General features: G+C 44.0%; 1 protein-coding gene and 1 long non-coding RNA gene across 2 annotated transcripts; one reads left to right on the top strand and one right to left on the bottom strand.

The window, feature by feature from the left end:
• Positions 1–42,490: 42,490 nt before the first annotated feature.
• On the bottom strand, positions 42,491–105,855 carry LOC115197557 (solute carrier family 23 member 2). The gene is made up of 12 exons (XM_029759198.1): positions 105,602–105,855; positions 97,974–98,129; positions 88,289–88,446; positions 82,524–82,695; positions 75,017–75,198; positions 61,118–61,235; positions 59,133–59,289; positions 51,103–51,356; positions 50,626–50,790; positions 47,501–47,609; positions 42,971–43,066; positions 42,491–42,814 (listed from the first exon to the last, which is right to left on the bottom strand). The coding sequence occupies exons 1-12, from the start codon at positions 105,671–105,673 to the stop codon at positions 42,633–42,635; spliced, it is 1,821 nt and encodes a 606-aa protein (XP_029615058.1). The 5' UTR covers positions 105,674–105,855; the 3' UTR covers positions 42,491–42,632.
• Positions 104,655–106,307, top strand: LOC115197558 (uncharacterized). The gene is made up of 2 exons (XR_003879029.1): positions 104,655–104,904; positions 105,377–106,307. It is a non-coding gene; the product is annotated as an uncharacterized LOC115197558 (long non-coding RNA).
• The last annotated feature ends 37,872 nt before the right edge of the window (positions 106,308–144,179 follow it).

Genomic DNA, 144,179 nt, shown 5'->3' with positions numbered 1-144,179 from the left:
GATTGCCTATATGACTCGAGTAGGATTGCCTATATGACTCCAGAGTAGGATTGCCTATATGACTCCAGAGTAGGATTGCCTATATGTGTATGCGTTGAAGCTAAAGCTACACCATATCTCTCAAGCAGTGGTGGAAAAAGTACTCAACTGACATATTCGAGTAAAAGTAAAGATACCTTAATAGAATATGACTCAAGTAAAAGTAAAAGTCACCTAGTAGAATAATACTTGAGAAAAACTCTAAAAGTATCTGGTTTAAAATGTACTTAAGTACAGTACTCAATTCTCATACTTAAGTAAAAGTAAATGCTATACATCAAATTCCTTAAATTAAGAAAAACAGAATGCACAATTTCCTTGTTTTTTTATTTATATACAGACAGACAGGGGTACACTCCAACACTCAGACACCATTTACAAACACAGTATTTGTGTTTAGCGAGTCCGTCAGACATCAAGTTATATTGGTAGGTGCGGGAATTGGACCATACATCTATTCTTTAAAGAGTACTTTTTGGTGTCAGGGAAAATGTATGCAGTAAAAAGCAAATGTTTTCTTTAGGAATGTAGTGGAGTAAAAGTTGTCAAAAATATAAATAGTAAAGTACAGATACCCTAAAAAAAACGACTTAAGTACTCTAAAGTACTTTTACTTAAGTACTTTACGCCACTGCTCTCAAACAAAATCAATATGAAAAGTGACAGAAAAACATACAGTACAAGTGAAAGCTCAGAGGAAGAAGGGTTGTCAAAATACTACACACACACAGTAGTGTTGCCTATGTATACAAGGAAGTGGTGCTTTAGAGTGTATTTACATTGAAGATCCCGATCTTTCACTGAAATATCACTTGTCTTAACCTAAGCAACCTAAGCCCAAACCCAGCACACAGAAAGCCCACAGTATAGCTGGCATGTTAAAAAGCATGAGTGACGATAGGCACCTGGATGCAAAGAGTAAACACTGAACACTCCTCAAAGACACATGACAGAAGGTTTTTGTGTTGCCCATCCCAGGAGGCTGGGTTGGGCAACAAAGCCTGCCGCACATGTCATCCCAATGACCATGAGGAGGAACTCTTCCTTTAACACTTGTTTCAGAGGGCATTTCTCAAACATACTGTACTTCATATGCTTACTTCATATGTTTCTACTGAGCCATTTACTTTATGGCGGTATTCTTATCTTGTATTATTTCTTATTGTTGTTGCATTGTCGAGAAGGAACCTGCAAGTAAGCATTTCGTTGGACAATGTATACCATGCGTATCCCGTACATACGATTAATAAAACTTGAAACTTGCATTTGTATGCCAGGGATCATGAATGTATTGACTATGTATAGATGATATGCACCCCAATTAGGTGATCAAAATGTGAGTGAATGAATGCACAGCCGGTTTCTGGGGGGGAATTCCCATGAAATGTAGAGGGGAGAGTTTCAGCCACAGGAAAGGAAGATCCAGAATTACCTCTGCTGCAGAGGATAAGTTCATTAGAGTTACCAACTTCAGAAGTTGCAGTCCAATTAAATGCTTCACAGAGTTCAAGTAAGAGACACATCCAACATCAACTGTTCAGAGGAGACTGCGTGAATAGGCCTTCATAGTGAAATTGCTGCAAAGAAACCATTACTAAAGGACACCAATAAGAAGAAGAGACTTGCTTGGGTCAAGAAACACGAGAAATGGACATTATATCTGTCCTTTGGTCTGATGAGTCCAAAATTTAGATTTTTGGTTCCAACCGCTGTATCTTTGTGAGACGCAGAGTACGTGAACAGATGATTTCTGCATGTGTGGTTCCCACCGTAAAGCATGGAGGAAGAGGTGTGATGGTGTGGGGGTGCTTTGCTGGTGACACTGTCTGTGATTTATTTAGAATTCAAGGCACACTTATTAACCAGCATGGCTACCACAGCATTCTGCAGCGATACGCCATCCCATCTGGTTTGGGCTTGGTGGGACTATCATTTGTTTTTCAGCAGGACAATGACCCAACACACCTCCAGGCTGTGTAAGGGCTATTTGACCAAGAAGGAGAGTGTTGGAGTGCTGCATCAGATGACCTGGCCTCCACAATCACCCGACCTCAACCCAATTGAGATGGTTTGGGATGAGTTGGACCACAGAGTGCAGGAAAAGCAGCCAACAAGTTCTCAGCATATGTGGAAACTCATTCAAGACTTTTGGAAAAGCATTCCAGGTGAAGCTGGTTCAGAGAATGCCAAGAGTGTGTAAAGTTGTCATCAAGGCCAAGGGTGGCTACTTTGAAGAATCAAAAACATAAAACATATTTTTATATGTTTAACACTTTTTTGGTTACTACATGATTCCATATGTGTTATTTCATAGTTGTGATGTCTTCACTATTATTCTACAACGTAGAAAATAGTAAAAATAAAGAAAAACCCTTGAATGAGTAGGTGTGTCCAAACTTTTGACTGGTACTGTATGTAAACTCGTGGTATGCAGGACCAAACTGGACGGCAGTGGGTGAAGGGAGTTTTTACAGGAGTTACAGAAATTGTTAACATGGAAGAAATAAAGGACCACTTGAAGGGAGGCTCTCTTATTGAGGCAAAATGCCTCCAGATGACATGAGAGTGGAAGAAGATGGATAGCCTGTCAGTGCTACTAAACTTTGAGGATCTGGTACAGACAGAAAAAGTTAGTATTGGCTATATGAGTTACTATGCGCCAGGATATGTTCCGAAACCATTGTGTTGCTATTACTGTCAAAGGTTTGGCCATGTGGCGGAGGTATGTAAAGGCAAAAGGAGATGCATATGGGGAATGTGGATATGGGGTCCAGTTAAAGTGTTGTAACTATGGGGGTTGTTGAAAAGATGATGAAAAGACAGGTGGAAGTGCAGCAGGTGAGGAGTGAGTGAAAAATCTTGTATGCAGAAGCAGTGAAGGTAGTACACGCAGAAACAATCTGGGCACCTAGAAGAGCAGGTATTCCAGGGCAGATCAGGATGCAGGTTGGGCGTGATGTACGGAGAATAATGTGGCAGAACACAAGACTGGTAGTAGACATGAGGAAGGTTGTTACATTTGGGACAATTGCATAGAACAATTTCAATCAAAGACTAAGATATAGATCATAGTGGGGCAGGCAATGAGGTATTTTGGGATCACAGGACTGACAAAACGTACAGGATGACCTCAATAAGATTGAGAATCAGTCCAGCCAGGAATCATGTACTGGTTCATTTTCATGATAATCAAATCAAAAATTGAATCAAAATGTATTTGTCACATGCGCCGAATACAACAGGTTTAGACCTTACAGTGAAATGCTTACTTACAAGCCCTTAACCAACAATGGAGTTTTAAGAAAAATACCCCTCAAAAATACAAAATAAAAGAAACAAATACTTAAAGAGCAGCAATAAAATAACAATAGTGAGGCTATATACAGGGGGTACCAGTACAGAGTCAATGTGCGGGGTCACAGGTTAGTCGAGGTAATTGAGGTAATATGTACATGTAGTTATTAAAGTGAATATGCATAGATAATAACAGAAAGTAGCAGCAGTGTAAAAGAGGGGGGGGGGGCAATGCAAATAGTCTGGTTAGCCATTTGATTAGATGTTCAGGAGTCTTATGGCTTGGGAGTAGAAGCTGTTTAGAAGCCTCTTGGACCTAGACTTGGCTCTCCTGTACCACTTGCCGTGCGGTTGCAGAGAGAATAGTCTATGACTAGGGTGGCTAGAGTCTTTGACAATTTTTGGGCCTTTAGGGCCTTCCTCTGACACCGCCTGGTATAGAGGTCCTGTATGGCAGGAAACTTGGCCCCAGTTATGTATTGAGCCGTACGCACTTCACTCTGTATTGCCTTGCGGTCGGAGGCTGAGCAGTGTTAATCCTTCAATGAAATGCCAGAAGTTTGATGACTAATGGGCAATAGTTCAAACAGTTTCTTGAGGAGTTACCAGGCAAACCTGATGTGATTTGTCTCATGGCTTAAACCTACTCTAGATTTTGTAGTACAAGGTTATGTTGCAGTCTGTAGAGATAGGGTGGTAGGGGGAGGGTGTGCTACCTTTATTATGTGGGGGATCCCATATAGGTACACTACCTTTCAAAAGTTTGGTGTCACTTAGAAATGCCCTTGGTTTTTGAAAGAAAAGCACATTTTTTTGTCCGTTAAAATAACATCAAATTGATCAGAAATACAGTGTAGACACTGTTAATGTTATAAATGACTATTGTAGCTGGAAACGGCTGATTTTCTATGGAATATCTACATAGGCGCATAGAGGCCCATTATCAGCAACCATCCCTCTGTTTCAACAGCATGTTGTGTTAGCTAATCCAAGTTTATCATTTTAAAAAGCTAATTGATCATTATTAACCCCTTTTGCAGTTATGTTAGCACAGCTGAAAACTGTTGTGCTAATTAAAGAAGGAATAAAACCGGCCTTCTTTAGACTAGTTGAGTATCTGGAGCCAGTTTGCGCTGTTCTGTGAAGGGAGTAGTACACAGCATTGTACGAGATCTTCAGTTTCTTTGCAATGTCTCGCTTGGAATAGTCTTCATTTCTCAGAACAAGAATAGACTGACGAGTTTCAAAAGAAAGTTATTTGATTCTGGCCATTTTGAGCCTGTGATCGAACCCACAAATTCTGACGCTCCAGATACTTAACTAGTTTAAAGAAGGCCAGTTTTATTAATTCTAAAATCAGCACAACAGTTTTCAGCTGTGCTAACATAATTGAAAAAGGGTTTTCTAATGATCAATTAGCCTTTTGAAATAACAAACTTGGATTAGCTAACACAACGTGCCATTGGAACACAGGAGTGATGGTTGCTGATAATGGGCCTCTTTAAGCCTATGTAGATATTCCATTAAACATCTGCCGTTTCCATCTACAATAGTAATTTACAACATTAACAATGTCTACACTGTATTTCTGATCAATTTGATGTTATTTTAATGGACAAAAAATGTGTTTTTCTTTCAAAAACAAGCACATTTCTAAGTGACCCCATACTTTTGAAAGGTAGTGTATGTGGGAGAGGGAGTTTAACAGGAGTATGTCGAGGTGTGGTTGGGAGGGAGGAATATGGTAATGGTGAACTTTTACAACCCGTGTAAGAGACTAGAGTTGATGGCCCTTGGGAATGTAGAAGGTGAAGACAGAAGACAGATAATGTGGTGTGGGGATTTAAATGCTCATAGTACACTCTGGGGAGGGTTACGGACTGATGTAAATGGACAAGTGTTGGCGGAACTACTGGATGAGAAATGTCTTATGAGTCTTAATAATGACCGGGGAACCAGGATTGACCCACTAACTGGAATTGAAGCTGCTCTGGATATTACTTTGATCTCAAGTTCAATGGCAGGCAGATGTAGTTGGGAGGTTTTGGAGGAATCTACAGGGGGTAGATTGAGGGTGGAAGATTCAGCAGGAAGTGGATTGAGGAGATTGGTATTTGGGAAAGCAGAGTGGGGTCAGTTACAAGAGTTGCGTGAACAGGAGGTGTCTCAGGTTGATCTCAATTCAGATACAGCATATAGAAATAGTGGACGATGGAGTAATAGTAGGGGCTGCAAGGTAGGTGATTCCTATGGGTACGGGGGGAGAAAGAGTAACGCAGTTCTCTGGTGGACTGAAGAGTCTAGAGAAGCAATGAAGTGTAGGAACAGGGTTTTCAGAATGTTGAAAAGGTCCCAGAATTACCAATGCCTGATACAGTATAAACAAGCACAAGCAATAGTAAGGAGGATCATTAAGACAGCTGAGAGGGAGTATTGGCACCAGTTCTGTGGAAACATAGGCAGGATCACTCCTGTGGGAGTGGTATGTGGAATCATTAAGAAGATGAGTGGGGTCAGATGAGATTTGGATATCTCTGTGCTGAAAAGTGTGGAAATTGCTCCAGTGCGAGATATAGAGAAGGCAGGTGAGACCTGATATTGGGAGGTCATTGTTTGTGGATTATGGAGCACTGTGGAAGATAGTGAGAAATATTACCCATACAGCCAGAAGAGTTCAAGAAACGATTAGTGAAGTTGAGCAGTGGTCCCTCAGGTGGGGCTTCACGTTTTCAGTTGAGAAAACACAGACTGTGTTTTTTTGTAGAAGGACGGTTGAGTGGGAAATATACTTGAAGGAATCTGGAGGGTGTGAGGGTTTCGGGGGTCTGGTTTGACACTCGATTGACATGGGCGGCACATATTAACAGAGTAGTTGTCAAAGGAAAGAAAATACTGAATGTGATGCGTTACCTGTCTGGAATGGAGTGGGGGATTGATAGAATGGTGTTGAAAAGGCTATATATAGTGCTGTTAAGGTCACCACTGGATTATGGAAGTATAGCATATGGAACGGCAGCTCAGACATCTTTTAAAAAGCTAGATGTAATCCTGGCCCAAGCCCTAAGAACCTCTCTGCACTCACGACCTCCTCTGTGGCAGCGATGCAGGTAGATTTGGGAGAGATACCAATAAAGTTAAAACAGCTGGCCATGACATATTCAGTAAATCTACAATGACATAAGGTTACACATCCTACAGAAAAGGTGCTCCTAGAGTGCTGGGAACATGAATGAAATCTGAATACAAGCGTCGGGTGGATAGGCAATGGGATGGCGAAAGAGATGGGGTTGCTTTCTTGAATATATTCACAGATGGATCTAAGGACCCTAAAACAGGGAGGACAGGTGCAGCTTTTAGTGTTTGAGTATACGATGGCAGTGACAAAAGAGCAACGGATCATTTATCTGTTTACACAATGGAGTTGTTGACCATACTATTGGCTACAGAGTCGGTGGAGGAGGTGAGGCCAAAATGAGTAATCATCTGCTCTGACTCCTGTGCAGCACTGATGAGCTTAAATTAATTTGTGTCTCAGAGTAGACAGAATGTATTGTATGAGGTTTTGCAGTGCTTGTATAGGGTGAGACAGATGGGGGTAATTGTGATGTGTCACGGCTGTCATAGGAATGAGCGGACTAAAGTGGAGCGTGTGTGTCGTTCCACATTTTATTTATACTGTGAAACTATGCAATACATAAATAAACTGAATGACAAAAAACAACAAACCGTGACGCAGAGGTGAAACATACACTACTCAAAATGAATCTCCCAAAAACCCAGGTGGGACAAACACCAACTTAAATATGACCTCCAATTAGAGACAACAATGACCAGCTGCCTCTAATTGGAGTTCATCCCAAACAAAGCCCAACATAGAAACACAAAACTAGAACATAACAACATAGAAAACTAACCTAGAAATCCCCCCTGTCACACCCTGACCTATTCTACCATAGAAAATAACAACTTACTATGGTCAGGGCGTGACATGATGTTCCTCTGGGTACCAGGACATGTGGGAGTAGAGAATAATGAGGTGGATGTTATCGCCAAGCAGGCTCTTAAACTGTAACTGTAAGGGTCGTATAAAGGGGACCAAGGCTCGGCGTGTAGAGTGCTCATATTACTTTAATGATAACACTTAAACAGGAAAAACAACAAACGACAGCCAACAGTTCCATCAGATAATACTTACAAAACGGAAAACAACTACCCACAAAACCCCATAGACAAACCCCAACCTAAATATGATCTCCAATTAGAGACAACACGAACCAGCTGCCTCTAATTGGAGAACATCCAAATGATCAAATAGAAAAACAAGAACAAAAGAGAAACAAAAAACATAGACTGCCCACCCATTTCACACCCTGACCTAACTAACCAGAGAAAAAACAGCTCTCATAGGTCAGAGCGTGACATAAAGATCCTAATGTTGACATGAAATTATCAATTAGTAAAGCAGAAGCCAAGGGGTTAATAAGAATAGTGGTTAAAAACAAATGGCAAGAGCTGTAGAACGAGGAGAGAAAGGGAATTCACCTGTATAAGATCCAGGAAAAGGTGGGGGCAGGGAGGTCCTCAGGCCAAGAGAAAAGAGAGGAAAGTGTAGTCACAAGGCTGAGACTGGGATACACAAGGCTGAGACTGGGACACACAAGGCTGAGACTGGGATACACAAGCCTGAGACTGGGACACACAAGGCTGAGACTGGGACACACAAGGCTGAGACTGGGACACACAAGGCTGAGACTGGGACACACAAGGCTGAGACTGGGATACACAAGGCTGAGACTGGGATACACAAGCCTGAGACTGGGACACACAAGGCTGAGACTGGGACACACAAGGCTGAGACTGGGACACACAAGGCTGAGACTGGGATACACAAGGCTGAGACTGGGATACACAAGCCTGAGACTGGGACACACAAGGCTGAGACTGGGACACACAAGGCTGAGACTGGGACATACAAGGCTGAGACTGGGACACACAAGGCTGAGACTGGGACACACAAGGCTGAGACTGGGACACACAAGGCTGAGACTGGGATACACAAGCCTGAGACTGGGACACACAAGGCTGAGACTGGGACACACAAGGCTGAGACTGGGACACACAAGGCTGAGACTGGGACACACAAGGCTGAGACTGGGACACACAAGGCTGAGACTGGGACACACAAGGCTGAGACTGGGACACACAAGGCTGAGACTGGGATACACAAGGCTGAGACTGGGACACACAAGGCTCAGTAGTACAGTGAAATTGGTGGAAAAACATCTGACTGGGAGGTGTGATCATTGTTAGGAGGAGGTGGAGATGGAACATATTCTATTTCAGTGGCAGAAATATGGGAGGGAAAGGGCACGATTGTTATTAGATTTGATGAGTAATAGTGAACTGCTGGGGAAATCTTCAGGGGATGTAGTATTTAATTATGTATTAGGTTTCCTTAGGGAGACGAGAATATTTGGTAGGATTTAGACCTTCACTGTCTCTGGTCCACACTCCAGTCCAGTTGGTGACGGTAATGCACCTTAAAGATGGTTGCCAACCGCCATATAAAGTCCAAAGAAGAAGAAGAAGAATAAGAACCCCCCCCCCCCCCACACACACACACACACACACACACACACACACACACACACACACACACACCAAATAATTCCTTAAACAGCATCCATCATCTGAGGACCAGCAGTATGTGTCATTGACCAAAAGTGAGTTATTATCTGATGTTATTGTCTTACTATTTACTTTGAGGGCTCCCGAGTGGTGCAGCAGTCTAAGGCACTCCATCTCAGTGCAAGAGGCATCACTGTACTACCTGGTTCAAATCCAGGCTGCATCACATCTGGCTGTGATTGGGAGTCCCATAGGGCAGTGCACAATTGGCTGTGGTAGGCAGTCATTGTAAATAACAATTTGTTCTTAACTGACTTACCTAGTTATATAAAAATGTAATTGTTCTATAGTTTCTAACTTCACCCTTGTTTTACTACCCAATTGTTTGCCTATTGCTACTTAGCCTTTAGCATATTGTTGATTCAAGTAATGCTACTTACTGCTTTGTTGTAGAATTATGTGAGATGTTATATTGTTGTAGCATTTAGCCTTTAGCCTTTAACCTATTGGCCACTTACGTTACTGCAATTTACTTATAGCAGTTTTGAGGTACCATTACATGGGAAATGTGTATTGTTGAACTGTGTAAAGCCAGGATATTTGAAGCCTGATTTATGTTTTTGTGATTATGTTGAATATGTTGAATATGATAAGTGCCACTTGTTTCCTTTCGTTCTCAGAAGCATACATACAATTGTCCTCTGAGGATTGTACTGGCAAAATACAGCTGATCAAAGTGATCAAAGAGAAGTCCTGAATTTGAGTCGCTCTGACAGGAGCCCTTTGGCGGCCATCACCATTCACACAACCAGCTATACAGTCCTTTCAAGCTAGACCATTTCTTATGTGGTCCTTCAAGATGGATTTGGTGGCTACCAAAAAGGATGGATTCCGGACGTTCACATTCAGCCAGCTCTCCGCCAGACTTACGGGCAAGACGTCCAGTTCAACAGCTCCAACCACCAAAGCGGTTAGGCTATGAGCACCTTCACCTGGAGGTTGGCAACCTCCTCGGAGCTGATGCACCTACCTGCTTACCACCAGTACAACCAGTGCACAGCAGGGAAGCTGAACCAACCACAAGAGCTGACGGGCTAACCCCCTGTGCAACAGGCAACTCTGAACATGTAGTCACTGAGAGAGCTTGTGGAGTGAGTGTCTAAAGTTGAAATGGAGGAGACGGCAGAGGCTAAGCAGCTTAGAAGCCAACTGCTCCAGTATGAGAGGCGCCAAAGAAGGCGTCAGGAGATACTTGACCACATGACTTCATTCCTCTTGGAGGAGAGTCACAGTCAGTCAAACCCTGGTCATAGTCAGGCCCAAGCCTCAATTCCAGTACAGCTAGCACAACCTCCGCCGTCAGGCAACTCAACTCCAATACAGCTAACTTAAAGGGGAACTGCACCTGCTGATTTGGCCTCGTTTTTTTGGCTTGCTCCTCAAGAAATGCTGGCAGTCCTAACAGAACCCAAGAGTGAATCGCCTTGCGGTTGTGGTTTGATGTGGGTGTTTCTTGGGTGTGTCCTTGCCACCACCAAGACACACCCATCACACCCAGCCTCGCTAGCATTATCAAATGATAACGTTACATAACCAGCATTATCTAGACAATACACAATAAACTTATATGAGCTTCTACCCAAAATCATATATTTTACTGAGTCATGGCTGGAGTGTTCTATTAGTTATTCTGAAATTTAAATTGAGAATGACATGATTTTGTGGAAAGATGGCACAAAGGGGACAAGTCTCTGTACATAAGAGCAGACATTTGTTTTAACCAAACTTGATCTTAAACATGAACTTGTTGAGGCTGTTTGCGTGGACGTCCTCCTACCCGAGAGCAAACTGGTATCTGACAGGTCCATGATATCCCAGAGTGGGGTTGTGATATGAGCAACCACTCTATCATTTATTGCACAAGGAAAAGACAGAGAAAGTTGTTTAATCAACATAAAACAATCAAAATCAAATCAATCAAGAATTACAACAAGGACAATTTCACCTGTTTAAATTAAGTTGACTGGTCACCCATACTGCAGTGTACTGATATTGAGAAAGCTTGGGACATTTTTTAAGGATGTTTTTAAATGTTATTGACTTTGTTGCACCCATGAAGCAGAGGTCTGGACCATGGATGAAAAATGTCATTTTTTTATGCTATCAACAAGAGATATGACGCTTTTTAGAATTCAGGAAGTCTACAGATCAGTCTGATTTTATTACTTTCAAGAAATTGAGAAGTGAGGTGAGAAAAGTTATTAATGAGGCAAAGAGGTTATACTTCCATGACAACATTGAATAACACAGGAACAATCCAAAGACACTTTGGCACTCTCTGAAACAGCTGGGCTACAGCAAAAGGCTCAAAACCAAAGTAAGTCATGTCAGTCTGAGCAGAAATGGGGAGATGTTATCTGACAGGATCAAGGTGGCAGACAGCTTTAGGGTGTGCTGGAGGACTCATTTTATTTAGTTAAGGTTTCACAATGCAAAAGAACTAAGCGCTTAGCTGAACTAAAATATTCTAAAGCAACTGGTCTGGACAATATGCCTGCCAGTTTTGTAAAATACACTGCTGAACATATGTTCCCTTGCATCACCCATATCATAGATCTCTCAGTAGAACAAGTGAGGGTTCAATATGACCTGAAACTTGCTAGGGTTATCTCACTACACAAGAAAGGTAGTAAGGTAAAGCCTTAGATACTGTAGACCACCAGATACTACTCTACAAGCTAAGGGCCCTAGGTTTTAGCAGCATAGCAGTAGAGTGCTTCAAGTCATGTCTGGCAGGAAGGTATCAGAGTGTGGATGTCAATGGCACCTTTATCGGATGCAAGGTTAATCAGCTGTGGAATGCCACAAGGAAGTGTTTCAGGGCTACTACTCTTCCTGTTTATATATCAATTATATGAAATCAGCTTGTTCCTGTCAACTGTTTCTATATGCAGATGATTCAGCTCTTTTGATCTCTCAAAAAGACAAGAGTAGAGTTGAGAACCAGCTTAGTGCAGAACTGACAAGTATCACTATCTGGCTGTCAGGCAACAAGCGGTCTTAATTTGGGGAAAACAGAGTCAATTTGATTTGGCTCTAAGATTAGGTTAGGCAGATCACCAGGCTTTAGAGTCATGGTTGGTGACAGCAGTTACAGCCAAGAACTGTGTTAAATACTTAGGCTGTGAACTAGACAGGTTCCTGACAGGGGAGAGCATGGGGCAGAAAGTAATTGCAAAGGTCAACCAGAAAGTGACATTTCTGGTTAACAAAAGCCACATTTCCATATAGAATGACATTGAAAACACTTGCAGCTGTGTAAGTGCAGCCTAACGTTGAATATGCATACATTACAGTAGCTCTTCTAAATTAATCAAGAACAAGGTACAGACAGCTCAGAATAAAATGTCAAGGGTAATTCTGAATCTTAGCCCTCTGGCTCTTGTTTACCCTTCTCAGCTCCGTGAACTCCATTGGCTACCAGTTTATAAAAGGGTCATTCAGCTGAAGCTGGGATTGGCCCATAAAAATAATGTATCGTACAGTCCCCCAGTATCTAAAGATCCATCTTACTGCTGTTAGGGACTCTCATTCCTACTCCACGAGAGGCAGTGACACAGATTTTGTGCCATGACTATCCAAGAGCGGTACTGGCCAGAACACGTTTTTATATACGGCAGTGGTAGAGTGAAACAGTTTCTGCCAGTCTTAGGTTCAAATACTCCTGCAAGGCTTGGTTAATGTTACGATAGCCTCCTAGCCAAGTGTAAAGCCTCTATGCGCTAGTGGAGTGATTTGTTAGATGTATATATTTGCTTTTGATGTATAAATGTAAATATGTGGACATTGTGTATGATTGAACATATGGCACACAGTGCCCATGTCATTTGTTTTGCCATGCAGCCACTTGCCTACCAATAGAGGACCACAATCAAAGTCTTTGACTTTTGTTGTGTATAATCCTCAGCAATTTTGGTACTGTATTCGTTGCCTGGTGTGGCTCCTTTATTTTTTTAAATAATCAAACCTAGTAGGTAACCCTCCTACAGGTACAAAAACCAATCCCCCTCTGAGAGGGGTCCGCCTGAAACTAGGGGCTTCCCACTTGGACCCTGAAGTCCTACAACTGGGTAAAACCCAACCACAAGTTAGCAGTCCTAACCTGTAAGTTGTTCCAACTACCTATACCTTCAGACTCAGCCAGGCCTTCAAATGAGCAACCTGCCCTGTTGAGAACACTGAAGAGTGGTGACAGACCCCTTCACCCTATCCAGACTGCATATCCAGACAGAAGAAAAGAGTGCAACGGGGGACAGTTCAGCGGAGTGCAACACTGCAACTACAGCAGAAACCCAAGCCTTTCCAACATATGCAATATGGACATCTGACCCACCGTGGCACCACCATGCAGGCCCACAGTGGTGCATTGGACTTAACAATCCAACCTAACAGTCATCTTACCTCCACTTGAGCTCCAGCTACACCAACAGATTGTACTCTCCCTCAGGCCTTACCTCTGCAGCTACAGAGTCTCCAACCTTGAGGTCAACTGATCCACTCACAGGCCCTCTCATTGCAACATGTCCCTGTTGATGGAAAGTTGGTAATTCTAAGGTTTCCCAATCTTCTCTTTATGGATCCATTGGCTGGTGAGCATGCTGCTATCCCTGGAAGGTTGTTCCGGTTATGGGTTGAAGTGCTTTTCCTATGTCGACAGACTTCTCAGAAAACTGCGGAAGTATCTCGGGGACAGCTTCATAGAGTTCCGACAACTGAAGGGTAAACTAAACTCAACAAGCCTTAATCCCTACAACTTGAAAGACCTGTCAAGGTGGCTTCAAGACAAGGCTCAGCAGCAGCGAATCTCAACCAGACTAGTTCAGCACAATCATCAAGAACAGGGGTAGAGCACCCGCAGAGAGAGGCAGACCCCCAGGTCCAGCATTACATCACCAGGTGCCCAAAGATCAAGGGAGAATTCAAGAGCAAGACAGGTGAGTGGATTAAAGACGGCAAACAATGCTGGAGGAATGGCCGAACCCACTTGCCTGAAGAGGGTACCACGAAGAAGCCATGGCACGATTGTAGTGGGATACATTTACAGGTGCTTCATAGAGTTGCCCAGAAAGAATCCTCTGCTCCCCCAATCAAAGTCTCCAATGGCAGCGTGTACCTTGCCCATTCCAAACAAGTCGGTTGGGTTTTCCTGAAGGTGGTTCCAGTGCTCTTGAGAAATGGTCACTCAAGACTTTTGCGATTCTGGACGATGGAGCAGAGAGAACAGTGTTACTGCCTGAAGCTGCCCAACATCTCCAACTGTCAGGAGACCAGGAGACCCTTATCCTCCCTACTGTCAGTACTGACGTCACCCATCTCCAGGGCACAACAGTCAGCTTTGAGATAACTCCTCTCTCCAAGCCTATAAAGAAGAACAAGTATGTGCTCCATGGTGCCTTCGCTGCCACAGAGTGCACCAAGGCACCAAAGGAGAACCTGCAGCAGTCCATACAAGACTAGGGTGGAACCTACAAGGCTTTGAGGGCCTCCCTACCAGTCACACATGACGCCAGTGCAACAGTGCAATCTTACTTCCGCTGTGATGCCCTTTTAGACCCAATACCGTCAAGTGGAGAAGCCAAGTTCACAGGTCCTTGATGACCCTGCAGAACTAAAATGACTCACCTTCTTCAGCTTTACTGTCACAGACTTAAAGAATCATATCCCAGATGCTGCTCAGTATGTTTCTAAAGACACAAAAACAGTTCCTCGGAGTAGCCGGCTCCATAACCTTGTTCCTGAGCTGGATCACACAACCAGTCTCCAGAGAATGCAGGGAAGACTCAGCCAAATTGTGGACAATAGTCTGGAGGAGTTACATTCAGTCATATTGGACTCATGCCGTTCAGCCACAAGGCTCCTTATCAAAGACTTTGATGACCAGTTGCTGCATCCAGGATCTGAACAGGTCTTGGCAGATATTCGCCGGCAGTATTAGATTTTACATGGAACACCACACAAAATCCAGATGTGCAGGTCTGGTCTAGTCCAAACTGTTCAGGAATCTGATGGTTGCCCTGAAGATGGGATTTAAAAAAAATCTTATCTCTATCTGCTTATTGCAACATGTTCATTTTCTTTTTGGATGACTTCAGCGTCGTTGTTATGTGTTTTGTGTATGATGTGTATGTGTTATGTTGTTATTGTTGATAACTGTGGTATGTTGAAAATATTAAATACGATGTTTGAAAAAAAACATTAGAGAAGCAGACTGTACCACCCTCATTGTTGAAACCTCAAACTCAACTCTGGACCTCGAAGCCAGTTCGACTGCATTTTTGCATTTTTCCCCTCTAATCAGGGTCATTTAGACCAGGGACACTAGGTGTGTGCAATTAATTATCAGGTAGAACAAAAAAACAGCATGCTCTGGACCTCGTAGAATTGGGTACCCATGCCCTATAAGTTAAATTGCACTTTTACTGTAGCAAAATGATATCAGAAATCATGTTGTCTGCTAAATGGCATATATTGTAATAATGATTACATTGAAATAAATGGTTGAAACATTTATAAAGTAAATTCAAGTATATGCATGGTGGTTGAAAAGCTATGCACCAATGTACCCATAATGTCATGACTAGCAGTACTTACTGTCCATAGTTTGAAAGAAAGTATTAAGCAAGTCTCAAGGTTCGCAACCCTTCTGGTCATTGCATGGTACAAGGAAATAGATGAATCAATTAGATTGGATTAGTCAATGCTTTGTCTCCCCTGGACACTTTCAGTCAGAGCCAGTCTGTGTGGAGTAATCTAGCTCTTAGTTGGGCCTGAGGCTGGTCTGGCACATTGGTAGCGCTCCCGACTCTTGACTATATATACTACCCCCTGGTGACAGGGATTCAAGACCCACCATTGCCGCTCGCCTGTGAATAATTGCCTGTCTAATAATACTACAGGTACTTAGCTCACTGCAGGTATGCATTCAGAATAGTAACATGTTGCCTTAGCTTAGCTCCTCTGCAAATATGGGTTAAATTAAAACAGTGAAAGGTGGCAAAATAAACACCCATGACCTGATGCTGTTTAAGATTTGTCAGTAACTTCAAAAGCTTTATTTCTTGAGACGCTGGCTAAATTTGGCATAGTTCAGAGAAATGTGATGGACAACAGGAAAGTTAATTTACAACCATCAAATACGTTAGTTTACGGTCCACAAAGTGCCTGTAAATTAAACCTTCCTTTACAAACTGTAGCAAAGTCTTCAAGGGTTCATCAGTTTCAAACATACCGTAAACCAACATTAGGCTTTCAATAAATTGCCCTAGCATATGGAGCTAGTTTCCACGTTTTTAGAATGCTATTCACTACTACTGTGCTCCTGCCAAATGTCCACATTGATGCATTCTGTATGTTACAGTAAGCAATACCATGTGTGTGGAGAGAACACGGTGAAGGAGAGGTACGATGAAGCAGCCAATAGTAGTAAAAGAGAAATAGAACAGGTCAAATATAAGACTGGGTAATGCTTTACCATAAGTTGCTTTTTTCCCCGTGTGTATTTACATAGTAATGATTACAGTGAGCCTAGTTTGTTACACAGTGGTATTATGTTATTACACCAGTGGAATAAGCCTAAACTGCTCAACCCCTTAATTATGCAATTTTAATTCGATTACTAAGTAGCTACCACAACATGTTAATACTATGACGCTATAACGACAGGATTAAGCTTGGAATGAAGTTTATGCTCCTCTTGCCTAACTGTAAACTGCTCAACTCCTTTATTAAGCAATAATAATGGGATTACTAAGTAGCTACCACAACATGCTAATACTATGACGCTATAGTGACAGAATCGAGCTTGGTATGGAAACACAAGCCATGCACTCTGAACTTCCAAGTGAAGTAAATCCAATGTCGAACAGTACAGTTGAGACGGTTTCTATGAGAGATCGTCCACTCTTTTTTTTTTGCCTGTTCCAAAGCTCCGGCCTTCGTTTTGCCAACCAGACAGACATGGAAGTGGATGAAAATATAAACTAGACTACCACTTTCAAGGCCTCTGAATTCTCTGCTTCCAGTAAGAGTACAAAGGAACACTCCCCATTCACATAGAAATATAAAATATTAGAGGCTATATCGATTTTTTTCCCATTTTCCATTAGTTTCCTAGACAGGCAATAAGTTTTCCTACATTTCCCAGAGGCCATACTAGCAGGATGAGGGGGTGTGTGAATGGGACCACAAAGATGGATGATGCGATGATTTTCACAATATAAGATACAATGCATTGATGTTGCTTTCCCAGGGTTGCAATATGCTATCCTTTTTAATGTATTCGCAGCCTCTTGAGTGTTTTCAGTGTGACTCAACTGGACTGTATGCATGTCTGAAACAGTTCTATAATGTATCTCAAATAACACTATCATTTTACAATTATGAAGCAAGGAAAACTGAAAAAAAAATACAGGATTATACAGGATTGAGGAAAAAAACAAATACTATGGTATGTGAATACCCACGCTGAGAGCAAAAGTCACCTGTGAACCAAAAGTCACCTGTCTTTACACAGTCCTCCTACAGCTGGACCAGTTGCCACCTAGATGTCTGGGTGTACTGTTTGACCTTTGACCCCACAAAGGTCCTCAGGAATCAGAATGTCCTGAACGCATTATGATAGTTTAGGGTTATTTGACTAGTTTATCACTTTCAGAAAAACTAATAAAATAGATAAAAACATAAAGAAATTGTTTTCAAGAGAGTCGGTCAGTGTTACTAAATGTTTTCAAGTTTGCTTATCTGGTATAGTCATTGTAGATTCCTGGAAAGATGATAGCAACTCTCATACATATTGTTTAATGTTTTATTTCTTTAACCTTTATTTAACTAGGCACGTCAGTTAAGAACAAATTCTTATTTACAATGACGGCCATACATGACCACAACAACAATGTTTTCAGTTCATGGTGCTCTTTTTTTATTTTATAGGTAAGAGTCCTATAAGGGTCAGTAAAGGGGGACTCATTAGGGTGTCATGTCTAACCATATGCGTCTCTGGCCAAATATTCCCAGTGTATCATAAAAACAGCTTAGTTTGTGGTGCATGCCCAAAAACCAACTGGTTATACTCATACTGTACCAGGACCTCTCCTGGTCATACCATTGGTTATACTCATACCAGGACCTCTCCTGGTCATACCACTGGTTATACTCATACCAGGACCTCTCCTGGTCTTACCACTGGTTATACTCATACCAGGACCTCTCCTGGTCATACCACTGGTTATATTCATACCAGGACCTCTCCTGGTCATACCCCTGGTTATACTCATACCAGGACCTCTCCTGGTCTTACCACTGGTTATACTCATACCAAGACCTCTCCTGGTCATACCACTGGTTATATTCATACCAGGACCTCTCCTGGTCATACCACTGGTTATATTCATACCAGGACCTCTCCTGGTCATACCCCTGGTTATACTCATACCAGGACCTCTCCTGGTCATACCACTGGTTATACTCATACCAGGACCTCTCCTGGTCTTACCACTGGTTATACTCATACCAGGACCTCTCCTGGTCATACCACTGGTTATACTCATACCAGGACCTCTCCTGGTCTTACCACTGGTTATACTCATACCAGGACCTCTCCTGGTCATACCAGGACCTATATATCAGGCGGTGTGAAAATCATTAAAGATTCCAACCACCCAAGCCATAGACTGTTCTCTCTGCTTCATCACGACCAGCGGTACCGGTGCATCAAGTCTGACACCAACAGGCTCCTGAACAGCTTCTATCCCCATGCCATAAGTGTAACGGGCGTCGTAAGGATTGGACCAAGGTGCAGCGGGAACTCATACTCATCTTTATTTAATAAAAGAAGGAAAAACAACTACTACTACTACTACTACTACTACTACTACTACTACTACTACTACTACTACTACTACTACTACTACTACTACTACTACTACATGTCATGTCATGTCATGTCATGTCATGTCGTCATGTCATGTCATGTCATGTCATGTCATGTCATGTCATGTCATGTCATGTCATGTCATGTGCACAGACACAAAACAGGAAACAACTACCCACAAATCCCATTACAAAAACACCCCTATACATAGGACCTTCAATCAGAAGCAACAAGGAGCAGCTGCTTCCAATTGAAGGTCAACCCCATTAACTAAACATAGAAATAGAAAGACTAGAACTAACATAGAAATACACTTACATTGAACATAGACCAAAAAACCCCGGAACACATAAAACAAACACCCCTCTTACATAAGCACATAGCCCAACAAACCCCGAACCACATAAAATAAACACCCCCTGCCAAGTCCTGGCCAAACTACAATAACAAATAACCCCTTTACTGGTCAGGACGTGACAATAAGACTGCTAAATGCCTAACTAAATAGCTAACTAAATGGCTACCAGGACTATCTGTGTTGACTTTTGTATTCTATTCTTATTTTTTAATCTATGCACACTCACAGGGCCCTACACACTACACACACTGATACTCCAACACACATACAAACACTCACTCTACAATTTGCTCACAGACACATAATATGCACATACATTTATACTGACTCTACACACACCCACTCACATACAATCATTATATATACGCTGCTGCTGCTCTCTTTATCATACAGTACATCCTGATGCCTAGTGACCTTACCCCATATGTATCTACCTCTATCGATCCAGTATCCCTCCACATTGTACTATCGTGTTCTTCTTATTTCTCAATGTTATATCTTGTCGGTTTTTGTTCTACCTTGATATTTTTAGTATTACATTGATATTGATTACTGCATTGTTGGGTTTAGAGCTTGTAAGAAAGGCATTTCACTGTACTTGTGCTTGTGACATTAAAACTTGAAACTTGGTACGTGTGGCTACTTTCCAACATATGCACTGTGATTATATGGCCAGAAATGCATATACTGTATGTCTAGATGCAGGACAACCTAAAGATTTACCAGACCCTTTAAAATGGATATATCCATTTTGAAGCGGCTGCACTGTTGTGAACTCCCAAGGTAAACAATGTTTAAGTACTGAATTAAAGACGAGTTTGCCTAAAGCAGACCGATTGGTTAGTGTGAGTACTCAGAAAAAACAGACAATTGCTAGTGAAAAGATAATGACAGAGAGTCAATGGTGTGATGCTCAAGAAAATAGGACTTGTTGCCTTCTCTCTGAAAACTTTTTCTATTCTTCAAGGTCTGATTTTTACAAGAAATACATCTGACATGTGTGACGTGTAAGACTACATTCTTCTGATTAGTATAAGCCCATGACTGAATTCAAATTCAAATTTGTTTCGTACTGTGTAAGTATTGTTTGTAGAGTAAATGTGCTTTCCTGCTCTCCACAAACAAGGTTGTTTTTCCACATTCTTTAAATCTTTTTATAGGCTTTGATTCAATAAAGTAGTGTACGACCAACAGTCCCTTTATTAATCTATCTACAGTTAGGTTCACTCAGTGTGCTCGGATCAATGCAAACTCCCATGTACACAGAATTTGAACAAAATAAGGACTTGTACACATTTACACATTGTAAAATGTTCTTAATGACCAACATATGCCAGCGATTTCTTATATGGTAATTTATGAGTGCTTGTCAAATGGTCAACTTGTGAAGGATGTTTTCTTTTGTCTTGTATTTTATTAGGATCCCCATTAGCTGTTGCGAAAGCAACATGACATAATACATTCATTTAAAACAAAAGGACAATTTAGGTTCACACATTGTGCTCTCTCTGGTCTAACCAAAACTCCACGAGCATCGTTTTGTAATGAAAGTAATAACTTGTACACAGTGTCAAGTCATGCAGTTCTTAACGAACAGCATACAGGGCCTATAGAAAGTCTACATCCCCTTGAACTGTTTTCACATTTTGTTGCGTTACAAAGTGGGATTGAAATAGATTTAATTGTCATTTTTTGTCATTGATCTACGCAAAATACTCCGTAATGTCAAAGTGAAAAGAAATTCTACAAATGTTTACAAATGAATACAATTAAATGAAACAATAGTTGTTGCATAAGTATTCAACCCCTTTGTTTAGGCAAGCCTAAATTAGTTCAGAAGTTACATTTAGCTTAACAAATCACATAACTTATATGGACTCTGTGTGAACTAATGGGGGTTGGCATGATTTTAAATGACTACTCCTTCTTCTGTCCCCCATACACACAACATCTGTAAGGTCCCTCAGTCAAGTATTGAATTTCAAGCACAGATTCAACTACAATGACCAGGTAGCTTTTCGAAAGTCTCATAAAGAAGGGCAGTGATTGGTAGATGGATAACAATCATACATCCGACATTGAATATACTGTATCTTTAAGGCCAGGCACCACACCATATTAGGGATTTTCCCCTGCTAGTCATCACAATCAACTTTTACCAGTTGAATATCGATACAAATTACATATACTGTATGCGCATATTTGTATATCCTGCAAATCCATTTTTTGGGACACTGGGTTAAGTCAGCCTAAATATTTGGGTTTCATTTAATTAAGACACTCCAGGACCGGACTTGCTCAGAGCAGATTGTGAATAAATACTTTTTCATCTTTCGATCTGTAAAATACTAAAAAGCATTTTTGTCACATTTTTCTTAAGATTTTTTAAAATCTAGAATAAAAAATAGAAAAATATCAACAAGTCTCAATAATATATCTAAGGATAACCACACACAATATGGTGAATGTAGATGCTTCTGAAGCTGAGGAAAATTAGTTGGCTTGTTGGAAGAGTCTGACTTTCCGGAAATGGCAGTTAAAGACAAGTACACTGAATTTAAACAACCAAATGCCAAACACCTATTTAGACCCAATCACCATCTCTTCAAAGTAAGTTACTACATACAGTATAGTCCAGGTTGTTAAATTCTCACTGAAATGGCTATCACATAATGAATGTTGTGAGCTTTTAAATTATATGTCCATTTTAAAGTGGTTAGAACCCATGACATTTTGATGACGGTAGTATGATAAACAAAAGTGAATTTACATTTTCAGCAAGATTTTGACATTTTTGTTTACTTTTTGAAAATATTAATAGGCAAAATACCAACAAATGTCCAATAGGTAAATGCAAAAATGTCATTTCAGCCTGTGGTGCCTGGTCTTTAGCATGGTCACATTTATAATGAGGTTGTGGATTATGTATTAACCCACCCAGACACACCAAAGATGCAGTCATCCTTCTGAACTGAGCTGCAAGACAGGAAGGAAGCTGCTTAGGGATGTCACCATGATGCCATTGGTGAATTTAAAACAGCTACAAAGTTCAATGGCTGTGATGGGAGAAAACTGAGAATGGATCAACAACATTGCAGCGACTCCACAATAATGACCTAAATTACAGATTGAAAAGAAGAATACAAATATACAGACTAAAAATATTCTAGAACATGCATGTCCAATATATGCAACAAGGCACTAAAGTCATATTGGAGAAAAGAAACACGCCAGAGGAATACAGTTTTTGGCCTAAATGCAAAGCATTATGTTTGGGGCAAATCCAACACAACATGTCACTAGGTGACTGGGGAGACTGGGGAGTTTTCTGAGATGAAAAGAAACGGGATGGAGCTAAGCACAGGCAAAATCCTAGAGGAAAACCTGCTTCAGTCTGCTTTACACCAGATACTGGGAGAGGAATTCATTAGCAGGACAAGAGTTGCTTACCAAGAAGACAGTGAATGTTCCAAGTTACAGTTTTGACTTAAATCTGCTTGAAAAACTATGGCAAGACTTGAAATTTGCCATGATCCCCAACACCTTGAGGAATTTTGAAAATAATACTGGGCAAATATTGCACAATACACGTGTGCAAAGCTCTTAGAGACTTACCCAAAAAGACTCCAAAGTTGTTTCGAACTTGTATTGACTCAGGGCGGTGAATACTTATCTAATCAAGGTACAGTATATTAGTGTTTATTTTTTCATTAATCTTAAAAAAAAGACAAATCCTTTTTAATCCCACTTTGTAACGCAACAAAATGTGAAGGAAAAAAATGAAAGGGGTGTAGACTTTCTATAGGTGCTTTAGGCCAGAGATTTCTCCACCAGTGTATGTGGTAATATATGCAGGTGTGTCAAATGGTCAACTTGTGCTTCAGGAGAATTTTCCTCCTCCATGTTAGGCTGTGAGCTTCAGTGCTCTCCGAGGAGCTATCAGTCCAGGATAATCTATCATCTGCTGATGTGTGCTAACCTTGCTACCTCCTTTATAAGCTGAATCATTCATTTGTTGTCTTTAAACCTCAAAAGAATTTATGACATGAGACGGACCACAGACATGTCCTTTTTTGATGGAAAACTGAATCTCTCCTAACTTTCTCCCTCGCTCAAATTCTCTCTCTCCCCTTACCTCTACAGTATGTGATTTAAGTCCTCATTCGTTCTCATTCGGACCTACCAAATAACAAGATATTTGGGTATAACTTATGAGGGCTGTGAAAAACAAGTGTAGTAGACAGTACTAATCAATGCGTATGGGCAGATACTAGCGTGTGAAGGGTTTGGGAGGCGGTAAGAGATAATAGTGTGAATGTAAATCACTGAAACTGTTGGAGCAAAGCCAGATAACATTGTGCCTCCAGTGAAGTGGAAAGTTTCTATTCCACTGGGTGCATGCCAAAAGCCCTGCGTCTGTGACAGAGTGTGTATCCCAAATGCACCCTATTTATCATTTAGTGTACTACTTTTTTTTTTTACCAGAGCTCTATTGGCCCTGGTCAAAAGTAGTGCACTACAAAAGGAATAGGGTGCCATTTCAGATGCATACCATTTGTGCTGGATGGGTTAGCATTGATTTACAATTGCCCCGAAGTCTAATGTCTTTAAGGTGATGGTAACACAGCTCGTAAACGAATATAATATCTTGAAGCAAGGAGAGATAGTGGAAAAAGTTGCAGCTGGATTTAAAGACCCAGTGCAGTCAAAAATCAGTTTTTCCTATGTTTTATATCCTATTGTACAACACTGTAAAAGTGTGAAAAACATGTCAGTGTTATTTCCTGATAGTTTATGGTTGAAAATACAATATACACAGGACCTTATAATCAGCTTTGCATGGGCGGGAGGGGTGGGAGTTTCAGTTTTCCATGGTGACTTCACTATGGGGTAAATTGGTTAATAATAAAGAGTTCCAAACCTGTCTACCAATAACATCTAGTTTTCAATTTCCCCTTCCCCACTCAGACCTCTCCAAGACAGTCCTATCAACATGCTTGCTTGATAAATAGATTTTTGGTACTTTTTAAGGTACTTAATTGTAACCCAGAAGTGATTTGATATTAATACATATGTATGATTGGAGCCAGATTGGAGCCAGATTGGAGCCAGTTTTCTAAAGCAAGATTATAATCCTGCTGCAACAGGAAATGTGGAAATGTGGATTTTTTGTAGGGGTTGATAAATGTTTTGTTAACAGCAAATTAAATCCAAAATGGAAATTACAAACTTTAGAAACCTGTTTAAACCTCGAATAAACTACAAGTTAGCATTTCCTGCTTAGCCGGAATATTCTCAGCAACCAAAAAATTGCCTAGTTAAAGAAAAGGTTAAAAAAAGAGAGAGAGAAAAAAAGAGTGACCTTACTGGTTTAATGGGATGCTATGTACAGTGTAGCTTATAACACGCACTTTCATGTCACGCATGTGTGTAGGAACGGACCAAAGCGCAGCGTGACTATCGTTCCACATCTTTATTATATTGTGAAACTTAGCCAAACGAACAATTAACTATAAACAAAACACAAACCGTGACGACAGAGGTGCAACATGCACTAACTCAAAATAATCTCCCACAAACACAGGTGGGAAAAACAACTACTTAAATATGATCCCCAATTAGAGACAACGATGACCAGCTGCCTCTAATTGGGAATCATATAAAACCCCCAACATAGAAAAAAGAAACTAGAACACAACAGAAAAAAAACTAGATAAACCACCCAGTTACGCCCTGACCTACTCTACCATAGAAAATAAGAGCACTCTATGGTCAGGACGTGACAGTACACCCCCCCAAAGGTGCGGACTCCGGCCGCAAAACCTCAAACCAAAAGGGAGGGTGTCTAGTGTTGGTGGCGGCTCTGGTGCAGGACGAAGAACCTTCTCATCCTGCGGATCCGCCAGCATTGGAGGAGGCTCCGGGCCGCTGACCGCCGCTGGAGGCTCCGGGCCGCGGACCGCCGGAGGCTCCGGACCGTCGCTGGAGGCTCCAGACCGTCGCTGGAGGCTCCAGCGGGGACCATCGCTGGAGGCTCCTGACCGGGGACCGTCGCTGGAGGCTCCGGACCGGGGACTGTCGCTGGAGGCTCCGGACCGGGGACCCTCGCTGGAGGCTCCGGACCGGGGACCCTCGCTGCAGGCTCCGTGCCATGGATCATCGCTGGAGGCTTCGTGCCATGGATTATCGCTGGAGTCTCCGGGCCATGGATTATCACTGGAGGCTCCGGGCCATGGATTATCACTGGAGGCTCCGGGCCATGGATTAACACTGGAGGCTTCGTGCCATGGATCATCACTACAGGCTCCGGGCCATGGATCATCACTGCAGGCTTCGTGCCATGGATCATCACTGGAGGCTTCGTACGTGGAGCCGGAACAGGTCTCACCAGACTGGGGAGACGCACTGGAGACCGGGTGCGAGGAGCTGGCACAGGATATTCTGGGCCGTGGAGGCGCACTGCAGGTCTGGAGCGTAAGGCTGGCACAACCCGTCCTGGCTGGATGCTCACTTTAGCCCGGCAAGTGTGGGGCACAGGACGAACTGGGCTGTGAAGGCGCACTGGCGACACAGTGCGTAGAGCTGGCGCAGGATATCCTGGGCCGTGGAGGCACACTGGAGGTCTGGAGTGTAGGGTTGGTACAACCCGTCCTGGCTGGATGCTCACTTTATCCCGGCAAGTGCGGGGCGCAGGCATAGGACGAACTGGGCTGTGAAGGCGCACTGGCGACACAGTGCGTAGAGCTGGCGCAGAATATCCTGGGCCGTGGAGGCACACTGGAGGTCTGGAGTGTAGGGTTGGTACAACCCTTCCTGGCTGGATGCTCACTTTATCCCGGCAAGTGCGGGGCGCTGGCACAGGACGAACTGGGCTGTGAAGGCGCACTGGCGACACAGTGCGTAGAGCCGGCGCAGGATATCCTGGACCGAGGAGGCATACTGGAGACCAGGAGCGCTGAGCCAGCACAATCCGTCCTGGCTAAATGCCCACTCTAGCACGGCAAATGCGGGGCGCAGGCACAGAGCGCACCGGGCTATGAATGCGCCCTGGAGATACAGTGCGCATCACCGCACAACACAGTGCCTGACTGGTTACACGCTCCCCACGGTAAGCATGGGGAGTTGGCTCAGGTCTAAACCCTGACTCTGCCCATCTTCCCGTGTGCCCCCCCAAAAAAGTGTTTTAGCTGCTTCTCGGGCTTCCGTCGTTACCGTGCTAATTCATCGTATTGTCGCCATTCCTCTTTCGCTGTCTCCGCCTGCTTCCATGGCAGGGTCTTGTCCCCTGCCATTACCTCCTCCCAGGTCCAGGATGTCCTCCACTCCCTTTTCTCCTGGGCCCAGGATCCCTGCTCCTCTTGGGCACGCTGCTTGGTCCTTTGGTGGTGGGAGATTCTGACATGTGCGTCGTATGAAGGAGACCAAGGCGCAGCGTGAGTATCGTTCCAGAGCTTTATTATATTGTGAAACTTAGCCAAACAAACAATAAACTATAAACAAAACACAAACAGTGACGACAGAGGTGCAACATGCACTAACTCAAAATAATCTCCCACAAACACAGGTGGGAAAAACAACTACTTAAATATGATCCCCAATTAGAGACAACGATGACCAGCTGCCTCTAATTGGGAATCATACAAAACTCCCAACATAGAAAAAAGAAACTAGAACACAACATAGAAAAAATAAACTAGATAAACCCCAACCCCCCCAGTCATGCCCTGACCTACTCTACCATAGAAAATAAGAGCACTCTATGGTCAGGAAGTGACAATTCAACCCTTGGAATACTCCTGTGCCCTCAATACACTGGGTCAAGGGTTAATTCTATTTGTATGTTGGTGTTCATCATTCACTCTGTTACATCCAAGACTGTAGACTAGATGTGGGTAAAATAAGAACAGGCCAATCTTGGAGATCTGGTGCGTTCCAAAAAATGTAGTTAAAGAAAATGACATTAGCGACATTAATGACATATTCCGTCACATTGTAATCCCCCTCCTCCCAACGGCTTAAACTTTTAGAGCTTAATTATTGCCAGCTACCTTTGGAAAACCCCACATTTTACTAGCTCATTCCGTATAATACCCGAGTGCTTCCTTTTGGTGAACAGTGGAGTTTTGTCCTCCGCCCAAATCTAATAGGATCACTTACAGACAATTGAAGCCATGCCAGGAGCATCATGACTAGTTTAAGGAAGAAATTCCAGCTGCCAACCTCCAGGCCAGCGGGCAGTAATTCAATATGATGTACTTTAGGGCACAGTAAAGCTGGATAAAGGTGCTTACATAGCCCAAGAGGGACAGTAATTAAGGCAACAGCAGCCCAATGTTTTAAGTGTTGTTCGCCTGCCCTGTATGTATGTTGTTCACCTGCATTCGATGGCAGGTTATCTTCCGCATTGTGATTTTAGAGACATGTGTAATACGGTTTATGTATGAACACCTATTTGAATATTTATGAAATGCACATTATTATAATTGGCAACACATTTCTTTTTCTTTTGACTCCAGACCTACTGTATTCGCTGCATAAGTGATACTAGCAAGAGTAGTGTGCAGGTTTCTCTTTTCTTAGAAGTGGTCCTATGTGTACTGTACATAACAATAAGGTGGAAATGGTAACTTATAACATGCTCTATATTATTGATATCATGTATGGTATGTAACAATTGTTTGATTGCTGCCATCCCGGAATCACATATTTTATATGACAGATATATTTCAATGTAACATATTGAAATAGCTTGGTTCAATCTAATATTCATGATGAACTTTCTCTAATACCTCATGTTCTGAATGCTATTTTCATATTGTGGCAGGAGCGTCTTCACTTAATGAACCTATGCATCTGTCGATAGGGCACAATCCTGTACATCTAATTCTGATTAGGATGGCTATAATCCTGTTAGATTTGTGCCAGCACTGCTGCTAGGCTGGACAACCAGGCACCACCATGAAGTGGAGGTGGCAGTGCTGGGAGCGAGGCTAAGAAACACACTAGCTATGTAAATGAAGGCAAATTGTCTAACCTGTATAAGCATTGTAGAGAAAAGCTGAGAGAACTAAGAGAAGACTGAATCCTAAAATGAGCGTAACTCTAATGTTACCATTTTCCCACAATGTCCTGCATAATATACACAAAAGTCAGATACAACCCAATTCCTAAATTGTCCAATGTAGCCATTTTTATCTCAATATCAAATCACTTCTGAGTAACAATTAAGTACCTTACTGTGATTGTTTTCAATTAAAATGGTAAAAAAAATAAAAAAAAACATGCTAGGACTGTCTGGGAGTGGTCTGAGAGAGGGGCCTAACTGAAGGAGCCTAATGGGGGATGTATAACCTGAAAACGAGCTGTAATTGGCAGAGGAGAGCAGACTCACTTTTTTACTGGTCTATTAACTTATACCAGGCGGTCCAAAAACACCAGCCAGCCAAACAAACTGAAATTTCAGGCGGCCTTTTCAAACAACTACTGCACTAAAAGTGCATTATCATAATTTTCACAATTTCACAGTATTATTCCAACCTCATAGTGTGGAAAAATATATAAAACACAGGAAAGCCATGTTTTTGACTGGACTGCTCCTTTAAACAATGAATTGGCAATGTAAGACCTCACGCTTCATCCCTTTGCCAAGCATGCATTACAAAATCAGTGTGTATGCTTTTATGACAAAACCAATTAAGCAATATTTATTGGCGACCTGGATAGATTGTACAAGGGTGTGCACTCTTGATTGCATGTTCATTGATATTTTTTGTGCCAGTTTATTCATTGTAAAAGGCTTAAGTAAGATATAAAAGTTGGGTCGCTTATAAGAAATCCCGCTACGACGATCCATTCAGAAAAGCATCAATACAGGACTAAGATTGAATCTTATTAAGCTGGCTATGACACTCGACGGATGTGGCAGGACTTGCAAACTATCACGGATTACAAAGGGAAACCCAGCCGTGAGCTGCCCAGAAATCCGAGCCTACCAGACGAGCTTAATGCCTTCAATGCTCGCTTCAAGCATGAGAGCACCAGCTGTTCCGGATGACTGTGTGATCTTGCTCTCCATAGCTGATGTAAGACATTTAAACAGGTTCAAATTCGCAAGACAGCGGGGCCAGACGCATACTCAAAGCATGCGCTGAACAGCTGGCAGGTGTCTTCACTGACATTTTTAACCTATCCCTGACTCGGACTGTAATACCGACTTGTTTCAAGCAGACCACCATAGTCCCTGTGCCCAAGAACGCCAAGGTAACCTGTGGCCGCACATGATTCCAACACCATTGTCAAGTTGCTGACGATACAGCGTCGATAGGAGTGAACACCGATGACAATGTGGCAGCTAATATAGAGGAGGTCAGAGACCTGGTAGTGTGGTGCCAGTCAACCAACCTCTCCCTCAACGTCAGAAAGACAAAGGAGCTGATCGTGGACTACAGGCAACGGAGAGGCACATTGATGGGGCTTTAGTAGCGCGGGTCGAGTGCTTCAAGTTCCTCAGTGTCTACATCACTAAGGAATTAACATGGTCCACACCCACACAGTTGTGAACAGCTCCTCTTCCCCCTCAGGAGGCTGAACAGATTTGGTATGGGTCCTCAGATCCTCAAAAAGTTTTACAGCTTCACCATTGAGAGCATATTGACTGGCTGCATCATCGCTTGGCGCTGGGGCCGAGCTCCCTGCCTTCCAGGACATCTAGACAAAATTGTCAAAGACTCCAGCCACCCAAGCCATATACTGTTCTCTCTGCTACCGCAAGGCAAGCGGTACCAGTGCACCAAGTCTGGAACCAACAGGACCCTGAACAGCTTCTAGCCCCAAGCCATAAGACTGCTAAAGAAGACTGCTAAATATCTAATCAAATGGCTACCCGGACTACCTGCACTGACCTTTTTGTGCACTAACTCCAGGGGTGAAATTAGATTTCATTTCTTACCGGTACTGGACACCCAAGTGCACACAAGCATTTTATTTATACTGCAAAATGTACAGGGTAGTCTACTGGACTGGACATGGACAAACAGATCAATAAAAAAAATGTTGTCTGATCCATTTAATTGGACTACAAAAAGGCGAGATGTAATGGTGAAATAGCCAATAGTTTTTTTGGGTCATGTTGTATTAATTGTGATAGTCTCACGTTTTACCGGTACTACGTTCCCCAACTATTTATTTCGCTGCGAGGCCCTACCGGACCGTACAGCCTTACTTTCACCCCTGACTAACTCTCTTGCACTGACTCTATGCACACAATCTGGACTCTTCCCACACACTCATACATACTTACACGGACACCCCAACACACACATGCACATACACACACACAACATACACCCACACACACACACACACACACACACTTTCACACTCACCACATATGCTGCTGCTACTGTCTACTATCTATCCTGTTGCCTAGTGACTTTACCCCTACTATATGTACAGTACATAGCTAACTCAATTACCTAATATCACTGCACATCGACTCATACTGGTGCTCCCTGTATATAGCCATGTTATTTGTACTCGTTATTGCTATTCGTTATAGACTCGTGTCACTCTTTCTATTTTAATTTTATCTTTAACTCTGCATTGTTGGAAAAGCACCTATCAGTAAGCATTTAATTTGTATTCTACACCTATTGTTTACAAAGTATGTAAAAAATAAAATGCGATTTGATTTGGTAATTGCATTTTGTAAGATAATTTGTTCCATATCTTCAACGCACACACGGACATTTATTTTAATTTTAAATATATATATATATTTCACCTTTATTTAACCAGGTAGGCTAGTTGAGAACAAGTTCTCATTTACAACTACGACCTGGCCAAGATAAAGCAAAGCAGTGCGACACAAACAACAACACAGAGTTACACTTGGAATAAACAAGTGTACAGTCAATAACACAATAGAAAAAAAGAACGTCTATATACAGTGTGTGTAAATGGCGTGAGGAGGTAAGGCAATAAATAGGCCATAGTAACGAAGTAATTACAATTTAGCATCAGAAAGATGTTTTGTAATTTTAATTACACTATATATACAAAGTATGTGGACACCCCTTCAAATTAGTGGATTCCACTATTTCAACCACATCCATTGCTGACAGGTGTATACATTCGAGCACACAGCCATACAATCTCTATAGACAAACATTGGCAGTAGAATGACCTTACTGAAGAGCTCAGTGACTTTCAACGTGGCACCGTCACAGGATTCCACCTTTCCAACAAGTCAGTTCGTAAAATGTCTGCCCTGCTAGAGCTGCTCCGGTCAACTGTAAGTGCTGTTATTGTGAAGTGAAAAGTCTAGGAGCAACAACGGCTCAGCCGTGAAGTGGTAGGCGTAGCGCCCAAAAATTGTCTGTCCTCGGTTGCAACATTGACTACCAAGTTCCAAACTGCCTCCAAACTGCCTCTTGTCAGCACAAGAACTGTTCATCGGGCGCATCATGAAAGGGGTTTCCATGTCTGAGCAGCCGCACACAAGCCTAAGATCACCATGCGCAATGCCAAGCGTCGGCTGGTGTTGTGTAAAGCTCCACTGGCCATTGGACTCTGGAGCTGTAGAAATGCGTTCTCTGAAATTATGAATCATACTTCACCATCTGGCAGTCCAACCGGCGAATCTGGGTTTGGCGGATGTCAGGAAATTGCTACCTGCCCGAATGCATAGTGCCAGCTGTAAAGTTTGTTTGAGGAGGAATAATGGTCTGGGTATGTTTTTCATGGTTCCGGCCCCTTAGTTCCAGTGAAGGGAAATCTTAACGCTACAGCCTACAATGACATTTCAGACGATTCTGTGCTTCCAACTTTGTGGTGACAGTTTGGGAAAGGCCTATACAGCGAGGTCAATACAAGTATTGTTTGTCAAGATCAGTGTGGAATAACTTGACTGGCCTGCACAGAGCCCTGACCTCAACCCCATCAAACACTTTTGGGATGAATTGGAACGCAGACTTAGAGCCAGGCCTAATCGCCCAACATCAGTGCCTGATCTCACTCATGCTCTTGTCGCTGAATGGAAGCAAGTCCCCCCAGCAATGTTCCAAAATGTAGCGGAAAGCCTTCCAAGAAGCGTGGAGGCTGTTATAGCAGCAAAGGGGTACCAACAACCATGTGTTCACATACTCTTGGTCATGTAGTGTATCTGTAAACCCCCGTCTCACAGGAAATTAGCCTCTGCATGTACAGGTTAATTTACAATAATAGATCCTGCTCCCTGCTGGCTGCATTTCCTCCCTTACTGGTTCCTATTAGCTTGAAAAATGCAAAACCTACAGGAGTAGGTCATAAAGCCTCAGGAAGCAGTAGCTTCTTTAGGAAAGGCAAAACATAACCGAGGAATGGGTGCGTTGTAGGCCAAAAGAAGACAAGTCTACTGATTGCAAACCTTGAGTCGCTAACTTCTCAGGTTTTAGGATGAATCATGTATCTTTTTCGGGGGGTCCAGTGACGTCAAGTGCAAACTTCAAGGATCCACATTGAATTTAGAAATTTGACACAGCCACCCTCAACAGCCACATCCAATTTGTTGGGATGTTCGTTTTTTCTGGAAACAATATAATCATAGTACTTTTAGATGATTTTACCTACCTATTTGGGTCTATCAGAAACCCCTGAATGTTTTTGTTGCTGTTGTTTAATGCGGTCAATGTCAAGAGTAGATATCAGATGCCAGTACTAGTAGGGCCTGCCTTGGGGATGTCTGATTAGCTCTATTGATATAATTATTGTGACCTGACTAACTTTGCTTTGTTACATATCTTCCCGTTATGCCCTATGAATCAACTTTAGTTTAGTTTAGCCTTGTGATACTGGAGGCCTATGCAGGCACAAAATCAGACGAGTCAAGAGACTTTCTAAAAATACAATTGTGCATTTGTCTTGAGACGGAGATGAAAGGTTTTGAAGACTCTCGGATGTCACACCAGATTTTGGGATCAGGGACAAAATATTCCATTGCATCCAAGAGCGCTTGTTTGATAAGTAAACTTGCCTAAGAGCTGAAGATGTGCGCTAACACAAACTCGCGCCTTGACATACAGGAGAGCCAAATTCAAATAAACATTGACACAATACGTTCCATTTTTCATTGAATGTGAATCCCTTTTCCTTTTAAGATGAATGGTTTGGTCCATGGTCAATTTTCACCAACAATAAGGAAAAGTATATCGAATGCATATGCTTTGGATACTGGAGACTGTGACAGAAACCAACTGATCTGTCATAAAAAATAAATCCCTGGTTTTCATCCTCCTAACTATTCCTAAAACCTAATACATTTAGCTAGGCTCATAGGCCCCAAGCAGAGTTGGCGGTGCTTGTAGATAAATCCTTTTAAATCCAACCTTCTCCCTGCAGTTTAAAAAACATGGAAAGCATGAAAGAAAGTGTTAAATACCTGTGAAGATTGAGGGATGTGACTTGAATGGGCTACATGTTGTAACAAATACTGACATCACTTCATGAATACTTTTCAATGATATTAAACAAGAGTGGCACTTTTCTTTTCTACACATCCAATATTTTGTGACGGTCTCATGTAAAAACAGAGATTTGTGAAGAACCCTTGTCATGAGATAATGCCAACTCAGTGGCTTTGTGGTTAGAGTGTCTGCCCTGTGATTAGAAGGTTGGGAGTTTGATCCATAGCCAAGTCATACCAAAGACTAAAAATGGGTCCTAATATGTCTCTTCTTGGCACAAAAGGAGATGGATTGGGGGTGTACTTCAACATCATGCTACAGCTGTGTCAAGTTGGCAAGATGTCCTTTGGGTGGTGGACCATTCTTGATTTGAAATAGGCTCTGGCTTGTGCAATGCTACTTACTTACTTTACTTGTCATAACATAAGGAATATATAGTAGTTCAAGTTTATTGATGACGTGTATTAGTCAACCAATCCCCTTCCATCTTGTTAGGCTCAGTTCAAAAACATATACAAAGGTAATTTGGAAGAGTAAAGTAAAACGGTGTAAGAACTCAACTGTACAAAATAAGCTGCAATGATAAAATCCACAATTGAATGTTTAGAGCAGTGTTTATTATGGCTGGATTCAACCCTTATCGCAGAAGATCCGCGTTAAAATGTACTTTCTGTCCAAAAATGACGCAGAAAAATTACTTATAGGCTGGACTACTGCAATGCTCTACTTTCCGGTTACCCGGATAAAGCACTAAACAAACTTCAGTTAGTGCTAAATACGGCTGCTAGAATCCTGACTAGAACCAAAAAATTTGATCATATTACTCCAGTGCTAGCCTCCCTACACTGGCTTCCTGTTAAGGCAAGGGCTGATTTCAAGGTTTTACTGCTAACCTACAAAGCATTACATGGGCTTGCTCCTACCTATCTTTCCGATTTGGTCCTGCCGTACATACCTACACGTACGCTACGGTCACAAGACGCAGGCCTCCTAATTGTCCCTAGAATTTCTAAGCAAACGGCTGGAGGTAGGGCTTTCTCCTATAGAGCTCCATTTTTATGGAATGGTCTGACTACCCATGTGAGAGACGCAGACTCAGTCTCAACCTTTAAGTCTTTACTGAAGACTTATCTCTTCAGTAGGTCCTATGATTAAGTATAGTCTGGCCCAGGAGTGTGAAGGTGAACGGAAAGGCTGGAGCAACGAACCGCCCTTGCTGTCTCTGCCTTGCCGGTTCCCCTCTTTCCACTGGGATTCTCTGCCTCTAACCCTATTACAGGGGCTGAGTCACTGACTTACTGGTGTTCTTCCATGCCGTCCATGGGAGGGGTGCGTCACTTGAGTGGGTTGAGTCACTGACGTGGTCTTCCTGTCTGGGTTGGCGCCCCCCCTTGGGTTGTGCCATGGCGGAGATTTTTGTGGGCTATACTCGGCCTTGTCTTCGGACGGTAAGTTGGTGGTTGTAGACATCCCTCTAGTGGTGTGGGGGCTGTGCTTTGTCAAAGTGGGTGGGGTTATATCCTGCCTGTTTGGCCCTGTCCGGGGGTATCATCGGATGGGGCCACAGTGTCTTCTGATCCCTCCTGTCTCAGCCTCCAGTATTTATGCTGCAGTAGTTTATGTGTCGGGGGGCTAGGGTCAGTCTGTTACATCTGGAGTATTCTCTTGTCTTATCCGTTGTCCTGTGCGAATTTAAATATGCTCTCTCTAATTCTTTCTTTCTCTCTTTCTTTCTTTCTCTCGGAGGACCTAAGCCCTAGGACCATGCCTCGGGACTACCTGGCATGATGACTCCTTGCTGTCCCCAGTCCACCTGGCCATGCTGCTGCTCCAGTTTCAACTGTTCTGCCTGCGGCTACGGAACCCTGACCTGTTCACCGGACGTGCTTGTTGCACCCTCGACAACTACTATGATTATTATTATTTGACCATGCTGGTCATTTATGAACATTTTAACATCTTGACCATGTTCTGTTATAATATCCACCCAGCACAGCCAGAAGAGGACTGGCCACCCCTCATAGCCTGGTTCCTCTCTAGGTTTCTTCCTAGGTTTTTGGCCTTTCTAGGGAGTTTTTCCTAGGGAGTTTTTCCTAGCCACCGTGCTTCTTTCACATGCATTGCTTGCTGTTTGGGGTTTTAGGCTGGGTTTCTGTACAGCACTTTGAGATTTCAGCTGATATACGAAGGGCTATATAAATACATTTGATTTGATTTGATTTGTGCGACCGTGGGAACATTGCCTTTATATTTCGAGCTATAATGCGGATCTTCCACAATGCCTCTGTGATACGGATTGAATCCCGTCCTTAATCCTGTTCCTGGGGACCCAAAGGGGTGCACATTTTTGATTTTACCTTAGCACTACACACCTGGTTCAAATCATCAAAGCTTGATGATGATGATGATGATGGATACTTGTGATGATGATCAAAGTTGGATGATGATAAAGGATACATCTCTCTTCAAGTCACGTAAAGGGCTCAGATTGGTGCACCTAAAATGTGCGGAGTATTAATGTCGAAAATGTACATTTGGGTACAGGATACAAATCCTGACATCTTGGTATTGTTAGAAACTTGTCTAAATGATTCGATTGCTGATAATAACAGCTAAATTCTTATAATGTATTTAGATGTTACAAGATAAAAAGTGGGTGGAGTGTCCATCTAAACTAAGTGTACAAAACAAGCTCTTTCCATGACATAGACTGACCAGGTGAATCCAGGTGAAAGCTATGATCCCTTATTCATGTAACCTGTTAAATCCACTTCAATCAGTATAGATGAAGTGGAGGAGACAGGTTAAAGAAGGATATTTAAGCCTTGAGGCATTTGAGGCATGGATCGTGTACGTGTGCCATTCAGAGGGTAAATGAGCAAGACAAAATATTGAAGAGCCTTTGAACAGGGTATGGTAGTAGGTTCCAGGCGCACCAGTTTGAGTGTGTTAAGACTTGCAACGTTTCTGGGTTTTTCACGCTCAACAGTTTCTCGTGTGTATCAACAATGGTCCACAACCCATAGGACATCCAGCCAACTTGACACAACTGTGGGAAGCATTGGAGTCAACATGGGCCCGCATGCCTGTGGAACACTATCGACACCTTGTAGAGTCCATGCCCAGACGAATTGAGGCTGTTCTTGGGGCAAAAGGGGGTGCAACTCAATAGTAGGAAGATGTTCCTAATGTTTTGTACCCTCAGTGTATTTTATATAATGTTGAGAAAACATTCCGTTAAAGTGGACTGAACTGGCTGATTTAGCCTCGGTTTCAATCATCCTCAATGAGAAATGTGACTGTGAACGAGATTTGGGGCAATATTTTCTTTTAATTTTCTCAATAAATGCTTTCAATATTTGTATACGAAATCTTACAATTTATAGTTGGTTTGATGTTTAATATTGTCCTATGTACATTGTGTAATTTACTGATCGTCCCTAACTAGCCTCATAGGGGTATCCAAAGTCAAACCAAATTTACAATGGGCATTACGATCGGGTTGCTTGCAGCTGTACTCTGAAATCATATCAAAGTTTATTGGTGGCGTACCCAGTTTAGCAGGTGTTATTAAAGTGGGTGCAGCGAAATGCTTATGTTACTAGCTCCTAACAATGCAGTAGAACATCAAACAAGTACACAAATAATTAAAACGTAAAAAAAAACATAATAATAAAAAAAAAAAAAAAATAAAGAACGGTGGGACGAATCCAATTAACAACCCAAATAACACTGTAGCAGTAGTCAAAATGCAATCTATACATATGTACACCCGGAGAATTTACACAAGATATACTACGAATGATATGTACAGCTACAGTATGTCAAGAATTCAGTATATAAATAAATATGTGGTTTGTATAAACAGTGTAACTAAAATACAATGTACAGTAGTAGAAATATTAGAAGCAGCTTTGTCGGGATGCAGTATTTCAATACACCATGTGAAACAGGAAGTGTCAAGTAGTTCAATGTCTCTATAATATGTGACACGAGCATCGGCTGTGTGTGTGTGTGTATGTTAGTGTGTTTGTGATTACGAGGTGTATGTGTGTGTAATAGCTTGTGTGTTTTGTGTGAGTGAGTGTGCATCACCTGGCTAGTGATGGCTGTTGAAAAGTCTGATGGCCTGATAATAGAAGCTGTTTTTTTGTCTCTCTGTCTTGGCTCTGATGAACCTGTACTGTCTCCGTCTGTCAGACGGTAGCCGAGTGAACAGTCCGTGGATCAAGTGATTGAGGTCCTTAATGATGTTCTTGGCCTTCCTTTGACATTTGGATTTAACTCTGAGCCGGATGCTGGATGTAACTCTGAGCCGGATGCTGGATGCTGGATGTAACTCTGAGCTGGATGCTGGATGCTGGATGCAACTCTGAGCTGGATGCTGGATGCTGGATGTAACTCTGAGCCGGATGCTGGATGCTGGATGTAACTCTGAGCTGGATGCTGGATGCTGGATGCAACTCTGAGCTGGATGCTGGATGTAACTCTGGATTTAACTCTGAGCTGGATGCTGGATGCTGGATGTAACTCTGGATTTAACTCTGAGCCGGATGCTGGATGTAACTCTGAGCTGGATGCTGGATGCTGGATGTAACTCTGAGCTGGATGCTGGATGTAACTCTGAGCTGGATGCTGGATGCAACTCTGAGCTGGATGCTGGATGCTGGATGTAACTCTGAGCTGGATGCTGGATGTAACTCTGAGCTGGATGCTGGATGCAACTCTGAGCTGGATGCTGGATGTAACTCTGGATTTAACTCTGAGCCGGATGCTGGATGTAACTCTGAGCCGGATGCTGGATGCTGGATGTAACTCTGAGCCGGATGCTGGATGCTGGATGTAACTCTGAGCTGGATGCTGGATGCTGGATGTAACTCTGAGCTGGATGCTGGATGCAACTCTGAGCTGGATGCTGGATGCTGGATGTAACTCTGGATTTAACTCTGAGCCGGATGCTGGATGTAACTCTGAGCCGGATGCTGGATGCTGGATGTAACTCTGAGCTGGATGCTGGATGCTGGATGTAACTCTGGATGTAACTCTGAGCTGGATGCAACTCTGAGCTGGATGCTGGATGCTGGATGTAACTCTGGATTTAACTCTGAGCCGGATGCTGGATGTAACTCTGAGCTGGATGCTGGATGCTGGATGTAACTCTGAGCTGGATGCTGGATGCTGGATGTAACTCTGAGCCGGATGCTGGATGCTGGATGTAACTCTGAGCCAGATGCTCGATGTAACGCTGAGCCGGATGCTGAATGTAACTCTGAGCTGGATGCTGAATGTAACTCTGAGCTGGATGCTGGATGTAACTCTCAGCTGGATGCTGGATGTAACTCTGAGCTGGATGCTGGATGTAACTCTGAGCTGGATGCTGGATGTAACTCTGAGCTGGATGCTGGATGTAACTCTGAGCTGGATGCTGGATGCTGGATGTAAGTCTGAGCTGGATGTTGGATGTAACTTTGAGCTGGATGCTGGATGTAACTCTGAGCTGGATGCTGGATGTAACTCTGAGCTGGATGCTGGATGCTGGATGTAACTCTCAGCTGGATGCTGGATGTAACTCTGGATGTAACTCTGAGCTGTACAAGGCTCTATGTAATCTCTAGTCTGCCTTAAGTGAATTAGAATTTTTTTCATTGACCTTAAATTAGTATTGAATGCGGGAAAAACAAAGTATATGTTGTTTTCCAGAACGCATCAAAAATTACCCAAACTATTAAAAAAATCCACCTCGGATGGTGCCCGCTGAGATTGTGTCCTTGCTTACAAATATCTGGGCATCTGGATAGACAACGGGCTGTCTTTTAGAAAGCATATTGATGAGTTAGTGAAGAAATTAAGAATAAAAATGTGCTTCTTCTATATAAATATGTCCTGCCGCTCACTTAACAGTAGAAAGAAGGTCATTCGACGTTCCAGCCGGTTCTAGGCTATGTTGACATCCTCTATATGAATGCAGATGCCGCTTCATTAAAGCCATTAGATGCAGTTTACCATAGCACACTTCGTTTTATTACGGGCGACAAATTCAGTACACATCATTGCATTCTTTACCAAAAAGTAGGCTCTTTGAAGTCACGCAGGTCGATTCATCGGCAGGTTGTATCACATCCGGCCGTGATTGGGAGTTCCATAGGGCGGCGTACAATTGGCCCAGTGTCGTCCGGGTTTGGCCGGGGTAGGCCATCATTGTAAATAAGAATTTGTTCTTAACTGACTTGCCTAGTTAAATAAAGGTTAAATAAAAAATAAAAATCATCCTCTTTTTATTTAAAAGCGCCATACCTTAACTCCGTCAATAACCTTTAGACGTATGAGTTACCATACTCAGTATCAGGGATGGCTAACTCTAGAAAGGCCTCCAGTCTCCTCAGAGTTAGGTACAACTGCTTTTAGTTTCTTTGTACCCAATGTATGGAACAATCTTCTGAGTTCCCTACAACTGAATGTTATGGTACCTCGCTGAGAGTTATAAATGTTGATTGGGGACCTTTTTGCTGAAGAATGTGATTGTTTTTCTTTAATAAATGTGTATTTTTTAAATTTGTATTAGCAGGACCCTCTTGTGATATAGACCTTGGTCCCAATGGGAATCCCTGTTAATATCAAAGTTAAATTAAATGAAATTTAAAAAAATGAGTTTAATTTTTGAATCAACTGTGTAGTGTCAGGGAAAAAACAGTCTGAGCCCTTTACATGGTTTGAGATGGAGTAGATGGAGAATCCATGATCATCATCAAACGTTGATCATCATCAAGATCAAATGGTATCCATCATCATCATTATCCTCAGCAAGCTTTGATGATTTGAATCAGGTGTGTAGTGCTAAGGGTCCCCAGGTACATGGCTGAGAAGCACTGTTTAGAAGAAGACCCTTTATAAGCGAAGTTGATCAATTGCAGAAGAAATGTGCAATGTCAAGCTGACTAGTACATATAATATCCATGCTAGCATATTACTAAGTATACTTGTCCAATACATCACTTAATACTATGTAGTAAACGAGTTTGGATATCGGAAGAGTTTCTTTTTTGTGTGTTTCATGTTCAACAAGCTTCAGTTAGTTGGCAGACACCTTCTTTTCACAAAGATTTTGTTGATAAGGCACATTCATCTTTGAGGTATATGACAATCAACATAACAAAATGAAATTGACAAAGGACCAAAGTCTTGACTTTAATACAGTGAGTGAAAAAAGTATTTGATCCCCTGCTGATTTTGTAAGTTTGCCCACTGACAAAGTCTATAACAACAAAAAAATCCAGAAAAACGCATGTCAAAAATGTTATAAAATTATTTGCATTTTAATGAGGGAAATAAGTATTTGACCCCTCTGGAAAACATGACTTAGTACTTGGTGGCAAAACCCTTGTTGGCAAACACAGAGGTCAGACGTTTCTTGTAGTTGGCCACCAGGTTTGCACACATCTCAGGAGGGATTTTGTCCCACTCCTCTTTGCAGATCTTCTCCAAGTCATTAAGGTTTCGAGGCTGACGTTTGGCAACTCGAACCTTCAGCTCCCTCCACATATTTTCTATGGGATTAAGGCCTGGAGATTGGCTAGGCCACTCCAGGACCTTAATGTGCTTCTTCTTGAGCCACTCCTTTGTCTTGAGCCACTCCTTTGTTGCCTTGGCCGTGTGTTTTGGGTCATTGTCATGCTGGAATACCCAGCCACGACCCATTTTCAATGCCCTGGCTGAGGGAAGGAGGTTCTCACCCAAGATTTGAAGGTACATGGCCCCGTCCATCGTCCGTTTGATGCAGTGAAGTTGTCCTGTCCCCTTAGCAGAAAAACACCCCCAATGCATAATGTTTCCACCTCCTTGTTTGACGGTGGGGATGGTGTTCTTGGGGTCATAGGCAGCATTCCTCCTCCTCCAAACACGGCGAGTTGAGTTGATGCCAAAGAGCTCCATTTTGGTCTCATCTGACCACAACACTTTCACCCAGTTGTCCTCTGAATCATTCAGATGTTCATTGGCAAACTTCAGACGGGCATGTATATATGCTTTCTTGAGCAGGGGGACCTTGCGGGCGCTGCAGGATTTCAGTCCTTCACGGCATAGTGTGTTACCAATTGTTTTCTTGGTGACTATGGTCCCAGCTGCATTGAGATCATTGACAAGATCCTCCCGTGTAGTTCTGGGCTGATTCCTCACCGTTCTCATGATCATTGCAACTCCACGAGGTGAGATCTTGCATGGAGCCCCAGGCCGAGGGAGATTGACAGTTCTTTTGTGTTTCTTCCATTTGCGAATAATCGCACCAACTGTTGTCACCTTCTCACCAAGCTGCTTGGCGATGGTCTTGTAGCCCATTCCAGCCTTGTGTAGGTCTACAGTCTTGTCCCTGACATCCTTGGAGAGCTCTTTGGTCTTGGCCATGGTGGAGAGTTTGGAATCTGATTGATTGATTGCTTCTGTGGACAGGTGTCTTTTATACAGGTAACAAACTGAGATTAGGAGCACTCCCTTTAAGAGTGTGCTCCTAATCTCAGCTTGTTACCTGTATAAAAGACACCTGGGAGCCAGAAATATTTCTGATTGAGAGGGGGTCAAATACTTATTTCCCTCATTAAAATGCAAATCAATTTATAACATTATTGACATGCGTTTTTCTGGATTTTTTTGTTGTTATTCTGTCTCTCACTGTTCAAATAACCCTACCATTAAAATGATAGACTGATACTTTTTTTGTCAGTGGGCAAACGTACAAAATCAGCATGGTATCAAATACTTTTTTCCCTCACTGTATGTAATTCATATGCATTTGCGAATTCGCAGACTCAGGCTAAAAGTGTGGTGGACAATGCTAGCGGTGCTAACAGTGTGCTAATCACAAATTCTTTGTTCTTTATTCTTCAGATCTCCATTAGTTGGCACCTTAGCCACCGCTAGTCTTCCTGGGGTCCAGTTAAGACTGGAGCCATTCTTATGTTCTAAGTTCTGGAGACTTGTAAGACGGAAGGAAAGGCAGGTACTGGAAGAACTTGAACCTCTGTAAACAATTAGTACAAAAAGGTATATCGTAGCAGGACCGGTCTGTCATCATTGTGCTGCCTTCCTCTGTCACTTTCGTACGCCAACTTTTAATGCCCCTCTCTTTTTCGGTGCCTGTAAAAATTAAAATGATTGAAACCTCCTCATGAATCCATGTGAATCCAATTGTGGCCATAAACTGACTGTGAAATCAGTGTCTTGGATGAACGTTTAAGCTTGCACATGTGGAATGTAATCATATGGATGTATACTGTTGGTGTATTGGCTCACCTGGAATCGTATTGTCCAATACAAATCCAAAGAACCCACCGATGAACATGTGCGTAGTGAAGAGAACAACTATAACTTGGTCCAGTTCTTTTATCCCTGTGAATACAAAGATATGGTTATCTTCAGTAGAAATACAGTACAAACCAGCTATGTTTCACCTATCATTGCATGGTTCTCCGCCTTACTGGTTTCAATAAATGATTTTGGTACAAGAGAACCAGGATATTGCTTCGGGGGCATTTGTGCCTTACTTGGAAATCAATCTAGCAGAATATCTAATGTGGACAACATGTACAGTGCCTTCAGAAAGTATTCACACCCCTTGAATTTACAGCCTGAATTTCAAATTGATTAAATTGAGATGTGGTGTCACTGGACTACACACAATACCCCATAACGTAAAAGTGTAATTATGTTTTCAGAAATGTTTACAAAATAATGAAATGAAAGCTGAAATGTGTTGAATCATAAGTATTCAACGCCTTTCTTATGGCAAGCCTAAATAAGTACAGGAGTAAAGATTTGCTTAACAAGTCAAATAAGTTGCATGGACTGACTCTGTGTGCAATAATACTGTCTTAACATGAGTTTTGAATGACTACCTAATCTCTGTACCCCACACATACAACTATCTGTAAGGTCCCTCAGTTGAGCAATGAAATTCAAATACAGATTCAACCACAAAGACCAGGGAGATTTTCCAATGCCTCGCAAAGAAGGGCACCTATTGGTAGATGGGTAAAAATAAAGAGAAAACATGGAATATCCATTTGAGCATGGTGAAGTTATTAATTACACGTTGGATGGTGTATCAACACACTCAGTCACTACAAAGATACAGGCGCCTTTCCTAACTCAGTTGTCGGAGAGGAAGGAAACCACTCAGGGATTTTAAAACTGTTACAGAGTTTATGGCTGTGATAGGAGAAAAAAGAAGATGGATCAATAACATTGTGGTTACTCCATAATACTAACCTAAATGACAGAGTGAAAAGAAGGAAGCCTGTACAGAATAAAATATTCCTAAACATGCATCTTGTTTGCAATAAGGCACTAAAGTAAAACTGAAAAACATGTGGCAAAGAAATTAACTTTATGTCCTGAATACCTATAATTGTGTTTGGGGCAAATCCAACACAACACATCCCTGAGTACCACTTGATATTCTCGAGCATGGTGGTGGCTGCATCATCTTATGGGTATGCTTGTCATTGGCAAGGACTAGAGAGTGTTGTATAGGTAAAATCATAGGTAGCATAGGTATAAGCATAAGCACCTGTAGCATAAGCATAGGTAAAATCCTACAGGAAAACCTGATTCTGTCTGCTTTCCAACAGTCACCGGGAGACAAATTCACTTTTAGCAGGACAATAACCTAAAACACAAGGCCAAATATACACTGGAGTTGCTTACCAACATGACATTGAATGTTCCTGAGTGACCTAGTTAGAGTTTTTACTTAAATCGTCTAGAAAACCTATGGCAAGACTTCGCTGTCTAGCAATGATCAACAACCAGCTTGACACAGCTTGAAGAATTATTTTAAGAATAATGTGTAAATATTGTACAATCCCAGTTTGCAAAGCTCTTAGAGACTTATCTAGAAAGACTCACAGCGGTAATTGTTGGCAAAGATTATTCTAATGTATTGACTCATGGGTGTGAATACTTCTCTATTGATTTTCAAAAGATTTGCTACAAAAAAATGTAAACCATGTTTTTTCTTTGACATTGTGGGTTATTGAGTGTAGATGAGTGAGAAAAAAAAAACACATCAAAACGGACCTGTACAGTAAACAATAATCCGGGAAGGTGGTGAGGCATCAGTCAATAGTTCAGATCCACGGCTTAGCTCCTGTAATTCCCAGGGGTGTACTTTGTGCATGTAACAAGATCCTGTATAATAACCACCATGTTTAACCAATGCAGCAGCTGTGCTGTAATAATCCTAACAGGAAGGTGATGGGGGAGGGAGGTGAGGACAGGTGAAGTCAATGAGTAGCACTAGTAAGCCGGCTGGCCGTCGTAGCCGACTGTCCAGGTGGAGCCTAAACCGAGTCATCTGCCAGATTTTTGTCACGAAGTGACACTGAGGTTGGCCAAGAGGATTTGGAGGTAAGCAGTCCTGACCTGATGAAACCAGACAAGACTGGTGCGTATGTGTGTCATCGCATACAGTCAGCTTATCCCATATATTTAGCCCATATACTACAGTGAGAAGATGGCGCCGAAGAGGATGGCTGACATTTTACATGCCCGTAACGAATTGTGCTATTTTGTTAGTTTTTTTGCGATGTTTGTAACTTATTTTTTTATTTATTTTGTACATAATGTTGTTGCTACCGTCTCTTATGACCGAAAATAACTTTGGACATCAGAACTGGGATTACTCACCACGAACTGGAAGAAGCTTTTTCCTTTAACGAGTCCAATGAGAAAGATATACTGCTCTCCCTCGAACAAGCCCAGATCCCCGTCATTTGCGTGAAGAAAAGACGGAGGAAAAGAGGACGCCGATTGGGCTGCCTTTTGAGAATCCATAGGCGAGCGAGTAAACTCCCACTGCTATCAATTCTACTTGCTAACATGCAATCATTGGAAAATAAAATTGATGACCTACAATTACGATTATCCTAAAAACGGGACATTAAGAGCTGTAATATCTTATGAACGACAACCCGGATAATATAGAGCTGGAGGTATTTTCAATGCACCGGCAGAACAGAGAAGCTACGTCTGGTAAGACGAGAGATGGGGTTTTCTGTCTTTTTGTCAATAACAGCTGGTGCACCATGTCTAATATTAAAGAATTCTTGAGGTATTGCTCGCCTGTGGTAGAGTATCTTAAGCTGTAGACCACACTATCTACCAAGAGAGTTCTCATCTATATTATTCGTAGCCATCTATTTACCACCACAGACCAATGCTGACACTAAGACCGCACTCAACCAACTCTATCTGACCATAAATCTGACCATAATTCTGTCCTCCCGATTCCTGCTAACAAGTAAAAACTAAAGCAGTGACCAGTACCAGTGACTTGCTCAATACGGAAGTGGTCAGATGACGCGAATGCTACGCTACAGGACAGTTTTGCTAGCACAGTCTGGAATACGTTCTTGGATTCATCCAATGGCACTGAGGAGTATACCATCTCAGTCATCGGCTTCATCAATAAGTGCATCAACGACGTCGTCCCCACAGTGACCGTACGCACATATCTCAAAGAGAAGCCGTGGATTACAGGCTACATCCGCATCGAGCTAAAGGCAAGAGCTGCCGCTTTCAAGGAGCGGGACACTAATCCGATGCCTATAGGAAATCCCTCTATGCCCTCAGACAAACCATCAAACAAGCAAAGCGTCAATACAGGATTAAGATTGAATCCCACTACCCTGAGGGAACTACAAAGGGAAACCCAGACACGAGCTGCCCAGTGGCGCGAGCCTACCAGATGAGCTAAATGCCTTTTATGCTCGCTTTGAGGCAGGCCACACTGAAGCATGTACGAGAGCACCAGCTGTTCTGGATGACTGTGTGATAACGCTCTCGGTAGCCGATGTGAGCAAGACCTTTGACTAAGTCTGTAAGACCTACATGTTTCCTAAATGTTTCAAGCAGACCACCATAGTCCCTGTGCCCAAGGAAGCAAAGGCCACCTGCCTAAATGATTACCGCCCCGTAGCCATGAAGTGCTTTGAAAGACTGGTCATAGCTCACATCAACAGCATCATCCCGGATACCCTAGACACACTCCAATTCGCATACCGCCCCAACAGATCCACAGATGATGCAATCTCAATTGCACTCCACACTGCCCATTCCCAACAGGACAAAAGGAAGACCTATGTGAGAATGCTGATCATTGACATCAGCTCAGCGTTAAACACCGGCATCTGACCATAAGGTGTACAGAGGGTAGTGCGTACAGCCCAGTACATCACTGAGGCCAAGCTCCCTGCAATCCAGGACCTATATAACAGGCAGTGTCAGAGCAAAGCCCATAAAATTGTCAGAGACTCCAGTCACCCAAGTCATAGACTGTTTTAACTGCTACCACACAGCAAGCGGTACAGGAGCGCCAAGTCTAGGACCAAAAGGCTCCTTAACAGCTACTACCGCCAAGCCATAAGACTGCTGAACAATTAATCAAATGGCCACCAGACTATTACATTGACCCCCCCCCCCCCCCCCCCATTTGTTTTGTACACTGCTGCTACTCACTGTTTATTATCTATGCATGGTCACTTCACCCCTACCTACATGTACAAATTACCTCAACTAACCTGTACCCCCGCACACTGACTCTGTACCGGTACCCCCTGAATATAGCCTCATTATTGTTATGTTATTGTGTTACTTTTTATAATTTTTTTACTTTAGTTTATTGGTAAATATTTTCTTAACTCTTCTTGAACTGCACTGTTGATTAAGGGCTTGTAAGTAAGCATTTCACGGTAAGGTCTACACATGTTGCAGTCGGCGCAGGTGACAAATAAAGGTTGATTTGATTTGATGTGACATAATCACCTGTGTCAATGATGCCTGGGTTTGAGTGGAACCAGGTAGGCAGCACCAGGCCACTGAAGGTTGAGAAGCCCAAGATGAGTAAGTTCCTGGAGGAGTTCAGGTCCACGTACTGTGGGGAGCAGAGGAATCCATTACAATTGTATCTATTTCAACTTTAACTTAAGTTCTTGAGAAAAAACATATTATCTTCAGCAATAACGACCTGACCAAGAGTTCTGTCTGATTTTACATCAGTCTTATCCTGGCATCCTGATCATTTCACCACTCTACTGAATTAGTGGCGGGTCAGCGTCTCCGGTACCACTTGCTGTGCAGTAGCAGAGAGAACAGTCTATGACTTGGGAGGCAGTGATGCAACCAGTCAGGATGCTCTCGATGGTGCAGCTGTAGAACTTTTTGAGGATCTGGGGACCCATGCCAAATCTCCTAAGGGGTAAAAGGTGTTGTCTTGCCCTCTTCACAACTGTCTTGGTGTGTTTAGACCATGATAGTTTGTTGGTGATGTGGACACCAAGGAACTTGAGACTCTCGACCCGCTCCACTATAGCCCTGTTGATGTTAATGGGGGCCTGTTCGGCCCACCTTTTCCTGTAGTCCACGATCAGTTCCTTTGTCTTGCGCACATTGAGGGAGAGGTTGTTGTCCTGGCACAACATTGCCAGGTCTCTGACCTCCTCACTATAGGCCGTTTCATCATTTTTGGTGATCTGGCCTACCACTGTTGTGTCGTCAGCAAACTTAATGATGGTGTTGGAGTCATGTTTGGCCATGCAGTTGTGGGTAAAAAGGGAGTACAGGAGGGGACTAAGCATGCACTCCTGAGGGGCCCCAGTGTTGAGGATCAGCGTGGCAGATGTGTTGTAGCCTACCCTTACCACCTGGGGGCGGCCCGTCAAGAAGTCCAGGATCCAGTTGCAGAGAGAGGTGTTTAGTCCCATGTTCCTTAGCTTAGTGTTGAGCTTTGTGGGCACTATGGTGTTGAACGCTGAGCTGTAGTCAACAAAATTCTCACATAGGTGTTCCTTTTGTCGAGGTGTGGAAGGCTAGTGTGGAGTGCGATTGAGAATGCGTCATCTGTGGATCTGTTGGGCGGTATGCTAATTGCAGTGGGACTAGGGTTTCCGGCATGATGTTGTTGATGTGAGATGACCAGCCTTTCAAAGCACTTCATGGCTACCAACGTGAGTGCTACGGGGCGGTAATCGTTTAGGCAGGTTACCTTCACTTTATTGAGCACAGGGACTATGGTGGTCTGTTTGAATCTTAGCCCTCTATTTAAGCTTTTCCTATTTGATTGTTCGTCTGAGGGCATAGAGGGATTTCTTATAAGCGTCCGGATTAGGGTACCGCTCCTCTAGCCTTTAGCTCAGTGAGGATGTTGCCTGTAATCCATAGCTTCTGGTTGGGATATGTATGTACGGTCACTGTGGGGAGGACGTCGTCAATGCACTTATTGATGAAGCCGGTGACTAGAAAATGTTTCAGTGTGAGAGGCTACTCTCCCTAACCTCCCTTGCCAGCGGCATACCACCCTGCATACCGCTGCTGGCTTGCCTCTGAAGCTAAGCAGGGTTGGTCCTGGATGGGAAACCAGATTCTGCTGGAAGTGGTATTGGAGGGCCAGTAGGTGGCACTCTTCCCTCTGATCTAAGGAGATCCCAGGGCAGTGAAAGGGACATTGCCCTGTGTAGGGTGCCATCTTTCAGATGGGATATTACACGGGTGTCCTGACTCTCTGTGGTCACTAAAGATCCTATGGCACTTAACATAAGAGCCCTGGCAAAATTCCTTACCTGACCCCATTCCATCATGGCCACCTCATTCCTAATTGGCATATGTCACTGCTCACCTTTCCTGCTGATGTGTGGTGAGGGTTCTGGCACAATAATGGTTGCCATGAGGTGAGTTTCCTCTTTACTATGCAAAGCGCTTTCAGTACCTGAGTTGGTAGAAAGCGCTATATAAATTCAATCTATTATAACCTCTTCATGACACTTCTGTGATGTTTGATAATACAGTCAGATCCAAAATTATTGGCACCCTTGATAAAAATGAGAAAAAAGACTGTAAAATAAACACAAATACTAAGCTATATTTTGTATGCTCAAAAAAATGGGGTAATTATATTATTTTATACTAATACAATTGCTCAGAAAAGAGATTTGGTTTAAGAATTTTTAAAAATTCAAATAAGTGAGGTTTCAAAATTATTGGCATCCCTAAAGATTATTATAAATTAAATCAAACAATAAAATCTGCATTAAAATGCAACTTTTTTAAGTAGCTTAAAGAAGCTTAAGGGACTCTATTGTGGCCTTCCATGGCTTCCTGTTTCACTGTGGAAAAAGGCAAAGATGTAACGGTTGTCGTCGGATAAAGCGGACCAAAACGCAGCGGGGAAATGTGCACTCATCTTCTTTTTATTTAGTTGGCAAAGAAGGTGAACCAAAAATAAACACGTACACAAAAGAAACAATGACGAATCACAGTCCTGTAAGGCTTGAAGCTATACACAGAAACAATCTCCCACAAAACACAAACAGAACACATACCTATATACAGGACTCTCAATCAAAGGTAACTACAAACACCTGCCTCCAATTGAGAGTCCAACACCCAATAACCTACATAGAAATACTAAACTAGAGAGAACATAGAAATACAAAAAAACATAGAACATAACCCAAAACCCAGAAATAATAAATCAAACACTCTTCTAAGCAAACCACCACCCCGAACCACATAAAACAAATACCCTCTGCCACGTCCTGACCAAACTACAATAACAAATAACCCCTATACTGGTCAGGACGTGACAAAAGAACTCTTAACTGAAAAGAAGGAAGTCACCCCCCTCCACAGACAACATATAATTATGAACACATCATAAGTTATGGCAAAAACATTTTTAGAATTACAGGACGCCACTGCCTGACAAAGGACAGAAGTCTTGTAGAAATGTATGATCCTTAATGATATTTTAAGCATAAACATATATCTATGCAGGTGTATTTTATCATTGATGATACTTTATCAATACACAGATATATGTGCAGTAGATGTTTGAAATTATTGATCTAAACAGAACTTCAGTCAACCCATTTTTTCAATAATATGTTTTTTACCTGAAGGTTGGAGATTCCCACAGCTGCAATCATTCCAAACATGACGAGGAACATGCCTCCGATGACTGGGTCTGGGATGGTGATGAAAACGGCCCCGAACTTCCCAAAGAGTCCCAGGATAATCATCAGGAGACCAGCGGTCTGAAGGACCAGTCTGCTGCCAACCTGGCATGATGGGCACAACAAAGAGGGCACAGCATTACAAGCCATTAATCATTAAGGTATGGGGGCTATCAGTCATGCTATCTGTGGCAGGCTGACAGGCTGGCAGCCTTATTTGGGCCCTGAGACATCATGGGAACGCAACTCAGAACTGTCAAGAATTTCAGACCAAGATTCAACAAGCAAGCCAAGAAAAGCTTAGATAGTCCTGCATGTTTAATCAGCCTCATGTAATTGCTATAGGAGGCTTTACAATAACGTCACCATCACATTCCTAAACTGAATATGGCCCAAAATAGTCTATGGAGGACATACTTTAGTGATGCCCAGTGCTGCAATGTTCTGGCTATAGGATGTGGTGCCATTCCCGCTGCCCCACAGCGCTGCCAGGATGCAGCCAATGCCCTCCACAGCGATACCCCTGTTGATTGCGTGGGTGGGCGGAGGAGGGGCACCGGACAGACGGGCACAGGCGTAGTAGTCCCCAATGGACTCCATGGTGGAGGCAAGGACGCCTGCCATCATGCCCAACACAGAGGACACACTCACTGTGGGCATGCCCCATTGGCCTAAAGGGACAGAGAGTAGGCAGATTATCACACACATATTCATGTGCACACACACACATACACACACAAAATATATATGTTTTCAAGCATATACTGTACATGTCCTTTTAATGAAAATTTATTTGGTTACACTGACAGAAAGATTACAATTGTCTACAGTTTTTTAGAGACTTTCAACATTGTAATGTATTCTTTGGCAGGTACAAATGCTACAGTACAGAAGAGGTGAACTTGGAGAGATAAACTATGAATTCCTTGCTCTTTAAAAGAATGGTGTGTGGTTTGCTCACAAATTCTTTAAGGCTGGGATACATAAACATATACTGCATGCTAATTAAACTCTGTAAACAACTGCCAAATGATGAAAACAAATAATTAGTTGGAAATCGTGTTCTATTCAAAAAGGTTGTGGTAGGCGACAAATAGTTTATTTTTGTTCCTTCCAATACTTTCATAACATTTGTATCACTTGCAGTTGCAGGAATGCCAGTTTAATGAGCTAGGTTATCTTGTTTGGCAGGTTCTAGGTTTGCGTCCAAAATGGCACCCTATTCCCTACATGGTGCCCTACTTTTGACCAGAGCACTAAGGGCCCTTGTCAAAATTAGTGAAGTATGTAAGGTAAAGGGTAACATTTGGGACAAAGCCTAGATGAAAGAGGCTGCCTCCAGTAGGTGACAAACCTCAATTACCGACCCTACTTTATGCAACAATCTCTCACAGTATCACCGCAGAATTTTTCCTCTCCAGAAGTCAAATTTCGAAGTTTTTTTGACACCCTGGGTTGCTCCCCTGCTCAGCATCGTTCTGTTTCTCCAAACGTCAAATTTTGAAGTTGCTCCAATTGTGAAATTTAAAAGTTAAGTTTAAGGTTTAGGATAGGGTTAAAACTTTAAGATTAGGCATTCATCCCGAATGGTTAAAGTATGGTTTAAAGGCCCAGTGCAGTCAAAAACATGATTTCACATGTTTTACACACTATGAGGTTGGAATAATACTCTGAAATTGTGAAAATGATTATAATGCTCTTTTAGTGTAAGAGCTGTTTGAAAAGACCGCCTGAAATTTCTGCCTGTTTTGGTGGGATAGAGTTTGTCCTGCCCTGGATACATTACCAGGCGATAAATTGCTTAATAGACCAATAAGAAAGTGTTCCAAACTTCTCTGCCAACAGAAATTCTTGCTTGAGAAATTGCTCTTGCTAAGAAGGTATTTTTGTTTCTTTTTGACCATTTTAATTTAAACAATCACAGTAAAATACTTAATTTCATAATGAGATTAAAATTAGGCCTTGAAGGTTTGGGATATATATATTGTGGTATCCCAGGAGGTCTACCCCGGGGGATGGTAATAGAGGGGAGGTACGTGAGGCGACGTTGGCTCCCTCTGCTGGGAATACGGGAGCTGGGCACCCCGACACAAACAGCTCTAAGTGGAAGTAATTAGAGGAAAGTGCCAACCAGCCGTGGAAAACCTAAGTTATTTTCTTTGTTATGTTTATTTTCTGTCTTAGTAAAGTTGTTTTTGTGGACTAAAACCTCCCTGTCTCTGTGTCAATCTCTGCACGCTCAACCCAACACCCCACGGTTTACCACATTTGGTGGAGAATGCAGGCATCTCAGTAGCTTTGGGTGCTGTGGGGCCGAGTGTACGGAGATTACCATGGAGAAGCTGGTGGCTCAGTTCATCCCCAGCCAGCAGAAGCAACAGGCTCTCCAGGAGCAAGCACTGGAGGAGCAGCACCAACAAAACTGCAGGCTGGTAGTGGAGGTAGCCCAGTTGAAGGTTGGGAGGGCTCAGGAGGAAGATGACGTGGAGTCGTAGTTCCTGTATGGTCCCATGTGGCTCAGTTGAAAGGGCATGGTGTTCGCAACGCCAGGGATGTGGGTTCGATTCCCACGGGGGACCAGTACGGAATTTTTTTAATGAAATGTATGCATTCACTACTGTAAGTTGCTCTGGATAAGAGCGTCTGCTAAATGACTAAAATGTAAATTATGTAAAGGTATTTGTGCACCTTCGAGAGGACGGCCCAGACGGAAGGATGGCCCCAGCCCAAGTGGGCCAGCCTGTTGGCACCCTACCTCTCTGGGAAGGCCCAGAAGGCCTACTTTGATTTGAACACTGACCAGGCCACGAATTATGAGGGACTCAAACGGGAGATATTAACCTGTTATGGGTTCAATCTCGCACGCCGTGTACGACTGGGCCTTTGACCCCACCCTTTCCCCCCATGCTCAGATGAGTGACCTGGTGCACCTAACCAAGTGCTGGCTACTGGCGGAAGTACCGTCCCTCCTGAAGCTTGTCATGGATAAATACCTTCGGGCCCTGCCATACGAGATGAGGAAGACGGTGAGCATGCAGAACCCCCAGAGCCTGGAGGAATTGCTGACTGCGGTGGAAATTCACCAGAACACCCAGGAACTGCTGAGAGGGGCCAGAGTGGAGAGAGGAGACACGGCGAGGGGGACGAACAACACAGAGAGGGGCTGAAGGGGGCCAGGACAGAAGTGAGAGGGTGACCCAAACCAACGACGTTGGTGGCTGCTGGACCCAGATCAGAGGCGCTGCTATGAGTGAGGTGAGCCGGGGCACCTCACGTGGAGCTGTCCCGGCCGGGAGGAGGCCATGCCCTCCGCATCTCCCAGTTCTGGGGTAACCCGGATGGTGAGCTACGTCACCTCCTGTTGGGTGCACACCAAGACGGCCCCTCCGATGATTCCTGTACGAATCGATGGCATCGACACCAGCGCTCTGCTGGACTCCAGCAGCATGGTGACCCTGGCCCACCCGCAGTGGCTCACACGAGAGGGGAAGGAGGAACCGGGGTATGAGGAGGTGACGGTGTCCAGTGAAGATAACCACCCCAAGGGGGGAGTGCCAGATGAGCATGGGAGCTGTTCCTAACCTACCCCTGTCAATTCTCCTCGGTCGAGACTGCCCTCTCTTCTAGGCCCTGTGGAGGAGGGACCTGGGGAGGCGAGCACGGGAGGTGGGAAGAAAAGGAAAAAGGACGGTGGCCTGTGCAACCCAACGCCCGCCACGAGAGGTGTCTACTGGGCCTGAGTCGGACCCGGAGGAAGGAGACAACCCCGCTCTGGCAAGCGAGCCACCGTGCAAGGAAGATCTCAGGCTCCCGTTTATGGAGGTGGAGGCCCTAGATGGACCTCCCGACACTGGAATCCTCACGGGTCAGTTTGGGACGGCCCAGTTAAAAGACCTCTATCTCCAGAAAGCTAGGGGCCAGGTCATTGTGTTGGATGGCGTACTGTTACCTGGGGTAAGTGATTGGCACTACCCCTACTTCGCAATCAAGCATAATTTATTGTATCAGGTAGTAAAGCATAATGGGGAGACAAAAGACTTGTTACTAATACCCAGCCAGTATGTTAGGACTGTGTTGCAGCTTGCCCACACCCACCTGCTTGGGGCACACCTGGGGTTGGAGAAAACCAGGGCGCGGATCAGGAACCGGTTTCACTGGCCCGGAGTCAAGCGTGCCATGGAGGACTACTGCCGTAGTTGCCCGGAGTGCCAGATCACAGCTCAGAGGGTGCATTATCGAAACCCTTTGGTTCCCTTGCCCATTATAGGAGTGCCATTCGAGCGGGTGGCAATGGATCTGGTGGATCCATTAGGGAAGACCGCGAGGGGACACCAATACATCCTGGTCATTGTGGATTATGTCACCCGGTATCCTGAGGCAATCCCCCTACGCACAACGGCAGCAAAAGGTATCGCACGGGAGCACTTCCATTTATTTAGCCGGGTGGGTATTCCGCGGGAAATCCTGACGGACCAGGGCACCGCGTTCATGTCTCGAGTGATGAAAGATGTCTGCAATCTGTTACGAATAAAACAGGTGAGGACCAGTGTGTACCATCCACAAATGGACGGGCTGGTGGAATGCTTCAACAAGACCCTAAAACAGATGCTGTAGAAGGTCATCAAGAGAGACGTGAGGAACTGGGACCAGCTGCTGCCCCACCTGATGTTTTCAGTGCGCGAGATACCCAACGCATCTCCCCCTTTGAGCACCTGTATGGCAGTCGGCCCCGCGGGCTGCTTGACCTAGCCAAGGAGGTCTGGGAAGAGCAGCCGACCCCCCTTCGCAGCGTAGCAGAACATGTGGAGGAGATGAGGGAGAGGATGATGGCAATTTGGCCAGTGGTGAGAGAGCTCATGGCCCAGGCGCAACGGTCCCAGGACCGTGTCTACAACCGGGGTGCCCAACCACAAGAGTTCCAACCAGCTGAGAAGGTCTTGGTGCTGATCCCTACAACGGAGAGTAAATTCCTAGCTACGTGGCATGGGCCCTACGTCAACTATAAGGTCCACCAACCGGGGCGGAGAAAACCCCTCCAGCTTTACCATGTGAATTTACTGAAGAAATGGCACGCACACGAGGCGCTGTGCGTAACGTGGACTTGGCCACAACAGGGCCCACCCTCGGTCGAAGTTGCAATGGGGGAAGACCTCAGCCCGACCCATCGACAAGAGCTCAGAGAGTTGGTCCAGCGGAATACGCCCGTGTTCTCCGAGGTGCCGGGGCGCACGGATCTCGTGGAACATCATATTCACACTGGTCCAGGAGAAAAAGTGCGTAAACGGCCATACCGGATACCAGAAACCCAGAGGGCAGCGGTCCAGTGGGAAGTGGCGACAATGTTAGAAATGGGGGTACTGGAGGAGTCACACAGTGAGTGGTCTAGCCCCATAGTGCTGGTTCCGAAACCGGACGTAACCTTCCACTTCTGTAATGACTTCCGGGGCCTGAACGAGTTCAGTCATTTCAATGCCTACCCCATGCCCCGCGTGGACGAACTGATCGACCGCTTGGGGATGGCGAGATACGTCAGCACCTTGGACCTGACGAAGGTGTACTGGCAGGTGCCACTGGCAGCGGCCTCCGAGGAGAAGACTGCCTTCTCCACCCCGGCGGGGTTATACCACTACTAGGTTCTGCCTTTCGGGCTCCACGGGGCACCAGCGACCTTTCAGTGACTCATGGACCGCGTCCTGCGGCCACACAGTGAGTACGCCGCTGCTTATCTGGACGACATAATTGTGCACAGTGACAGTTGGGAGTCACATCTTTGCAGGCTACAGGCCGTGGTGGATGCGCCAAGGGATGCAGGTCTGACCGCAAACCCCCACGGGTGCAAGCTGGGCTACGCCGAGGTGGAGTACCTGGGCAATCAGATCGGGAGGGGAAATGTGAAACCCCAAGAAAAAAATCGCTGCCATTAGGGGATGGCCAGTCCCCCGAATCAATAGGCAGGTGAAGTCATTCCTGGGGTTAGCAGTGTAATACAGTAGATTTGTACCCAACTTTGCCGCAATAGCTCCTCTCCTCACAGACTTAACAAAGGCACGACTACCCCAGACGGTGCGATGGACACAGAGGCGGCGTTCCAGGCCCTGAAGGATGCACTATGTTCTCACCCAGTACTCGTCACCCCGGACTTCTCAAAAAACCTCCTGGTCCAGACAGATGCGGCTGACACAGGGGTAGGGGCCGTTTTGTCCCAAGAGCAGGAAGGCGAGGAGCACCCCATCATGTATGTCAGCAGGAAACTCCTCCCGGGGGAGAAGAAATACTCAATTGTCGAGAAGGAGTGCCTCGCCGTGAAGTGGGCACTGGACACCCTCAAGTATTACCTCCTCGGGAGGAAGTTCACCCTGATCACTGACCATGCCCCCCTTGTGTGGATGGCAAGAGGTAAGGACACGAATGACCGTGTCACCCGCTGGTTCCTGACCTTACAGCGATTCTCTTTCTCTGTTATCCACAGGTCGGGGGCCCAACACGGCAATGCGGACGCCCTATCCCCGAGGGATGCAAACCTAGCCCTTAGCATGCCTCCCCCCAGTCAAGGCTAAGGGGGGGGGTGTGGTATCTTAGGAGGTCTACCTCAGGGGATGGTAATAGAGGGGAGGTACGTGAGGCGACGTTGGCTCCCTCTGCTGGGAATACGGGAGCTGGGCTCCCCGACATGTACAGCTCTATGTTTATTTTCTGTCTTAGTAAAGTTGTTTTTGCGGACTTAAACCTCCCTATCTCTGTGTCAATCTCTGCACGCTCAACCCAACACTCCACAGTTTACCACAATATATATATATATATATATATATATATATTTAATGAAAGTCCACCAATGGAATTGAACATCTAACCTTCTTATTCGGGAGTAATGGGATTATGCTAGGGGAGAAGGACCACTTCCTCTCATTAAAGCCACGTTGTTAGTAGAAAACAGGATCCCCCATTATACAATGCCTTCAGAAAGTATTCATACCCCTTGACTTGTTCCACATTTTATTGTGTTTATTGTGTTATTGTGTTACAGGCTGAATTCAAAATGAATGATTTTTTTTTTTAAATATCACCCATCTACACACAATATGTTCAACACCATAGTGCCCACGACGCTCATCACTAAGCTTAGGACCCTGGGACTAAAAACCTCCCTCTGCAACTGAATCCTGGACTTACTGACGAGCTGCCCCCAGGTGGTAAGGGTAGGCAACAACATGTCTGCCACACTGATCCTTAACACTGGGGCTCCTCAGGGGTGTGTACTTAGTCCCCTCCTGTACTCCCTGTTCACCCATGACTGCATGGCCAAACACGACTCCAACACCGTCATTAAGTTTGCTGAGGACACAAAAGTGATAGGCCTGATCACCGACAACGATGAGACAGCCTACAGTGACAAGGTCAGGGAACTGGCAGTGTTGTGCCAGGACAACAACCTCTCCCTCAATGTGAGCAAGACAAAGGAGATGATCATGGACTACAGGAAAAGGCGGGCCTAACAGGCCCCCATTTACATAAATGGGGCTGTAGTGGAGCGAGTCGAGAGTTTCAAGTTCCTTGGTGTCCACATCACCTACAATCTATCATGGTCCAAACTCACCAAGACAGTCGTGAAGAGGGCACGACAAAACCTTTTCCCCCCTCAGGAGACTGAAAAGATTTGGCATGGGTCCCCAGATCCTCAATTTTTTTTACAGCTGCACCATCGAGAGCATCCTAACCGGTTGCATCACCGACTTGTATGGCAACTGCTCGGCATCTGACCATAAGGCGCTACAGAGGGTAGTGCATACGGCCCAGTACATCACTGGGGCCAAGCTTCCTGCCATCCAGGACCTATATAATAGGCGGTGCCAGAGGAAAGCCCATAAAATTGTCAGATACTCCAGTCACCTAAGTCAAAGACTATTTTCTCTGCTACCACAATCATGGTACCAATAACTGATTCTAATACAACATATGCATGTCCTTGAATTCATTATTTTAAAATCGCACACAGAAGAAGTTATAAGAATAATTTAGTTGCTAATTTACTCAATGAGAGGGGGCAGCACTAAACTAGCCTGCAACAACATTTCCTGGAGTATCTCAAACGGCACATGTTATGTCTCCATCAGATGCCATCTGAACCGACGTAATTTGGCTTCAATGCACTATTGAGTCTTCACATAGGAATGAATGGTGTCACATAATCGATGTCTTTGTCCATCCATTCGCGCGCCATTTTCAGTCAATGGATTGCGCCTATCCACCACCCCGTCCAGAACGCCCTAGAAAAACCCAAGCCTACTCAATGGTAATAGTGCTTTTCTGCTGTTTTGTTTTACATTGTATTGTTTTTTGTGTTCCTGGGATTAGGGCAGTATTGGGAATGAAACCCTGGTCTCAATGGGTTTTCCCTGAATAAAGAAAGAATACAAAATAAAATAATAAATGATATTGCTCCATCTCACCTGGATATGGGACGTGGAACCATGGTGCGCTGGTGACGGCATCCAGGTTCACGTCAGTCCTGGCTGTGTAGCCATACTGGTCCGGCTGAGAGGGAAGGGCTTCAAAGATGGTTAGCAAGAAGCAGACCAACCAAGCACCACACATCCCAAACAAAGCCTGTGGGTGAACAGAAAGGAGAAATGTATTGTTTAATTTAAACTTTGTTTCGACATATTGTTTAGTTTAGACATCTCATTAAGACATCATTTAGACATATCATTTAGAAACATCGGTTAGTTTAGACATCTCACTGAGACATATCATTTAAAAATACAATTTAGATACATTGTTTAGACATATCATTTAGTTTAGATGTCGTTTAGACATCGTTTAGAGACATATAGTATTTATGCTGCTACTTTGTGGCATGTTTTTGTTTGTATTCATTGTGTCATTTCCATCAGACGTCAAGTTGAAATGTGAATGGTAGGTATCCATGCAGACAGGTGACAACTCTAAAGTGCTGCTAGAATGTAAATGTAAGGTGTGTGCTTGTCTTGACATACAGTATCTTTTTCACACTATCACAAGTTAACTCCAGAAGTTCCCTAGCTGCAGGGTGGAACATCCTCATTCTGATATTAAACTCTAGGCCTGTTTAGCTCTGTTACATCTCTGCTTTTTGTTGTGATGTTGACACCTGAGTGACACTTCCCCAACTGGTAAAATTTGAGTTCTATATAGGTGCATTGAGGAGTAGATCGTGGTGTGCAAATAAGAATGACTAAACCCTGCTGTGAACTCCTTTTCATCAATGGTTTAGCTTTTTTCTATCACATTTTTTAATTTGCCTTTGGCATAGACTGTCCATTAATCATCACTCCCAAAGGAATGTATTGTTACTAAATTGGTGTTAAAAGAGAAGGCACTGAGAGTGACTTTCTTATTATGCTTGGCTCCAAAGTGTTCTGTTCCTGTAGCGCATTGGGGGCCAGTTTCCTGGACCCAGATTAAATTTAGTCCTGGACTAAACAACAAGCTCTCACATCAGATTCAGACATTCATCCATGTTTCTCAAATGTCAAATTTAGACGTTCTTCAAAAATGTCAAATTTCGAAGTGTTTAAGGTTAAGTTTAGGCATTAACTCCACATTTTTTAAGGTTAGGGTTAAATTTAGCCATTAACACCTATATCTTAAGGTTAGGCTTTAAATCAGAATGGTTAAGGTAAGGGTTAAGGTTCAGGCTTAAACCAAAACTCGAAAAACAACTTTCTATTACTGGATTTGAACATGCAACTTTTAGCACCAGAGGTAGATGCTTACGTCCATCCGCCACGTCCTAGTAAAACCCGAAACCTGCAGTGGTCTAAGGCACTGCATCGCAGTACTAGCTGTGCCACTAGAGGTTCTGGGTTCTAGTCCAGGCTCTGCCACAGCCGGCCGCAACCGGGAGACCCATGGGTGGCGCACAATTGGCCCAGCATCGTCCGGATTAGGAGAGGGTTTGGCCCTGTGGTGGGCCCGGCGCAGTGCACGTTGACACGGTCGCCAGGTGTACGGTGTTTCCTCTGACACATTGGTGCGGCTGGCTTCCGGGTTAAGTGGGCATTGTGTCAAGAAGCAGTGCGGCTTTGTTGGCTTGTGTTTCGGAGGACGCACGGCTCTCAACCTTCGCCTCTCCCGAGTCCGTACGGTAAGATATTTGTCTTTTAAGTATACATTTCATTTAGAACAATAGAGTTTTTATGGTAACAGATGTATAAATGGTAGCAATGTTCATACATTTTCTTACAAGAAACGCATTTTCTTAAAATGTAAGTTGTATACTGTAGGTGTTTATGCAAGGGCTACGAAGGGCTACGAAGGGCCACAAAGTACACACAGAGTCTGTGCCTGAAACATTGTAACGTGTGCAGAATAAAAGTGTGGTTTATAAAACGGTGATGTACTGTATATATGAAGTGAGTATCTTTCAGCACAGAAAACAGGTATAGTAACTTACTGAAAACAGCTTAAAGAGAGGATACTGGAACACTTCCCACTTCTTATCCTTGTAAGCAATCAAAGGAACTTCAACTTTGCTCAGGTACTGAGAAAACAGAAGGATGAGGCACACTGTCCTGTGGGAAGGAAAGACAAACACAAGGATTCTCACACACATTGGACCACCTTAAGCCAGTGGTTCCTAACCCAGGGCCACAATAGGGCCACAACAGGGCCCCAAACACATTTGAGTAATTTAGGAGACACTCTTATCCAGAGACACTTACAGTAGCAATCGGGTAAAGTGTCTTGCTCAAGGGCACATCAGCAGATTTTTCACCTAATCAGCTCGGGGATTCAAACCAGCGACCTTTCGGTTACTGGCCCAGCACTCTTAACTGCTAGGTTACCTGCCGCCCACATATATAGACGTAATATGTTTTCATACACATCAACTTGGAGTGAATTAGCTCAAGGAATAACATGTCATTACATGCAGTTGTGCGAGCGTGATCCCACCCTCTATTTAAGACGTTAAGACGTTGCTTAAAGCTCACAACAAAAGGGAGATTACGGCTAATCCTGGGTGATAAAAATAACTGAAAATTCATAGTGTATTACAGAAACCCCAGAACTTTGTGACAGCTGGATGAAGCCGGTCAAGGGTGTTCACCACAATGCAGATCCTCTCTTCAACTCCCAGCACTGTTTCCAGGAATAAAGTCTATCTAATTCAATATCGACACGTCCAACCATGCAACCACAGTTTTCGCCTCCATAGCAAACCTTCCCAGAACACAGGCTAGGTCTATGACCCCTATTTTCTTTATTTACCTTTATTTCAACAGGGAAGTCATATTGAGACTAAAGTCTCTTTTTAAAAATGAGCACTGACCTGCACAATACAAAACAAGTACATCAATAGGCAAGTATAGATAAACATAAATATACACAATATACATATTAAGATACAAAACACAGTCAATTAAAACAAACACATTCTTCATTATAAAAACCAGTCAGTTGTCAGTTGTCGGAATTGCCCTAGGGACACCGAAGCATCCAGTCGAAACGTACTGTATTTTGGAGATTATTCCAAACATAGGGTACAAGGAAATTAAAAGCTGATTTACCTAACTCTCTAGACACCCCTGTGAATGGGTTTGATAAGTTGTAATTTGATGTTAGGTCAGTTGGAAGTTTGTGGAGCAGAGCTTTGTAAACAAAAAGAGCGTGTGACTTTAAAGCGGTCCAGCCACCCTTTGGTAAAGAATGCAGTGATGAGTAATTAAAATTTCCTGATAACAATTAAACTTAAGATATGGATTACTGAGACAGCAATGAGGGGGGCAGCACACTTGAGCAGACCCGGCTCGAATTGGTCAGCCCCTGTGGATTTCCTGGTATCTATAGCAAGTAAGCTACTGTATCAAGGACTTGTTTTTCTATGAAATGCCAAAATGCAAAAACGTCACTACCATTTTCACTATGCAAAATTCCTGAATCAGCATTTAGCCCACTCTTAGAGATATTAGGGTTAGACACTCTTTCAAAAATATTTCCCGCTGAAATAAACTGCACATTGAATGCATCAATGATAAGATTTGCATCAGAGATTTGACAGCTTTCCAGAATTTAGATGGATTCCCCTTACTACCAGAAAGAGTGGTTACATAATAATTTCCCCAGCACTAAAGGGCGCTTGACAGAGGTTCCAAGGAAGGGTGTGGATGCCTGTCTGCCGGCAGTGGAGGCAGGTGAAGAAAATGAGGATGGCTGGAATGGAATGAATGGAACGGTATCAAATGTAGATGTTGGTCTAGAAGCTCAGTGGTCCCTTTTGCAGCTTCCATTCATAAACCGACACTGTCTGGCACAACAACGACAACAGTGGCCTCCCCGTGACTCGGCTAAGCCCCTGAGCATGCAGGAGGACTCAAGATGGTAGGAGAGAGAGAGGAAAAGGTCACTAGGCTAAGTGGGATGTGGCTGATTAGTAGCCAGACATGGAGACAGGAGGCCACAAGATTCTCTCACCGTAATGAATTTAGTTATGACATTATCCAGAGACGCCCACTCGCCCACCCCTCTGTAAATAAAGACACATTTCACAGGGGTTGGGGTGGGGTTGGGTGGGGTGGGGTGGGGGGGTAAGAGTTGAAGGAGAGGCTGAGCGAGGCGTGCAGTGAGTTGGCTGGTGACAGTTCTGTCTGCAGGGCACTTTTTAAGATCTGAGACGGTTGGAGCTTTGTCAGATTAACCGGTAGGGAGCAGATGTCGTCCGTTCGCTGGGCAAAGAGCCTGTACAGACGGCATTTAGTACAACACAGATCAATAAATCGGAAACATTTACTTAAATTGTCATTTGGGGATGAGAGTTGAATAGCATGACTACTGAAGTAGGGACTGAAGTTGCGTGACTTGAATCAGAACCAACTATTGTGACACAGATAAAGCCTGAACATTGGGTCAACTCAAGCTGTGTCTCCTGGGAAAATCTTTCTTTTTTTTCTCCTTGCTTACTGTGAGTTACCTCTTAGAAGAGACTGTCACATGTTCTACTGGCTTGTTTGTTAGACCATGCTGATCATATGTGACTCATTTTAGGAAGCTACTTCACAGGAGAGGCATTTGGAAGTAAACATTTGTTTATCAAAATGCGTTTTTTGGCAGAAATGCCTTCTGGAACATGTGCCTTAATAACAAACTTGTATGCCATCTGTAAATACTGTGGTAAACCACGGGGTGTGAGATTTGAGCGCACAGGGATAGACACAGAGACAGGGCGATTCTAGTCAGAAAGCATGCCTTTCTGACTAGAATATCAACATAAAACATACATTTCAACATAAAATAAACGTAACAACAAAATAACTTTCCTCCTCGTATTCGGTTCCATGCCCCGGGAGCTTTGTTCCCGTCTCCTGGCTCACTCCCTGCCTCTCTTTTTCTCTCCTACAGTATGCCACAGTGCTCCCTATATGTGGCCTGCACTGCTGGTTGGCACTCTCCCCTAATTGCCCCTAATTTGTGCCATCAGCTTCGGGGTTCCCAGCCCAGGTACTCCAAGTAGAGGGAGCCAATGTTGCGGCACGTACCTCCCCTCTATCACCAACCTCCTGGGTAAACCTGATTTACCACCTCACGTATATTTGCGCCTGTACCGAATGGAAGCTACAAGTGCAATAGCTGCTCTCAATGCAACATCCCCAAACAGGGAAACAGATCCCAATCAAAGGCATTATCACGTGCTCCACAAAGGCAGTTTTTCATCTTATACCTTGTTCTTGTGGTAAAAATGATGTGGGTAAAACAAAGTGCAAATTAAAAGTACGAATCTCTTAGCATCGCAGCACCAAAACCCGACTTACCTTGTTGCGGCCCATTTTTTGGGAGCGAACCACTCGATTCTGTCCCTACGTTATATTTGGATCAAACATGTCAATCTCCCTAGAAGAAGGGGTGACCTCGACAATTTATTGTTAAAACGAGAGGCTGCCTGGATCTTTAATTTAAAGACCCTTGCTCTCTTCGGTCTCAACGTAGACTTTGATCTGAAGCCATTCTTGTGATTATTGTGATTTTCTATTCATTGCAATTGTTTGTAGGCTTATGTAGCCAAATTGTATCTATGATCGTATGCTATCCATTCATGTTTTTTGTTTGTTCTGTTTATATTTGAGAATTAACCAATGATATCAGGCCACACCCGGCTATGATTACAGACAACTGTGTATGTCCTTTGACACTATTTAAACTAGTGACCTGCAGTGTTTGTCATTATACTGTACCCTGATGAAGATAGCTTGTCTGTAGAAATGTTGGATATTAGGTTATTCAATTATTGCATCTGAGCTCCTAGAGTGTGTGGCTCTCCTTTTCTTTTTTGAGTGTTCTACTCCACTAACCAGCACCTCGCCTAAACAGGGGTGCATTTCTTTCGCCTCCAGACCTCCCAGGATACCACAATACGAATAAAATTGTTAAATTATGAGCCTAGTTGGTTTAGCCACAGAAAAAGTCAGGAACCTTCACCCTAGCCATACATGATTGGCTGAGATAATGGATGGGCTGGACATGCCGGGAGATGAGTTCAGATTGGTCTGCCATGTCTATAACATGAGCTGCTCAGTATGTGTAGGTAATCCTTTCTAACACATCTTTTTTAAAGATATCATGAACAACTACAAAAAAACACGTCTCCAGATTATATTTACGAACTAAGGGCAACCATGGCATCCGTAACAGAGAGGGAGAAGCGTTCATCCATGTATACAGGTAAGAGAGTCTAGCTAACTACATTTTCAGATATTATACTTACTACTTTTGCCAGAAAGTCGTTTTCTTTGCAAGTTAAGGCGTACTGCTAGCTAGCCAGCTAAAGTTAACTGGCTGGCTGGCTCGCTAGCTAGCTAACGTTACGTGTATGATCTGTGTAGTAATGTTATTCGTATCTCAGAGACATTTGCATTGCTAGTTATAGCCTAATGTTAGCTAGCTAGTTAGCTTTAGCTACCTGTAGATTCATGCATGGTAGTAACATTATGAGTTGGGATTATGGCTCATTGTCTAGCTAGCTACATGTCTAAACAAAAGACTCCACTATGCAAGTGAACCATTTCACTGTAGAGTTTACACCTTCTGTATCCTGTGCATGTTACAAATAAATGTTGATTTCATTTGATATAGTGTGTGCTTGTCTGGAGAAATAAATGAAAGGTTCCAGCGCTGTAGGAGCTGTATCTATTATGCTTTGTTTCGGGGAAAACCGGATCACTCAGAGTTCCAATGCGGCAATTGTTTGACGCTGAGGATTATAGGCTTGAGGTGGCTTCCTTGGTCACGCAGGTCGCCAGCCTACGAAACAAATTGGAGAAAACACAGAGTGGAATGTTTACCTTTTCTACGATGATGGCTGGACGGCGTTCGCCCATGTTGGATGCATCTCTGCCTTGTTGTTTGTCGTTACCCGACTGGCCGGTTTTGCCCGGAGCTCCCCCATCTGATAGCAGAGTCGAAGGAGCACAGCAAGAGGAGCATGACAATCAAAGATGGTCGCATGTCATGAGCCATGGAAGACGAAAACAGAGGCCTACACTCCAAACAAGAGGCCCGGAGCGGATACATACAACAAATATTTTCGCCATCCTGGAGCCTGATCTTCCTGCATCTTCGTCGCTGGGGGTACCTGTGTCTGCAGCCGCAGTGCCTACTCCTACGATTTCAAAGTCGACGTCAGCAACCATCCATCCCTGCTCTGGATCGAGTGGGCTTCTCCATCTGTCGGAGGCCTGCACCAGGCGCCGGGAGCAATGGGCTCAGGTTATCCTGCCTCTCGCCCGTCCATAAAGGGTTCTCTGAATCCTTTGAAGCTTGGGAGTGGGCGGATTTCCTCCTCCTTCTCGCAAGGTGTGATTTTGGGCAGCTCTCTGGTAAGAAATGTGACCGTACCTGGTGCAAAAACAATATCCAATGCCGGAGCTTGAGTAAAGACATTACTAAGCTGCTCCTGAATGTACCACATCAGGACTTGGAAATCAATTATACCGTAGTCCATGTGGGTTTTAATGACATTATGAAGGGCAGCTCTGAACATTTGCAACTGGATTTGACTCTCTGCTACTGTAGACATTTGTAGCGGGGTGCGTAATGGGTGGCAGAGAAGTCAGGCGCAGGAGAGCAGAACTTGGTAATAACCGGAGATTAATTAAGCAAAACCAACGGCATCCAGAACAACAAGAATAAATGGCCACAAACTAACCCGTCCTGCGCTCCCGGGGAACATGCACAAGCACTACAATAAACAATCCCACACAAAGACATTGGGGGGAACTGAGGGTTAAATACACAACAAGTAAATGAGGGAATTGAAACCAGGTGTGAGGAAAAACAAGACAAAGCAAATGGAAAGTGAAAAGTGGATTGACGATGACTAGAAGACCGGCGACGCTGAGCACCGAGCGCCGCCCGAACAAGGAGAGGACCCGACTTCAGCGGTAGTCGTGACAGTACCCCTCCTTGACGCCGGCCTCGGGGACGACCCGGAGGGCAAGGCGCAGGGCGATCCGGACGGAGACGGTGGAACTATCGAAGCATTGAAGGGTCCAACACGTCCTCCACCGGAACCCAGCACCTCTCCTCCGGACCGTACCCCTCCCACTCCACGAGGTACTGAAGGCCCCTCGCCCGACGCCTCGAATCCAGTATGGAGAGGACGGAGTACGCCGGGGCCCCCTCGATGTCCAGAGGAGGCGGAGGAACCTCCTGCACCTCAGACTCCTGGAGCAGGCCAACCACCACCGGCCAGAGACATATGGAACGAAGGGTTATTACGGTAATCGGGCGGAAGCTGTAACCTATAACAAACCTTGTTCACTCTCCTCAGGACTTTAAATGGCCCAACAAACCACGGGCCCAGCTTCCGGCAAGGCAGGCGGAGGGGCAGGTTTCGGGTCGAGAGCCAGACCCGGTCCCCCGGTGCAAACACCGGGGCCTCACTGCGGTGACGGTCTGCGCTGGCTTTCTGGCGCAGTACGGCCTTCTGGAGGTGAACATGGGTGGCGTCCCATGACTCCTCCGCGCACCTGAACCAGTCGTCCACCGCAGGAGCCTCGGTCTGACTCTGATGCCAAGGCGCCAGAACCGGCTGGTACCCCAGTACGCACTGGAAGGGGGAGAGGTTAGTGGAGGAGTGGCAGAGCGAGTTTTGAGCCATCTCGGACCAGGGCACGAACGCTGCCCACTCCCCCGGCCAATCCTGGCAATATGACCACAGAAACCTGCCCACATCCTGGTTCACTCTCTCCACCTGCCCATTACTCTCGGGATGAAACCCTGAGGTAAGGCTGATCGAGACCCCCAGACGTTCCATGAACGCCTTCCAGACCCTCGAAGTGAACTGGGGACCTCGATCAGACACTATATCCTTAGGCACCCCGTAGTGCCGGAAGACGTGCGTAAACAAGTCCTCCGCAGTCTGTAGGGCCGTAGGGAGACCGGGTAGAGAGAGGAGACGGCAGGACTTAGAGAACCATTCCACCACGACCAGGATCGTGGTGTTTCCCTGTGAGGGGGGGGAGATCGGTAAGAAAATCCACCGACAGGTGCGACCAAGGCCGCTGTGGAACGGGTAAGGGGTGTAGCTTCCCTCTGGATAGGTGCCTATGAGCGTTACACTGAGCGCACACCGAGCAGGAGGAAACATAAACCCTCACGTCCTTGGCCAAGGTAGGCCACCAGTACTTCCCAACCAAACAGCGCACCGTCCGACCGATCCCAGGATGACCAGAGGAGGGTGATGTGTGGGAACAATAGATCAACCGGTCACGGACAGCAGACGGAACGTACAGACGCCCAGCGGGACACTGGAGGGGAGCGGGCTCTGCCCGTAACGCCTGCTCAATGTCCGCGTCCAGCTCCCACACTACCGGCGCCACCAAGCAGGAGGCCGGGAGTATGGGAGTGGGATCCATGGGCCGCCCCTCTGTGTCATACAGCCGAGACAGTGCGTCTGCCTTCACGTTCTGGGAACCTGGTCTGTAGGAAACGGAAAAAACAAAACGGGTGAAAAACATGGCCCACCTTGCCTGGCAAGGGTTCAGTCTCCTCCCTGCCCGGATGTACTCCAGATTGCGGTGGTCAGTCCAGATGAGAAACGGGTGTTTAGCCCCCTCAAGCCAATGTCTCCACGCCTTCAGAGCCTTGACAACAGCCAATAGCTCCCGGTCCCCCAAGTCATAGTTTCGCTCCGCCGGGCTGAGCTTCTTCGAGAAGAAGGCACAGGGGCGGCGCTTCGGTGGCGTACCCGAGCGCTGAGAGAGCACAACTCTCCTATCCCAGCCTCGGACGCGTCCACCTCCACTATGAACGCCAAAAAAGGATCCGGATGGGCCAGCACAGGAACCGAGGTAAACAGAGCCCTCAGGTGACCAAAAGCCCTGTCCGCCTCAGCCGACCACTGCAAGCGTACCGGGCACCCCTTCAGCAGTGAGGTAATGGGAGCCGCTACCTGACCAAAACCCCGGATAAACCTCCGGTAGTAATTGGCAAACCCTAGGAACCGCTGCACCTCCTTTACTGTGGTGGGAGTCGGCCAATTACGCATGGCTGAAATGCGGTCACTCTCCATCTCCACCCCCGAGGTGGAAATGCAGTACTCTAGGAAGGAGACGGACTGGTGGAAGAACAGGCATTTCTCAGCCTTGACGTACAGGTCATGCTCCAACAGTCGACCAAGCACCCTGCGCACCAGGGACACATGATCGGCGCGTGCAGTGGAGTATATCAGAATGTCATCAATATACACCACTACACCCTGCCCGTGCAGGTCCCTGAAAATCTCGTTTACAAAGGCTTGGAAGACTGATGGAGCATTCATCAACCCGTATGGCATGACGAGGTACTCATAATGCCCTGAGGTCGTACTGAACGCCGTCTTCCACTCGTCTCCCTCCCGGATACGCACCAGGTTGTATGCGCTCCTGAGATCTAGTTTGGTGAAGAAGCGAGCGCCCTGTGCATTGACTCAATTGCTGTGGCGATGAGCGGTAGCGGGTAACTGTACCTCACAGTAATCTGGTTTAGACCTCGATAGTCAATACACGGGTGCAGACCTCCCTCCTTCTTCTTCACAAAAAATAAACTCGAGGAGGCGGGTGAAGTGGAGGACCGAATGTACCCCTGACGCAGGGATTCTGAGAAATATGTTTCCATAGCCGCCGTCTCCGCCTGTGACAGGGGATACACATGACTCCTGGGAAGTGCAGCGTCTACCAGGAGATTTATTGCACAATCACCCCGTCGATGGGGTGGTAATTGAGTCGCCTTCCTTTAGAGAAGGCGAGAGCCAAATCGGCATATTTACGGGGAATGCGCACGGAGGAGACATGGTCTGGACTTTCCACCATAGTAGCACCAACGGAAACCCCTAAACACCTCCCCTAGCACTCTCGCGACCACCCCGTGAGAGCCCTCCGTTGCCAAGAAACAGTGGGGTCATGACAAGCTAACCAGGGTAGGCCTAGCACCACGGGAAACGCAGGAGTGTCAATGAGGAAGTGACTGATTCTCTCCTTGTGACCCTCCTGCGTCACCATGCCCAGAGGAGCGGTGGCCTCCCTAATCAACCCTGACCCTAATGGTCAACTCTCTAAGGTGTGAACTGGAAGGGCATAGCCACTGGAACAATGGGAATCCCTAAACTAAGGGCGAACAATCTGTCTATAAAATTCCCAGCCGCGCCTGAATCGACGAGGACCTTATGCTGGGAATGCGTGGAAAACTCGGGAAAAGTAACATACAAAAACATGTGTGCAAAAGAGGGCTCTGGGTGAGAATGGTGCCGGCTCACCTGGGATGACGCCAGAGTGCCCTGCCTGCTGCCTCGATCCCCAGAGGAACCAACTCGGCACCGACCGGCAGTGTGACCTCTGCAGCCAAAGATGGTGCACGAGATGGAACATCCTCCAGTCTCCCTATGCACAGCACCTCCCAGCTCCATGGGCACTGGAGAAGTCGTGCTGGGGGATGGAACTGACAGAACCCAATCTGGACGTCCGCGGGTAGCCAGCAGGTTATCCAGCCGAATGAACAGGTCCACCAACTGGTTAAAGGTGAGGGTGGTGTCCCTGCAGGCCAACTCCCAACGGACGTCCTCGCGCAAACTGCAGCGATAGTGGTCGATCAGGGCCCTATCGTTCCATCCCGCGCCGGCGGCCAGGGTTCGAAAATCCATGGCGAACTCCTGGGCGCTCCTCGTCCCTTGCCTCAGATGGCGAACTCCTGGGCGCCCGTAGCACAAATACAAATACCAGAGACGGTAATGTGAAGAACAACATGACCTGCATCAAAGTCAAATTAGGATATAACGTTAGGCCAACGAGACAGTATCCAAGGTATAAAATTCTGCAGTAGAAAGCCCTGCATTATTTTGTCACACTCACAACCGTAAGCTATTTTCTGTAATTAGCTCTCCATTAACTTGTAAATAATGATCATGTGAGTTTATTTTCCTGTAATAACGAATACAAATGAGCTAAAGTTAAAACATTGTCAGCCATATGATATAGCCATTATTTGAACTGGCTATCCAGCTAATTTAACGTTCGTTAGCTAACTAACAAGCTACATAATACTAACTACATTTTTAAACGGATGGGTTTATTGGTGTTAAAATACACCAGTTATGCAATTTTGGGCCACCACGCTGCTGATGTAATATAGCTTATTGTTTTTGTGTATAATTTTTCATAATGACAAGTTTGATGTCAATATAATTTTTATTTTACCTTTATTTATTTTTTTATTTTTTTATTTCACCTTTATTTAACCAGGTAGGCTAGTTGAGAACAAGTTCTCATTTACAACTGCTACCTGTCCAAGATAAAGCAAAGCAGTGTGACACAGACAACAACACAGAGTTACACATGGAGTAAACAAAAAACAAGCCAATAACACAATAAACAAGTCAATGACACAGCAGAAAAAAAAGAAAGTCTATATACAGTGTGTGCAAAAGGCATGAGGAGGTAGGCAATAAATAGGCCATAGGAGCGAATAATAACAATTTAGCAGATTAACACTGGAGTGATAAATGAGCATATGATGATGTGCAAGTAGAAATACTGGTGTGCAAAAGAGCAGAAAAGTAAATAAAATAAAAACAGTATGGGGATGAGGTAGGTAGATTGGGTGGGCTATTTACAGATGGACTATGTACAGCTGCAGTGATCGGTTAGCAGCTCAGGTAGCTGATGTTTAAAGTTGGTGAGGGAAATAAAAGTCTCCAACTTCAGCGATTTTTGCAATTCGTTCCAGTCACTGGCAGCAGAGAACTGGAAGGAAAGGCGGCCAAAGAGGTGTTGGCTTTGGGGATGATCAGTGAGATATACCTGCTGGAACGTGTGCTACGGGTGGGTGTTGTTATCGTGACCAGTGAACTGAGATAAGGCAGAGCTTTACCTAGCATAGACTTATAGATGACCTGGAGCCAGTGGGTCTGGCGACAAATATGTAGCGAGGGCCAGCCGACTAGAGCATACAGGTCACAGTGGTGGGTGGTATAAGGTGATTTGGTAACAAAACGGATGGCACTGTTATAGACTGCATCCAGTTTACTGGAGTCAGTTAAGTCAGTTAAGAATAAATTCTTATTTAACAATGACGGCCTACACCAGCCAAACCATCCCCTAACCCGGAAGATGCTGAGCCAATTGTGCGCCGCCTTATGGGACTCCCGATCACAGCCAGCTGTAATACAGTCCGGGATCAAACCAGGGTTTGTACTGACACCTCTAGCACTGAGATGCCGTGCCTTAGACAGCTGCACCACTCGGAAGGCCTAAAAACATTAATGATGTCACTGAGACAACTGTATACAGACATGTCGATAGACGAAGTATAAACCATTCTTGAAAGCTTTGGTTGTTTAGTGTCACACCCTGACCTGTTTCACCTGTCTTCAAATCAAATCAAATTTTATTTGTCACATGCACATGGTTAGCAGATGTTAATGCGAGTGTAGCGAAATGCTTGTACTTCTAGTTCCGACCATGCAGTAAATGTCACAGCTGTGATAAGGAGCGGACCAAAGCGCAGCGTTTCGTAGTTCCACATCTTTATTAAATAGTGAAACGTGATGCAATACATAAATACTTAAACTAACCAGAAAACAACAAACCGTGACGCAGAGAGGGGAAAAAACACACTACTCAAAATATAATCACCCACAAAAAACATGAAGAAACACCCCTACTAAATATGACCTCCAATTAGAGGCAACGAGGACCAGCTGCCTCCAATTGGAGGTCAACCCAATAAACCCCAACATAGAAATAGACAAACTAGAACTACAACATAGAAATAGAAAACATAGAACACAAAAACACATCAACACCCCCTGTCACGCCCTGACCACTCTACCATAGAAAATAACAACTTATTATGGTCAGGACGTGACAGTAATATCTAGCAAGTAATCTAACAATTTCACATCAACGGCCTTATACACACAAGTGTAAAGGAATGAATAAGAATATGTACATAAATATATGGATGAGCGATGGCCAAACGGCATAGGCAATATGCAGTAGATGGTATAGAGTACAGTATATACATATGAGATGAGTAATGTAGGGTACGTAAGCATTATATAAAGTGGCATTGTTTAAAGTGGCTAGTGATACATTTATTACATCCATTAATTATTAAGTGGCTAGAGATTTGAGTCAGTATGTTGGCAGCAGCCACTCAATGTTAGTGATGGCTGTATAGCAGTCTGATGGCCTGCAACATACCTCTCATATTTGAGCTGTTGAATTGCGACTCTACTTTGTCTCTATATTGATGCTTAGCTTGTTTGATTGCCTTGCGGAGTGAATAGCTACACTGTTTGCATTCGGTCATGTTTCCGGTCGCCTTGTCCTGATTAAAAGCAGTGGTTTGCGCTTTCAGTTTTGCCCGAATGCTGCTATCAATCCACGGTTTCTGGTTGGGGAAGGTTTTAATAGTGAGTACAACATCACCGATGCACTTGCTAATAAACTCGCTCACCGAATCAGCGTATTCATCAATGTTATTGTCCGATGCTATGCGGAACATATCCCAGTCCACGTGATCGAAGCAATCTTGAAGCGTGGAATCCGATTGGTCGGAGCAGCATTGAACAGACCTGAGCACGGCCGTTTCTTGTTTTAGTTTCTGTCAATAGGCTGGGAGCAGCAAAATGAAGTCAGATTTTCCGAAAGGAGGGCGGGGGAGGGCTTTGTATGTGTCGCAGAAGTTAGAGTAACAATGATCCAGGGTTTTGCCAGCCCGGGTCGCGCATTCGATATGCTGATAAAATTTAGGGAGCCTTGTTTCAGATTAGCCTTGTTAAAATCCCCAGCTACAATAAATGCAACCTCAGGATATGTGGTTTCCAGTTTACATAGAGTTTGTCTCCACCCCCCTCCAGGTGTCACCAAACTTCCCCATTATCCCCAGTGTATTTATACCTGTGTTCTCTGTTTGTCTGTTGCCAGTTTGTTTTGTTTTGTGAAACCTACCAGTGGTTTTCCCCTCTTCCTGTCTGTTCTAGTTCCTGTTTTTCTCAGTTTTGATCATTCTGCCTGCCTGCCTGCCTGCCGTTCTGTACTTTGCCACACCACACTAGATTATTGACCCCTGCCTGCTCTGACCCTGAGACTGTCTGTCATTCTGGATCTTTTGCACCCTATCTGGATTACTGACCTCTGCCTGCCATTGACCTGTCATTTTGCCTGCCTCTGTACTAGTAATAAACTGTTGTTAAATCGACACTGTCTGCATCTGGGTCTTACCTGAAACGTGATAGTTTAGTACACTACCGTACTCACTTGATTAGCACATTATATGTGAAAGAGATGGTTGGGGTTAAAGTTTAAGAGGGTGTGAACGATGCTGAATGGGTGTAGACAAAGAGCTCTCCAGTAGGTGTACTCAAATATTCACAGGTGATTTTCTCAAAGTTTAGCAACTTTTCAAGCAGAATAACTTTCCCATTGTTCCTCAACTGTAGTGTATGATATACCATTTTCTAGCTCTGAGACTCTACTTTTATCCAATGTAAAAAAAAAACACAATTTAAAATGTTGCTACATAAGACAGAATCGAGCCGGTCGGTCACATATTTGGTTTTGCATTCAAAAGGCTACAAAAACAGAGCGTCTATAGACCTACAAGAAGGCTTGGTCATTGTCAGGCCCCTCTTATTATTAATGGTTTGCTCGCCTCAAGGTTGCGTGGGTCACAGAACAAGTGTCAAATTATCTGAACTTTGAGTGCTGTGGCGCCAAGTGAAGCCTCGAGCAACCTGTTCAAAACCTCTGCACTTCTCCATTGAATATTCAACAACAGTGAAAGTCAGTTTTCACAGGAATATTGCAAAATGCCTTTTACTCACAGGGCAGCTATTCCCCAGTGGGCCCCAGATTTCTTCCCGGCTTCTATGAAGAGTGAGAGGCCAATGAGGTTGATGGTGGGAGCGATGGCCAGGGGCCCGATAAACTTCAGCACCAGACCCACTAGACCTGACAAGCCCAGTACTAGCTGGAGCAGGGAAGACACCAAGATAGCCCCCTGGATCTGTGAATGACAAGGCAAAGAGATTAGCGTGAGACTGGATTAGCTTTATTCTCTGGAAGCTAATGTATTTCCTATGTAAGAGGGTTGGTTATGTTTCCACTTGCCACTGCAGAAATAAACTTAGTGTACAAAACATTAGAAACACCTGCTCTTTCCATGACATAGACTGGCCAGGTGAATCCAGGTGAAAGCTATGATCCCTTATTGATGTCACCTGTTAATCCACTTCAATCAATGTAGATGAAGCGGAGGAGACAGGTTAAATAAAGATTTTTAAGCCTTGAGACAATTGCGAAATGGATGGTGTACAGTATGTGTGCCATTCAGAGAGTGAATGGACAAGACAACATATTTAAGTGCCTTTGAAAGGGGTATGGTAATAGGTGCCAGGCGCACTGGTTCGAGTGTGTGAAGAACTGAAAAGCTGCTGGGTTTTCCCAGCGCAACAGTTTCCTGTTTGTATCAAGTATGGTCCACCACCCACTGGACATCCAGCCAACTTGACACAACTGCGGGAAGCATTGGAGTCAACATGGGCCAGCATCCCAGTGAAACGTTTTAGACATTGGTCATGCTTACAGATAGGGGGCGATTGCAAACTTCAATTTATCCCAGTCTGATATTGACATGCAAGTGGTAGGTCACGTTCTAAAATAGTGCATTCTAATTACGTATTTACAGGTGTGCCAAGCTTGTAGCTTCATACCCAAGACTCGAAGCTGTAATCGCTGCCAAAGGTGCTTCAACAAAGTACTGAGTAAAGGGTCTGAATACCTGTGATATTTAATGTTTTTATATATATACATTTGATAAATGTAAAAAAAACGATTTTTGCTCTGTCATTATGGGGCATTGTGAGTAGATTGATGAAGATTTTTTTATTTTTTTTATTACAGTATAACGCTGTAACGCAACAAAATATTTAAAAAGTCAAGGGGTCCGAATACATTCCGAATGCACTATAATGTGCTTTTCTTGTCAAAATAAATATCAATCAACTGGGGCTGCTGGCTGGGCATTCCTTTCTTTAAAAACACAACGCAAGAGTTACGAAGTACAATCACATCTGTCATACCTATTAAAATCAATCAATATTCCCTATAAACATCCATCAACATTCACTATAAACATCTATCAACACGTTTTAGGGTGAACGTTTTAGGTTGAATGTTTTAGGGTGTGTTGTGAATTGTAAAACAAAAAAAACACATCAAACCTGTCTTGTCAATGTGTAAAAGATGCATTGGGTGGAATTACTGTCCAGACTTGTCTTCGCTAAACTACCAATGTTTTCAATCAAATATTTTGGGTGAAGCAATAAACACACATCACGCAGGCACTGAATTGCAAACTATTTAAGGTAATTAATCTTGCCTAAGCCCTAAAATTGTCAGTGTCAAGTATATTTGTAAGGGCCTCCCTTGAGGACTAGGTGTAGTTTCTAATGACTTTTATGGCTTATATAAGAGGCAGTGACTCATACCTGATGAGGGCTGAAATATCTGAAATGCTCTGTGACAAGCTGCAGCTGAGGATACATAATGCATTTTTAAAGTCTTACAGTACGAAGACTAAAGAAACTCAGTGAAAAAAAAGACAGTTTGATTTAGAGTCCTGGGTTTCTTGGATATGAGTAATTTCAGACAGTTTGTTAGCTTTTTAGCACTCACTATTGGATATAGACACAGTACATACAGAGTTGTACTGGTGGATATACGCAGGTATAATAAGATGTACGGTATACCCCCAAAAATGTCATTGGGCATTGCATATGCTCATACTCATATTCTTAATCGCCACTGATGTGTATCAAAGTAGTATAGCTGAGGTGTACGCCGTATCAATTATGTAATTCAATAGAGAAATAATGTACAAAGTAGCCTACACAATCGCAAAGCACGTAAACTCTATTCACATGCACCAGGCACACATAGCTAGTTTCACCGGAATATCAGGCAGCAAGAGCCTGCAGCTCTCAACTGGTTGTGGCATGGAGCAGCTCACAGAATTGAACGACATCGGTAGCCGGTAGGGTAGGAAAGACGTTTTAACTTATCATATCTACCAGTAAATTCTAACTAAGGCAACAATGGGTATGCAAACCAGGTATTAAAAAAGTTTGGTCTGAAGTATTCGTTAAATCTTTGCCATGCACAATTCATTCATCATGCACTGTAAAAAAATATATAGTTTCAACTAATTATTATTAAGTAACTGGTTCCACAGCCTTGTTTTGATTACTTAACTTTTCGGTCCAAGTATTACCAACTTGAGAAAACGTAAGCCAAAATTCAGCCAACTTAAAATGATGTGTTTGCTCAACTTGTCTCATATGCTCATTCAACTAGAAATAATCAATTGTGAATCTACAAAAGGCTGTGGAATTAGTTACAAACAGACACAATTATTTTAACATATAATGTTTTCAACGTACATATTTGACACACGTTGACGTACATGATTACATTTCGCATGTTCATTTACACACTAACAACTATTCATCATGTCGTCACTTGGGATTTGAATTTCAACCCTCCAGCTACACCACCATGTCTGTGTCAAATATCAGTTAATTAATCTGACTCTTCTCTCATCATTGATTTGATTTACACTACCTATTTTAGTTTTATACTTATAGTTGTCTAATGTTGGTGGGGCATATTACTCTGTTTAAATTGTACTCCTTAATCACAATGATAAATAAAATAGTTTTTCTTGAGTGTATTTTTAACAGAGCTGAGATTTACTTTGAAGTGCAAAGTGTAGCAATACAGGTGAAATTATTAATTGACACAGACATGGTGGCGTAGCAGGAAGATTGGAATGCTACAAACCGAGAGGTTGTGAGTTCAAATCCCAGGAGAGGACATGTTGAACCTTAATTACTGTATAAATGAGCATGCACAATGTAATCATGTAAGTTGAAAATGTTGTATGTTATTAATAGCACTCTGTGTAACTACTTCGGCAGCCTTTTTTAGGTAAGATGCTCAGATAATAATTTCGAGTTAAATGAACATTTGAGCAAACATAATTTTAAGTCGACAGATTTTTTGCCTATGTTTTCTCAAGTTGGTGCTAAGTTTAGGACATATTTTTTTAAACAAAAACAAAAAAGCCTGTAGAACCAGTTACTTAATTGTAATGCTCGGGCGACGTGGGTGAGGAATCAAACGCAGGAAGCAGCGAGTACAGGGTAGTTGCTTTTAATGGGCCAAGAGGCGAACAAACACAAGCCACCCAAAACAGCGAATGTGCCCCAAACACAGGGGAAAACACAGTCGGTGCAAAACCAACGCACAAGCGCAAACACAAGCATACAACAGAATAAACAATCCCGCACAAAGAGAAGGCGGGCCAGTTAATAATTATAGCCCCGCTAATCACCCCCACTACGAACAGGTGCAAACAATCACAAAAGGGGGGGGAAACAAAAAGGGAATCAGTGGCAGCTAGTAGACCGGTGACGACGTCCGACGAGCGCCACCCAAGCAGGAGGGGGCGCCACCATCGGTGGGAATCGTGACATTAATAATAATTAGTTGAAACAACTACATTGTTTTTTACTTTGGGCACTGTTTGAATGAAGATTTCTAAAGGCTTTCCCCAAAAATCTTCCCAATTAATTATTGGCTGCAAAGTATGATATAATGATGATTTGAATCAATTGGGAGGGCATTTGTTTAGCTAATTCTGCTTTAAATGTCGGCTGCAAAGTAAGCCTACCTGGCAGAATGATATCATGATGATTTGTATCAATCGGGAGGGCAGTTGTTTAGCAAATTCTGCCATCCCATGTAGCCAAGGTGGAAAAATCTGCCTTTCTGGCCCTGAGCAAAGGCAGTTAACCCCAAATACAACTGCCCCCCCCCACCGCTCTGATTCAGAGAGGTTGTATTAATTAATGTGGAACACACATTTCAGTTGGCTGCATTCAGTTATGCAACTGACTAGGTACCCCCTTTCCAGACATTGTACATTTCAGAAACATCGCTAGCCAAACAATATTTTGCTAGGTGCACAATTTAATGAAAGTGCACCCAACTATTTTATTTTACTAGGCAAGTCAGTTATTAAGAACAAATTCTTATTTACAATGACGGCCTACTCCAGCCAAACCCTAACCACGCTGGGCCAATTGTGCGCTGCCCTATGGGACTCCGAGTCACGATACAGCCTGGAATCAAACCAGGGTCTGGTTTGTGATGCCTCTAGCACTGAGATGAAGTGCCTTAGACCGCTGTACCACTCGGGAGCCTCAGTTTGAGACAGTTGACAATTTCATGCATAGAGATACATAAGATATTCTAACAAGTCATAAGTCAAACTATTATACCTGGATGCTGGATGTAAAGTGAGTCAAAGGGGGGGGGGGGGGCACTCTTGACCCAAACTGCTAGAGACCTATATCTATTCTACCCTGCCTTTCTAAGGTCTTCGAAAGCCAAGTCAAAAACAGATTACCGACCATTTCGAATCCCAACGCACCTTCTCCGCTATGCAATCTGGTTTCATAGCTTGTCATGCGTGCACCTCAGCCACGCTCAAGGTCCTAAACGATATCTTAACCGCCATTGATAAGAAACAATACTGTGCAGCCATATTCATTGACCTGGCAAGGATTTCGACTCTTCAATCACCACATCCTCATCGGCAAACTCAATAGTCTTGGTTTCTCAAATGATTGCCTCGCCTGGTTCACCAACTACTTCTCTGATAGAGTTCAATGTGTCAAATCGGAGGGCCTGTTGTCCGGACCTTTGGCAGTCTCTATGGGGGTGCCGCAGGGTTCAATTCTTGGGCCGACTCTCTTCTCTGTATACATCAATGATGTCGCTCTTGCTGCTGGTGAGTCTCTGATCCACCTCTATGCAGACAACACCATTCTGTATACTTCTGGCCCTTCTTTGGACACTGTGTTAACAACCCTCCAGACAAGCTTCAATGCCATACAACTCTCCTTCCGTGGCCTCCAACTGCTCTTAAATACAAGTAAAACTAAAATGCGTGCTCTTCAACCGATGGCTGCCTGCACCTGCCCGCCCGTCCAGCATCACTACTCTGGATGGTTCTGACTTAGAATATGTGGACAACTACAAATACCTAGGTGTCTGGTTAGACTGTAAACTCTCCTTCCAGACTCACATCAAACATCTCCAATCTGAAGTTAAATCTAGAACTGGCTTCCTATTTCGCAACAAAGCATCCTTCACTCACGCTGCCAAACATACCCTTGTAAAACTGACCATCCTACCGATCATCGACTTCGGCGATGTCATTTACAAAATAGCCTCCAATACCCTACTCAACAAATTGGATGCAGTCTATCACAGTGCCATCCGTTTTGTCACTAAAGCCCCATATACTACTCACCACTGCGACCTGTACGCTCTCGTTGGCTGGCCCTCACTTCATACTCGTCGCCAAACCCACTGGCTCCAGGTCGTCTACAAGACCCGGCTAGGTAAAGTCCCCCCTTATCTCAGCTCGCTGGTCACCATAGCAGCACCCACCTGTAGCACACTCTCCAGCAGGTATATCTCACTGGTCACCCCCAAAGCCAATTCCTCCTTCGGCCGCCTCTCCTTCCAGTTCTCTGCTGCCAATGACTGGAACGAACTACAAAAATCTCTGAAACTGGAAACACTTATCTCCCTCACTAGCTTTAAGCACCAGCTGTCAGAGCAGCTCACAGATTACTGCACCTGTACATAGCCCATCTATAATTTCGGCCAAACAACTACATCTTCCCCTACTGTATTTATTTATTTATTTATTTATTTTGCTCCTTTGCACCCCATTATTTCTATTTCTATTTCTACTTTGCACTTTCTTCCACTGCAAATCTACCATTCCAGTGTTTTACTTGCTATTGTCATGCACCTCAAAGTCATGCACCTCGAATGCACCTAAAAAAAAACACAAAAAAAACACAAAAACAACCCCAAACTTAAAGGGAGGGAAGGGAGGGAAGGGAGGGTGGCCACTGTCAACGACGGTCCCTGTGCTACACCCCCCCTTCCCAATCCTCCCACTACGCAGGTGGCTCTGGCTCTGGGCTTAGCTTCCGTTCAGAAAACTCTGGACTGCGCGGCATCGCTGGAGACTCCGGGCTGAAGAGCATCGCTGAAGGCTCCTGGCTGAGGGGCATCGCTGGAGACTCCGGGCTGAGAGGAGTCGCTGGAGACTCCGGGCTGAGAGGCGTCGCTGGAGACTCCGGGCTGAGAGGCGTCGCTGGAGACTCCGGGCTGAGAGGCGTCGCTGGAGGCTCCTGGCTGAGGAGCGTCGCTGGAGGCTCCTGGCTGAGGAGTGTCGCTGGAGGCTCAGGGCTGAGGAGCATCGCTGGAGGCTCAGGGCTGAGGAGCGTCGCTGGAGGCTCAGGGCTGAAGAGCGTCACTGGAGGCTCAGGGCTGAGCTGGCGCACTGGAGGCCTGATGCGTGGGACTGGCATAGGAGGCGCCAGACTAGTAACACGCACCACAGGGCTCGTGCAGGGAGCAGGAACAGGACGTACTGGGCTGGGCAGGCACACTGAAGGTTTGATGCGTGGGGCTGGCTTTGGAGGCGCCAGACTCTTAACACGCACCTCAGGGGGAGTGCAGAGTGCAGTAACAGGACGTACTGGACTGTGCAGGCGCACTGGAGGTCTGATGCGTGGGGCTGGCTTAGGAGGTGCCAGACTAGTAACACTCACCTTCAGGCTAGTGCGGGGAGCAGGAACAGGACATACTGGGCTATGGTGGCGCACTGGAGGAAGAGTATGCAGAGCAGGCACAGGGAACACTGGGTCTTGGAGACGCACTGGAGGTCTAGGGCGCACGGCCTGCACAACCCGTCCTGGCTGGATGGTCACTGTAGCCCGACGTGACAGCTATATTGTATGTACTTCGCCACCATGGCCTTTTTTTGCCTTTACCTCCCTTATCTCACCTCATTTGCTCACATTGTATATATACTTATTTTTCTACTGTATTATTGACTGTATGTTTGTTTTACTCCATGTGTAACTCTGTGTTGTTGTATGCGTCAAACTGCTTTGCTTTATCTTGGCCAGGTCCCAATTGTAAATGAGAATTTGTTCTCAACTTGCCTACCTGGTTAAATAAAGGTGAAAAAAAGGGAAAAAAAGAAGTGCTATCGATACTTAGTACAATTGATTTAGTGTCCTGAGTGGTATGGACATGAGTTCAGACAGTGTGTTAGCAATATATCACTTACTCCAGGCAAAAAAATACAATTTTATTTAATCTTGAGTTATACTGCTATGTGATATTAGTTCAGGAGGTTTTTGTATATCACTTGTTGGGTCTAGACCTTAAACATACCTCTCTCATGCGTGACTTCCACACCTCATCAGAGTCTATTAGCAGGGAGCCAGTGGCATTTTGAAGCTGCTGGGACATGGCACTGGGGGCAGGGCACTGCCACTTAGGCAGAGCAAGTATAGCCAGGGTGGGGGTGATGAAGCTAAAGGTACCCCCCTGGAGGATTGGCAACCTGTGGAAAGAAAGAGGCAACCAGTAGCATGCATGGGTTAAGGGTGGAATGGTCTGGTTCATCTACCAGTGGTCTGCCTGGTAGCAAATAAGATTTAAGTTTAAAAGAGTACCCTGGGCTCTTTAGATGAGTTTAGCTAACCTTTGACCTAAATGTGTATAGATGCAGATTGTTAAAGAAGCTCAAGTTAACTCGATCACGACATACCCAATATTATCCCAATGTCGTCTCAAAGGTCACAGAATGATCCCTGATATCTGGAGCCAAGAAATTATGTATAGTAACGATAAGCTTCATTGAAATGGGTAGGTGGTTGGGTAGCTGGTTGGGTAGCTACTGTAGGTGCCTATTTGCCTGATTTCTTCCACTGGATGCATCCCTGGTCCAGTGGTTTAGCCTTATACAACCAACCCAGTTTGGTCTTACAACAGTTGAGATACACTGAGTGTACAAAACATTAAGAACACCTGCTCTTTCCATGAAAGACTGACCTGGTGAATCCAGGTGAAAGCTATGATCCCTTATTGATGTCACTTGTTAAATCAACTTCAATCAGTGTAGATGAAGGGGAGGAGACAGGTTGAAGAAGGATTTTTAAGCCTTGAGACAATTGAGACATGGATTGTATATGTGTGTCATTAAAAGGGTGAATGGGCAAGACAAATATTGAAGTGCCTTTAGTAAGTTCCAGGCGCACTAGTTTGTATCAAGAACGGCAACGCCATACTAAGAAGGTGTTCCTAATGTTTAGTATACTTAGTGCATGTTCAGTGTCATTACCCTATACTACTAGAGGGGACACGTATTAGTTCAAACCAGCTTAAATAAATAAGGTAGCTATTATGTTATGTTTATGATACATAACTGCTGTGCTGTGATAGACTCATCTGGGTGATTGTCTAGTCTTATAGTGATATAATACCATACTGACCAATCCTGCACCTGGGCTCTTCAGCTCTAACTCATGGGAACTCAAAATAAGGCTTTGGACAGGAATCATTCTTAAACTGTGGTAGGCCCAGGCCCTATCCCTGTCCTCACTATACTGTACATTAGGGCATTAAGCTGTCTGGAACTTTACTTTACTTAGAACTGGAGACAGATATTTCCAAAAGGATTACATAGATGGAAATAAACTCTGCAAAAAAAGAAACGTCCCTTTTCAGGACCCTGTCTTTCAAAGATAATTCGTAAATAATCCAAATAATTTCACAGATCTTCATTGAAAAGGGTTTAAACACTGTTTCCCATGCTTGTTCAATGAACAAAAAACAATTAATGAACATGCACCTGTGGAACGGTCGTGAAGACACTAACAGCTAACAGACGGTAGGCAATTAATGTCACAGTTATGAATACTTAGGACACTAAAGAAGCCTTTCTACTGACTCTGAAAAACACCAAAAGAAAGATGCCCAGGGTCCCTGCTCATCTGTGTGAATGTGCCTTAGGCATGCTGCAAGGAGGCATGAGGACTGCAGATGTGGCCAGGGCAATAAATTGCAATGTCTGTACTGTGAGACGCCTAAGACAGCGCTACAGGGAGACAGGACGGACAGCTGATCGTCCTCGCACGGGCAGACCATGTGTAACAACACCTGCACAGGACCGGCACATCCAAACGTCACACCTGTAGGACTGGTACAGGATGGCACAACAACTGCCCGAGTTACACCAGGAACGCACAATCCCTCCATCAGTGCTCAGACTGTCCACAATAGGCTGAGAGTGGCTGGACTGAGGGCTTGTAGGCAGGTCCTCACCAGACATCACTAGCAACAACATCGCCTAAGGGCACAAACCCACCATCGCTGGATCAGACAGGACTGGCAAAAAGTGCTCTTCAATGACGAGTCGCGGTTTTGTCTCACCAGGGGTGATGGTCGAATTCGCGTAGATCGTCGAAGGAATGAGCATTACACCGAGGCCTGCACTGTGGAGCGGGATCTATTTGGAGGTTCAGGGTCCGTCATGGTCTGGGGCAGTGTGTCACAGCATCATCGGACTGAGCTTGTTGTCATTGCAGTTAATCTCAACGCTGTGCGTTACAGGGAAGACATCCTCCTCCCTCATGTGGTACCCTTGCTACAGGCTCATCCTGACATGACCCCCCAGTATGACAATACCACCAGCCATACTGCTCGTTCTGTGCGTGATTTCCTGCAAGACAGGAATGTCAGTGTTCTTCCATGGCCAGCGAAGTGCCCAGATCTCAATCCCATTGAGCACGTCTGGGACCTGTTGGATCCGATGGTGAGAGCTAGGGCCATTCCTCCAAGAAATGTCCGGGAACTTGCAGGTGCCTTGGTGGAAGAGTGGGGTAACATCTCATAGCAAGAACTGGTAAATCTGGTGCAGTCCATGAGGAGGAGATGCACTGTAGTACTTAATGCACCAGATACTGACTGTTACTTTTGATTTTGACCCCCTTTGTTCAGAGACACAGTATTCCATTCCTGTTAGTCACGTCTGTGGAAGTTGTTCAGTTTATGTCTTAGTTGTTGAATCTTGTTATGTTCATACAAATATTTACACATGTTCAGTTTGCTGAAAATAATCGCAGTTGACAGCGAGAGGACGTTTCTTTTTTTGCTGAGTTTAGAGAAGGATTTATGTTAGGTTCAGATCGCTGTTTTGGATCAGATCTCTGTTTGGGTTCAGATCTCTGTTTGGATTCAGATGTGTGCACGATTGCGTGTCTAGTCAAGCATGCATGCACACAGCCTTGTCTGTGTTCTTTTAAGCCTCTGTGGGTTTAAAGTAGGCTCCTACATGTGTTTGCATTTATACATCCTTGTGCCTATACACTGAGGCCTATACACTGAGTGTACAAAACATTAAGAACACCTTCCTAATATTGAGTTGCACCCCACCCTTTTTGCGATCAGAACAGCCTCAATTCATCGGTGCATGGACTCTACAAGGTGTCGAAATCATTCCACAGGGATGCTGGCCCATGTTGACTCCAATGCTTCCCAAAGTTGTGTCAAGTTGGCTGGATGTCCTTTGGGTGGTGGACCATTCTTGATACACACGGGAAACTGTTGAGCGTGAAAAAGCCAGCAGGGTTGCAGTTCTTGACACAAACCGGTACGCCTGGCTTCCACTACCGTACACATTTCAAAAACACTTAAATATTTGTCTTACCTACTCTGAATGGCACACGTACACCATCCATGTCTCAATTATCTCAAGATTTAACAATCCTTCTTTAATCTGTCTCCTCCTCTTCATCTACACTGATTGAAGTGGATTAAACAAGTAACATCAATATGAGATCAAAGCTTTCACCTGGTCAGTCTAAGTCATGGAATGAGCAGGTGTTCTTTTTGAAATATTTTTTATTTAACTTTTATTTAACTCAGAAATTTGTCACAGGTCAGGGTTTCTACCTGGAATGTACTACCTGTGGTTGCCACTGGAAGGCACCCGTGGGTTTCCTCTAGTGTCCAGGTGACCCTGATTGGGCTTATTGGGATCACCTGCTGGATGACTATTTAGGTTCCTCTGTGGACTGGGCCAGTTGCTCAAGTCTCATGTTTTGTTCACTGTTCTCATGTGCCCTTGCGTTGTTGTTTTGCTATGAAGACCTTAAGTAATTATTCTGGATTTATCCTCTGCCTGCTGTGTTTCTGCACCTGGGTCGAAGTAAGTACTAGCACTAATGTCAAACAAGTCAGTTAATAACAAATTCTTATTTACAATGACGGCCTACCCTGACCAAACCCGGACAGCGCTGGGCCAATTGTGCGCCGCCCTATGGGACTCCCAATCACGGCAGGATGTTATTCAGCCTGGATTCGAACCAGGGACTGTAGTGCTGCCACTTACACTGAGATGCAGTGCCTTAGACCGCTGCGTCACTTAGGAGCCTGAGTGGTGCAGCGGTTTTGTACACTCAGTGTATATACAAGTCGGAAGTTTACATACCCCTTAGCCAAATGCATTTAAACTCAGTTTTTCACAATTCCTGACATTTAATCCTAGTAAGAATTCCCTGTCTTAGGTCAGTTAGGATCACCAATTTATTTTAAGAATGTGAAATGTCAAAATAAAAGTTGAGAGAATGATTTATTTCTTTCATCACATTCCCAGTGGGTCAGAAGTTTACATGCACTCAATTACTATTTGGCAGCATTGCCTTTAAATTGTTTAACTTGGGTCAAATGTTTTGGGTAGCCTTCTACAAGCTTCCCACAATAAGTTTGGTGAATTTTGGCCACTTCCTCCTGACAGAGCTGGTGTAACTGAGTCAGGTTTGTAGGCCTCCTTGCTTGCACACACTTTTTCAGTTCTGCCCACAAATGTCCTATAGGATTGAGGTCAGGGCTTTGTGATGGCCACTCCAATACCTTGATTTTGCCACAACTTTGGAAGTATGCTTGCGGCCATTGTTCATTTGGAAGACCCATTTGCGACCAAGCTTTAACTTCCTGACTGATGTCTTTAAGATGTTGCTTCAATATATCCACATAATTTTCCTGCCTCATGATGTCATCTATTTTGTGAAGTGCACCAGTCCCTCCTGCAGCAAAGCACCCCCACAACATGATGCTGCCACCCCCGTGCTTCAAGGTTGGATTATGTTCTTTGGCTTGCAAGCCTCCCCCTTTTTCCTCCAAACAGAACAATGGTCATTATGGCCAAAGAGTTCTATTTTTGTTTCATCAGACCAGAGGACATTTCTCCAAAAAGTGCGATCTTTGTCCCCATGTGCAGTTGCAAACTGTAGTCTGGCTTTTAATGACGGTTTTGGAGCAGTGGCTTCTTCCTTGCTGAGCGGCCTTTCAGATTATGTCGATCTAGGACTTGTTTTACTGTGTATATAGATACTTTTGTACCTGTTTCCTCGCATCATCACAAGGTCCTTTGCTGATCTGGGATTGATTTTCACTTTTCACACTAAAGTACGTTCATCTCTAGGAGACAGAACGCGTCTCCTTCCTGAGCGGTATGACGGCTGCGTGGTCCCATGGTGTTTATACTTGCGTGGTCCCATGGTGTTTATACTTGCGTGGTCCCATGGTGTTTATACTTGCGTACTATTGTTTGTACAGATGAACGTGGTACCTTCAGGCATTTGGAAATTGCTCCCAAGGATGAACCAGACTTGTGGAGGTCATCATTTTTTTTCCTGAGGTCTTGGCTGATTTCTTTTGATTTTTCCCATGATGTCAAGCAAAGAGGCACTGAGTTTGAAGGTAGGCCTTGAAATGCATCCACAGGTACACCTCCAATTGACTCAAATGATGTCAATTAGCCTATCAGAAGCTTCTAAAGCCATGACATCATTTTCTGGAATTTTCCAAGCTGTTTAAAGGCACAGTCAACTTAGTGTATGTAAACTTCTGACCCACTGGAATTGTGATACAGTGAATTTTAAGTGAAATAATCTGTAAACAATTGTTGGATTAATTACTTGCGTCATGTACCAAGTCCTAACCCACTTGCCAAAACTATAGTTTGTTAAGAAGATTTTTGTGGAGTGGTTGAAAAACAAGTTTTAATGACTCCAACCTAAGTGTATGTAAACTTCTGACTTCAACTGTATGTGTGCCCTTACGTGAAAGGTAAGCTATTAAGGACTAACTACCTGGTTCCGATAGTGGTCTGAAGCAATGTGCACACACCCGACACAAAAAATATGGTGGAGATGAGTTGGCTCTTGGCGGCGTTGTTGTTTCCAATACAGAGAGGCTCAGCCAGGATCAGAGGCACTGCAATGATGCCACCGAATGCCAGGATATAATGCTGTTGACAGAAGCAGATGAAAGACAGAAATTTGTCAAAGACATGTTAGCCCTGAGCTTTCAGCATGCAGGTGTGCAAATGCTTGTGTTATACTAGCATAACACAAGCATGGCCAAACATTTTTGTGGCCTCCCTCTTCACGGTATAGAGAAAAAAAATATATGTTTTACAGTTAACTTCCTGCAATTCTACTCATTTTGTCATGGGGTAGAGAGCAAAAATGTGCCGTTTTGCAGGTAATTTCCTGCAGTTCTACACCTTTTGTAATGACTTAGGCCATGTTAATATACTGCTCAAAAAAATAACGGGAACACTTAAACAACACATCCTAGATCTGAATGAAAGAAATAATCTTATTAAATACTTTTTTCTTTACATAGTTGAATGTGCTGACAACAAAATCACACACAAATAATCAATGGAAATCCAATTTATCAACCCATGGAGGTCTGCATTTGGAGTCACACTCAAAATTAAAGTGGAAAACCACACAACAGGCTGATCCAACTTTGATGTAATGTCCTTAAAACAAGTCAAAATGAGGCTCAGTAGTGTGTGTGTGTGGCCTCCACGTGCCTGTATGACCTCCCTACAACGCCTGGGCATGCTCCTGATGAGGTGGCGGATGGTCTCCCGAGGGATCTCCTCCCAGACCTGGACTAAAGCATCCGCCAACTCCTGGACAGTCTGTGGTGCAATGTGGCATTGGTGGATGGAGCGAGACATGATGTCCCAGATGTGCTCAATTGGATTCAGGTCTGGGGAACGGGCGGGCCAGTCCATAGCATCAATGCCTTCCTCTTGCAGGAACTGCTGACACACTCCAGCCACATGAGGTCTAGCATTGTCTTGCATTAGGAGGAACCCAGGGCCAACCGCACCAGCATATGGTCTCACAAGGGGTCTGAGGATCTCATCTCGGTACCTAATGGCAGTCAGGCTACCTCTGGCGAGCACATGGAGGGCTGTGCGGCCCCCCCCCCCCCAAAAAAATGCCACCCTACACCATGACTGACCCACCGCCAAACCGGTCATGCTGGAGGATGTTGCAGGCAGCAGAACGTTCTCCACGGCGTCTCCAGACTCTGTCACGTCTGTCACGTGCTCAGTGTGAACCTGCTTTCATCTGTGAAGAGCACAGGGCGCCAGTGGCGAATTTGCCAATCTTGGTGTTCTCTGGCAAATGCCAAACGTCCTGCACGGTGTTGGGCTGTAAGCACAACCCCCACCTGTGGACGTCGGGCCCTCATACCACCCTCATGGAGTCTGTTTCTGACCGTTTGAGCAGACGCATGCACATTTGTGGCCTGCTGGAGGTCATTTTGCAGGGCTCTGGCAGTGCTTCTCCTGCTCTTCCTTGCACAAAGGCGGTGGTAGCGGTTCTGCTGCTGGGTTGTTGCCCTCCTACGGCCTCCTCCACGTCTCCTGATGTACTGGCCTGTCTCCTGGTAGCGCCTCCATGCTCTGGACGCTACGCTGACAGACACAGCAAACCTTCTTGCCACAGCTCACATTGATGTGCCATCCTGGATGAGCTGCACTACCTGAGCCACTTGTGTGGGTTGTAGACTCCGTCTCATGCTACCACTATAGTGAAGGCACCGCCAGCATTCAAAAGTGACCAAAACATCAGCCAGGAAGCATAGGAACTGAGAAGTGGTCTGTGGTCACCACCTGCAGAACCACTCCTTTATTGGGGGTGTCTTGCTAATTGCCTATAATTTCCACCTGTTGTCTCTTCCATTTGCACAACAGCATGTGAAATGTATTGTCAATCAGTGTTGCTTCCTAAGTGGACAGTTTGATTTCACAGAAGTGTGATTGACTTGGAGTTACATTGTGTTTAAGTGTTCCCTTTATTTTTTGGAGCAATGTATAATATGAGTGAGAATGACTAACAAAATCACACGGGGGCTCCCTGGAGGTTAGGGCCCTGCGTGCCCAGTTGGTATTCGACGATGATTAATACAAGTTTAGATAGCTGGCTAGACTAACTACCAATCTAAAAATTGTTAGTTGACATGGCTAATTCACTGACTATCAGTGACTGACATAACAAGGCAAAACTGCTGATGCACAACCACATTTTGAAATTGCACCTGGTGTATTCTTACTGCCAAGAGACCCCAACTGGGGCCCTAAGCGACCGATTATGTCGCTTATGCCTGGAACTGGATAGTCCAGTGTTGACACAGTGCAGTGGGAAAATACCCTATTAGTCGATAATGACATTTGGTTTAAAGGGATAGGTCAGGATTTTGGCAATGAACCTACATTAACAGCAACAACAACAAAAAGTTAAGCACAAAATAAGTTACTAATAGTCCTACAACTAATATAAATACCGCTACCATTAATAATATAAGTTACTACATACATATAGTGGGGTCCAAACTTGTTGACACCCTTGATAAAGATGAACAAAAATTATGTATAAAATAAGTCATTCAAATACTGAGCTATATTGTATGCTAAAAATATATTATCTTATACTAATATAATTGCTCAGAGATTTTGTGTAACAAGTCATATTTCTTTTATCAAAAAGGTAAGGTTCAAAATTATTGACACCCCTGTTTTCAATACCTATCAATGTCTCACCTTGCGAGGATAACGACATTGATACTTTTTCTAACATGTTTTATGAGTTGGAGAACACATTGGGAGGGATCTTAGACCATTCCTCCATACATAATCCTTCCAGATCCTTGATATCGTTTGTCTGTGCTTATGGACTGCCCTCTTCAATTCAATGGGTTTTAAGCCCGAAAACTGAGATGGCCATTGCAAAATTATAATTTTGTCAATTAATAATTTCTTTGTGGATTTTGATGTGTGTTTGGTGTTATTGTCTTGATGGATGATACTGTTCACTTACTGCCAAGTTTCAGCCTCCTGGCAGAGGTTTTTGGTTAAAATGTCCTGATACTGGATAAAGTTCATGATGCGGTTGACCTTAATAAGGGCCCAAGGACTAGTGGAAGCAAAATAGCCCCATAACATCAAATATCCACCACCATATTTTACAGTAGGTATGGGGTTATTTTTTTGCCCATGCATTCTCATTTCGATGCTAAACCCGCCACTGGTGTGTGTAGCCAAAGAGCTCTATTTTCATATTGTCCATTAAATGTAAACACCTGGACTTCACTAAACGGCATTGCACTTGGATTGGAACTGGTGCTTTGGTCAGTTGACATTAAAATAGAGCTCTTTGGCCACGCACACCAGTTTTGAGTTTGGCGTCGAAATGAGAAAGAATAAGTGGGAAATGGAACCCTATTCCCTACCTAGTGCACAACTTTTGACCAGTGCCCTATAGGCACTCATCACAAGTAGTGTACTAAAAAAGGAATAGGGTGCCACGGGCGTTATGGGTCCTGGTTAAAATTAGTACACTACATAGGAAATAGGGTGCCATTTCAGGCCCTATGGGTCCTGGTCAAATGTAGTGCACTACATAGGGAATAGGGTGCCATTTTAGACACATACCAGGACCCTCATGGTTTGCTAGATCCACTTCCTTCTTTATGTGTGTGTCTATCTTTTGAATAATCTCTGAAGGCCTTGTGTACAGTGCCTTCAGAAAGTATTCAGACCCCTTGACTTTTTCCACATGTTATTATATTACAGCTTTATTCTAAAATTAATTCAATTGTTTGTTTTTTTTACTCATCAATCTACACACAATACCCCATATTGACAAAGCAAAAACAGTTTTTTTGAACATTTTTGAAATATCACATTTAAATAAGTATTCAGACCCTTAACTCAGTACTTTGTTGAAGCACTTTCGGCAGCGATTACAGCATTGAGTCTTCTTGGGTATGACGCTACAAGCTTGGCACACCTGTATTTGGGGAGTTTCTCCCATTCTTCTCTGCAGAGCCTCTCAAGCACTATCAGCTTGGATGGGGAGCGTTGCTGCACAGCTATTTTCAGTTCTCTCCAGAGATGTTCGATCGTGTTCAAGACCGGGCTCTGGCTGGGCCCACTCAAGGACATTCAGAGACTTGTCCCGAAGCCACTCCTGCGTTGTCTTGGCTGTGTGCTTAGGGTCGTTGTCCTGTTGGAAGGTAAACCTTTGCCCCAGTCTGAGGTCCTGAGTGCTCTGGAGCAGGTTTTTATCAAGGATCTTTCTGTACTTTGCTCCGTTCATCTTTGCCTTGATCCTGACTAGTCTCCCAGTCCCTGCCAATGGCATCCGTTTGGCTACTCTACCATAAAGGCCTGATTGGGCGAGTACTGCAGAGATGGTTGTCCTTCCTTCTCCCATCTTCACAGAGGAACTCTAGAGCTCTGTCAGAGTGGCCATCTGGTTCTTGGTCACCTCCCTGACCAAGGCCCTTCTCCCGTGATTGCTCAGTTTGGCCGGCGGACAGCTCTAGGAAGAGTCTTTTCATTTAAGAATGATGGAGGCCACTGTGTTCTTGGGGACTTTCAATGCTGCAGAAATGTTTTGGTACCCTTCCCCAGATCTGTGCTTCAACACAATCCTGTCTCGGAGCTCTACAGACAATTCCTTCAACCTCATGACTTGGTTTTTGCTCTGACATGCCCTGTCAACTGTGGGACCTTATATTCCTTGTCGGCTTGGAGATTTGATCTTTTGGTTACTGGCCCAATGCTCTAACCACTACACTAGGCTACCTAGACAGGTGTTTGCCTTTCTAAATCATGTCCAATCAGTTGAATTTACCACAGGTGGACTCCAATTAAGTTGTAGAAACAGCTCAAGGATGATCAATGGAAACAGGAAGCACCTGAGCTCAATTTTGAGTCTCATAGCAAAGGGTCTGAATACTTATGTAAATAAGGTACCTGTTTTTTATTTTTAATAAATTAGCAAAAAATTCTAAACCTGTTCTCGCTTTGTCTTTATGGGATATTGTGTGTAGATTGCTGACGATTAAAAAAAAAAAAAACGTAAGGTGACAAAATGTGATAAAGTTAAGGGGTCTGTTTACTTTCCGAGGGTACCATATACTATATATCCTGACCTTATGGTGAGCCTTTGAGCTTATGCATGTTTGATGTCTGCTCAGGTCTTCCAGAAAGAGCTGGTCGATGCTATACACTAGAACTTCATGTTAAAGGGTCTGTCCAACCTCCTCATCATTATGGGAAATGTAACCCTATCAGTCCCGAGACCCAAGCAAAAATCAGCTTTTCATTTATCGACTAATATTTATATTTAGCCTCACAATTTAGAATTGTTGTCACGTCCTGACCATAGAGAGCTCGTATTTTTCTGTGGTAGAGTAGGTCAGGGCGTGACTGGGGGGTTTTGTGTAGTTTATTTATTTGTATTTTTGGTTCTAGTTTCTTTTTTCTATGTTGGGGTTTTTGTCTAGTTTACATTTTCTATGTTGGGTTCTAGGTTTTTTTTCTAGGTTGGGGTTTTAGTATGATTCCCAATTAGAGGCAGCTGGTCATCGTTATCTCTAATTGGGGATCATATTTAAGTTGTTGTTTTTCCCACTAGTGTTTGTGGGAGATTATTTTGAGTTTATGCATGTAGCACCTCTTCGTCACGGTTTGTTGTTTTTGTTTATAGGTTGTCTGCCTTGCATAGTTTCACATAGAAATAAAGATGTGGAACAATACACACGCTGCGCCTTGGTCTCTTTCATACGACATCCGTGACAGAATCTCCCACCACCAAAGGACCAAGCAGCGTGCCCAGAAGGAGCAGGGATCCTGGGCCCGGGAGAGAAGAGAGTAGAGGACATCCTGGACCTGGGAGGAGGTAATGGCAGGGGACAAGACCCTGCCATGAAAGCAGGCGGAGACAGCGAGAGAGGAACGGCGACAATACGAGGAATTCGCATGGCAATGACGGAAGCCCGAGAGGCAGCTCCCCCCAAAAATGGGGGTGGAGGGGGCACATGGGGAGATTGGCGGAGTCAGGGTTGAGACCTGAGCCAACTCCCCGTGCTTACCGTGGGGAGCATGTGACCAGTCAGGCACCGTGTTATGCGGTGATGCGCACTGTATCTCCAGTGCGCATTCATAGCCCGGTGCGCACTGTCCCTGCGCCCCGCATTTGCCGGGCTAAAGTGAGCATTCAGACAGGACGGGTTGTGCCGGCTCAGCGCTCCTGGTCTCTGGTGCGTCTCCTCGGTCCAGGATATCCTGCACCAGCTTTACGCACTGTGTCGCCAGTGCACCTTCACAGCCCAGTTCGTCCTGTGCCAGCGCCCCGCACTTGCCGGGCTAAAGTGAGCATTCAGCCAGGACTGGTTGTGCCAGCTCTACGCTCCAGACCTCCAGTGCGCCTTCACGGTCCAGTATATCCTGCACCGGTTCTACGCACCAGGTCTCCAGTGCGCCTCCACAGCCCAGTACGTCCTGTGCCTGCTCCCCACACTCTCTCTGAATTGCGTGTCCTCAGTCAGGTTTGTCCTGTGCCTCCTCCTCGCACTCACCCTGAGGTGCGTGTCACTTGTCCGGTGCCACCTGTACCGGTCCCACGCATCAGGCCTCCAGTGTGCCTCCCCAGTCTAATACGTCCTGTGCCTGCTTCTCGCACTCGCCCTGAAGTGCGTGTCACCGGTCTGGTGCCACCTGTACCGGTCCCACGCATCAGGCCTCCAGTGTGCCTCCCCAGTCTAGTACGTCCTGTGCCTGCTTCTCGCACTCGCCCTGAAGTGCGTGTCACCAGTCTGGTGCCACCTGTACCGGTCCCACGCATCAGGCCTCCAGTGTGCCTCCCCAGTCTAGTACGTCCTGTGCCTGCTTCTCGCACTCGCCCTGAAGTGCGTGTCACCAGTCTGGAGCCACCTGTCCCGGCTTCAAGCACTAGGCCTCCAGTGCGCCTGCCCAGTCCGGTGACAGTCCCCAGTCCAGAGCTTCCGGCGACAGTTCCCAGTCCACAGCCCGGAGCCTCCTGAGACGGCCCACAGCCCGGAGCCTCCTGAGACGGCCCCCAGCCCGGAGCCTCCTGAGACGGCCCCCAGCCCGGAGCCTCCTGAGACGGCCCCCAGCCCGGAGCCTCCTGAGACGGCCCCCAGCCCGGAGCCTCCTGAGACGGCCCGGAGCCTCCAGCGACGGCCCCCAGCCCGGAGCCTCCAGCGACGGCCCCCAGCCCGGAGCCTCCAGCGACGGCCCGCAGCCCGGAGCCTCCTGAGACGGCCCCCAGCCCGGAGCCTCCTGAGACGGCCCCCAGCCCGGAGCCTCCTGAGACGGCCCGCAGCCCGGAGCCTCCAGCGACGGCCCGCAGCCCGGAGCCTCCACCGATACTGGCGGGTTTGCAGGATGAGAGGGTTCTTCATCCTGCACCAGAGCCGCCTCCTATGCTGGCAGGTTCGCAGGATGAGAGGGTTCTTCGTCCTGCACCAGAACCGCCTCCGATGCGGGAGGAACGATACCTACCCTGCGCCTTGGTCTCTTTCACACGACATCCGTGACAATTTTACCATTATATTTTCAGGAAAACCCTGGCTACAGGTAGAACACAGAACAATTTGATACAAACAGTTGCATTAATGAGTGGTATTGACAAATGTCAATTTAACTAATAGGGTCGTCAAAAGCAAAAACCTGATAAAACGATGATTTTATATGAATGCTGTAAGTCAGGGATGGGCGACTGGCGGCACCCCTTTTGTAGGCCTGTAAGTACAGAAATTGTTTGCTCTGTGGGAAATTCATATCCAGTGACAACTGTTTGGAGTTTTTGACAGCAACTATGTGAGCTTATTGCAGTATTATAGACACTATGTCCTGGGATTTCCTATGATCTTCTGTGCAGAAGAACCTCTTACCTTCTAACAACTATTGTGTAACTTGTGAGCGTCATAGAGAAAAACATGTTACACGTGCGTGTTCGTGACAGTCTTACTTTTTCACAGCACTGTATCTATGAAAACCCATCTGCCCTATTCTGATTTTCTCTATTTTTGCATATTTTTATGATACTAAATGTTGTCAGATCTTCAACCAAAACCTAATATTAGATCAAAGGAACCTGAGTTTACAAATAACAACAAGAAATATACATATATTTAAATTTAATTAACAAAGTTATGGAACACTCAATTCCCCTGGGTGAAAAAGTAATTGCTCCCTTACACTCAATAACTGGTTGTACCACCTTTAGCTGCAATGACTGCAACCAAACACGTCCTGTAGTTGTTGATCAGTCTCTCTTATCGCTGTGGAGGAATTCTGACCCACTCTTGCATGTAGAACTGCTTTAACTCAGCTACGTTTGTGGATTGTCAAGTATGATCTGCTTGTTTTAAGTCCTGCCACAACATCTCAATTGGGATTAGGTCTGAACTTTGAATAGGCCATTCCAAAACTTCAAATGTGTTGCTTTTTAACCATTTTTATGCAGACTTGATTGTGTGTTTTTAATCATTGTTTTGCTGCATTACCCAGCTGCGCTTCAGCTTCAGTTCCAGCTCACAAACGGATGGCCTAAAAACCTCCTCTAGAATTCAATGATACAGAGCAGAATTCATGGTTCTTCTATTAAGGCAAGTCATCCAGGTCCTGAGGCAGCAAAACATCCCCAAACCATCACACTACCACCACCATGCTTGACTGTTGGTATGAGGTTCTTACTTTGGAATGCATTGTTTGGTTTTTGCCAGACATAATGGGAACCATCTCGTCCAAAAAATTGACTCAAGATTGCGAAAAAAGTGCCTAAAAGTATCCTGGATGATCATCAAGACTCTTGGAAGAATGTTCTATGGACAGATGAGTCAAAAGTACAACTTTTTGGACGACAAGTTTGCAGCTCAAACCATTGACTACAGACGTTTTTGTAAAAAATACCCGGCCCCGGGCTTCTTTGGGGTCCACCCTTGTCTCACAACCACCGGATGCAGAAGAAATAGAAGAAATAGACTAATCCAATGGTACAACCCAGAACTCTGCTCAAACAAACAATGTTTGAAAGGGGTCAAAAGTCTTAAATCACTCCGGCACAATGGTGGTTCTTATTAATTAAGATATGGGCTGTTTCCTGTCCATTATGTTTTTTTACCTTTGAGAAATGGTGACATCAAATATGGGGTGACTTCGAAGTGAGTAAGGAAAGACAGAGCAGGAGTGGCATGAGATGGGGACTTACAGTATATGACTGCTAGAAACAAGCATGCAGAACTATTTCCAAGAAATGCTAGATGGGAAATGGTTATAGGAGGGAGACTTAACTGTAGACTAAGATATATTTATACAGGGGAAGAGGGAGTAGGTAAAGGCTGTACATTTACATTTTAGTCATTTAGCAGACGATCTTATGCAGAGCAACTTACAGTTAGTGTCATAGTAAGTACATGTTTCCTCAATAAAGAAGATGTCTGGTTCACAGCAGGTTTCAGGTCCATCCCATTTAAATTCAGTCAATTCAGGAAGTAAATTGACATTCCAATTCCAATTTTCCTCGAAGCTTCTTAATTTTCAATTGGAAGGGGGATTTCAGTTCACTTCCTGAATTAACTAAATTAAAATGAAATTGAGCCCAACCCTGGTGGTTAACACAGGGTACAACCTGCACTGTGTTGTTCCCTTACCTGGAAGCCCAGCAGGATGCAGAGATACCATGGTGGCCTATCATTGATGGAGTAGACCAGGTCCAGGCCTTTGTTCTGGTCCTCCAGACCTTCTTCCAGGCCCTCCGTCTGAGCCCCATCCATGTCAATCCTCTCTGACTGACCACTGTCTGGGCCCTGTCCAGAAACTGTCTTTAGAGGGGAAGTTGAAATTTGCGGTTTTGTTCGTTGTTCCATATAGTGGCCTAAAATGGACAATCTCCAGTTGAAACAATAACAAACTGTCTCCCACCACTATTTCGGTAAAAAGCTGAGGGGTGGGGCTGGAGAAATGAAACCACTCTCAAATTCATAGACACAGCAATGGGTGTAAGGGGTGACCATCAATGATATCAAAATTATAGTTTTAACTATGTTTTGAGGCTATATGGTGTTTGTTAATATTTACAAACATTGGAGTAAATCAAGCTTATATTTTGGTATTTATAAGTTATATTCTTCAAGAATCAATACAATACTGTTCATACTTACATAAGCTTACATGTTTTGACATACATTTTGTGACCTACAAATAACCCTCTGAGGCTACCCGTTAAGTAAAAAAAATAGACATCAAAGTAAATGATTATTATTATTATTATCATAAGAAATTCCCAAAACAATCTAAAAACCTACAATTCTTGATGAATTAGTTCACTGACCATTCACTTCCATGATGCCATACAGTACAGTATACTTAATCAATAAGGCCAGAGGGGGTGTGGTATATGGTCTAAATACCACGGCTAAGAGCTGTTCTTATTCACGACGCAACGTGGAGTGCCTGGACACAGCCCTTAGCCGTGGTATATTGGCCATATATCACAAACCCCCTCGATGCCTTATTGCTATTATAAACTGGTTACCAATGTAATTAGAGCAGTAAAAATACATGTTTTGTCATACTGTACCACGGATATACTGTACCACGGCTGTCAGCCAATCAGCATTCAGGGCTCAAACCACCCAGTTTATAATCTTACATATACCATTTCCTGGAGAAAAAAAAGTTAGCGAGAAAAGTATAGTACTCTTCAAAGACTAAGAGTCATTTTTAAAGTAAAACATATTATATCTCAAGATACAGTTTTTTTTGTGGTTTTCTGAGAAAAACAGAACAGAAACAGTCCTACTACAACCACACAGGATTGTGTTACCTCCCTTTAACATTCTTCTCTGATGTCAAATTCATTCTAAAAGAACAGTATGCCAAAGACTAAAAGAGAAAACAAGAAACATCTGCCCGTGAAGGAAGTCTAAGGAGTATTCTTAGCATCCCAAGAGATTTTTATTTTACCACAAGGAAAACGAGTATGTCTAATATGTGCTAGTGCTACTGTGTAACGGCCACAGTGCTTGTTCAATCATTGAAATGACCCATAGGAATCCATATCACCATTATGGCCTGAGCTATGGAGTCCATCTTCTGTCCCATGCACCCTGTGACCGTGAAAGGGAAATCTATACTGAGTCTGATGGGAGCATGTGATAGGCAATATGGTAGAAAATGGCACCGGTGTGGGCAGCAAGTAATCCATTCTGATGGTAAACAAATCAAATTTAATTTGTCACATACACATGGTTAGCAGATGTTAATGCGAGTGTAGCGAAATGCTTGTGCTTCTAGTTCCGACAATGCAGTAATATCTAACGAGTAATCTAACCTAACAATTTCACAACAATTACCTTATACACACAAGTGTAAAGGAATGAATAAGAATATGTACATTAAAAAAATATATCAATGAGTGATGGTATAGAACGGCACAGGCAAGATGCAGTGGATGGTATAGAGTACAGTATATACATACAGAGAGGGAAAAAATTATTTGATCCCCTGCTGATTTTGTACGTTTGCCACTGACAAAGAAATGATCAGTCTATAATTTGAATGGTAGGTTTCTTTGAACAGTGAGAGACAGAATAACAACAAAAAAATCCAGAAAGACACATGTCAAAAATTTTATAAATTGATTTGCATTTTAATGAGGGAAATAAGTATTTGACCCCCTCTCAATCAGAAAGATTTCTGGCTCCCAGGTGTCTTTTATACAGGTAACGAGCTGAGATTAGGAGCACACTCTAAAAGGGAGTGCTCCTAATCTCAGTTTGTTACCTGTATAAAAGACACCTGTCCCCAGAAGCAATCAATCAATCAGATTCCAAACTCTCCACTATGGCCAAGACCAAAGAGCTCTCCAAGGATGTCAGGGACAAGATTGTAGACCTACACAAGGCTGGAATGGGCTACAAGACCATCGCCAAGCCGCTTGATGAGAAGGTGACAACAGTTGGTGCGATTATTCGCAAATGGAAGAAGAACAAAAGAACTGTCAATCTCCCTCGGCCTGGGGCTCCATGCAAGATCTCACCTCGTGGAGTTGCAATGATCATAAGAACGGTGAGGAATCAGCCCAGAACTACACGGGAGGATCTTGTCAATGATCTCAAGGCAGCTGGGACCATAGTCACCAAGAAAACAATTGGTAACACACTATGCCGTGAAGGACTGAAATCCTGCAGCGCCCGCAAGGTCCCCCTGCTCAAGAAAGCATATATACATGCCCGTCTGAAGTTTGCCAATGAACATCTGAATGATTTAGAGGGCAACTGGGTGAAAGTGTTGTGGTCAGATGAGACTAAAATGAAGCTCTTTGGCATTAACTCAACTCGCTGTGTTTGGAGGAGGAGGAATGTTGCCTATGACCCCAAGAGCACCATCCCCACCGTCAAACAAGGAGGTGGAAACATTATGCTTTGGGGGTGTTTTTCTGCTAAGGGGACAGGACAACTTCACTGCATCAAAGGGACGATGGACGGGGCCATGTACCTTCAAATCTTGGGTGAGAACCTCCTTCCCTCAGCCAGGGCATTGAAAATGGGTCGTGGATGGGTATTCCAGCATGACAATGACCCAAAACACACGGCCAAGGCAACAAAGGAGTGGCTCAAGTCAAAGGAGTGGCTCAAGAAGAAGCACATTAAGGTCCTGGAGTGGCCTAGCCAGTCCCCAGGCCTTAATTCCATAGAAAATCTGTGGAGGGAGCTGAAGGTTCGAGTTGCCAAACGTCAGCCTCGAAACCTTAATGACTTGGAGAAGATCTGCAAAGAGGAGTGGGACAAAATCCCTCCTGAGATGTGTACAAACCTGGTGGCCAACTACAAGAAACGTCTGACCTCTGTGATTGCCAACAAGGGTTTTGCCACCAAGTACTAAGTCATGTTTTGCAGAGGGGTCAAATACTTATTTCCCTCATTAAAATGCAAATCAATTTATAACATTTTTGACATGTGTTTTTCTGGATTTTTTTGTTGTTGTTATTCTGTCTCTCACTGTTCAAAGAAACCTACCATTAAAATTATGGACTGATCATTTCTTTGTCAGTGGGCAGACGTACAAAATCAGCAGGGGATCAAATACTTTTTTCCTTCACTATATGTGATGAGTAATGTAGGATATGTAAACATATAAAAGTGGCATTGTTTAAAGTGGCTAGTGATACATTACATCAAGATGGCAAGATGCAGTAGATGGTATAGAGTACTAATTCACTATGGATTAAATCTTGTTTAAAAAGGGGGACTGCTTTGTTGACTGAGCTCAAGTAACGTTAGCAATGTTTAATCGGGCAAGAAGTTGATTTGACCAATTATACAGTAGCCGGTATAGATATTCCTTGCATTCTAGAGACACGCACATGATAATGCTTATGTTCAGTCATACACCTTATTTGTGTCTACAAACACCTGTATCTACAAGCACCTGTTACATCTTCTTTTGTAACTATTGCTAACATAGCTACCTTCATCATGATGCCTAATCTGTCATTGAGGTAAGGTGAATGATATGTATGAAATGTGTGGTATGAATACGTTTTCACTGGCAAGAGGTGGAGAGGAAGCAGGTGCTGTATTGGGGGAAAAAGGTTAAAGCAGAAATGGATAGCAAGGTAAAGAAATCTTACAGCTGTCACAAAAAAAGCCTTAAAATCACTCTGAAAGCCTTTAATCTGAGAACAGTACCTCCAATGCCTCATCACATGAACACAGTCAAAGAATTCAACAGGATTTCTCAGAACCAATTCATGTGTCTTTGCTTGTTTGAGCCACAAAAGATAGCATCCCGCTGGTTTCAGCAGGATGTGCTCAGGCTACGATCTGCTAATCTTTTGCTGCCACCTAATGGATTTCCCCTCCCTCTTCCTTTTAAATGTGGATCACCATGTGGCCATCCCAAAACCAGGGATGGGCAACACCAGTCCTCAGGGGCCGGAGTGGTGTCACACTTTTTCCCCATCCCTAGCAAATACAGCTAATTAAACTAATTGTATTTTAAACTGAAGATCTTGATTAGATGATTATTGGAGTCTGGTCTGCTAGATGGGGCTGGGGAAAAAGTGTGACTCCAATCAGGCCAACGAGGACTGAAGTTGCCCATCCCTGCTATAGACATTGATAGAAATGTTCTAATAGCTTAGTTGAAGGGAGCTTTTCACTGCACGTGGGTGTGTAGCCTACTGTACAGCATGACACGAGCATAACGACCCTCTAATCCCGAATTATAACCATATGCCTTCCCACTAGAACTTCCTTCACTTCCCTCATTCCTTTTTAGAAGTATAAGAGTCCAGAGTCTTGGCAATCAGTTACTAATTTGCCACCTTACGAACACAATCAACTGTGGCTTTTCACCAACTTCAACAACCATATATGGGCAAATTACCCTACATGACCAAAAGTATGTGGACACCTGCTCGTCGCACATCTCATTCCAAAATCATAGGCATTAATATGAAGTTGGTCCCCCCTTTGCTGCTATAACAGCCTCCACTCTTCTGGGAAGAAGCTCCCGATAAACAGTTCTTTATCTGACATTGCTTCCAGAGGCAGTTTGGAACTCAGTAGTGAGTGTTTTACACGCTATGTGCTTCAGCACTCGGTGGTCCCGTTCTGTGAGCTTGTGTGGCCTACCACTTCGGGGCTGAGCCGTTGTTGCTCCTAGACTCTTCCAGTTCACAATAACAGCACTTACAGTTGACCGGGGTAGCTCTAGCAGGGAAGAAATTTGACGAACTTCCTTGTTGGAAAGGTGGCATCCTATGACGGTACCACATTGAAAGTCACTGAGCTCTTCAGTAAGGCCATTCTACTGTCAATATTTGTCTTTGGAGATTGAGCACACAATCTTATACACCTGTCAGCAACGGGTGTGGCGGAAATAGCCGAATCCACTAATTTGAAGGGGTGTCCACATACTTTTGTATATATAATGTATTATGGATATTTCTCTTTTTTAAGTAGACAACATCACTTCCATTTCTGAGCATAGTATTTAGTGCAGAACAGATGTGGAATGCAACAGTTACATTAATGTTTAATGCATCATGCTGTTGCTCAATTCATACTGAATACACCATATTTCTTATTTCAACACTTGGGGACTCGGAGTCTGTCCCCCGGACCATTTCGCTCTAAATGCTGGGATCTATCTCGGACACACAAGCTGTTGGTTCAGATACATCTTCCACTTGCTGTCATGAAGTCGGAAAAACATTTCAAACCTCCAGACAGTCGTGGACTCTAGTCATGGTCTCAATGTTAATCTTTTACACTTGTGAGACATTTTTAGTCTGAGATTTTGATCCTGGTAAAAAATATTTGACCAAATGTTATTCATTCACCGCAAAGTCTTTATCTGGTCAAAATACAGCAACAACAAAAGTCATTGTTGGAAATACTGCAGTGGAGATATAGTGTAGGAATTAGAAAACATTCATCAACATATACATTTCTTTATTTTTCTCAGATGATTGTATAATAATGTGCTATTCATTTGATTGATTGATTTAGCTGATTTGATTTGACCATTTTAATGTGTGGTACATGGGCTTAGGGTTATTGACTGTGGGATTTGCCTGTTCTTGGCATTTGCCCAACTCAATGTGCTGGGAAAATGCCACGACATGAAGAAAGATGTATAACACTGCAGTTTAGTCCACCACAGTTGAATGCATTATATTGAATTAGCAATTAAATAAACGCATACATTTATCATGTACGTTTGCTTTGGCTCAGCCAATTGTTGCTATTTAGATTTTGTGCAGGCAGCTGTTGTTTTAGTTGTCTTGTTAGGTTGAGGAGAAATATGCTTGGGGGGTGAAAATAAATAAAGTCTCAATCCAGCTGTTTACACTAAGCTCTCCATTCAGTCTGAAATAAATACAAATTATAATTCAGCAAGATTTACTTTGGCTCCATAACTATAATGCATTATTAAGTGGTTACAAAACATTTTAAGACTTGTTTGTCATAAGTACGCACAGTACAACCCCTATCATGTCTTATTATCATCTTATAATTAAGCAATAAGGCCTGGGGGATGTGGTATATGGCCAATATACCATGGCTATATACCACAACCTTAGCCGTGGAATATTGGCCATATACCACATTGCCTTATTGCTATTATAAACTGGTTACCAACATAATTAGAGCAGTAAAAATAAATGTTTTGTCATCGACGCCTTTGTAGCCTGAATGGAGAAGCTTTTATGTACGAACTGGTCCACAGGGGATACCAGTGTATAGCCGGCTGCATGTATTGCCTTTGGACGGTAAGATGAAACAATTCAATATCACAAGTTGCCGGCCTTAGGGCTAATTATAAGGATGATTATAAACTGGGTGGTTCGAGCCCTGAATGCTGATTGGCTGACAGCTACTAGCATGGTGGTGGAAAATGGTGTTTCATAAAGAAAGTATGCATATTTTCCTAGTTTTTCCCTTCCTCTCGCCATTAAATTGAGTAAAGGAAATTAACTCATTTTCAGCCTGAATGGAGAAGGTTTTATGTACGAAACGGTTCACGGAGGATACCAGTGTATAGCCCGGCTGCATGCATTACCTTTGGACGGTAAGATGAAACGACTCAATATATCTATCTGATGGCCTTTTGGGTACCTTATAATCATCCTTATTGTCATCTTAATTCATCCTGGGTAACTGCTTTTCTGAGTCAGTTTTCTAGACATTGATTACCGTTAAGGCTTTGCAGTGGGAGAGAGAACTTACGCATATAAATAAGTAAAAAGGCCAATTGTATGGAGAGAATATTTCAATGATTCCTTAGGAGTCAAACACATAGTTTATAGGTTAGAACTGTGTTATTACCACTTTAATGTAATTTCTTGTCATTTCTATATATATATTGGTTTTGTATTTGATAACGACATGTCTATGCTACATGCTGTGGTATCAAACAATGTCTTCCATTGAGCTACCCAGTCTGTTCAGTATGCTCTGGGAAAATTACATTCCACAGTAGCTTAAATTCAGCTCTAGTTTCTAAGATGAATAATTCAGCCCTTTGTTTTCCTCCTGCACAGAAGTAAACCAGCATGAATGCAGTGGGGGAAAAGTTCCCACATCCCACTAAAATTGTGTTCAATTGAGACCCAACATCATGAAATTCAGTTTAAGAAACCAAAGATTTCAAGGAACCAATGAACGCTGAACTGAAGGCATTTACATACATTTGAGAGTCTGTGATACTTAAGGCAGTGTGATTTGGCAGTTCTTCAGTTGTTTTGAGAGAGTGAAGCAGCACTTACCCGAAAGGCAGGGTTGACCGTCCCCTGATCGCTCAGTCCTATCTCAACCTTTGGGTCCTGGGTAAAATGCATGCTGGTGCGTAGGCACAGAGACAGTGGTGGCTGGACGCTGAGGCTCACAGGGATCCCTCAAACTTCTCCACACGCTACACACTTACTGGAAAACTCTGAGAAACTCTGGACCTTAGGAAAGCATCAAGAGTCCCGTCATGTTGTCAAGGGAACCACAGTTTAATCACTGGCAAAAAGTTGTATAATCCCTCCAAACTATTTGTTGTTTTAGCCCCTGACCTTTTGTCATGTGTCTATTGTGATGTTGTAATGGGTAATATTTGATATATATGCCTCGTAATAAGACTATTCAATGAATATGTTAACAAAGTCTATTAAATGAAGAATCTGACCCCATCAGATGATCTAGCATTATGCAAGAGACTATAGTTCAGTTACAGTAATAGGCAATCAAGAAATGTCTGAGAATGGAATTCTAAATACAAGTGTATTTAATTCATTTGTAAATTGAATGATTACATTTACAAGGCATAAAGCTTAAGTTACAAAGCATTAACACGCATTACTAAGCATTATTCTAAGCATGACCAGAGTGGGAGAGAGACAAAGAAACCATTGCTTGAGCCATGGCCGTTAGCTCATGGGAGAGGGAGAAAGAAAGAGTATCTCACCACAGCAGTTCAGGAACAAAAAAGAGAAAGATACAATGAATCTGAGACCCCTTTATAACATCTGATTTGTTGACAAACAGCATTACTGTAATTTTAACCTCCAATCAGATATGAGATGTACAGACCTGTAAAGACAACATAACCTCTGCTACCCAGAGGTGTGACAATGGGGGCTGGTGAGATCAACACTGAGGAATCCTTGCACACAGTTGATAAGAGTCACTTCGTGGGCTGGGCTGTGTGATATATCTGCAGACCAAACCCCTTCCTTTAATTCATTGATGTGAGATGATGAGACACTATACACAGGCACATGCTAACACATGCCGGCGAGCACACACGCACACGCACACATGCACACAACACAAGCAGGAGCACACACAAAGTCTTGTACAACTAACTTTGTGGGGACACACAATTCAGTCCCATTTAAAAACTTATTTTTCCTAACCCTTAACCTGTACCCTGAACCTAAACCGTACCCTAAACTTAACTCTAACCCGAAAACCTTAACCCTAAACCTAACCCTAGCCCCTAAACCTAACCCTAAAACTAACCCTAATTCTAACCCGAACACTAACTCTAACCCTAAAACTAATTCTAACCCGAACACTAATTCTAACCCTAACCCTAATTCTAAGCCTAACACTAACCCTAATTCTAACCCTAACACCAATTCTAACCCAGATTTTAACCCTAACACCAATTCTAACCCTAATCCCACTAGAAATAGTATTTGATCTTGTCCCCAGTTGGTTACATTTTTGATTGTTTATTATTCTTGTGGGGACTTCTGGTCCCCACAAGTATAGTTAAACACGATCACACACACCATACTGTACACACTTTGAAATAACATTGAACTATTTGCATAGACTTTCTCCACACACACACACACACACACACACACACACACACATTCACACACCACACACACAAACCACACACCACACACAACACACCACACACACACACACACGATAACATAAGCACTATACATACATGGATTTAGTACTGTAGATATGTGGTAGTGGAGTAGGGGCCTGAGGGCACACAGTGTGTTGTGAAATCTGTGATGTATTGTAATGTTTTAAAATTGTATAAACTGCCTTATTTTTGCTGGACCCCAGGAAGAGTAGCTGCTGCTTTGGCAGCAGCTAACGGGGATCCATAATAAATACAAATACTATCAAGTCACCAACTTGATAGTGTCACTAACCAAGCCACAGCCGCCACCAGCCTCTGGAATGCCCTCCCAGACCACATGAAGGCACCACAGACTCTGGGCTCCTTTTAAATGGGCCTAAAGACTTTTCAATTTAGGAAGGTTTTCTGTTGATATCTGTGCTCCTTGGTGTCCTCGTCCCTTGTAGCGTCAGCTGGGCTCTTTGCGTCAGTTGCCGTGTCTAGTTGCATCCATTTATTTTCAATTGGGTTTTTATTTTTTATTTTATGCACTTTGAGATTATTCGTTATAATGAAAAGCGCTTTACAAATGTAACTTTTTTTTTTTTTTGTTGTATTACTATCCACTTTAGCATTTTTGGAGTATTTACTGTATATTTGTATTGTGTATACATTTCCAACATCAACATTTGTTCCTAATATGTATTACATTTTAATAAAGTGTATTACACTGTTTAGGAGAGCTTTCAAGTAAGCATTTCATTGTACTGTTTACATCCTGTGCATATGACGAACAAACTTTGATTTCCCAATAAAATGTTGTATTTGGCTAAAATGACAGTATTGGTTGGTAAATCTCATTCCTGCTTCCTGCATTAAGTTATCACCAAAACATTTCCAATAAACAGCAAAGGACTTGGTCTGTATCTCCAAGAGAAAAAAACCTTGACAGTATACAGTTCTCTAGTGTAGAAATTGAGTAACGTTCTTCATATGGTATTTCTTCACATTTTATTGTGTTACAAAGTGGGATTAAAATTGATTAATTGTCATTTTTTTGTCAATGATCTACACAAAAATACTCTAATGTTAAAGTGGAAGAAAAATTCTCACATTTTTAAAGATGAAAGAAAAATAAAACTGCAACGATCGTCTGGAAGAGGGGACCAAGATGCAGCGTGGTAAGTGGTCATAATGATTTTTAATGAGACACTTCAAAAACAAACAGGGAAAACGAAAGCCAACAGTTCTGCTAGGTGAACACACACAAGACAGAAAACAACTACCCACTAAACCCCAAAGGAAAACAGGCTGCCTAAGTATGACTCCCAATCAGCGACAACGATGTACAGCTGTCCCTGATTGAGAGCCATACCAGGCCAAAAACAAAGAAATACAAAGCATAGAAAAAAGGACATAGAATGCCCACCCAAATCACACCCTGACCAAACCTAAATAGAGACATAAAAAAGGCTCTCAGGTCAGGGCGTGACAAAAACACATATATACTTTAATTAGATAAGTATTCACCCCCCTGAGTCAATACATGTTAGAAACACATTTGGCAGCGATTACATCTGTGAATCTTTTTGGGTAAGTCTCATAAGAGCTTTGCACACCTGTATTGTGCAATATTTACCCATTATTCTTTTCAACGTTCTTCTAGTTCTGTCAAGGTGTTGGGGATCATGGCTAGAGAGCAATTTTGCCATAGATTTTCAAGCAGATTTAAGTCAAAACTGTAACTTGTTCACTCAGGAATATTCACTGTCTTTTTGGTAAGCAACTCCAGTTTGGATTTGGCTTTGGGTTGTAGGTTATTGTCCTGCTGAAAGGTTAATTCACTGTGTCTGGTCTAAAGCAGCCTGAAGCGGGTTTTCCTCAAGGATTTTGCTTGTGCTTAGCTTCATCCCTTTTCTTTTCATCCTGAAAAACTCCCCAGTCTTTGCTGATGTCAAGCATAACCATACCATGATGCAGCCACCACCATGCTTGAACATAAGGAGGCAGTTACTCAGTGATGTGTTGTGATGGATTTGCCCCCAAACATACAGCAAGGCTTTGCATTTAGGCCAAAAAGTGTATTCCTTTGCAGTATTACTTTAGTGTCTTGTTGCATTAAACAAGCATGTTCTGCAATATTTTTAGTCTGTATATTTTTGCTCTTCTTTTCAATCTGTAATTTAGGTCATTATTGTGGAGTCACTACAATGTTGTTGATCCATCCTCAGTTATCCCATCACAGCCATTGATTCTGTAGCTGTTTTAAATTCACCAATGGGCTCATTGTGACATCCCTGAGCAGCTTCCTTCCTGTCCTGCATGTTTGATGTGTCTGGGTGGTTTAATACATCATCCACAGCATAATTATTAACTTGGCCATGCTTAAATATATATTCAATATATGATTTGTTAATGTTACCCATCTACCAATCACTGCCCTTCTTTATAAGGCTTTCGAAAATCTCCCCTGGTCTTTGTAGTTGAATCTGTGCTTGAAATTCAATACTTGACTGAGGGACCTTACAGATGCTGTGTGTATGTAGACAGAGGAAGGAAGGGGTAGCAATTAAAAAATCATGCCAACCCTATTATTTCACACAGAGTGAACTTATTATGGGATTTGTTAAGCCAAATGTGACTTTTGAACTCATTTAGGCTTGCCTAAACAAAGGAGGTGAATACTTATGCAATGACTATATTTTAGTTATAGCATTTTTATTAATTTGTAATATTCACTTTGACATTACAGGAAATTTTGTGTAGATCAATGACAAAACATTACAATAAATCTATTTGAATCCCACTTTGTAATACAGCAAAATGTGAAAACAGTTCAAGGGGATGTAGACTTTCTATAGGCATACATGTTACTGATATGTTTATACATTCATGCATGTCAAGCAAGAGACAAAGAGCATTAAGTAGGGAATACAAAGTCACTGAGATCAAGGTCTCTTTTACAGATGAGCCCTGAATTACATAAATTACAGAAAATATGCATATCAAAATATAAATACAAATTTCAAGCAGAAAGAAAAACCCAGTAATAAAAAGAAACACCTTCATCAGTAATAAGGTCCTCAATCAGCTTTCTGAATTTCCCTAGAGGCACCACAACATCACATTTAACAACTGAATAATCTGCTTCCTACTATTTAGTGAGAGGCGAGACCAATTTCTATAGAAGAAGCCCATTTTTATTCTCAACTAACTCATCAATATGCTTTTTAAAAGACAGCTTTTTATCTATCCAGATGCCCACATATTTGTAAGCACGGACACGATCAATATGGACACCAACCAAAGTACATATGCTTAAATCATCAGACTTCTTTTTTTTGCGCTCTAGAGAACAACATATACTTAGTTTTACCTGAATTTAGTACTAATTCCAGGTCAATAAAGTTTTTTCTATTTTACAATGCATGTCACACCTATGAAAAATAGATCGAATAAAATGACACTACATATTGTTGTTAAATTGTTATTTCAACTGATCTCCCAAGATTACAGAATTGACTTTGAATTGACCCCAACCCAGTTTAAGTATATCAGTCTGATGTTCATCGAATGGGTAACAACATAATTTGAGCTCACACAAAATGCATTGACTTAAAATAGAGCCTAGGCAATGTCAACTTAGCCCTAGCCCTTTGCCTTGTTTTCCAGAAGTTGTCCTCTCTGTTCTGTTGTCTATTGACATTTGGAATAAACACATAATTTAAACTTTGAAATGTTAACGATCAATGATGATCTATCATACCAGTTGTTACTTCTGGGTATTATTCTGACTTAAGATCTGCGCAAACAGCTCGAGACTTTGGCGTTTATTGACCCTGGACGTCAAGACAGTTTCAGGATTTGGCCTTAAGATACTAAACATAAAATATACTACAACCACCAGTTCTCTAAATAGGCTGACTTTCCCAGGAAGTACATCCTCTCCTCTTTGCTCTCCTCCAAACCTCCCTGACCCAAAAACACACGTTCCTCCCTCGTGGTTCTCTAGTCACGGATGCTCAAGTATCAGACACGCTTTAGAGAGACATGGATATTAGACAAAGGACTTAGAAACACTATGTATGTGTTCCAAATGAAACCCTATTCTCTATATGCAGTAGTGCACTACTTTTGACCAGGCCCCATAGGGCTTTGGTCAAAAGTAGTGCACTATGTAGGGAAATGGGTGGCATTTGGGATGTAGCCTGGATCTAGTATGTTCCACATTCCAAAGTTGTACGCATTTACTTGAAAAGGGGATGTAAAATCCCTTCACTGCCATGTTAGGATATAGATTGGTCGTCATTGTTCTGAGCTGTGCTGGAAAATTGCGATTAGATATAGTGAATCATATGAAACTCTCACATGTTTTGGAGAGCCACACAGATGTGAATAGGTACCTTTCAGATTTCTGGAATAGTTGTATAAATATTACAACATAATCATTCAAGCATGTGTATGTTGTCTCGTGTGGCTCAGTTGGTAGAGCATGGCGCATGCAACATTAGCAGGGTTGGAAATTAACACCCGCCACCAGCCAAATGAGGATTGTTTTTTTAAATTGGTGGTAAGAACACCTATTTCACCAGCCATGTTGGTGGGTGGTCACACAGAGCATTTGGGAACAGTTTTTTATTTTCCAAAGGTCACATGTAGAATTTGAGAGTGTATGTACAGTCAGCAAGCAGTTTAGCAGATACACCATCAGTCCCCAGTGACAATAAATTAATAAAACCAAAAGCTTACTTTGGCTTGGAAGAGATCCAGTGTTGGCTAACCATAGCCAGCTAGCCTGTTTGAGCCTGGTGTTTAAGTAGGCTAGAATTTGAATAATTAATACTATAGGTTCGTAATTTATGAAAATGAACCATGTTTCAACATCACAATGTTGCGCAACTACAATATTTTCCCTTACAATATTAATCGGACTAAATTGGATCACATAATAGCTGCATTAACCATCATTTTCTCATCTCACTTTAATGGGAATGTGGTAGGAGATCTTTTTCACCATTTTCAATGACTTCATGCTTAGCCCGACCAATCAGGTTCGCTCCAGCTGTCCTTGTCATGAGCGCTCCTCGTGTCTTGATAGAATAAAAGTCTTCATTCTCTTCACAAACGGAAAACTCATCATGCTTATCACATTTCCATGGCATAAGGTAATTGACCACCAGAATAATAAAGATAAAAACATAAATGCAACATGCAACAATTTCAAAGATTTTACTGAGTTATAGTACATATAAGGAAATCAGTCAATTTAAATTAATTCATTAGGTCCTAATGTATGGATTTCACATGACTGGGAATACACATACGCATGTAACACCCTGGCCATAGAGAGGGTTTTTTGTTCTCTATTTTTGGTTAGGCCAGGGTGTGACATGGGTGGGCGTTGTATGTTCCATTTTCTATGTTGGTGTATTTCTTTGTTTCGGCTGTGTATGGCTCTCAATCAGGAACAGCTGTAGATCGTTGTTGCTGATTGAGAGTCATACATAGTCATACATACAGACATGTTTTTCCTTTGGGGTTTGTGGGGGAATGTTTTCTGTTTTGTACTTTGTGTGACCTAACAGAACTGTAGGCTGTCGTTCATTTTTGTGTTTTGTTTAAGTGTTTCGTTCTATTAAATATTGAATATGAACACTCACCACGCTGCGCTTTGGTGCCCTACTTCCACAGACGACGGTCGTTACAACGCATCTGTTGGTCAAAGATACCTTAAAAAAAATGTAGGGCCGTGGATCAGAAAACCAGTCAGTATCTGATGTGACCAAACAAAAAACAAATAAAGCAACACCTCACGGCACAACGAGTCTCCTCCATGTGACTTAATTGTTGTGTGTATGTACTGACATGTATGTGTAACTGATGCACACACACACTACATGTTAATGTTTTTAAATGCATGTAATTGTAAAGTCTTTTTGTCACGTCCTGACCAGTAAAAGAGGTTGTTTGTTATTGTAGTTTGGTCAGGGCGTGGCAAGGGGTGTTTGTTTTATGTGTTTCGGGGGTTTTGGTATATGTTCTATGTTAGTGTATTTCTATGTTCGTGTCTAGTTGTTCTATTTCTATGTTTAGGGTTTTTGTTTGACCTTCAATTGGAGGCAGCTGTTTCTTGTTGCCTCTGATTGGAGGTCCTATTTAGTAGAGGTTTTTCAGCTTGCGTTTGTGGGTGGTTGTTTTCAGTCTAGTGTTTTGTACCTGACGGAACTGTTCAGCTGTCGTTCGTTTCTTGTTTTGTTTTCAATAAAAGTTCAAAATGAGCACTCAACCCGCTGCGCCTTGGTCTACTCCCTTCGACGGCCGTTACACTTTTGTCTGTAATGCATTTTTCGTTATATGTCGGACCCCAGTAAGACTAGCTGTTGCCATTGGTGTCGGATAATTGGGATCCTAATAAATCAAATCATGTACGCGCTGTCGAACATGTCGATCCAGAGCATCCCAAGCATGCTCCATGAGTGACATGTCTGGTGAGTATGCAGGTCATGGAAGAACAGGGACATTTTCAGCTTCCAGGAATTGTGTACAGATCATTGTGTCATGGGGCCGCGCATTACCATGTTGAAACATGAGGTGTTGGCAGTGGATAAATGGCACTATAATGGGCCTCAGGATCTCATCACGGTATCTCTGTGCATTCAAGTTGCCATTGATAAAATTAAATTGTGTTCGTTGTCAATAGTTTATGCCTGCCCATAACATAGCCCCACCGCAACCATGGGGAACTCAATTCATAACGTTGACATCAACAAACTGCTCGCCCACAAAACGCCGTCTGCCATCTGCCGGTACAGTTGAAACCAGGATTCATCCATAAAGAGTGTTCATTTATACAGATACACATTCAATAACACCTTGAATACTCTTGCCTACATCTAGCTGATCTAGGGTGTAATCATTACTCTAACAGTTGCAAACGAGAGTTTCTATTGGACAAATTCAGATATGTTAATCCCTGTTTCGTTCCGTTTGCTTACGTTTAAGAAACGTTTTTCAACAGAATCATCGGAATGAATACACCCCTGATCACAAGCAAACACAGTTCACTTTCATAGCAGCCACATACAAACAGCACGATCACTTTGTTCATTGTATGATTCTTTCTCACATCTACGCGCTCTCTGCCTCTCACCTTTACCCTTTGCTTGTTGTCTTTGACCAGGCGAAAAAACCTTTCCAAGCCAAACCTTCATATCATAAGTGCTAACCGCTACACACAGCCTACATTGTCGTCACCATATTAGATAACGTCATAGTCAACATAGCTAATAGAGCTAACGTCATAGTAAACCCTCTACAATCATGCAGTAGAGTGAGTGTACAGTCAGCAAGCAGTTTAGCAGATACACCGTTGGGCCCCAGTGACAATAAATTAATAAAACAAAAAGCTTACTTTGGCTTGGAAGAGATCCACTGTTGGCTAACCATAGCCAGCTAGCTAACATAGTATCCCTCTCTGTTTGAGCCTGGTGTTTAAGTAGGCTAAACTATTCACTATTTTGGCGGCACGGAACCTAGAGGTTAGAGCGTTGGGCCAGTAACCGAATCCCCGAGCTGACAAGGTAAAAATCTGTCATTCTGCCCCAGAACAAGGTAGTTAACCCACTGTTCCCCGGTAGGCCGTCATTGTAAATAAGAATTTGTTCTTAACTGACTTGCCTAGTTCAATAAAGGTTAAATAAATAAAAGCTAGCTGCATTCACTAGCTGAGTAAGAGAAAGTGAAAAAGAATACAACGAAATATACACTATATATACAAAAATATGTGGACACCCCTTCAAATTAGTGGATTTGGCTATTTCAGCCACACCCATTGCTGACAGATGTATAAAATTGAGCACACAGTCATGCAATCTCCATAGACAAACATTGGCAGTGGAAACGTGGAGTGATGAATCAAACACACGTGCGGATGTGTTTGATTCCCTTGTTGCTGAGATATGAGGAGAACTCGGCAGAGATTAGCTGGGGCCCATTGTCCCTGGTAAGGGTGAGGGGCAGGCCCCACCTTGTGAACAGGCTGTTTAGAATGTCCACGATGGCCTGTGCTGTGACAGTTCTGACAGGAACCACTTCTGGCCACTTAGAGTGGAGGTCATACACCACCACCAGGAAGCGCTGATGGTGAGGGACTGCGTGACCATGGATCTCGCCACAGATGTCCAGTTGGATGTGCTCCCAGGGTCAGGACGGCCATGCGAGAGGCTGCAGGGGGGGTGGGGCGGACTGTCCTGTTTTCCCACTGAGGAGGCATGCAGCACAATCCCTGACCAGGGCTTCAATGTCGTGGTTGATGCCTGGCCACCACACAAGGTCTCGACATCGCTGTTTGACCTTCACTATGCCCAAGTGCCCCTCGTGCGCCATGGATAGAACACGCGCACGCAGACCACTTGGGACCACAGTGCAAAACCCTCGAGAGACACAGACTTCTTCCCAGCAAGACAGTTCGTGCTTCACCCTGGCGAAAGTCGCCAGCTCTTCCAGCACGTGTGCTGGCCATCCAGTGCGTATGTAGGTGCGCAGGGTAGACAGTGTGGGATCCTGTTCCGATGCTTGCTTCAGCTCCTCCAGTGAGACGACTGACTGAAGAGGAGCGTAAAGCATTTGTACGAGCTCTGTTTCGTTGTCGTCTGGCAAGACGGTCGGTGTAGGAGCGTCAAAGGAGCGTGAGAGGAGGTCTGCCACCACGTTATCCCTCCCTGGAGTGAACTTCAGCTGATAGTCGTACTGTCTGAGGCGGTCGGCCCATCTGCGCAGCCAAAGTGGCTTGTGGCCAGTTCCTGATGCCAACAGTAGCGTTGTGAGGGACTGGTGGTCAGTTCGGAGCGTGAACAGACGGCCATAGAGGTAGAGGTGCCACCTTTCGCACGCCCAGACACAGGCCAGTGCTTCTCGTTCGCCCACAGAGTATCGTTGTTCTGTGGGGCTCAGGGTCCTTGAGGCGAAGGCGACGGGCCTCTCAATGCCCTTCTGCAGCTGTGAGAGGACAGCTCCTAGTGCTCCAGCTGAGGCGTCACATGTGACAATGGTGGGGCAGACGGGGTCAAAGTGAGCCTAGACTGTGGCTGTGGTGAGCTGGCTCTTCAGTGAGCGGACCGCGTCTGAGCAGGCTGCCGTCCAGGCCCATGGCTCATCCTTCTTGAGGAGCTGGCGAAGGGGCGCTGTGGTCTGGGAGTAGTGGGGCAGAAACCGGAGGTAGTAGGCTGTCATGCCCAAGAATGATGCCACCTGAGAGGCTGAGGTCGGTTCCGGGATCCTGTGGACGGCTTCAATGTTCGACATGAGTGGGGCAATGCCTTTGGCCGACAGGCGGAACCCCACAAACTCGACGGCTGGAGCTGCAAAGGTGCACTTTCCACCGTTAAGGGTCAGGTTGTTCTGCAGTAGAGCGCTGAATACTCTGTGGAGTCGATAATCATGGATGTGGAGGTCAGGACCGTGGCCCACGATGTCATCCAGATAGACTGCGACCCCAGGTATTCCAGCGAGGATGGTGCTCATCACCTTCTGGAAGCAGCTGGGGGCGGAGCTAAGTCCATAAGGCATGCGTGTGTATCTGAACACGCCAGCATGTGTGACAAAGGTAGTGAGATCTCTGCTAGCTGCATGGAGGGGTACCTGAAGATAACCCTGACGAAGGTCAAGCTTCGTGAAGATCGTGGAGCCATGGAATTGTGCGGTCAGCTCCTCAGCAGTAGGCAAGGGGTACTTATCCGGGACAACGGCCTTGTTCACAGCACAAAGATCCACGCAGGTCCAGATTCCACCTGACTTTTTGGTTGCAATGACTAAGTTTGAAATCCAGGGGGCAGCGTTGACTGGCTCAATGATGCCTGCATCCAACTGTGCCTGGAGATCTTTTGTGACGTCATCACGCAGTGCAAAGGGAATGCGCCGCAGGGGCTGCATGACTGGGGTCACTTCCGGATTCACTAGGGGCCTGTGAGTAAAGGCTGTGAGGCAGCACAGTCCATCAAACAGAGTTGGCCAGTTCTGTTGCCATGTGCAGGTAACCTGGTGGATAGCTGACCCACTGTCATCTCTCAGCGTGAATCCCAAGCCTGTGAAGAGGTCGAGGCCCAAGAGGTTGGCACCCCGCTTTGCAACATGAAATGTGAATGATGGCAGATGCTTGGTGCTGTAGTGTACTGGGACCTGGAGGGTGCCTACAATGTCTATATTGGATCTACCGTACCCACACAGGGCAGTGGAGGGCTGTTGGAGTGGTAGGTGACTGAAAAACTTGTAGTAAGTGGCCAGGTTGAGCAATGACACCGCAGCGCCAGTATCCAGCAGCAAAGGCAAACCCACCTCACCCAGCTGCACAGTGCATGTCCTGAATGACACATGATTGGTGGAGACCGTTTGGATTTCCGTGTGTCCATGTTGAGAGTGAGATGAAACTAAGGGCCTGTGCTGGGTGGAGCTAGTAGCTGGGGCAGAACGACACACTTTCGCAAAGTGATTGTATTTTGAACAGTTCTTGCATATTTTCCCACGGGCTGGGCAGTTTGAAGCCCTTGAATTGTGAGAGCTAGCCCCACAGTTGCCACAGCTACTTCTGTTTGTTTGTCTGTGTGCCTGCTGCACAGGCATGCCGGTGTTTGTGTCCATGCAGCTATCAACGTGGGAGGCCATGCACAGCGCGTGATCGTTGTAGTGCGCCTGCTTGGGCTGAAGCTGCTGTGTGAGAATGGCTGGGGGCCGAGTGTATGCTGCAGTTCTGTCTGTTAGCATAGTAGAGCATTCCAACGCCGCTTCAACCTGGAGTGCTATTTTAATAGCTCCATCTAGTTGTAAATGATCCGATTCCAAAAGCAGTTTCTCCCTTGTCTTTTCACATAACGTCCCCTCTATCAACTGATCCCTGATGATCTCGTCCTGAAGTGTCCCATAGTTACAAGAGCTAGCCAAATCCCTCAGATTAGCCACGTAGCTTTGAATGGACTCACCCGGCTGTTGGTGTCTCTTCCGTAGCCGGTAGCGTCGGAGGAGCACTCGCTCTTTCCCGGCGAAGTGGTTCCGTAGGAGGCTGACTGCAGCAGTGAATGTAGGAGCCGATCCAAGCGCTCTGAAAATCCTCTGTACCGAGGCAGTGACGGAGCAGTGCTGACCTCCGCTTGTCGGAGATTGTAGAAAAGTCCATAGCTTCGATATAAGTGTTAAAGCTATCAAGCCAGTTATTCCACGGGACTGGAGGTTCGCCAGGCACGGCGAGGAATGGTGCCGGCGGTGGTAAACTGAATTCAGCCATCTTCGTCGCCAATGTTATATCTAGCCTAGCTGTAGAAGAACGCACATCTGCACGGTTTCACATTGTACATCACTCTGTCGTTTAATGACATGTGCCACTCATCCTGACAACCCATTCATCCGTAAAGCAGCACACTGTCGTAAACCATAACAACGTATAGTATGATGTACAGCACGTCATACCATACATAACACATATGTTAACATTGCCAAAGCAAGTGAAGTAGATAATATACAAAAGTGAAATAAACAATAAAAATGAACAGTAAACATTACACTCACAGAAGTTCCAAAAGAATAAAGACATAATAAATGTCATATTATGTATATATACAGTGTTGTAATGATGTACAAATGGTTAAAGTATAAAAGGGAAAATAAATAAGCATAAATACAGGTTGTATTTACAACGGTGTTTGTTCTTCACTCGTTGACCTTTTCTTGTGGCAATTTCACCTTTTCTTGTGGTATTTCACCCAGGAGATATGGGAGTTGATCAAAATCGGGTTTGTTTTCTAATTCTTTGTGGATCTGTGTAATCTGAGGGAAATATGTGTCCCTAATATGGTCATACATTGGGCAGGAGGTTAGGAAGTGCAGCTCAGTTTCCACCTAATTTTGTGGGCAATGTGCACATTGCCTGTCTTCTCTTGAGAGCCAGGTCTGCCTATGGTGGCCTCTCTCAATAGCAAGGCCATGCTCACTGAGTCTGTACATAGTCAAAGCTTTCCTTAAGTTTGGGTCAGTCACAGTGGCCAGGTATTCTGCCACTGTGTACTCTCTGTTTAGGGCCAAATAGCATTCTAGTTTGCTCAGTTTTTTTGTTAATTCTTTCCAATGTGTCAAGTAATTAACTTTTTGTTTTCTTGTGATTTGGTTGGATCTAATTGTGTTGCTGTCCTGGGGCTCTGTGACGTGTGTTTGTGTTTGTGAACAGAGCCCCAGGACCAGCTTGCTTAGGAGACTCTTCTCCAGGTTAATGTCTCTGTAGGTGATGGCTTTGTTATGGAAGGTTTGGGAATCGCTTCCTTTTAGGTGGTTGTAGAATTGAACGGCTCTTTTCTGGATTTTGATAATTAGCAGGTATTGGCCTAATTCTGCTCTGCATGCATTATTTGGTGTTCTATGTTGTACACAGAAGATATGTTTTGCAGAATTCTGCATGTCTCTCTCTCTCTCTCTCTCTCTCTCTCTCTCTCTCTCTCTCTCCACAGTTTTATGACTTAATGACAGGTCGTAAATTCCTTACAGAAACTCTCTTCACTGGACATGCAGTATTGAGAGAGGATTTACTCTGTAGAACAAAGTCATTCCTCCCACCAAAACTTTAAAATTAAGAGGTTGAATAATGAACAATATTTCTGTATTCCAACCAGTTGGAGTGGTCCGTGGATATTTGAAGAACAATCCTGTGGAATTTGTTCATAATTTGTGATGTAACTAAAGACGATAGGACAACATAACTGTATCTCTGAATGTATATATTTCCCAGTTGTCAGGGTCACATCCAAATGTGGGGGAACATATATGATTAAATATGAAGCCATTTGTGAGAAGATGGAATGTGATGTTAGCCTTCTAAATGAGAGAATTGTTTTTCATATGAAGTTTTAACCAAGTCAATGGCCCACGTGAGCACAGACATTACGTTGGCGTCATGGAACGTCCCTTTTCCCAGAAGTGCATAAAACCCACTTCTGACAAAATGTACATTAAACCAGAAAGCATGGAACTGTGGCTACATTTTGAAATGGTTGGCAATATAAATACAGACCAGTTACGTGCAGCGGCAGCTGAATATGTTACAAGTGGTTAAGAAATCTATCACTCTATAGACCAATATACAAACGGTGTGAACCGGACGTCACGAATGGTTAAGTAATCTACAAAATTGAAGACTACACAGGAACATTCAGCTGTTTAAGTACTTTAGTCTAGGGAAGCGACCGATCGAACGACCGAATGGTACTCTGAAAGATCCATTCTGGAGAACATTTCCCTGTCACATGACCATTGGTATGTCTGACGTAACCGATTTAACAGACAGTACCAGAGACTTCTGATGAACTACTCTCCCCAGACGGACTGGCGATTTCAGAGCGACAACAAAGACATACAAGCATAAATATGTGTTGCATTTCTAAATCCGAATGAGCGGTTGTTAGGGTGCTAAATATCCATATTTGCGATGGGCGTATTTTCCACTTGTATGTACAATAAGCCCACTCTCTGTCTCTTCCACTTTGTCTTTCCCACTATGATCTGTCTCCACTCCTTTCCATTGTCTACCAAGTTGTCATATCGGTTTAGTCACCTAGGGAATTTTCATTAGTAACCAATGTATAACCAATGTATAACCTATCCTGTGTGTGTTTATGTACTTCTGTGTGATTATTTAGTTAGTTAGTAAATAAATAATTAAGTCAATTGGTATATCGCTGATTCATCATTTATGCTAGGGTTCGTGCAGATATCCAAATGTTTGCAATGTTCAGAACATGACTGATGAGGTAATAATACATTAACAAGTGACTATAATTGATAAGATATGAAAATATCTGAAGAGAGTTCAAATCTGGAAATATTAACTCTTTAAACAACATTTTCCCGTGGTGCCCCGACTTCCTAGTAAACTAATGTTTACATGATTAGTTTAATCACGTAATAATTACACCTAGAGAATTGATTTGACAATATAACAGTCTTCACATTAATGAGACAATGCACACCTGTATCTGGTGTGGCCACCAGCTGCATTAAGGGCCTTTGCTTGAGACAATGTACCACTGTTTATTGAAATGCATTCCAGGTGACTACCTCATGAAGCTGGTTGAGGCGAAGGGTGGCTACTTTGAGGAATCTCAAATATAAAATGTACTTTGATTTGTTTAAAACCTGTTAGGGCTAGGGGGCAGTATTTACACGGACGGATAAAAAACGTACCCGATTTAATCTGGTTACTACTCCTGCCCAGTAACTAGAATATGCATATAATTATTGGCTTTGGATAGAAAACACCCTAAAGTTTCTAAAACTGTTTGAATGGTGTCTGTGAGTATAACAGAACTCATATGGCAGGCAAAAACCTGAGAAGATTCCATGCAGGAAGTGGCCTGTCTGACAAGTTGTTGTTCTTCTTGCCTCTGTTTATTGAAGACTGAGGATCTTTGCTGTAACGTGACACTTCCTACGGCTCCCATAGGCTCTCAGAGCCCGGGAAAAAGCTGAACGATATCGAGGCAGCCCCAGGCTGAAACACATTATCGCTTTTGACAAGTGGCCGATCAGAGGACAATGGGCTTAGGCGCGTGCCCGAGTCGACCCCATGCTTTATTTTCTTTCGTCTGTTTACCTAATTGCAGATTCCCGGTCGGAATATTATCGCTTTTTTACGAGAAAAATGGCATAAAAATTGATTTTAAACAGCGGTTGACATGCTTCGAAGTACGGTAATGGAATATTTAGAATTTTTTGGTCACGAAATGCGCCGTGCGCGTAACCCTTATTTACCATTCGGATAGTGTCTTGAACTCACGAACAAAACGCCGCTGTTTAAACATAACCATGGATTATTTGGGACCAAACCAACATTTGTTATTCAAGTAGAAGTCCTGGGAGTGCATTCTGACGAAGAACACCAAAGGTAATAAAACTTTTCTAATAGTAAATCGGAGTTTGGTGAAGGCTAAACTTGCTGGGTGTCTAAATAGCTAGCCCTGTGATGCCGGGCTATCTACTTAGAATATTGCAAAATGTGCTTTCACCAAAAAGCTATTTTAAAATCGGACATATCGAGTGCATAGAGGAGTTCTGTATCTATAATTCTTAAAATAATTGTTATGCTTTTTGTGAACGTTTATCGTGAGTAATTTAGTAAATTGTTAGTAAATTCGCCGGAAGTTTGCGGGGGGTATGCTAGTTCTGAACGTCACATGCTAATGTAAAAAGCTGGTTTTTGATATAAATATGAACTTGATTGAACAAAACATGCATGTATTGTATAACATAATGTCCTAGGATTGTCATCTGATGAAGATCATCAAAGGTTAGTGCTGCATTTAGCTGTGGTTTGGGTTTATGTGACATTATATGCTAGCTTGAAAAATGGGTGTCTGATTATTTCTGGCTGGGTACTCTGCTGACATAATCTAATGTTTTGCTTTCGTTGTAAAGCCTTTTTGAAATCAGACAGTGTGGTTAGATTAACGAGAGTCTTGTCTTTAAAATGGTGTAAAATAGTCATATGTTTGAGAAATTGAAGTAATAGCATTTCTAAGGTATTTGAATATCGCGCCACGGGATTACACTGGCTGTTGAGTAGGTGTTATATTCTCCTACATTAATTTCACAATACCACAAACTTCAAAGTGTTTCCTTTCAAATGGTATCAAGAATATGCATATCCTTGTTACAGGTCCTGAGCTACAGGCAGTTGGATTTGGGTATGTCATTTCAGGCGACAATTGAAAAAAGGGGCGGATCTTTAAGAAACAGTAGCCATGTAATTGCGACAGTGTAAAAAATACTCTAAGAATAGCCTAATTGACAAATAACTTGCTGTGCATAGATCTCCCTAGAAACATGAATAGTTGGGCCTTCTATATTAACATGTCTAGTTAGATACCTTGCTTTGAAGTAGCCCACCTCATCCATTTGATCCCTGATTTATTGAAGGAGGGAATAATTGTATGTTGACAACATGTGACTAACACTTTAGTTCTATGTGGGGGGCTAAGTGCCTTGATCAAGGGCACAACGGCAGGAGATGGTAGCAATTTTACAGTGTCAATAATGGTTACTTTTCGTGTAAGCTATAATAATAGTCATGAAAATTTGGTTAAAAGTCATGAAGAAGTAATGGAAAATGTGTATAAATCATAAACCGTGAATAATCAGAGGTCTCTATTGCATAATGTCATTTGTGAATTTTGGTTAACATAATGTAGTCTAATGGACCGACTTGGAAAAAGACAGCTCCTGCTCTTCTTCCATCCCAAGTCAAGCACTGCTCGTTATATACTTCTGTCAGGTAAGTCTACTCTGCGGTTAACATTTAATTAAGAAGGTCTAAGGGAAAGTATTTCTGTCAACCCAGAAGTCGGATATAACATCAACTGGCTACACACAGAGTGATAGACAAACACACGTGCCACATACAGACAGGGGCAATACTGCTGGAAATGAATTGCTAGATTTTGTGTTATGTTTGGCTTTTTAAACCAATTGTGGCTAACCAGGGGTGGGATAATGTGAACATTGCGTTGATTAGATAGTAGCTGTGAGCTTGCGGAATCTGATGCCTGTGAGATTTGTTTATGGCAGTTTGTGGTGGAACACGTGAAAATTGCATGTACTTTCAGAATTGTTTGGCGAGCTACTCATAGGTGGGCTGTGAGCTACTGGTAGCTGGCGATCGACCTGTTGGAGACCCTTGGTCTATATAAACCCCATCTTCAAGGAAAATAAACACGCAAAATGCTTCGAAAGTAGTGAGCTGTTTAATCATTTAATCAGGCCAAGGACGGTCCATTGACATATATACAAAAAATGGCCAAAAGTATGTGAACACCTGCTCATTGAACATCTCATTCCAAAATCATGGGCATTAATATGGAGTTGGTCCCCCCTTTGCTGCAATAACAGCCTCCACTCTTTTGGGAAGACTTTCCACTAGATGTTGGAACATTGCTGCGGGGACTTGCTTCCATTCAGCCTCAAGAGCATTAGCGAAGTTGGGCACTGATGTTGGGCGATTAGGCCTGGCTCACTGTCGCCATTCCAATTCATCCCAAAGGTGTTCGATGGGGTTGAGGTCAGGGCTCTGTGCAGGCCAGTCAAATTCTTCCACACCGATCTCGACAAATCATTTCTGTATGGACCTTGCTTTGAGCACCGGGGCATTGTCATGCTGAAACAGAAAAGGCCTTCCCCAAACTGTTGCCACAAAGTTGGAAGCACAGAATCGTCTAGAATGTCATTGTATGCTGAAGCGTTAAGATTTCCCTTCACTGAAACTAAGGGACCTATCCCGAATAATGAAAAGCAGCCCCAGACCATTAATCCTCTTCCACTAAACTTTACAGTTGGCACTATGCATTGAGGCAGATAGCATTCTTCTGGCATCCGTCAAAGCCAGATTAGTCCGTCGGACTGCCAGATGGTGAAGCGTGATTCATCACTCCAGAGAACACCTTTGCACTGCTCCAGAGTCCAATGGCGGCAAGCTTTACACCACTCCAGCCGACGCTTGACATTGGCTCCTCAGTAAGGCCATTCTACTGCCAATGTTTGTCTATGGAGATTGCATGGCTTTGTGCTCAATTTTGTACACCTGTCAGTAACGGGTGTGGCTGAAGTAGCCGAATCCACTAATTTGAAGGAGTGTCCACATACTTTTGAATATTCAGTGTATCAAAGAAAAAAGGAATGTCCGCAACTCTGCCATGCTCCCATGGTGATTTAATCAGATGCACAAAAAAGACAAAGATCTTCATCAGGTCAAAATCACAAATGGACTATATTTAGGTTTTAAACACACATGCTCACTTACTGCTGAAAAAGCCACTAGTTTCTACAGAACCTCTGAGGACCACTAGTATCACCATAGAATAATAAAATAAGGTGCTACCATATCTCCATTCCTCTAGATGGCAACATAGCCTAAATCCTGAAGGGAAACGTGGACTCAGTCTTCTATTTTTCACACCAGTGATGAGAAACCAGCTCATATCGAGGACGGCCATTTATAACAAATGCTATGTTTCTGTGGGTGAAATCACACAAAACATGTACAAAACTCACTTTCAGTTATGTCATTGTTTGCTCATTAGACTTGATTCCTGTTAGTGAAGGTTTCAGAACAAATTAATGTTTAAGAAGAAGATGACTGTATTTAAATGTTATATTCATGACACGCACTTTATAGAGAGAATACACTCTGACCTGTTAATTCTCCATGTCTATGACATCAGAGGAAGGCCAATAAGGTTGTGACAGACCAATTATGCCACACTAAAGGAACAGATAAGGACAAGTTTCAGATTGACGCTTCCATTCTGTCTGGTTCCCAAATGGCACCCTGTTCCCTATTTAGAGCACTACTTTTGACCATGGCCCATAGGATTTAGGGTGCCATTTGGAATGGAGCCTTTCTACGCCTTTCATCAGCAGAGACGAACATAGTGTCCAAGCCTGGCCCTCTGTTGGAAAGTGGGTGGTATTGATTAGAAACTCAGTTCAGGGCTGGTCCTGTCTGCTTGAGCAGCTGAGGTCTGTCTCCTGTCTGGTCTCCTAGTGGACAACGTTATTAATAGCCATAGCACTCATCAGAAAGATGGATGTTATTGAACGCTATGGGTATGGGTGAAAACACACAAACTGTCCACAGTCAATGATTTGTGTCACGAATGTTGTTGATCAAGACAAAGAAACATGCGTGCAGTACACACACACACACACACACACACACACACACACACACACACACACACACACACACACACACACACACACACACACACACACACACACACACACACAAGATTATGAAAACAGAATATCCTCAGCTGTACACTATGCACTCAGAAAACACCCACACAAACTGGAAAGAGTTACTAATTTCGCAAGACACTTAGCTAAAATTGCTATCACTAGAAATGTTATTTTCCAATATTTCACATACAAATATCTCTGTATGTGACATGCTATTGCAGTACTTAGGCCTAACTCAATGTAATCCACCCCTAGTCTAGCAGATTTACTGTACATGGCCCCCAGATAATTATGTTATGTCATTGAGAAAAGTAGGGTACCACTTTCACAGTGGCCCTTGTACATGATTCCTCCACATGGGTACACTCTTAGAATTTGTTTTGCTATCTAGAACCTAAAAGGGTTCTTCGGTTGTCCCCATAGGATAACCCTTTGAATAACTATATTGGGCTCCAGGTAGAACCCTTTTGAGTTCCGTGTAGAACCCTTTCCACAGAGGGATCTACCTTGAACCCTAAAAAAGAATTCTCACATGGAGACAGCCAAACAACCCTTTTGGAACACTTTTTTCTACAAGTGTCACAGGCAAACATGCGCAGTGATGAATTCTAAAAGAAATATGAGGAGAGGTAGACGGAGGAGGCAGCAGAAGGAGGGGGGGGAGAAGGAAGATGGGAATAAGGTGGGCTGATAATGGAAGTAGCAGAGGAGAGGTTCCTTAAGATTGTTCCTGAAGGATTATGTGGTAGGACTGTGAGAGGATATAGAAAGGCAGAAAGGGTTCTATGGTAAATCACGGATAGACCAGGTTTTACCATCTTGGGTTTTACCAATTTTTTGATGGGATTGATGCCATACTGTCCCAATTCAGTCAATTACAGGAGATGAAATGATACCCTAACCCTTACCTTTGCTTCATGTCCACACCCCGGTTAAACCCTAACCCAAGCCTTAGCCCTAACCTTAATCCTAACCCTAACCCTAATCAAATGAAAAACTTGAAAGGGCCTATTTACAGGACATCTCTCAAGGGTACACCTGCATACCAATGAAACAGAACAGATAACAAAGAGACATGTACACTTTTGATTTATGAAGAGGACAATAATCCTGCAGCAAAAGGAAAAATGAATTATTATGTGGATTATAATTAATGGACATTATTGCTGTGGATGATCCATATTTCTCTAGGGCAAATCAAGTCGGAAATACGCTACAATTTACATTTCCTGCTGCAAAAATTGTATGTTTCAAGAGAGTGATCAAATTAAGATAGCGGATCTGTACCATAAAGATACTGCAAATATCAAACCTTTAAATCATTCTACCTCCACATGCACCTGCTACCCATTTGAAACGGGTTCTATGTAGCATAGTACTACATAGAACCGAGACAGACACTCAGCATGATAGAAAAAGTAAACAGGCCAAATATATGTCCAGTAAATATCAAACAGATATAGCTTACTAAGGCTGTGTTTACACAGGCAGATCAATTCTAATCTTTTTTCCACTAAATGGTCCTTGACCAATCACATCAGATCTTTTTCAGAGCTGATTTGATTGGTCAATAGACCAATTAGTGAAAATAAGATCAGAATTTGACTGCCTGTGTAAAACACCCATATAAAGTATGTGTGTGTTATTTGAGCTTTTCTCAGGCTCCACAAGCACAGGAAGTAAAGAGGTGATTGAATGTCAGATCCCCTGTAGACATGCAGTCTTACAGGATTCATGGTGCGTGACTGTTTTGGTTTGTAATTTCGTAATTTTGACAGCCTTATTTTCAGAAAATTGTGTAGAAAGCCAGGCATTGTGTAGACCTACTGCGTAGACATACTTTGAAGACTTTGTAGACCAGTGCTGACATGTTCACTCTAACAAACCAGGTTGATCTGCTTCCTGTAGAGCCCAGTCAATAGACACACACAGACAGACAGACAGACAGACAGACAGACAGACAGACAGACAGACAGACAGACAGACAGACAGACAGACAGACAGACAGACAGACAAGACAGACAGACAGACAGACAGACAGACAGACAGACAGACAGACAGACACACACACACACACACAGACACAGACACAGACACAGACACACAATCAATGCCCACTGTGCTCTGACAATCTCTCTCTCTTGCTCTCTCTCTCAATTCAATTCAATTCAATTCAATTCAATGGGCTTTTTTTGGCATGGGAAACATATGTTTACATTGCCAAAGCAAGTGAAATGGATAAACAAAAGTGAGAAAAATATATATTACACTCACACAAGTCCCAAAATAATGTCTGTATACAGTGCATGCAATGTGCAAATAAAAGGGAAAGCAAATAAATATGGGTTGTATTTACAATGGTCTTTGTTCTTCACTGGTTGCCCTTTTCTTGTCACAAATCCTGCTGTTGTGATTGCACACTGTGGTATTTCACCCAATAGATATTGGAGTTTATCAAAATTGAATTTGTTTTCAAATTATTTGTGGGTCTGTGTAATCTGAGGGAAATATGTGTCTCTAATATGGTCATACATTTGGCAGGAGGTTAGGAAGTGCAGCTCAGTTCCCACCTCATTTTGTGGGCAGTGTGCACATAGCCTGTCTTCTCTTGAGAGCCAGGTCTGCTTACAGCAACCTTTCTCAATAGTAAGGCTATGCTCACTGAGTCTGTACATAGTCAAAGCTTTCCTTAATTTTGGGTCAGTCACAGTGGTCAGGTGTTTTGCCACTGTGTACTTTCTGTTTAGGGCCAAGTAGCATTCTAGTTTCCTAAAATGTTTTGTTAATTCTTTCTAATGTGTCAAGTAATTATCTTTTTGTTTTCTCGTGATTTGGTTGGGTCGAATTGTGTTGCTGTCCTAGGGCTCTGTGGGGTTCGTTTTTGTTTGCATGCAGAGCAGAATTAGGCCGATACCCGCTAATGATCAAAATCTAGAAAAGAGACCTTACATTTTGCAACCACCTAAAAGGAAAAGATTCCCAAATCTTCCATAACAAAGCCATCACCTACAAAGAGATGACCCTGGAGAAGAGTCCCCTAAGCAAGCTGGTCCTGGGGCTCTGTTCACATTATTTTTCACACAAAGGATATTTTTGCAGAATTCTGCATGCAGAGTCTAAATTTGGTGTTTTTCCCATTTTGTGAATTCTTGGTTGGTGAGCGGACACCAGACCTCACAACCATAAAAGGCAACGGGTTCCATAACTGATTCAAGTTATCAGGAATCAAGGTAAGACCCAGATGCAGACCGTGTCGAAGTAACAATGTTTATTACAGCAACAGAGGCAAAGGAACAGGGCAGCAGGCAGGCTCAGGGTCAGGACAGGCAGATGTTGGTATCCAGAGGTGGGGCAAAGGTACAGGACGACAGGCAGGCTCAGGGGCAGGCAGAGTGGTCAGGCGGGTGGGTACAGGGTCAGGACAGGCAAGGGTCAAAAACCAGGAGGACGAGAAAAGAGAGACTGGGGAAAAGCAGAGCTCACACAAAAACATTGGTTGGCTTAACAAACAAGACGAACTGGCAACAGACAAACAGAGAACACAGGTATAAATACACAGGGGATGATGGGGAAGATGGGCAACACCTCGAGGGGGGTGGAGACCATCACAAAGACAGGTAAAACAGATCAGGGTGTAACACAAGTCACAATTAGTCAGATCCTAATTGGTATGTCCAGTTTTATGTTCTTTAGATGGCATAGAAGGCCCTTCTTGCCTTGTTTGTCAGACTGTTCACAGCTTTATGGAAGTTACCTGTGGTGCTGATGTTTAGGCCAAGGTATGTATCGTTTTTTGTGTGCTCTAAGGCAACCGTGTCTAGATGGAATTTGTAATTGAGGTCCTGGCAATTTCTGTCTTACTGAGATTTAGTGTCAGGGCCCAGGTCTGACTAAATCTATGCAGAAGATCTAGGTGCTGCTGTAGGGCCTCCTTGGTTGGGGAGAGAAGCACCAGATCATCTGCAAACAGTAGACATTTGATTTCAGATTCTAGTAGGGTGAAGCCGGGTGCTGCAGACTGTTCTTGTGCCCTCGCCAATTCGTTGATATATACACTACCAGCTAAATGTTTGGACACACCTACTCATTCAAGGGTTTTTTCTTTATTTTACGATTTTCTACATTGTAGAACACATCTACATTGTTCATTAGTGAACACATCATAACTGTTAAATAACACATATAGAATCATGTAGTAAGCAAAAAAGTGTTAAACAAATCAAAATATATTTTATATTTTAGAATCTTCAAAGTAGCTTCCCTTTGCCTTGACAACAGCTTTGCACACTCTTGGCATTCTCTCAACCAGCTCCATGAGGTAGTCACCTGGAATGCATTTCAATGAACAGGTGTGCCTTAGAAGTGAATTTGTCGAATTTCTTTCCTTCTTAATGCGTTTGAGTTGAGACATGGTAGGGATGGTATACAGAAGATAGCCCTATTTGGTAAAAGACCAAGTCCATATTATGGCAAGAACAGCTCAAATAAGCAAAGAGAAACGACAGTCCATCATTACTTTAAGATATGAAGGTCAGTCAATACGGAAAACTTCAAGAACTTTGAAAGTTTCTTCAAGTGCTGTCGCAAAAAAAATCAAGCGCTATGATGAAACTGGCTCTCACGAGGACCACCACAGGAAAAGAAGACCTAGTGTACCTCTGCTGCAGAGGATTAGCTCATTAGAGTTACCAGCCTCAGAAATTTCAGCCCAAATAAATGCTTAATGGAGTTCAAGTAACAGACACATCTCAACATCAACTGTTCAGAGGAGACTGTATGAATCAGGCCTTCATGGTCGAATTGCTACAAAGAAACCACTACTAAATGACACCAATAATAAGAAGAGACTTGCTTAGAAACATGAGCAATGGACATTAGACCTGTCCTTTGGTCTGATGAGTGAGTCCAAATTTGAGATTTTTGGTTCCAACAGCCATGTCTTTGTGAGATGCAGAGTATGTTCCCACCGTGAAGCATGGAGGAGGAGATGTGATGGTGTGGGGGTGCTTTGCTAGTGACACTGTCAGTGATATATTTCGAATTCATGGCACACTTAACCAGCATGGGTACCACAGCATTCTGCAGCAATATGTCATCCCATCTGGTTTGCGCTTAGTGGGACTATTACATTTACATTTACATTTAAGTAATTTAGCAGACGCTCTTATCCAGAGCGACTTACAAATTGGTGCATTCACCTTAAGATATCCAGTGGAAAAACCACTTTACAATAGTGCATCTAAATCTTTTGGGGGGGGGGTAGAAGGATTACTTTATCCTATCCCAGGTATTCCTTAAAGAGGTGGGGTTTCAGGTGTCTCCGGAAGGTGGTGATTGACTCCGCTGTCCTGGCGTCGTGAGGGAGCTTGTTCCACCATTGGGGTGCCAGAGCAGCGAACAGTTTTGACTGGGCTGAGCGGGAGCTGTGCTTCCTCAGAGGTAGCGAGGCGAGCAGGCCAGAGGTGGATGAACGCAGTGCCCTTGTTTGGGTGTAGGGCCTGATCAGAGCCTGAAGGTACAGAGGTGCCGTTCCCCTCACAGCTCCGTAGGCAAGCACCATGGACTTGTAGCGGATGCGAGCTTCAACTGGAAGCCAGTGGAGAGAGCGGAGGAGCGGGGTGACGTGAGAGAACTTGGGAAGGTTGAACACCAGACGGGCTGCGGCGTTCTGGATGAGTTGTAGGGGTTTAATGGCACAGGCAGGGAGCCCAGCCAACAGCGAGTTGCAGTAATCCAGACGGGAGATGACAAGTGCCTGGACTAGGACCTGCGCCGCTTCCTGTGTGAGGCAGGGTCGTACTCTGCGAATGTTGTAGAGCATGAACCTACAGGATCGGGTCACCGCCTTGATGTTAGTGGAGAACGACAGGGTGTTGTCCAGGGTCACGCCAAGGTTCTTAGCACTCTGGGAGGAGGACACAAGGGAGTTGTCAACCGTGATGGCGAGATCATGGAACGGGCAGTCCTTCCCTGGGAGGAGGAGCAGCTCCGTCTTGCCGAGGTTCAGCTTGAGGTGGTGAGCCGTCATCCACACTGATATGTCTGCCAGACATGCAGAGATGCGATTCGCCACCTGGTTATCAGAAGGGGGAAAGGAGAAGATTAATTGTGTGTCGTCTGCGTAGCAATGATAGGAGAGACCATGTGAGGATATGACCAAGCCAAGTGACTTGGTGTATAGTGAGAATAGGAGAGGGCCTAGAACAGAGCCCTGGGGGACACCAGTGGTGAGAGCACGTGGTGCGGAGACATATTCTCGCCACGCCACCTGGTAGGAGCGACCTGTCAGGTAGGATGCAATCCAAGCGTGGGCCGCGCCGGAGATGCCCAGCTCGGAGAGGGTGGAGAGGAGGATCTGATGGTTCACGGTATCAAAGGCAGCAGATAGGTCTAGAAGGATGAGAGCAGAGGAGAGAGAGTTAGCTTTAGCAGTGCGGAGAGCCTCCGTGACACAGAGAAGAGCAGTCTCAGTTGAATGCCCAGTCTTGAAACCTGACTGATTAGGATCAAGAAGGTCATTCTGAGAGAGATAGCAGGAGAGCTGGCCAAGGACGGCACGTTCAAGAGTTTTGGAGAGAAAAGAAAGAAGGGATACTGGTCTGTAGTTGTTGATATCGGAGGGATCGAGTGTAGGTTTTTTCAGAAGGGGTGCAACTCTCGCTCTCTTGAAGACGGAAGGGACGTAGCCAGCGGTCAAGGATGAGTTGATGAGCGAGGTGAGGTAGGGGAGAAGGTCTCCGGAAATGGTCTGGAGAAGAGAGGAGGGGATAGGGTCAAGTGGGCAGGTTGTTGGGCGGCCGGCCGTCACGAGACGCGAGATTTCATCTGGAGAGAGAGGGGAGAAAGAGGTCAAAGCACAGGGTAGGGCAGTGTGAGCAGGACCAGCGGTGTCGTTTGGCTTAGCAAACGAGGATCGGATGTCATCAGCCTTCTTTTCAAAATGGTTGACGAAGTCATCCGCAGAGAGAGAGGAGGGGGGGGAGGGGGAGGAGGATTCAGGAGGGAGGAGAAGGTAGCAAAGAGCTTCCTAGGGTTAGAGGCAGATGCTTGGAATTTAGAGTGGTAGAAAGTGGCTTTAGCAGCAGAGACAGAAGAGGAAAATGTAGAGAGGAGGGCGTGAAAGGATGCCAGGTCCGCAGGGAGGCGAGTTTTCCTCCATTTCCGCTCGGCTGCCCGGAGCCCTGTTCTGTGAGCTCGCAGTGAGTCGTCGAGCCACGGCGCAGGAGTGGAGGACCGAGCCGGCCTGGAGGATAGGGGGCAGAGAAAATCGAAGGATGCAGAAAGGGAGGAGAGGAGGGTTGAGGAGGCAGAATCAGGAGATAGGTTGGAGAAGGTTTGAGCAGAGGGAAGAGATGATAGGATGGAAGAGGAGAGAGTAGCGGGAGAGAGAGAGCGAAGGTTGGGACGGCGCAATACCATCCGAGTAGGGGCAGAGTGAGAAGTGTTGGATGAGAGCGAGAGGGAAAAGGATACAAGGTAGTGGTCGGAGACTTGGAGGGGAGTTGCAATGAGATTAGTGGAAGAACAGCATCTAGTAAAGATGAGGTCAAGCGTATTGCCTGCCTTGTGAGTAGGGGGGGAAGGTGAGAGGGTGAGGTCAAAGGAGGAGAGGAGTGGAAAGAAGGAGGCAGAGAGGAATGAGCCAAAGGTAGACGTGGGGAGGTTAAAGTCACCCAGAACTGTGAGAGGTGAGCCATCCTCAGGGAAGGAACATATCAAGGCATCAAGCTTCTCCAAGGGAACCTGGAGGGCGATAAATGATAAGGATGTTAAGCTTGAAAGGGCTGGTAACTGTGACAGCATGGAATTCAAATGAGGAGATAGACAGATGGGTCAGGGGAGAAAGAGAGAATGTCCACTTGGGAGAGATGAGGATTCCAGTGCCACCACCCCGCTGGCTCGATGCTCTAGGGGTATGCGAGAACACGTAGGCAGACGAGGAGAGAGCAGTAGGAGTAGCAGTGTTATCTGTGGTAATCCATGTTTCCGTCAGCGCCAGGAAGTCTAGGGACTGGAGGGTAGCATAGGCTGAGATGAACTCAGCCTTGTTGGCCGCAGACCGGCAGTTCCAGAGGCTGCCGGAGACCTGGAACTCCACGTGGGTCGTGCGCGCTGGGACCACCAGGTTAGAGTGGCAGCGGCCACGCGGTGAGAAGCGTTTGTATGGCCTGTGCAGAGGGGAGAGAACAGGGATAGCCAGACACATAGTTGACAAGCTACAGAAGAGGCTACGCTAATGCAAAGGAGATTGCAATGACAAGTGGACTACACGTCTCGAATGTTCAGAAAGTTAAGCTTACGTTGCGAAAATCTTATTGACTAAAATGCCGAAAATGCTAGCTAACTAACACAACACTACACTAATCAAGTCGTTCCGTTGTAATGTAATAGTTTCTACAGTGCTGCTAGTCGGTAGAGGTTGGCTATTATACAAAAGCAACTTTGTAGCTAGCTAACATAACATAACACTAATCAAGACGTTCCTTTGTAATGTATTTAGTTTCTACAATGCTGCTTGTCGGTAATAGTTGGCTGGGTATGGAACAATGGCGTCGCGGGGGACGGAAATAGCTGGCTAGCTAACCTAGCTAACCTAGCTATCCTCGATAATTACTAAACTACACAATTATCAAGCTATGACAAAGACAGCTATGTAGCTAGCTAGCTAACACTGCACTAGTCAAATCGTTCCATTGTAATGTATCATTTGTTTTTCAACAGGATAATGACCCAACACACATCCAGGCTGTGTAAGGGCTATTTGACCAATAAGGAGAGTGATGGAGTGCTGCATCAGATGACCTGGCCTTCACAATCACCCGACCTTAACCCAATTGAGAGGGTTTGGGATGAGTTGGACCGTAGAGTGAAGGAAAAGGTGCCAACAGGTGCTCAGCATATGTGGGAAGTCCTTCAAGAATGTTGGAAAAGCATTCCAGGTGATGCTGGTTGAGAGAATGCCAAGGGTGTGTAAAGCTGTCATCAAGGCAAAGGGTGGTAACTTTGAAGAATCTAAAGTATATTTTGATTTGTAAAAAGAAAATGGTTGCTACATGATTGCATATGTGTTATTTCATAGCTGTGATGTCTTCACTATTATTCTACAATGTAGAAAATAGTACAAATAAATAAAAACCCAGACCCTATTGCCAAATAGAGTCAAAAGCTTTTTTTGAAGTCAGCATGAGAAGACTTTGCCTTTGTTTTTTTGTTTTTTATTTAACCAGGTAGCTGTTGGTTTGTTTGTTTGTCAATTAGGGTGTGCAGGGCGAATACGTGGTCTGTCATACAGCAATTTGGTAAAAAGCCAATTTGACATTTGCTCAATACATTGTTTTCACTGAGCAAATGTACGAGTCTGCTGTTAATGATAATGCAGAATATTTTCCCAAGGTTGCTGTTGAAGCGTATCCCACAGTAGTTATTGGGGTCAAATTTGTCTCCACTTTTGTGTATTGGGGTTATCAGTCCTTAGTTCCATATATTGGGGAAGATGCCAGAGCTGAGAATGATGTTAAAGAGTTTAAGTATAGCCAATTGGAATTTGTGGGCTGGATATTTTATCATTTCATGTAGGATACCATCAACACCACAGGCCTTTTTGGGTTGGAGGGTTTGTATTTTGTCCTGTAGTTCATTCAATGTAATTGGAGAATCCAGTAGGTTCTGGTAGTCTTTAATAGCTGATTCTAAGATTTCTAATTGATCATGTATATGTTTTTGCTGTTGTTATTTGTTATAGAGACAAAAAGATTGGAGAAGTGGTTTATCCACACATCTGTTTTGGATAGATAACTTCATGTGGTTGTTTGTTTAGTGTGTTCCAATTTTCCCCGAAGTGGTTAGATTCTATGGATTCTTAAATTACATTGAGCTGATTTCTGACGTGCTGTTCCTTCTTTTTCCATAGTGTATTTCTATATTGTTTTGGTGATTCACCATAGTGAAGGCGTAGACTCAGGTTTTCTGGGTCTCTATGTTTTTGGTTGGACAGGTTTCTCAATTTCTTTCTTAGGTTTTTGCATTCTTGGTCAAACCATTTGTCATTGTTGTTAGTTTTCTTAGGTTCTCTGCTTGGAATTTTTAGATTTGATACGGAAGCTGAAGGTCAAATATACTGGTTAGGCTTTCTACCGCCATGGTTACACCTTCACTATTACAGTGAAATGTTTTGTCCAGGAAGTTGTCTAAAAGGGATTGAATTTGTTGTTGCCAAATAGTTTTTTGGTAGGTTTCTACACTACTTTCCTTCCAGCTATAGCATTTTTTTTATATTGTGCAATTTCTTTGGCTTTGATGCCTCATGATTGAGTATTTCACTGTTCAGGTAGACTGTGACTTTGCTGTGATCTGATAGGGGTGACAGTGGGCTGACTGTGAATGCTCTGAGAGACTCTGGGTTGAGGTCAGTGATAAAGTAATACTGCCAAGTGATGAGCTCTCTCTCTCTCTCTATCTCTCTCTCTCTCTCTCTCTCTCTCTCTCTCTCTCTCTCTCTCTCCTCTCTCTCTCTCTCTCTCTCTCTCTCTCTCTCTCTCTCTCTCTCTCTCTCTCTCTCTCTCTCTCTCTCACTTTCAGTGACCTACTATTACCGTGGGTATGTGACAAAGAAAACAACAAAAACTAAATCCTATCCATCCAAATTGCTCTAATGGATCCTGTAGTTGCGCAAGTATTCAAACTTTTTCCGCAGGGACCCCATTTTTTCCACCAGAATTTCTGAGGTTTTTTTGTTATTTGTTTATTTTTTATTTTCCTACCTCACTGCAACAACAAAAGAGTGATCAAATTAAGATCCTACATCTGTAAGAAAACAGGCCACTGGAAGGTACCATTATATTATAGGGGAATCCTTCTTCTAATAGTTTACTGGTAGAAATCATTATTTCAGTGCTGTGTGCTATACAAAGTGTATATAATATTTATATCCACAAATATTCCACATTTTGGTTCAGTCATTTGGTCTGTGTTCTCCCAGTTTCAGACTCATCAGAGCCATTTATTGTACTGTATAGCTATCGTGTATTTCTAGACCATATTGCACAGGAAGTGATGATAAGGATGAAAGTCTATTTCCCTCTAGTTCTACAGATTCTCTCTTCTCATTTGCATCTTGTACCCCACATAGTCTTTTCATAACAAGCAACTGCAAAGGAAAAATGCATTGCATCCACTTATTCAAGCATATTGCCATAAATGTGCAAGCCTCTTTCTCTCTCTATCTCCATCTTTCTCTATGATGACTGATTTTTTAATGAGCGTATGAGCACATTAACTCAGACAAAGCATTTCTCTGTTTATCCTGAGTCCTGGTGTCGCTCTTACTCTTTCCCGTCTGGTTTTTTGTCAATGAACACGTGAGTCCATTCATTTGAATAGCATAGAAGAGACTGACAATCTATTTCTGCCCTCTTCTACATCCCTCTCCTCCCTCTCGTTTCTCCTCCTTCGCTCCTCCTTTTGTCACCTCTTTCTCAGTTGATATGAACACCTTCAAATGCATTTCACAGACATAAGAAATATTTATCCTCTGCACATCTCTGTGCATGTACCTTTGCAACTTGTTTACACAAAATTATCTCCCTCTCTTTCTCTGTCTATATACTCTATATTTCTCTCCCTCTTTCTCTCCCTCTTTCTTTCCCTCTCGCTCTCTTCGGTCATCCTTCCTCCCACCCGGCTGATGTTTTGCTGAATGAACGCTGACATCGTGTGAATCCTGACCTTCCCCGGTGATGCCACAGCTGTATCCCTCACTCCCCTGATAGAGGGATGATGATGTTATGGAGGGGGAAGTTGGGAGGATGACAGAGGAGAGAGAGGTGGGGTGAGGGGGGTTTGGTCATTACCGTTGTCATGTCATGAGCCAGCCAGAAACATCCGGATCGCTCTGTCTCACACACACACTCACGCACACACACTACCAAGGGATTACAGCCCATAATCTGCACGGCAACAGCCCCCGCACCGCTCCATACTGATCTGATGGGAGAAAAGAGGGGAGGGGGAGGTAAAGAGAGAGCGAACATGGGGGAGGGAGGGAGTGAGGAGAGGCAGAGAGAGACAACATTAAGAATGGCTGCAGATTCATTCAGATCCCCTGTCAGCCAGCGGGCAGCAAGATCACCCTGTTACGTGAGTGAGGGTATGAATGAACGAGGGAGGGAGAAGAAATACGCTATGGTCTCCGCTAGCCTTCTTCCGTCCATCATCACACAGTACAGCCAGTCACTGTGGTCACTTTACACTGTGCCCGATGATGATGGTGATGATGATGGTGTCATGGGATGCAGAGAGGGATGCAGGGAGGCAGGAGGCTGGAGATGAGAGTGTGGTGCGCTGCGTTGCGTTGCAGAAAAAGAACGCCATGTCCATTTTGACTCAGACTTACACAGCCATACCATGATAGAACGCAGTAGTCCAAATGGGTAACACTGCTAAAATATATCTCTATATTTGTATTAGGCATTCAGTTAAACACAGAATCAATCATTTGATATTGTAATGCACACTATATTATTTTATTATGTATTCAAAATAGAATAACAATAATAATGCTAATATTAATAATAAATCATTCTGATTGTGGACCTGCATTCTGCCATCATTGGTAGTCATATTCATTATCAGTAGAGGTTTTCCAGGAAATACCCCTTTTTACCCGTTTCTTTGTTTTAAAGATGCAATCCGGCAATTTATTTACTTTTCCGGTTGAAAAACAATATCCAAAGTATAAATACAATAATGTACACACACGAAAGAGTTAAACAAATACATATTGAGCAAAATAGTAGACCATTAATAGTAGGCCATTCAAGGAGTTGGTCTGGAGGTCTGATGTCATCGGCCTCCCTGCTTGCTTGCGGAAAACAATAGAGGCACAATATAATGTCAATAGAGGAACTGTCACGCTCTGACCTAGGAGAGCTGTGTTTTCTCTGTTTAGCTAGGCCAGGGTGTGTTAGGTGGGTGGGCATTCTATGTTTTGTGTTCTATGTTTTGGCCGGGTATGGTTTCCAATCAGAGGCAGGTGTCTATCGTTGTCTCTGATTGGAAGCCATACTTAGGCAGCCTGTTTTTTGTGGGTAGTTGTTTTCCGTTCAGTTTGTCAGAGTGTACCTTATGGAACTGTTGTCAGTCGTTTTATTGTTTTGGTTCAAGTGTCTTCATTAAAAGTTTAAAGATGAGCACTATACACGCTGCGCCTTGGTCTACTCATTTTGACGCCTGTGACAGAACTACCCACCACAACAGGACCAAGCAGCGTGCATTCTCCAGGAGGAGGAGCGGGACCAAGCAGTATGGCTCTGAGGAGTGGACCTGGGAGGAGATCCTAGATGGGGCAGGACCCTGGACAAGGCCTGGGGAGTATCGCCATCCGCAATGGGAGATAGAGGCACCGAAGGCGGAACGACGATACTGGGAGGAACGGCTAGGCAAGCAACAGGAGGCCGAGAGGCAGCAGCCCCAAAAAATTGGGGGGGCACACGGGTAGATTGGCAAAGGCGGGTTTAAGACCTGAGCCAACTCCCCGTGCTTACCGTGGGGAGCGAGTGACCAAGCAAGCACCGTGTTATGCGGTGATACGCACTGTGTCGCCAGTGCGTACTCACATGCCGGTGCGCTCGGTGCAAGCTCCTCATCGTTGCCGTGCTAGAGTTGGCCGGCAGCCAGGAAGAAGTGCACCGGCTCAACGTATCTGGTCTCCAGTGCGTCTCTTCGGCCCAGGTTATCCTGCACCTGCTCTACGCACGGTACCCCTCATTCACCAGCACAGCCCAGTTCGTCCTGTACCAGCACTCGGCCCTTGCCGGGCTAAAGTCAACATCGAGCCAGGATGGGGTGTGCCAGCCCTGAGCTCCAGACCTCCGGTGCGCCTCCACGGCCCAGTGTGCCCTGTGCCTGCTCTGCGCACCCAGTCTCCTGTGTGTCTCCCCAGTCTGGTGAGACCAGTTCCAGCTCCCCGTAGGAAGCCTCCAGTGATGATCAATGGTCCGAAGCTTCCAGTGATAATCCATGGCACGAAGCCTCCAGTGATAATCCATGGCCCGGAACCTGTAGTGATAATCCATGGCACGAAGCCTCCAGTGATGATCCATGGCCCAGAGCCTGTAGGGATGATCCATGGCACGAAGCCTCCAGTGATGATCCATGGCCCAGAGCCTGTAGGGATGATCCATGGCACGAAGCCTCCAGTAATAATCCATGGCCCGGAGCCTCCAGTGATGATCCATGGCACAAAGCCTCCAGTGATAACCCATGGCCCGGAGCCTCCAGTGATGATCCATGGCACAAAGCCTCCAGTGATGATCCATGGCGCGGAACCAGTAGTGATGATCCATGGCACGGAGCCTGCAGCGAAGGTCCCCAGTCCGGAACCTACAGAGACGCTCTCCAGACTGGAGCCTCCAGCGACGCTCCTCAGCCCGGAGCCTCCAGCAACGCTCTCCAGTCCGGAGCCTCCAGCGACGCTCTCCAGTCCGGAGCCTCCAGCGACGCTCTCCAGTCCGGAGCCTCCAGCGACGCTCTCCAGTCCAGAGCCTCCAGCGACGCTCTCCAGTCCGGAGCCTCCAGCGACGGTCTGCAGTCCAGAGTCTCCAGCGACGGTCTGCAGTCCGGAGTCTTCAGCGACGGTCTGCAGTCCAGAGTCTTCAGCGACGGTCTGCAGTCCAGAGTCTTCAGCGACGGTCTGCAGTCCAGAGTCTTCAGCGACGGTCTGCAGCCCAGAGACTTCAGCGGTGGTCGGCAGTTCAGAGCCTCCGGCGCTGATGCATGGTCTGGTTCCTCCGGCGACACAGAAGTGGGGGATCAGCGGGCGGTGTGGGGGCTACACCCCGAACCAGAGCCGCCGCCAATTATAGATGCCCACCCAGACCCTTTTTTGTGGGTAGTTGTTTTCCGTTCAGTTTGTCAGAGTGTACCTTATGGAACTGTTGTCAGTCGTTTTATTGTTTTGGTTCAAGTGTCTTCATAAAAAGTTTAAAGATGAGCACTATACACGCTGCGCCTTGGTCTACTCATTTTGACGCCTGTGACAGGAACAATATAATGACAATAGAGGAACAATATAAATGTCAATAGAGGAACAATATAATGACAATAGAGGAACAATATAATGACAATAGAGGAACAATATAATGTCAACAGAGGATCAATATAATGTCAATAGAGGAACAATATAATGTCAATAGAGGAACAATATAATGACAATAGAGGAACAATATAATGACAACAGAGGAACAATGTAATGTCAATAGAGGGAAAAAAAGAGGAACAATATAATGTCAATAGAGGAACAATATAATGTCAATAGAGGAACAATATAATGTCAATAGAGGAACAATATAATGTCAATAGAGGAACAATGTAATGTCAATAGAGGAACAATATAATGTCAATAGAGGAACAATATAATGTCAATAGAGGAACAAAATAATGTCAATAGAGGAACAATGTAATGTCAATAGAGGAACAATATAATGACAACAGAGGAACAATATAATGACAACAGAGGAACAATGTAATGACAACAGAGGAACAATGTAATGTCAATAGAGGAAAAAATAGAGGAACAATATAATGTCAATAGAGGAACAATATAATGTCAATAGAGGAACAATATAATGTCAATAGAGGAACAATATAATGTCAATAGAGGAACAATGTAATGACAATAGAGGAGTAATAGAGGAATAATAGAGGCCAAAATTGATTGCCCTGCTTCCTCCAGCATATCATCCCCACAGATAAGCTTGCACTGACGTCATGAGATGTGTGTGTGTGTGTGTGTGTGTGTGTGTGCGTGTGTTTGAGTGTTCCTAGGCCTAGCGGGTTCAATCCCTGCTCTACATGTACAGGAAGTAAAGTGAGCCCCATTTTCTAACTGGGCCATCAGAGAGGAACATGACAGGAGTGTCACCGTTGAGAGAATAGGGGATGACACTTGTGACGCGTGTGTGTCAAATCAAATCAAATCACATGCTTCGTAAATAACAAGTGTGGACTAACAGTGAAATGCTTACTTATGGGCCCTTCCCGACAACTCAGAGAGAAAAAAGATAAATAATAGAAAAATGATAACACAAGCAATAATTACACAATGAGCAGTGATAACGTGTCTATATATGCATGGGTACCAGTACAGAGTTGATGTGCAGGTGATTGAGGTAATTGAGGTAGATATGAACATATACTGTAGGTAGGGGTAAAGTGACTAGTCAACAGGAGAGATAGTAAACAGTAGCAGCAGCGTATATGATGAGTCAAAAGAGTTATTGCAAAAAGGGGCAATGCGGATAGTCCGGGTAGCTATTTGGTTAACTATTTACTGTAGCTTGGGGGTAGAAACTGTTCAGGGTCCTGTTCCAGACTTGGTGCATTGGTACCAAACAGAGAGAACAGTCTATGACTAGGGTGGCTGGAGTCTTTGACAATTTTTAGGGCCTTCGTCTGACACCGCCTGGTATAGAGATCCTGGACAGCAAGGAGCTTGGCCCCAGTGATGTACTGGGCTGTACGCACTACCCTCTGTAGCACCTTGCGGTCAGATGCCAAGCAGTTGCCATACCAAGTGGTGATGCAGCCAGTCAAGATGCTCTCAATGGTGCAGCTGTAGAAATTTTTGAAGATCTGAGGTGCCAATTTTTTCAGCCTCCTAAGGGGGAAGAGGCGTTGTCGTGTCTTTCTCATGACTGTGTTGTTCTGTGTGGACCATGATAGATCCTAAGTGATGTGGACACCGAGGAACTTGAAGCTCTCGACCCGCTCCACTACAACCCCGTAGATGTGAATAGGGGCATGCTCGGCCCTCTGTTTCCTGTAGTACATGGTCAGCTCCTTCGTCTTGCTGATGTTGAGGGAGGGTGTGTGTGTGTGTTTGTGTTTGTGTGTGTACAGTATGTGTGTGTGTGTAGGTGTTTGTGTGTGTGTTTGTGTGTGTTTGTGTGTGTGTCTCTAGGTCGAGAGGAATGCCTACCTGTTTTTGCTTTGAGGCGATGATGGGGAATCTGAATGTCAGCGTTCGCCCACTCTGTGTGTGCGTGCGTGCGTGTGTGCGTGCGTGTGTGTGTTCCTCTATCGATTGGGTTCAATCCCTGCTCTACATGTACAGGAAGTAAAGTGAGCCCCATTTTCTAACTGGGCCATCAGAGAGGAACATGACAGGGGTGTGTGTCACCATTGAGAGAATAGGGGATGACACTTGTGACGTGTGTGTGTGTGGGCGGTGGGACGGGACGGGGGGGGGGGGGTGTTTCCTTGAGTGTTGCAATACATTGCAGGGTTCCGTCCTATTTCGGGCTGGCGTCCTACTTGCCTTTCGTGATTCCTCTTCTTACTTTCCTCTCTCTTTCTTTCCTGCGTCATCAGGAGGACTCTGCTCGTGTTCCAACATTCCCTGCTGATGCATTGAGTTGTTTCCATCCCCCATTATCCACCAAAATACATTGTCTCAGTACTTCCCTTCACCTCATCCCTCCATCCTCCAACCCAAAACATTGCCTCAGTACTCCCCTCCACCTCATCCCCCATCCTCCAACCCAATACATTGTCTCAGTACTCCCCTCCACCTCATCCCCCATCCTCCAACCCAATACATTGTCTCAGTACTCCCCTCCACCTCATCCCCCATCCTCCAACCCAATACATTGTCTCAGTACTCCCCTCCACCTCATCCCCCATCCCAATACATTGTCTCAGTACTCCCCTCCACCTCATCCCTCCATCCTCCAACCCAATACATTGTCTCAGTACTCCCCTCCACCTCATCCCCCATCCTCCAACCCAATACATTGTCTCAGTACTCCCCTCCACCTCATCCCCCATCCTCCAACCCAATACATTGTCTCAGTACTCCCCTCCACCTCATCCCCCATCCTCCAACCCAATACATTGTCTCAGTACTCCCCTCCACCTCATCCCCCATCCTCCAACCCAATACATTGCCTCAGTACTCCCCTCCACCTCATCCCTCCATCCTCCAACCCAATACATTGTCTCAGTACTCCCCTCCACCTCATCCCCCATCCTCCACCAAAATACATTGTCTCAGTACTCCCCTCCACCTCATCCCCCATCCCAATACATGGCTTGTCCTCGTTCTCTCTCCTGTGCTCCCTTTATCTCTCACTCTCGTTCTGAGATTGTTTTGCACGTTCTGTACTTTTCCAGTCCCTGTGAGTTCTATTCAGGCTGCATGGGACAATGAAAATGTCTCTCAAGGTCTG

This window comes from Salmo trutta, chromosome 7, assembly GCF_901001165.1.
Source record: "Salmo trutta chromosome 7, fSalTru1.1, whole genome shotgun sequence".
In the NCBI taxonomy this organism is placed as follows: Eukaryota; Metazoa; Chordata; class Actinopteri; order Salmoniformes; family Salmonidae; genus Salmo; species Salmo trutta.
The sequence above is the reverse complement of the archived record's forward strand: the minus strand, read 5'-3'. Positions and strand labels throughout refer to the sequence as shown.

Bases quoted from the DNA above. Each gene is read 5' to 3' on its own strand.
- LOC115197557 (XM_029759198.1), bottom strand. From the start codon at position 105,673: ATGCATTTTACCCAGGACCCAAAGGTTGAGATAGGACTGAGCGATCAG. The intron at 61,236-75,016 runs GTGAGTAAAAGG...TCCTTCCCACAG, and splicing joins CACTGGGGAATAGCTGCCCT to GACAGTGTGCCTCATCCTTC. The intron at 47,610-50,625 runs GTAAAAAACATA...TGCTCCCCACAG, and splicing joins TGGGAATCTCCAACCTTCAG to TACGTGGACCTGAACTCCTC.